This window comes from Carcharodon carcharias, chromosome 34 (genome assembly GCF_017639515.1).
Source record: "Carcharodon carcharias isolate sCarCar2 chromosome 34, sCarCar2.pri, whole genome shotgun sequence".
Classification (NCBI taxonomy): domain Eukaryota; kingdom Metazoa; phylum Chordata; class Chondrichthyes; order Lamniformes; family Lamnidae; genus Carcharodon; species Carcharodon carcharias.
In genome coordinates this window covers 19,964,763-20,108,941 of record NC_054500.1, presented here as the reverse complement: position 1 = coordinate 20,108,941, position 144,179 = coordinate 19,964,763, and the positions used below count along the sequence as shown (strand labels likewise).

Genomic DNA, 144,179 nt, shown 5'->3' with positions numbered 1-144,179 from the left:
CGCACCCTCATTGGCTTCCTGACACTCACTCCTCCCCTTCCCCACCCCCACTAATGACAGGCCTTTCCAAGTTTGGAATTGGTTCTGATGCACTCCAAGGCGGAATAGCCAAGGCTCATTGTCAAGACTCACACGTGAAGAAAGGCCCGTTGGATAGGACAGTGAAAAGGGGGATGGATATCTCAGTCCCAGTGATCACGGAGCTTGTTGCCCCTTCTTTCAAAGTGACTTTCATGTTAGCGGGTCCCCCTTATGGGTCAGAAGCGAAGCCCCCTCTCCCCTTAGGCCCCAGGTAACAGACTGAGGCTGCCGCAGAGGGTATCTGCCTCGGCCTAGCTCTCATCCTGTGCTGCCCCTCGTGACCCATCCCCAGGGTCTCGAACTCCTGTCAGCTCCTTTAGGAGGGAGACCCGGGTTGGTGGGAGGGAACGCCCACCTGCGAATGGGCAGTGCAGTTGGAGGTGCCCACCATTTTCTCACTGCACTGGGTTAACTTTGTGGGGACCTGGCCCCCTTATGCCATTAGAGCCACAGGGAAGAAACCAACTGGGGTGGCAAGGGTGGGAGGAGGGGGTCAGAGTTGAGAGTCACCAACTGAGGCACCTCATTTGTGGATAGGGTCACTGGCTCTTCCCTTGTGACTGGTATTTTATGCTGCCCTTTTCACAATCTAACCAACAGGAGGAGGCCATTCAGCCCCTCAAGCCTGCTCTGCCATTCATTTAAATCATGCTGCACCTGTATCTACATTACAGCCCTTTCATTGGTTGTGGGACATCCAGAGGTTGTGAAAGGCGCTATATAAATGGAAGACTTTTACCTTGACTCCATTTGTCTGCCTTTGCTCCGTATCCCTTGAGATTCATACCCAACAAAAATCCATCCATTTCAGCCTTGGAAGTTCCCATTGACCCCTGGCCACCCCACCCCCCCCGCCCAACCCCCAGCCACACACACACACACAAACACCAGCATTTTGAGGGAACAAGTTCCAAATTTCCAGCACCCTTTGGTTGGAAAGACGTTTTCTGATTTTACCCCAGAACAGCCTGAATGTTGTGGAGACTGCGCCGCCTCCTGTGGTGGATCTCCCCTCCCTGGAGATGGCAGAGATGATGCCGAGGTGATCTCTGTAATTCCGTTCAAGAATCCAGCACACGAGGTCCAATCACCTTTGACACAGCCTGCAGCAATTTAACTTTGGTTACTCTATCTACCCTGTTCATGACAACAATTTGCATTGGCGTAGCCCCCCCCCTCCCAATGTCCCAAAGCGCTTTACAGGAGTGTTATCAACCAATCTAATGCTGGGCCACTTGAGGAGACCATAAGACATAGGAGCAGAACTTCGGCCATTCGGCCCATCGAATCTGCTCCGCCATTCAATCATGGCTGATGTTTCTCAACCCCATTCTCTAACCTTTGATCCCCTTACCAATCAAGAACCTATCTATCTCGGTCTTAAATACACTCAATGACCTGGCCTCCGCAGCACTTCTGTGGCAATGAATTCCATAGATTCACCACTCTCTGGCTAAAGAAGTTTCTCCTCATCTCTGTTCTAAAAGGTCTTCCCTTTACTCTGAGGCTGTGCCCTCGGGTCCTAGTCTCTCCTACTAATGGAAACATCTTCCCCACGTCCACTCTATCCAGGCCTTTCAGTATTCTGTAAGTTTCAATCAGATCCCCCCTCATCCTTCTAAACTCCATCGATTATGGACCCAGAGTCCTCAAAAGTTCCTCATATGTTAAGCCTTTCATTCCTGGGATCGTTCTCGTGAACCTCCTCTGGACCCACTCCAGGGCCAGCACATCCTTCCTGAGATACAGGGCCCAAAATTGCTCACAATATTCTAAATGTGGTCTGACCAGAGCCTTATAAAGCCTCAGCAGCACATCCCTGCTTTTATATTCTAGTCCTCTCGAAATAAATGCCAACATTGCATTTGCCTTCCTAACTACCGACTCAACGCAGGAGATATTGGGACAGGGGACCAAAGGCTTGGCCCAAGAGGTGGGTTTTAAGGAGCGTCTTAAAGGAGGAGAGAGAGGCGGAGAGGTTTAGGGAGGGAATTCCAGAGCTCAGAGCCCAGTCAACCAAAATGTTGATCCATCCAAAGCAGCAGCCACAGTAACATTGCCTGGCACACAGCTTTGGTATATCCACGCCATGCTGTGCCAGCTCGCACCATGACCAGAACAGCCCATATTCCTGTCGCTCCTTTAACCGAACGAGACTTTCCCAAGTCCCTTCACCTCCTGCTCCCTGCCCTTTCTATGGCTCTCGGGAGAGGGGTGCGGGGGGGTGGGGGGGGGGGGGGCCGGGGTCCTGTGCTGACGGTGGGGGAGAGAACCGGCTGCTGCCTATTTCCCCTCCTCACCCCTATTACTGCCCGCTCCCATGCCAGGAGGGGGAGGAGTTGTGCATCCCGAGGGAATTCTGCCCGAACCCTCACCAGTTCACTCCCAACAGAGAGCTGGGGGTGAGTCACACACACAAAGCCCAGTACTCGGGGCGGGGGGGGTGCAGAAGTGGGGGCAGACAGATTGAATGCTAAAGACTATCTACTGCTACTGCGCCAATGACCAGAAGATACCAGCCTTGAGGCAGCAGTGTGGGGTTGGGGTAGTTTAGGAGTTTTTGGTGGGAGTTAGGAAAGGAGGGTAGGAGAGAGTGGGAGGGGCAGTAAAGTCAGCCAGAAGTCCCACTCCCGCTCACTCCCCAAAGGCACCCAGTGAAAAGTGCGTACGTGGACCTCCCTGAGAGATAGGGCCCAGCTGTGACGCCATCCTTGGTCAAATAGCTTGCTGGCCTTGCCTGGATTCGCACCTGGGGACTGGGCAGTCGCATTCAACCTCTGCAGGGAGGCAACCATGCATCGCAGTGGAACAGCAAGGCCTGGGTCCTCGAGGGCATCGTGTGCGCCGTTATGAACTGCGTAGTGGCCATCAACCCGGACTGACCTGGCGGCTTTGATCTGCGGAGGTGGCCATGATGATACAGGGGTTGACGGATGAGGTATATATCGTTGGGGTTGGGGTTGGGGTTGGAGAGGTTGGGGGCAGGGGCGCTGGGAATAAGGCACACGTGCCTGTGTGTCAGTGAGTGCGATGGCTCAGGAGCCTGAAAACATTTCACCTCCTCCGTGGAGCTGGATGAGACTCCTTTGTATTTTTTTAATAGTCGTGTATTTTTTACAAGGTGCGTTGGGAGCGAAGCAATTCTTTTTTTGTAACATATTTCACGCTGAAAGCAGTCAGGATGCCCCAGGTTCAGGGCAGGGTGCGTTTTGTATGACCTTTGCCCTTTTTGTATTATCAGTGTGTCTGTGATAACTTGTGTGGGTTTGGGTAGGTGTCAAACACAATTTCTAATACAAAAAAAAAAGCACGATCTGAGGATGCGAAGATACCTTTGTTGAATGTTGTATAGTTTAATATTCTGAATGACTGAAAACTGGCATGTTCAGGGGGCCTAAAATTGCAGTAAAACTGTCCGATCTTTGCCAGCCAGCACTGACCTCATGTGTTTTTCTTTGTCACTGTGGGGAATATATGTTTTGGGGTCTTTTGGGGTGATGGGATTTATTGTAATGTTTGGTAAGGAATTCTTTAGAGCAGGGTTGTTTGTCTATGCGGGGGATGTTAAGGGAGTGTGACATGTTCCAATGTTGTCACTGGATATAACGGCTTGGGTGTGTTATAGGAGAGAACACACACACACACACACACACACACTCTCTTTCACACACTCACTCACGCACATTTTCTCCCTCACATTCTCTCACACAGACACTCTCTCAGATATTCACACTCTCACAACACACTCTCACACACACACTCACCCACACACGTACACTCTCCCTCACGTGCACTGACTCACACACCCTCTCTCTCACACACTCCCTCACACACATTCTCACTCATACACACACACACTCTTTCCCTCACACGTACTCTCACTCACACATGCACTGACTCACACATACTCTCACTCAACACACACACACAATCTCTCTCACACACACACACACTCTCTTTCACACACTCTCACTCATGCACACAGTCTCCCTCACACATACTCTCACTCTCTCTCTCTCACACATACACTCTCTCCCTCACACATACACACACATACACAGACTGTCTCTCTCACGCGCATACACGCACACTCTCTCTCTCTCACACACACACTCTCTCACGCACACTCACGCACACTCTCACACACACTCTCTCACACACACTCTCACACACACTCTCACACACACTCTCTCACACACACTGTCTCACACTCTCTCTCACACACACTCTCTCACACACTCTTTCCCGCACACATACTCTCTCTCACACACACACACTATCACACACTCTCTCTCACACACACACTCTCTCTCTCACACACACACTCTCTCTCTCACACACACACTCTCTCTCTCACACACACACTCTCTCACACACACTCTCACACACACACTCACACACACACTCTCACACACACACACTCACACACACTCTCTCACACACACACACTCTCTCACACACACACTCTCTCTCACACACACTCACACACACACACTCTCTCACACACTCTCACACACTCTCACACTCACTCTCACACACTCTCACACTCTCTCTCACACACACACACACTCTCTCACACACTCTCACACTCACTCTCACACACTCTCTCACACACTCTCTCACACACTCTCTCACACACTCTCTCACACACTCTCACACTCACTCTCACACACTCTCACACACTCTCTCACACACACACACACTCTCTCTCTGTCTCTCACACACGATCCCTCTGAACTTTAAATGGCAGAGTCAGTTCTGCAGTTAAACTGCTCTTATCTGTACCCATCAGGGGGTGACAGTTTTGCCTCAGCCTCTACCCCTCTGAGTCAGAAGTTGTTGGCTTTGAGTCCCCACCCCAGACACTTGAGCATCTAATCCAGGCCGACACTCCCCAGGGCCATTGCTCCACAACCGGAGGGACTGTCTTTCGGACGAGACATTAAACCCCAGCCCGGTCTGCCCCCTTGGGTGGACGTAAAAGATCTCATGGAACTATTCAAGGAAGAGCAGGGTATTTTCCCCAGCCTCCTATCAAATATTTACCCTCCCCACCGCCACACAACATCTCAAAAAACTGATTATCTGGTCATTTATCTTGTTGATGTTTGTGGGATCTTGCTGTGCACAAATTGGCCACATTTTCCACATTACAACAGCGCTCCAACTGCAGAAGTACTTCGTTGGCTGTAGGGAGCTCTTTGGCAATGCTGTATAAACACTTCATCCTCGTGTTAAACGGCCTAAGGTAGAGCGCAAGTTTAGAAGGGAACTTAGGATTGTACTGCTGGGGGCTGGGGATGGTTTCAGTGCTTTTTGAAATCCAGTGACAACATTGGAAAGATGGGAGTGGGGGTGGGTGGGAGGGTGGGGTTGGGGGTGGGTGGGGGGTTCGGGAATAGAAATGAGGGCCAGGCAAGTATTTTGTAAAAATACTGTCAGCCCAAATTTTAAAGATCAAATGTTTTTCATGCGTTTTCTAAAATTTGAACTTCAGTGAAAAAGCAACTTTGCTGCATTGTCTGAATTAAAAAAAAAACCACAAAGTATAGAGATTCGGAGAGTGTGATTGGTTTGTGATTTACCTTTCTGCTGTTGTCTGTGCAAATGAGACGTTGCGTTTGTTGAGTTCTACGAAACCTGCACACGATCCTCAGGATTGCAGGTTTCGTATGGAATCCATGTTGAGCTGAGCTTGGCCAACCAGTAGAGGGCACTTTGGTTTGGCCTCAGGACCCCACTCCCCCTGCTCTCTCCCCTGCCACCCCTTCCCCGGGCTCAGGGAAGGCATTGCCAGCCAATATGATCCCACTCCTGACCACTAGCCAATGAGTGAATGTGTGCCGGAGCTGTGATGTCTCCCCCCCAAATCATGGTCAAATAGTTTCCCCCTGCACCCCAGGGGGAGGCAGTGGCCTAGTGGTATCGTCACTGAGAGACAATAGGGTAATTCTCCGGGGACCTGGGTTCGAATCCCGCCACAGCAGATGGTGAAATTTGAATCCAAAATAAATCTGGAATTAAAATGGTGACCATGAAACCGTTGCCGATTTGTTGTTTAAAAAAAAAACCCATCTGGTTCACTAATGTCCAATAAAAACCCACCTGGTTCACTAATGTCCCATAAAAACCCATCTGGTTCACTAATGTCCCATTAAAAACCCATCTGGTTCACTAATGTCCCATTAAAAACCCAACTGGTTTACTAATGTCCCATAAAAACCCATCTGGTTCACTAATGCCCCTTAAAAACCCATCTGGTTCACTAATGTCCCATAAAAACCCACCTGGTTCACTAATGCCCCTTAAAAACCCATCTCGTTCACTAATACCCCTTAAAAACCCATCTGGTTCATTAATGCCCCTTTAGGGAAGGAAAGCTGCCATCCTTACCCGGTCTGGCCTACATGTGACTCCAGACCCACAGCAATGTGGTTGACTCTTAAATGCCCTCTGAAATGGCCCAATAATCCACTCAGTTCTCAAGGGCAATTAGGAATGGGCAATAAATGCTGGCCCAGCTGGTGATGCCCACATCCCATGAACGAATGAAAATAAAGAGGTGATGCACATGGATAGGCCAAGGTTCAAGTCCCAAGTCCCCACTCCACAGACTTGAGCTTATAAAGCAGACTGACCCCCACCCAGTGCTAGTACAGGGCTGAATGGCCTACTCCTGCTCCTCAGTCATATGTCCCTATAATCAAGGGTTATGTGGGGGGGTGGGTGAGCAGACAGCAAGGTGGAGTTGAGACCACAACCAGATCAGCCATGATCTTATTGAATGGCAGAGCAGGCCCTAAGTCCTATGTCCCGACTGAGGGAGTGCTGCACTGTCGGAGGTGCCACCTTTCAGGTGAGACATTACACCGAGGCTCCAGCTACTCTCTCAGGTGATGCAGAAGTTTCTGTAGACACTTTGGTAAGACGAAAAGGGGAGTTCTCCCTGGTGTCCTGGCCAAAATATATCCCTCAACCTAACATCACTAAAATAAATGATAATTAGATCTTGCTGTGCGCAGAGTGGATGCTGAACTTCCTACATTTCCAACAGTGACCCTGCTTCAAAATTACCTCACGGCTGTAAAGCACTTTGGGGCATGCTGAGGTCGTGAAGGGTGCTATAAAAATGCAGGTCTCGGAACTGCAAATATCGAGGGCTTCTGTGTGCCTCATGACCCCCTTTCCCTGCAACTGTGTCTGGCCCACGAAAACACAGGGCCCTGGGGATTGGTGAAGACGGAAAGCTGATTCGGGGGCATCCTTTAGAAGGGCAGTTGATCAGGAGGGGGAGTGAAGGGGTATCAGCGGCATGGTTAGGTTATTGGTTAACCCTTCGCAGGAACATGCTAACAGGAAGGGACAGAAAACATCTCTCTGCTCCACCATGCCCACCCGCCACAATTGTGTTTCTCTCCAAATGTCCCGAAGCATTTCAGAGCCAGTTAAGTACTTTTTGAAGTGTGGTCTCTGGTGTGATGTATCAAAAGCTGTAGCCAACTTGTGCACAGCAAGCTCCCACAAACCACAATGTGATAAAGACCAGATTATTGTTTTTTTTGTTTGTTTGCAATGTTGATGGGGGGGAACCAAACACTGGCCAGGACGTGGTGGTGGTGGTTGGGGGATAATATCCCTGCTCTTCCTCAAACTAATGGCCATGGGGTCTTTTGTATTCACCTGAGAGGGCAGACAGGGGCCTCAGTTTGAGGTTTCAGGACTCAAACCCACAACCTTCTGACTCAGAGACGAGAGCGCTGCCAACTCCTCTACGGTCGATGGAAGACCAAGACATTCTTCAGCCCTTTCCTCAAACTTTCAACCTCTGTCATTGAGCTGTTTCCCTCTCCCAGCCACCGTCTCAGACTGAACCAGGCTGTTGGTGGCCGTTGACCCCCCCCCCCTAAACTGAGGGTCTGACCCCATTACCCCTTCAGCACAAACGCTTTCTACTGCCGCTCCATAATTCCACCCCTTCTTCAGTCCGTCCCATTGCTGGGGTCCTCCTCCATATCTTCATCACTTACAAGACTCGGCCATCGCTCTCGTGGCTGGTTTGCCCTCCTCCAGCTGAGAAAAGCTCCAACTGATATGGAATTCTGGGCCTCTATCCCTATTCTACACCAGGTTCCTGTCCTTGGCTGCTATCCCTGTAACCTGTTCCAACCCTGCAATTGTCAGGGTTTACCATTTCCTTAGCCATTCTGTTGCATTCTACCCCTATCCCCTCACCTCACCATTCGTGTCTTCAGGAAATTCTCTGCCTAAATTTCTCTACAGCTCCATCTCCTCCTTTAAGAACATCCATAGAGTCATAGAAAAAGGCCCTTCGGCCCATCGAGTCTGCACCAGTCAAACAAGTACCCCATTTCCCAGCACTAGGCCCAAAGCCTTGTATGCACATCCAAATACTTCTTAAATATTATGACGGTTTCTGCCTCTACCACCCTTTCAGGCAGTGAGTTCCAGATTCCCACCACCCTCTGGGTGAAAAAATTCTTCCTCATATCCCCCCTAAACCTCCTGCCCCCTCACCTTAAATCTATGCCCCCTGGTTATTGATCCCTCCACCAAGAGGAAAAGTTCCTTCCTGTCTACCCTATCTATGCCCCTCATAATTTTATACACCTCAATCATGTCCACCCTCAATCTCCTCTGCTCCAGGGAAAATAACCCCAATCTATCCAATCTCTCCTCATAACTAAAACTCTCCAGCCCAGGTAACATCCTGGTAAATCTCCTCTGCACTCTCTAGTGCAATCACATCCTTCCTATAATGTGGATTTCAGAACTGGACGCAATACTCTAGCAGTGGCCTAACCGGCGTTTTATACAGTTCCAGCATAAACGCCCTGCTCTTATATTCTATGCCTCGGCTAATAAAGGCAAGTATCCCATATGCCTTCTTAACCACCTTATCTGCCTGTCCTGCTACCTAAGGGGACCAGTGGACATGCACACCAATGTCCCTCTGATCCTCGGTACTTCCCAGGGTCTACCATATATTGCGTATTCCCGTGCCTTGTTTGTCCTGTCCAAGTGCATCACCTCACACTTATCCGGGTTAAATTCTATTTGCCACTGATCAGCCCATCTGACCAGCCCGTCTATATCCTCCTGTAATCTAAGGCTATCCTCCTCACTATTTACCATCCCAACAATTTTTGTGTCATCCGCAAATTTACTGATTAACTGTCCTACACTCAAGTCTAAATTGTTTATATGTACCACAAACAACAAGGGACCCAACACTGATCCCTGTGGAACCCCACTGGACACAGGCATCCAGTCACAAAAACACCCCTCGACCATCACCCTCTGCTTCCTGGCACTCAGCCAATTCTGGATCCAAATTGCCATGGATCCCATGGGCTCTTACCTTTGTTATCAGGAAATTTAAAAAAAACACCTCTTTTACCTTGCTTTGAGGTTTGGTGTTTCATTTAAACTGTTCCTTTTTCTCAGGGTCCATTTTGGGTTATCAAGCTAACTCACCCCAAGTCCAGTTTATCCATCGCCCCCTGTGCTCACTGACCAGCATTATTAGTGCCTGGTTAAGCAGCACCTCCATTTTCAAATTCTTGTTTTCAAATCCCTACCCCTGGCCTGTGATCTGGCCCCTCCCTATCTCTGTAGCCTCCTCCAGCCCCTCCCTACCCTCCGAGATCTCGGCGCGACTCTAATTCCAGCCTCTTGAACATCCCCCGATTTTAATCGCTCCACCATTGGCGGCCGTACCTTCAGCTGCCTGGGCCCCAAGCTCTGGAATTTCCTCCCTAAACCTCTCCTCCTGCCCTACATCTCCATTCTGAAAACCCAACTCAAAACCGAACACTCTAATCAGGCTTTAGGTCAACTGCCTTAAAATCCCCTTCTGTGACTCAGTGTCATGTTTTTTTGTTTAATAATACTCCTGTGAAGCACTTTGGGACGTTTTATTATGTTAAGGTGCCAAGCAAGTTGTTACTGGTTACTATAAAGTAATTTTCATATCCTCCAGAAGTCAGAAAACACTTGGCAGCTCATGAATTATTTTTGAAGTGCAGTTATTCTCACACAGCATGGTCCCACAAACAACTACAAGATAAATGAGCTATTCCGGTTGAGGAGAAACGTTGGTCAGGAAAAGGAAATTCTCCTGCCAGAGAAGGGGGCCTTTGCTTAACATGCATGAGACAATGAACATCACTGGCAAGGCCAGCACTTGTTGCCTGGCTCAGCCATTTCAGGGGGCAGTTAAGAGTCAACCACGTTTTGCTGTGGGGTCTGGAGTCATGCATAGGCCAGACTGGGTAAGGATGGTAGCTTTCCTTCCCCAAAGGGACATTAGTGAACCAGATGGGTTTTGTTTCACAGAGACTAGCTTTCAATTCCACATTTGTCAATTGAATTTAAACTCCACCGTCTGCTGTGGTGGGATCCGAACCTTTGTGTTCTCAGACAGTTAGCCTGGGCCTCTGGTTTTCTAATCCAGTAACATTACCATCACACTACCATCTCCCCTTTACAATTAGGGATTCCCAACTCTGACTAGACTTACTCATGGCCTCCACCACTCCCTATGAGTCAGAAGGTTGTGGGTTCAACTCTCACTCCAGAACAAACATCAAAACTGACACTGTCAGAGGCACTTGCCTTTCAGATAAGGCTTTAAACCTTTCAATCTGAACTCTTAGGTGGATGGGAATGATGCTATGGTCACTATTTTGAAGAAAAACTGGGGAGTTCTCCCCGGTATCTGTACCAATATTTACCCCTCAGTCAACACCTAGAAACATAGAAAATAGGAGCAGGAGTTGGGTCATTCGGGCCTTTGATCCTGCTCCGCCATTCAATATGATCATGGCTGATCCTCTAACTCAGCACGCCCCTCCCGCTCTCTCCCCATGTCCCTTGACACTTTTAGAGTCCAGAAATCTATCTATTTCCTTCTTAAATATATTCAGTGACTTGCCCTCCACAGCCTCGGTGGTAGAGAATTCCACAGGTTCACCACCCTCTGAGTGAAGAAGTTTCTCCTCCTCTCAGGCCTGAATGGTCTACCCCGTATCCTGAGACTGTGACCCCTTGTTCTAGACCCCCCCCCCCCAGCCAGAGGAAACATCATCCCTGCATCCAGTCTGTCTATCCCTGCCAGAATTATATAAGTTTCAATGAGATCCCCTCTCATTCTTCTAGAATCCGAAGAACACAGGCCTAGTCGGCCCAATCTCTCCTCACACGACAATCCTGCCATGCAGCAAGCAGCCTGGTGAACCTTTGCTGCCCACCCTCTATGACATGCGTACCCTTTCTTAGGTAAGGATGTCCTTTCTTGGGTAAGACGACAAATTATCCAGCAATCTCATATTGTTGTTTGTGGGATCGTGCTGTGCTATAATGGGCTGCCATGTTTCCCACATTACAACAGTGACTGCACTTCAAAATGTATGGCTGTAAAGAGCTTTTGGAATGTGATGAGGTTGGGACGGGGTATTTGTTCACATGACCTGACACAGCCTCACACCATTGGTTGGCCAACATGCCCATTTCTCAGTCTGAGAATGAGGGGGAGGCCATTTTGGACTGACTTGAGGAGGAATCTCTTCACTCAGAGGTTGGTGAATCTTTGCAATTCTCTACCCCAGAGAGCAATGGTCGGTGGGGGGAGGTCAATCATTGAATACATTCAAGATAGAGGTGGGTAGATTTTTAGATATTAAAGGTATCAAGGGACATGGGATAGCACGGGAAGATGGGGTTGAGGTAGAGTATCAGCCCTGATCTAGTTGAATGGCGTAGCAGGCTCGAGGGGCTGAATGGCCTACTGCTCCTATCCTCACGGCAACCGGTGACCAATCAGAAAGCAAACGTTTTCTTCGTTACCTGATTGGCGAGCTCTTGATCATCTCCAATGTTTTTATAATCAATGAATGAAAGTGTTAACAAAAAGACAAAAATAAACAAGGCCCCAGTGGTTTTTCTCCACGGACATCGCTCAGGGCAGTTTCCCGGAGATTAATCTCCAATTCCTAGGGAGTCTGGGGTGATCCTGGAGGGTTGGCAACTTAAGCAGAAGGGAGCCTATGTTTAATGTTCAATCTGAAAGGTGTGGGCCTTCAAAACTACTGAGGTTCCCTCAGGGGCCTCAAATTTTATGCTCAAGGCCTCATGCTGGAGCCTGAACCCACAATCTGAATAGGCCCAAATTGGCAATTAGGGCTAATTCTCTGACTGCAATGAAATTTGATCTGCCTTCCCTCTTAGCTTGGTTTCCCTAGTTGGGGTTGGTTGGGGGGTGGGGGGTGGGGTGGGAATAGTCCCTTATGAGAATGAGAGAGAGAGAGACACACACACACACACACACACACAGGAGTCACAGGCATGGGTCACATTGCTGGGAGCAACTTGTCAAAGTGTCTGGGGCGCAGATCTCCCAGTCTGAACTCTCTGCTGCTCCTTGGGGAGCTTTCTGAACGGGAGCAGGGAAGCGAGTATCTTTCCTCCCTTTTTTTTTTGCCAAGAGAAACATATCACAAGGCAGATGTTCATTTTACCTGAGGGGCTTTGACCTGCTCACCTGCACCGGGCGAGAACCCAGGATGGAGCGGCCCCGGTCTCTCAGTCTTTGTGTCATTGTGGAGACAGCAGGCAGCGATTGCCTCAGCCCTATTGATCGGACCTGACCCGGCAAAGTGACGGTGACCTGTGACCTGAAGGGGGGGGGGGTCACTGGGCAGTCAAGTACAGAGAGGAGTGTGATCCCTCCTCTCCCCTCCCCCACACCCCCCCCTCCCTTCTCACCTCCCTAACCCCCCACGGTCACCCCCAAGGGAACCAAGGGATATCTGGATCACTGGAAGCCCATGGTCACTGCCGTTAGGTTGGAACAGTCAGCAGCCATCTTGAGTTTAATGCTTTCAGCATCAGCTGCAAATACTGAGAGACAAAGGCAAGTCCTTCCCCAAATTATTAACTTGCAAAGCGCAGAAAATCCTCAGGCCACATTCTCCGGAGTTCCTGAAACAACTTCAGGATAGTTTGCTGTCCCACATTTCCTGTCACCGCTCTTTTTCAACATGTTTCGAAAATTATTTCCCTCCCGTTCTTTCCTCCTCCCATCCTCTCTCTCTCCAAAGCTGTTGACTTTTGCTGGGGTATAGTGGTCCCCATGGGGGTGAGGTTCGACGGGCACCGGATGCCAATGATGCCAACTGCCCTCCCCCAAAACCCCTCCCCCCAGGTTTTCTGGACTCCCCATTTGCATTGATCATTTGACATAAGATCATGAGAATTAGGAGCAGGAGTAGGCCACTCGGCCCCTCGAAACTGCTCCGCCATTTCATAAGATCGTGGCTGATCTGGTTGTGGCCTTAACTCCATTTTCCTGCCCGTCCCCCGTAACCCTGGACCCCCCCTCGTCGATCAAAAATCTGCCTAACTCAGCCTTGACTATATTCAGTGACCCAGCCTCCACTGCTTGCTGGGTATGAGAATTCGAAACATCCTCTGAGAGAAGAAATTCCTCCCCTTCTCCATTTTAAACAGCAGACCCCTTTTTCCAAACATATGCCCCCTAGTTCTAGATTCCCCCACGAGGGGGAAACATTCTCTCAGCATCCACCCTGTCAAGTCCACCACCACCACCACCCCCCCCCTCAGAATCTTACTTGTTTCAATGAGATCACCTCTCATTCTCCTAAACGCCAATGAGTATAGGCCTCAACCTGCCCCCATAAGACCGACCCCGTCATCCCAGGGATCAGCTAAGTGATCAAGGCAGAGCTCAAAGGCGCCAGATCACTGGGAGGTCCACGCAGTCCATCTGCTGCCCCCCCCCCAGGCGCATCTTCTATATCAAGTGGTGCGCGCACTATCTGTGCCTACAGTGAGGTGAAAAAAAACTCACCATCACCCACTTCACCACATCGCTGGCTGTCCACCCGTTCACTTCCTACCTCTGATACTTCCCAGTCACTATATTATTGGCCAACCACCCACTGACTGCGTATAACGCTGCACGACTCTGCCACAGGTTTCGTTCCCCAAACACCGATTCCATCCCTTTCCCTGGCAACTGTCTGAGGCTAAACCAAACTATTTGCAACCTTGGGTGTCGCATTTTACCCCGGGCTGAGTTCCGATCATCAAAAAAAGTCTCAAGCCTTAATAAGGCCCCTTCCATCACCTCTATGGCATGACCCAGTTTTGCCCTGTCCTCAACTCATCTGCTGCTGAAACCCTCAGTCATGCCTATACTTGGTGATTCTAACGCACTCCTCACTGGCCTCCCACATTTACCCTCCAAAAAGTTGAAGTTATCTAAAACTTTACCTCCCATGTACTGACTCAGACCAAGTCCCATTCCCCGTTCATCCCCATTGCTCACTGACCTACATTGGCTCCTGGCAATCAAGGCACCACCTCGATTTTAACATTCACCTTTCTGTTTTCAAACCCCTCCAGGGCCTCGCCCCTCCCCCATCTCTGTAATCTCCTCCAGCCCCCACAACCCTCCACGCTCCTGGAATTCTGGCCTCTTGACCATCCCCCGATTCCCATCGCTCCACCATTGGCGGCCGGGCCTTCAGCTGCCTGGGCCCCAAGCTCCGGAATTCCCTCCCTAAACCTCTCTGTCTCCCTCTCCTCCTGTAAGACGCTCCTTAAAATTTTGTCCAAGTTTTTGGTCACCTGATTTAACATCTAGTGACTCAGTATCAAATATTGTTGTATAACACTCCTGTAAAGTGGATTGGGTCATTTTATTGCGTTAAAGGTGCTGTATAAATGCAAGTTGTTGTTGTACCAGGTCCTAACCCACAGCAGAAAAACCCTCTGGTATACTCGATGCTGTTTCGGGTTTACTATTAACTGGACTAAATCGCGTTAGGGTTCAAACACTAACTCAGGATAGTCTGTGATACTGAGGGAGAGAGAGAGAGAGAGAAAGGGGTGGGAGGGGTGAATGGTGTCTTACCCTAAAGAGAGAGAGAGAGAGAGCAAATTCAGCACCTCCACCCCAGTAATCCACATGATGTTGTTTAATTTTGGAACTGACTTCCTGACGGTCTAAACTCCAAGACTGCAATTGTTCCTGATTATTTCACTGCCTTGCAAACTGTAAGTTAGGTAGAAATATGCATCATCGCAAGTCTCAAGCCTTAGTAACTCCCCTTCCATCTCCCTAAATTGCTGCCGGATTTAGCCTTGATTTAGCCACCTCCAGCATCTCATTTAACAGAGTCTGTACCGGGGGGCGGGGGTGGGTACATGGATCTGCTTTTTGCAACAGACAGACTCCGCTCTCTGTCCAAAGCTACAGGAGACCAGGAACAGATGTAGGTAATTTCTACCTGGGCACAGAGCAGCCTGGTAATTATAGTCCTGGTGTGTGGGACGGGCAGGTTGGGGTGGCACAGTGCCCAGCGATTTGCTTACTGAGTGAAGGCAGCTGCCAAGGAGGCCCAGCACGACAGAGGTCAGTGTTGTACACAATGCCCACTGCCAGGGAGCATTACCTCATTGATCTTTATAAACTAAACAGATGACAGAAAAAGACTAATGGATACACCAACCGTCGCTGCCAATCGACCCACCTCCTCCAGCAGAAACCACACTGAGCTGGCAAGCTCCTCGATCCCTGTCTAAGTGCGCACACTTACACGCCCAGCACTGGCTGGTCATCCAGAGGGGTACAGAGAAAGTGAAGAATACAAGAGAGAGCCATCGTGACCCCCTGAGTGGGTTCAGGTCCGGCTCCAGGGACCTAAGGCTGATGCTCCCGGTGCAGTCCTGAGGGAGGTGCTGTCTTTTTGATGTGGCCCTAACTGAGGCTTTTGTCTGCCCTCTCAGTGAGAAAGACCCCTCAGCACTATTCCGATGAAGAGGAGCAGGGGAGATCTCCCGGGTGTCCAAGCCAATGTTTGTCCCTTGATCAACATCACAAAAACAGGTGATCTCACGGAGTGCTTATAGGACAGAATGAGGCCATTCAGCCCATCGAGTGCGTCACTGGCTCTCTGAAGGAAAATTTACCTAAAGCTATTTCTCCCTGTGGCCCTGCACATCCTTCCTTTTCACATAATAATCCAATTCCCTCCTGAATGCCTCAATTGAACCTGCCTCCACCACACTCTCAGGCAGCGCCTTCCAGACCCTAACCCCTCGCCGCGGTGAAAAAGTTTCTCCTCATGTCTCCGTCGCTTCTTTTGCCAATTATCTTAAACCTGTGCCCTCTGGTTCCCTTCCACCAATAGGAACGGTTTCTCCCCCTCTCTACTCTGTCCAGAACCCCCGGTGGTTTTGAACACCTCTGTCAAATCTCCTCTCCTCCGAGGGCAACAGTCCCAACTCCTCCGACCTGTCCGCGTGGCTGAAGTTCCTCATCCCTGGAGCCGCCCTCCTGGATCTTTTCTGCGCTACATTCACTATGACAACGCGGCTTGTGGGAGCTTGCTGTGCACAAATTGGCTGCCAAGTATCCCGACGCCACAACAGTGATCACGCACTTCAAAAAGTACTTCACTGGTTGCAAAGCGCCCTGGGACGTTGGAAGGCATTATAGAGAGAGACACACGAGATCCTTATTGTAGACGGATTGAAACAGCAAGGCAAATCGGGGTATGAAGGGAGGAAGAACATTAAGGAGTTAATGAGTTGATTCGCAGTCTCTCAGTCAGAGTCTAGTGAACACTGCACGCTGTGATGGATTCTCAAACATTTTTCAAACTGTCTCACCCCTCCCCCCCACCCCCCCACTCTCTCTCTCTTTCTTTCCCCTTCAGACACCTCCTGGGCCTCCCATCCCATCCCATCCCCCCACCAACACCCCCCCACCCCACCCCACCACCCCCCAACCCCCCCCCCCACCCCCCACCACCACCTTCTCCAACCCGCAGGTGGTGTTTAAATAAACACAGGTGTCTAATTCTCGTTGGGAACTGGCCTCCCAGTCTCTGCACCTCCGGCTAGTCTTCTGTCTGGGCGCGCTCGGTGACCTTGCGACCCCAGCTGTCTGGTCATCTGGGGTCAAAGAATCTTTTCAGCGGAGAAGGAAACGTCACAAGTAACCTTCAACCCTGACCTCTGAGCCTCGCATACCCAGCCTGTGTCCAGACTGTGGAATCGTGGCTGCCTCTCTCTGCAGCACAGCAAAGCCCTTCCAGCTCCCTCCATCTGTAAAAGCTTTGTCTCGTTCGGTGGGGTCAGGCATTACAGAGAATCATTAGGGAGGCTCAAATTAAACATAGAAGCAATCGCTCTACACACACACACACACACACACACACACACCCAAGATCACAGGCTCCACTCCTTACAGCTTAGCTTTCCACCTCCTGAATGTGAAAAATTCATTCTCAGGGCAAAAAACAGTGGGGAGTTTGCAGTTCACCGCGATCACCACTCACACTCGGTCTCAGCTGCGGCTCAGTGTGCAGCACCCTTGCTTCACGGTCAGATACTTGTGGGTTCGAGTCCCGCTCCGGAGACCTGAGTGCAGCATCTGGGCTGACACTTGTCGTGAGGGAGTGCTGCACTGTCTGAGGTGCTGCCGCTTGGATGAGATATTAAAACTGAGGCCTCTCAGGTAGATATATATATATATATAAGTCCCAGCATTTCAAAGAAGGGGAGGGTAGACCTCCTGGATGGCCTGGCCAATATTTATCCCTCAACCAATATCACTTCAACAAGGTTATCTGGTCATTATCACCATGCTGGTTGTGGGAGCTTGCTGTGTGCAACTTGGCTCATGCGTTTCCTGCATTACAACTGCACTTCGTGAAAGTACTTCACTGGCTGTAAAGCACATTGGGACATCCTAAAGTTGTGTGAGGTGCTATAAAAATGCACGTTATTCTTTCTCTTTATGGCACTCTCTGCTTTGGAGGGGCCCCATGAAGACAGTTTGGAGATCCTCACCACGTTTAACTAGCCGACAATATTAAACAGTCCACTGTTTAAACTGGATCCACTTGGGTTAGGAATGGGGTTAGGGGTTAGGGGTTGGGGTTAGAGTTAGGGTTAGTGTTTTGTTTAGGATTAGGATTAGGGTTAGGGTTAGCGCTGGTGCTTTGTTTAGGGTTAGGGTTAGAATTGGGGTTAGTTGTTAGTGTTTAGTTTACAGTTAGGGTTAGGGTTAGTGATAGGGTTAGGGTTAGGGTTAGTGATAGGGTTAGGGTTAGGGTTAGTGTGTGTTTAAGGTTAGGGTTAGAGTTAGGGTTAGTGATAGGGTTAGGATTAGGGTTAGGGTTAGGGTTAGGGTTAATGTTTTGTTTAAGGTTAGGGTTAGTGATAGGGTTAGGGTTAGGATTAGGGTTAGGGTTAGTGATAGGGTTAGGGTTAGGATTAGGTTTAGGGTTAGTGTTTTGTTTAAGGTTAGGGTTAGGGTTAGAGTTAGTGTTAGGGTTAGGGTTAGGATTAGGGTTAGGGTTAGTGTTTTGTTTAAGGTTAGGGTTAGGGTTAGTGATAGGGTTAGGGTTAGGATTAGGGTTAGGGTTAGGGCTAGTGATAGGGTTAGGGTTAGGGTTATGGTTAGGGTTAGTGATAGTGTTTTGTTTAAGGTTAGTGTTAGGGTTAGGGTTACGGTTAGTGTTAGTGTTTTGATAGGGATTAGGATTAGTGTTAGTGTTTTGTTTATGTTTAGGTTTAGGGTTTGTGTTTTGTTTAAGCTTAGGGTTAGGGTTAGATTTAGGCTTAGGGTTAGGTTTAGGGTTAGGTTTAGTGTTTTGTTTATGTTTAGGGTTAGTGTTAGTGTTTTGTTTAAGGTTAGGATTAGGGTGAGTGAAGTATCAATGAGGGTTAGGTTTAAGGTTAGGGTTAGGATTAGGGTTAGTGATAGGGTTAGGGTTAGGATTAGGGTTAGTGTTAGTGTTTTGTTTAAGGTTAGTGTTAGGGTTAGTGATAGGGTTAGGGTTAGGATTAGGTTTAGGCCTAGGATTAGGATTAGGGTTAGTGTTAGTATTTTGTTTCAGGTTAGGGTTAGGGTTAGGGTTAGGATTTGGGTTAGTGTTAGTGTTTTGTTTAAGGTTAGGGTTAGGGTTAGGGTTAGGATTAGGGTTAGGATTTGGGTTAGTGGTAGTGTTTTGTTTAAGGTTAGGGTTAGGGTTAGGGTTAGTGAAGTATCAATGAGGACACAACACAGCAGAGACCAGTTCAGATCCCCTCCTCTCCTGATATCCCAAACTCACCACTATTGGCGGGGAATCCCTGAATGTGGGTCAGGAATTCGGGTTATTCCTGAGGAATGGTTACTCAGCACAACCCTTGGGACTCCGGTGCCCCCTTCAATCACCTTTAGGCAGCAGTCAGGTGTATACAGCCCATTAATATAACCTTGTGCCTTGTTGTTTCATAAAGATACACATTACACTAAAACATTGAACAACTGACAGAAAAGACCCTTAAAGTGAAAAAAGACACAAACCAACCGAGTTGCATTTTGAGGAGTTTTACTCTGTTCTTGGCTGCTAGGTTTGACCAGTTTACTGACTCTGATCTCCTGAAGCATTTTCTCACACTCTTTCATGCTTTAACCATCTATTACATGTTTTAACCTTCCTGTCTGACTCAAGTTCAGATCTCCTTGTGTAGGGTGAGCAGAGCCACAATTTCATCGCAAACCCACTTTGTACAACCTCGGAGTTAAATCATGGTGTCGTTCATCCTGGTACCTGCAATATAACCAGCAAAGTCATTCAATAACCTACAATACCAGTTTACTGCTCTCCCCCTCAGTCTGTCTCGCTTTCAGTCAGCTCAATTACTTTCAGACTCTGTGTTTCAGTCTGTTTCACTCTCAATCTGTCACAGTCACAGCCTCCCACCATGTCCTTATTGCTTGCTAAAGCTCTATCTCTATCGCTCTCTGTCTTTCACAATCTGTTTCTCCCTTTATCACTCTCTTTATCTGCCTCACAACGTCCCTCTCTCTGTCGCTCACTCACTCTGTCACCCTCTATTTCTCTCATGTTGTCTCTCACTCCCCGTTGTTGTCACGCCCTCTTGTATTCACTCACTCAGCACCTCACCCTGTCACTCTCTGACGCTTGAAAAAGTCTCACTCCCACGTTCAAATCCCTTCCTGGCCTCACCCCTCCCTATCTCTGTATCTCATCCGGACCCACAACCCTCTGAGATCTCAGTGTTCCTCCAGTTTTGACCTCCAGCACCTCCCCAGTTTTAATCGCTCCACCATTGCCGGCCGTGCCTTCAGCTGCCTGAGTCTTGGGTCCTGGGATTCTCTCCCGAAACCTCTCCGTCTCTCTCTCTCCTCTTTTTAAGACGGTCCTTAGAACTTGTCTCATTCAACGAGCCTTTACTCAACCAACCCTAACATCTCTTTTTAGTGGTTTGGTGTCAAATTTTGTTTGATAATTACTCCTGTGAAGCCTTGGAGGGTTTAACTACATTAAAAGCATTGTATAAATACAAGTTTTTTTTTTGAAAAATAAACATTATTTTTAAAAATCGCACTCTTAATAGCAGGGCCCCATACAGGCTGGCTTGGCAAAGTCTGCAGTTAAGTACCTGCTGATATCACCTCAGTGTCTGGTAGGTGTTGAGGAGGTTAATACCGGTGTTAGTTAAAAGCCCGGAGGGCTGTGAAAGGGATTAGCCACTCTTGTCTGTCTGCCACTAATACCTTGGGAATGAGAAATCTTCTCACAGAGAAAAGCTCCATTTACAGAGACACAGACACAGCCAATCTCCCCATCATCCCCGCAGTGTCTAACGTTGCTTGGTGTTGGTGGTGAGGTGGGGGGAGGATAATGAGTTACTTTTCCATTCTCTCTGTGACTCCACTCTAAGTGATCTCCTAATGCTGCACTCCAGCCCTGGACAGGCTCAGACATGACCCACATTCCTATTCTTTAAAAACACAAGAAATAGCAGCGGGAGGGGGCGGTGGGGGTAGACCCTTCAGCCCATCGAGCCATTCAACATGATCATTCTGATCTTAGGCATCAACTTCATTTTACCACCCGCTCCCCATATCCCTTAATTCCTTGAGACACCAAAAATCTGTCCATCCCAGACTTAAATTTATTCAACAATGGAGCATCCACAACCCGCTGGGGTGGAGAATTCCAAAGCTTCACAAGCCTTTGAATGAAGCAATTTCTCTTCATCTCAGCCCTAAGTGGTTGGCCCCTTATCCTGAGGCAGTGCCCACTTGTTTTAGATTCTCCGAGCAGGGGAAACAATCAAAGAGTGTCTGTCAAGCCCCTTCGCAGTCTTGAATGTTTCAATGAGATCCCCTCTCATTCTTCTAAACTCTGGGGACTATAGACCCAGTTCACTCAGCCTCCCATCATAGGACAGCCCTCTCACTCAGGGGCCAATGCAGTGATCCTGTGCTGTAGCGCCTCCAACACAAGTATACCCTTTCTTAAACATGGAGACCCAAACTATGCAGAGTATTCCAGGTGTGACCACAACTGCTTTGCAAAACTTGGATGTTGCAGATTTGAGGGGAGATTGTTTATCCAAAAGGGATTTGTATTTATATAGCGCCGTCCATCACTTCAGGACACCCCAAAGTGCTTTACAGCCAGTTCTGAAGTGCAGCAGCTGTTGTAATATTGGGAACAGGGACAGGTAATTTGCACACAGCAAGATCCCACAAACAGCAATGTGATTGGGTCCAGATAATCTGTTTTAGGTATTGGTTGAGGGATAAATATTGGCCCAAGACTCTAGGAAGAATGACCTTGCTCTTCTTAGAATATCCAAAGGCACTATTTCAGAGTGAGGAGCCAGGTTCACTGTCTTACCCAAAAGATGGTACCCCCGGCAGTGCAGCGCTCCTTCAGTATTGCACTACAAGCAACAGAGTGGATTGAGTTGTTCCAAGTTTCTGGAATGGGACTTGAAACGATGACCTTTGGAGCCAGGAATGAGTGCTGTCCACCGAGCCATATCTCTCTTCAAGCATAGGTAGGAGCCCAGGACCTTTCTTTCCCTCCTTCATATCCCCACACACAACTCAAATAGACCAAAGGACAAAAGCGAAATGCTGCCTGTTTTATCCCTTTTTTCAACATCCATTTTAATTTTTTTTATCTACTTATTGTTATTTTCATTAATTTATTCCCCCTTTTTATCCCATTTTCAATCCCTTTTTCCCACCTCCTGCCCCCTCCCCCCCACCCAACCTCCACAAGGGCCATCTGATAATTGTTCACGGTTGCTCTATTCAGAGTGCTTACCCCTGTCCTGCTATTATCACATTCTGTTTTCTAACCTTAATGCCACCATCAACACCTTTTTAAGCCCTTACTGCTAACATTAACACTCCCTTTGTCCTTTAGCTCATGACATCTTTGTCAATCTTTCCTTAAGCCCCCACCTATTGCTGGCCTTCTATCCAGTTTCACCTGTCCAACCCCCGCCCCCCCTCCCCCTAAACAGTACAAATTTAATCACCTTTCTACTGCTCTTCAGCTCTGAAGAAGAGTCACACGGACTCAAAGCATGAACTCGGTTTCTCGCTCCACAGAAGCTGCCAAACCTGCTGAGTTTTTCTAGCATTTCCTGTTTTAGACCAGAGAACAATATGACTCTTCTTCAGAATTGAAAGTGTCATATCGGACTCGAAACATTAACTCTTGTTTCTGTTTTACAGATGCTGCCAGCCTCGCTAAGTTTTACAAGCACTTTGTTTTTTTGATTTCAGATCTCCAGCATCAAGAGTATTTTGCTCTTATATCATTGGCCCAAAGAATCCCTGGGAAACCAGGAGGAATTAGCTACAGTCAAACCCACATGAATGCATTCCCACTTCCTCTCAGTTCTTACCCCAATCCCTCCGGGAGGCTGGGATTCCTTCCCGGGATTCAGTCCCACAGGGGCTGGGAGCTCCCTGGCACCCAGCTCGAGCTGAGCCCGGGCTGCTCGACCGCGGGGGGCATCACAGGCCAGCACAATCTTTGTTTGTGCCCAGCTCTCACTTGCCTGTGAGTGTGTGGGGCTGGGGCCCTCAAGCCGGGGTCTGTAAGTGCGTTGCTAGGGATGAGCCGGTTAAGAATGGAGCCAGGATGCTGACTGAAGAATTGTCAACAGCAACCGTGTATTTTTATATCGCACCTGCAGAACCGGGTTTAAGGAAGGTCTTAAACGAGGAGAGTGAGGCGGAGAGGTTTATGGGAGGACTTAAAGTAACAGTACAAAGGCAGTTTGCATCCGGATGGTGAGTAAGGGCAGAATTGGACTCGGCAGCAACGCTTCCCATGATCCAACTGCCCATTGGCACAGGTGGGGAATAGGTTGCTTGTGCGAGGTCACCCATAGGTTTCGGGGAGAGTCTCAACAAAGCCGGGGTTGGAGGAGTGGTGGGGGGGGAGCCAGGGGAGAGGAAAAAGGAGATTCAATTATTCACAGCATCTTGGCACACCTCAGTATTCCAGTGTGTGCTCTCTCTCGGTTTGCTAAGGACAGATCCCACCCACTAGCAGGACCGCCACCTGCTTCAGCAGCCACAGCATCCGGCAGGTTAGGGAGATAAGGAAACTCACACCAGCTCCCCTCCCGTTTCCCACCACCCCCGCCCCCCACCCCCAACCCCAACTCCCCCCACAAACCACCGGCAAAAGACACAGTCATGATGGTCAGTGCAGGTGGTCATTGTGGTCAGGTTGACCACAAATGTTCCACTGACAGCCCATTAGTTTCACACTTGATACATCTCCTTCCCTGCCACACCACCCACACCCCCTTCACTTCCCCACCGAGGCAGGTTGAGGGAACTGACCCTCTGCCCAGATTCGGTACAAGGCTGGGGATTGGCAACGGGAGCCAAGGATCAGGAGGCCATTCAGCCCCTCGAGCCTGTTCCAGCATTCAATTCAATCAAGGCCAATCCGGAGTTCAATTTCCATCTGGTTGCATTGGTTCTGTAACCAATGCTTAACAAATCTTTTAGCCGAATTGTTGGAATTTTCATCCTCAACAGGTTTTGGGTTTGAATTTAGAACAGTTCAGAATCTGGCCATTCACCCCAATTTTACTGATGTTTATGATCCAGTCTCTTCTATTTATGTAGCATATTCTTCCCTCATGTGTATCTAGTTTTCCCTTAAACACACGAGGTCATCTCTGGGAAATTGTTAGTTTTCCTGCCCCACCCCACCCCCTCACCATGTTCTCCTTGTCTGAGAGGGTTAATTCCATCCCTGCTCCACATCCGGACCAAGAGCGCGAGGGTTAGAACATCTTGCAACTTGTCCAGGGATTCTCTGCCTTTCTCAGATCAGTTATTCACTCCGCTCTCCGGCAATGCTCCTGTATCGACATCAGGTGAGACAATGACTGGGAGAACACCGACAGCCAATCTTCCACTAGTGGCATTAGGTTGATGCACAACAGCCCCAGCCTTTATGCCTGATGTTGGGTGTGGAAGGAATTTTGCTCCTCATATAACCCTGTGCTGTCCCTGTCCTGGGAGTGTTTGATGGGGACAGTGTAGAGGGAGCTTTACTCTGTATCTAACCCCGTGCTGTACCTGTCCTGGGAGTGTTTGATGGGGACAGTGTAGAGGGAGCTTTACTCTGTATCTAACCCTGTGCTGTACCTGTCCTGGGAGTGTTTGATGGGGACAGTGTAGAGGGAGCTTTACTCTGTATCTAACCCCGTGCTGTACCTGTCCTGGGAGTGTTTGATGGGGACAGTGTAGAGGGAGATTTACTCTGTACCTAACCCCGTGCTGTCCCTGAGCAGCACTCATTTGAAAAAGTAAATAAAAAACACCATCAGGAGAAAACAAAAACTTTTACTTTTGTTTAAAGGAGAAACATTTACAGAAATAGAAGCAAAAATTACAAACTGTACAAGACAAAAACTCCAAAAAATCTTTTCATGCTTGGCTGAGTGGTGGAGCCTGAATCAAACAGTCTGTGGGCACAGCGAGACAATAATCACAGAATTACACCTTCACAGGCAGGGCCCTCCTTCCTGTACACACAGAGATGGAACAGAACAAGACAGACATACCTATGAGTTAATACAACCCAGAAAGTCTCTCAGGACTGCAAGCTGCGGAAGAGGAAATATCAACTCAAAAAACACAGAAAAGATTTCAAGTTCAGCTGAGAAGTTGGTGGTGTTTTGAAGAGCCAAAGCCGGTTTCACGGCTTCTGAATTGCGGAGCAGTGACTGCCCAGGACAGGCAGCTGCTTAAACCAGCACAGAGGCAGGGTATTTAAAAAGCCTCTCAAACAAGGGATTGAGATGGGTATCATCGCACATCTTCAATCACAATAAAACTTCTGCTCTCAAATCTGTACAGAAGCGTTGTGTTTATTTTTTAATATATAGGTTTCCTTTTAGATGCAGCAATCAAAAAAAAACTTGCCAGGCAGAGCATTTCTGTGAAATCAAACTGCCCAACACTGAAAGAGACAGGTGCTTCCTCCTCGTGAGGCTGGTCATCTCAGGTGCTGTGCCCAGGCAGATCCTGTGAATCTTTACTCTGCCACAGCGTTATGCTCTATATGTTATGCATAGATTTGTTAAATGAATTATTTACAGAGACACTTTGGCAACAGGGCCTTTGCTCAGGGGCAAAGTGGTATAGGGGGAGCCTTACCACTGGCGTTGGTGAGCAGTAGGGGGCAGTAGCTGGCAGCAGAGCTGTCAGGGTGTACTTTCTTTAACTCAAACATTTCATTGGCGCGGTTCTGCGTTTGCGCTATGCAGTCACAGACTTCTGCCCTCCCCAAGGGAATTGCCCCCCCACTGCCCCCTCCCCACTCCCCCCCGCCAAAGGCAGGAGGGGAGGGCTTCCAGTCCAGGGATTCGCAGCCTAGATGGGGCAAACCCCGTGTGGACAGGCATCTATTCTCCATCCAAGCCAGCAAATGCGCTTACTTGCCACTAAACACCATGCTTGGTTCTGACAACACAATGGCACACATCAGGCAAGCGCAGGGACCAGTCCTTGAACAGGAAAGGGAAACTAAAACATTTTTAAATGTGCCAGGCTATACAGGGCGCACAATTGCAGCAGGTACCACTCACATTACCTGGTCATTAGTGTTGATGCTTTAGCCCTCCAGCGGCTATCACCCACTTCTAGTCCCCAACACACACACCAGAGACTTAGAGGGTGGCCACACACACAAATATGCACACACGTAGTCACGTGGGCCCACACCGCACACACACAGACACGCGCGCGCACACACACAGACACGCGCGCGCACACACACAGACACGCGCGCGCACGCACAGACACGCGCGCGCGCGCACAGACACGCGTGCGCGCACAGACACGCGTGCGCACACACACAGACACGCGTGCGCACACACAGACACGCGTGCGCGCACACACAGACACGCGTGCGCGCACACACAGACACGCGTGCGCGCACACACAGACACGCGTGCGCGCACACACAGACACGCGTGCGCGCACACACAGACACGCGTGCGCGCACACACAGACACGCGTGCGCGCACACACAGACACGCGTGCGCACACACACAGACACGCGTGCGCACACACAGACACGCGTGCGCACACAGACACGCGTGCGCACACAGACACGCGTGCGCACACAGACACGCGTGCGCACACAGACACGCGTGCGCACACAGACACACGTGCGCACACACAGACAGGCGTGCGCACACAGACACACGTGCGCACACAGACACACGTGCGCACACAGACACACGTGCGCACACACACGCGTGCGCACACAGACACGCGTGCGCACACACAGACAGGCGTGCGCACACAGACACGCGTGCGCACACAGACACGCGTGCGCACAGACACGCGTGCACACACAGACACGCGTGCACACACAGACACGCGTGCACACACACAGACACGCGCGCACACACACAGACGCGCGCGCGCACAGACACGCGCGCGCACACAGACACGCGCGCGCACACAGACACGCGCGCGCACACAGACACGCGTGCGCACACAGACACGCGTGCGCACACACACAGACACGCGTGCGCACACACACAGACACGCGTGCGCACACACACAGACACGCGTGCGCACACACAGACACGCGTGCGCACACACAGACACGCGTGCGCACACACAGACACGCGTGCGCACACACAGACACGCGTGCGCACACACAGACACGCGTGCGCACACACAGACACGCGTGCGCACACAGACACGCGTGCGCACACACAGACACGTGTGCGCACACAGACAGGCGTGCGCACAGACACACGTGCGCACACAGACACACGTGCGCACACAGACACACGTGCGCACACAGACACACGTGCGCACACAGACACACGTGCGCACACAGACACACGTGCGCACACAGACACGCGTGCGCACACACAGACAGGCGTGCGCACACAGACACGCGTGCGCACACAGACACGCGTGCACACAGACACGCGTGCACACACAGACACGCGTGCACACACAGACACGCGTGCACACACAGACACGCGTGCACACACAGACACGCGTGCACACACACAGACACGCGTGCACACACACAGACACGTGTGCACACACACAGACGTGTGCACACAGACACACGCGCGCAGACATCTTGCCAATATTTTGACTGGGGAAGCAGACAAAAGATCAGTTGTCAGAGGAAGAAAACGCAAGGTTAAAAAACAGCCGTTTGCAGGTACAGCCACCATGAAGCACATCTTTTAAAACACGGTCACTGTTTTACTGTACTATGCGAAACTGTGACAATTACAGACACATTTTGCTTCTGACCCTGGGTTATACACGGCAGCAGTACAACCCAGAATGGATCCGTGTACATCGCTGACAAGATAAATATACCTATGTACATACATACAGGCGCACGTATGCGCACAGCAGTTATTACACACTCATCTTCTCAGCTGTATCCATCTTGCATCACCAGCTGTGTCTCTGAATCGAGAGGAACGCTCATTGTCAGTGAGCCAGTTGTGGATGGCCAAGCAGTGGCCTCTAATGGCGATGGTGAGGGCTTCTCGAGCGGGAGCGAGAACGCCTGGATAATTTGAGAATGAAACAGTCAGGTTATTTTCAGGTAACAATCACTGCCATCCACACCAAGTTTCTCCCAACGCTGAATGTTTGTAGGGGGCAGTTTTGCCTGGGGTAAAGAGGGTGGTGGAGGGGTGGGGGAAATGGCCTTCTGCAGAGAGGGGCGGTGGGGGAATCAACACGAGGAGTGCTCGAGGGGCGAGAGGTGTCAGAGGGAGGAGGGCTAGTGGTACCGGAAGGGTGGGGACAAGGGGTGCCAGAGTGGAGGGGGCTGGGAAGGAGGAGAGGTGCGAGGTCTAGTGGGAAGAGGGGAGATGGTTGGGGGGTAAAGAGAGGAGGGATGGATCTCACAACATTTTTAGGGAGCCCATGAAGCGGCTGATGGGTCGTGCTGGGGAGTGTGAACCCCGCCACTCTCAGCAACTGCTGGCTGCCCACCCTTTCTGAGATCAATGTCCGCAGCACAGATCCAGGAGCGAAACTGGAACAGTTCTGGTCTCTACAATTCATTAAGCACATGGCAAGGCCTCAGCCCTCCAAACAGGGGAAGCTCGGTTAAAAAAAGACACCTCCCAGTGAGAAACAGCCTCTAGATTGGAGTCTCTTACCTTCGTGATGAGCTGCTGTAATCACGGCCTACAGATAAAAGGAGAAGAGGAAATCAGTGACATCGGGAGATGGAACTCTTGCATCACCGTGACTTGTAGATGCTCCGGCACCTGCAATATCATCATCGATTCGGGCCTCTGCACACAGGGCCAGTACAACGCAATTCTTCGAAAAAGCGGCCATTTGACCCAACAAGCCTTTTATCCCCTTTTCGCAGACCTAGTGCAGCACTGGGGGAGTGCTGCATTGCTCAAGGTGCTGTCTTTCAGGTGAGACATCGAACCGATACTTTCTTAAATAATGGGAGAGGTTCCCAAGACCTGATATTATCTTTGTCATCCCAAGCTGAGCTTTCCTTAAGGGAAAGGACATCCTTCCAACGGAATGGTGGCCACTGCTTTAGACAGCCTGCTGGACAGTGCATATACACTCCTACCCTGGGTGCTTTATTGACCCCCTTAACCACATTTTGGTTTGATGTTTGTAAGTTTCCTTTAAATTTTGTCTTTGGTTTTGCAGCGACCCTAACTTAGGGGCTGCATTTTACTTTATCCCTTGTTTTGTTAATTTAGTTTATTTGGTTGGCTTTTAAAAGAGCTACGCTCCTACCCTCCGACTGACCCTCCCTGCTCCGAAGTCTGCTGGAGTAAAACTCCAGCAACACATGCTACTCTCGGATTCCTCATTCACTCTTCATTTTTACACATAAGGCCGACTTGCGTTTATATAGCGCCTTTCATGACCTCAAGATGTTGCTGCTAAGTGCTCTTACAGCCAACAAAGCACTTTGAGGTGTAGTCACTGCTGTATTGTGGGAAACACAACATTTGCACACAGCAAGCTCCCACAAACAGCAAACGTGATAATGAACAGGTAATCGGCATCAGGTGCTGGTTTGAGGAATAAACATTGGCCAGAACAGGAGTCACGTACAAGAGGGAAGACATGCCCTCGTCTGAAAGATGGCACCTCTGACAGCGCTGCACTCCCTCAGTAATTGGCACTGGGAAGATCGGCCTGAATTTTTGTGCTCGAGTCTCTGGAGTGGGACTTGATCCCATAGCCTCCTGACCCAGAGAGCTAGCCAGCGAGCCAAGGCTGACCCCAGAGGCATGGGATATTTGACAGGCTGTTCAACCTTATGGAGCGTCAGAGCCCAAAGCCACTTTCTCCCAGCACTCACTGAATCGGAGGGATCAGGAGGGATTATCTCCTCCTTACACTGTAGGTAATTCTCATGTACCACCTGGCTGGAGCTATCCAGCTCAAAGCAGATCAGGGGCTGAATCTGACATGCACTTTCTGTTCTGTGCAATTAGCACACACTCCCCCCCTCAAGGCCCTAAGTTCTGGAATTCCCTCTCTTAAGCTTCTTTGTGCCTCTGCCTCTCTCTCTCTCTCCTCTTTTAAGATGCAGAATTGCACCGAATATATGCCGCACTGAAAACAGGCCATTCAGCCCAAGCTGGTGTTCAAGTCTTCACTCTCAGAACCCACCTCTGCCAACAAGCTTCTGGTCACTCTCCCCCTCAGGGTGACTCAGTGCCAAATTATGTCTGATTTACGCCTCTCTGAAGCGCCTTCAGGTGCTCCACTGAGCCTAAGGCGCTACATAAATGCAAGCTGTTGTCGGATGATGTGAAATCCTGAGAAAGCTTAGAGGGGGAACTTGCTACAGGTGTGCAAAGCTGTGAGGGGTTTTAAGAAAGGTATTTCTGGATGGGGGGGGGAGTGTGAAGGGGAGGGGGTGTAGTATTTCCACTGGTAACGAGAAATCATTACCAAATAAAAAAAAAAGGGAGGTCAGGGGATTTTGCCTTTTAAAATGTAGGGCCAGGGAGTGGAAATATTCCCCTCAGAAACAGGAGTTAAGACTGTGATACCATTTAGGAATGAACAGGATAAATATCTGGAACCCAAACACTTGAAAAGGCTGGGGAATAGGGCTGAGTGGCTAAGCTTTTCCAGAGAGCCAGCACACATACGCAAAGGGCTGAATGGCCTCTTCCCACACTAACATTCTTTGATTCCATATGAGCGATAGGTTCTAATAAATGCAAACTCTACCTTTCTTGCCTGTGCGGCTAAAGTACCTGCTGCAATGTGAGACGTAGCGGTAATGTCCCTGGACTAGTAATCCAGAGGCCCAGGCTCATGCTCTGGGGACACAGGTTCAAATCCCACCACGGCTGCTGGTGGAATTTAAATTCAAGTAATAAATCTGGAATTGAAAGTTAGTCTCAGTGGCCACGAAACTACCATCGATTGTTGTAAAAACCCGTCTGGTTCACTAATGAAGGGAATCTCCTGACCTTAACCGGTCTGGCCTACATGTGACTCCAGACCCACAGCAATGTGGTTGACTCTTAACTGCCCTCTGAAATGGCCGAGCAAGGCACTTGATATCCACTTGAGTTGCCATAGCCTCCAGGGCTATGAGCCAAGCATTGGAAAATGGGATTAGTGTGGTCAGATCTTTGTTGACCGGTGTGGACACGATGGGCTGAATGGCCTCCTTCTGTGCTGTAAACATCTATGAGACACTCAGATCAAAGGCAATTAGGGATGGGCAACAAATGCTGGCCCTAGCTAGCGATGCCCACATTCCCTGAAAGAATTAAAAGGAGAAAAGCAGCAGGAAAAGCACCAGGGAGACAAGCGTGCAGAGGAGGGGTAAAGGGAGCCCTCTGCAGCCTCTTCAAACACTGCAGCCTCACAGCACAGAAGCTGCTGCTACCGTTTTCATCTCAAACAACAAGTTGGAAATCAGCTTCAGTGATAGGGCGTGGGCGGGGACAGGGAGTGATCCTCTGCTTCGGGTATGGAGAATATGCAGGCACCCGCGCGAGCACTAAAATAATTAAAGTGGCATTCCACACAACAGGGGAGAGGTGGATTGAGGTAAGGAAGGCAAGACCTCATGTGACACCATCCTCATACTGCAGTAGGGCACAGGGGAGGGGGGAGGGTGGGTGTCTGTGTTTGTGTCTGAGCCCAAATCTGAAGGGAATCCCAACTGATTGGGCTCTTACCTGGTACATCGAGCCAGTTTGATTGTGCCCCGTACTCTGTGTCAGCAATTAACAGCATGATTGGGGAACAGGAACACACACGTTATATTAGAAACGAAGTTGCTGGTTTACAGCCAAGTTCCAGTTTCACCAAGCGGTAATGGTGCAATCCTGACTGCTGTCCGGGGAATTGCAGGAACACAAGAATTAGGAGCAGCAGTAGGCCATTCAGTCCCTTGAGCCTGCTCCGCCATTCAATAACATCATGGCTGATCTGATTGTGGCCTCAACTCCACTTTCCCGTCTGTCGCCCATAACCCTTGAGTCCCCTGTCGATCGATAATCTGTCTAACTCAGCCTTGAATATATTCAATGGCCCAGAATCTCCTGCTCGCTGAGGGGGGAGAATTCCAGACTTAACCACCCTCAGGGAAGAAATCTCTCCTCATCTGCCTTAAAGTGGGAGACCCCTCATTTTTAAACTGTGCCCCCTAGTTCTAGACTGCCCCACAAGGGGAAACATCCTCTCAGTATCCACCCTGTAAAGTCCCCTCAGCATATTATAAGTTTCAATAAGATCACCTCTCATTCTTCTAAACCCTAATGAGTATAGGCCCAACCTTTTTTCATAAGCTAACCCCTTCATCTCAGGATACAGCTGAATGAACCTTCTCTGCACTGCTTCTAATCCAGTGATATCCTTTAAGTAAGGAGATAAAAACTGTACTGTTTGCACTCCTCAATTCTGTCCTTTTTTAAAAAAAAGTGATGCTTATATAAGGTATTTAATACACAGACACACATTTGGGTTATATTTTATGGTCCAGCAGCAGTGAGCCTTGTCACAGGCACCCCAGAGGCTTGGGGGATGTAATCCTGTCTAACTCAGCTCGGTCCAGTCATGAATAAAGATAGTGGTTTGGGTCAAGGCTGTCTGCTGAGCAGCAGGGGACGCAGCCATTTGCATACACAGCCACCAGAAAGAAAGAGAGAGTATCGGGAGGTTACCACAAATTTCGAAGGAGGGGGAGGCTGGATGGGTGAGACAGAGAGAGAGAGAGAGTAAAAAAAAGAGAAATGTAGTTCTGAGCGGTGTACAGCTAGTGGAGTCTCGCCGGTAGGTAGAGAAAGAAACCATGTGGAAAGCCCATTTATGGTGCGCAGTATGGGCACACCCACTTACACTGAGGTGAAGCACAGCTGGCGAAGGGCATGGTCTTACAGTCAGCGTGCCACCTCCTTGTGGTCACAGGCATGTTGGCAGTAAGGGTCAGCACCATCACCATACCAAAGGAATAGAGGTTTGAAAGCATCAGGGGCTAAAATAAGCAGTGATACTAAGCACGTGCCCAGGACTGTGCAGGGTTCTGATTGGCTGCCACATTTCTACTATACAACGATGACTGGACTTCAGAGAGCGCTTGATTGTTGGCGAAGCTCTTCAGGGCAGAGGCTGTGAAAGGCACTATACAAACGCAAGTTCTTTCTCCCAGTGGCGCTCGCCTCTGGCATTGCAGGTGGCTCACCGGTGAGTGTGGCTCTCTGGAACTGTATGACACCCCACGGACCAGGGTGCTCCAAGTTCCGTCGCCTGTCTGCGTGACAAGCCTGCACACCAATGCTCAATGCGGCAGCAGCAGTGCTATCTGACCCCTGGGTTAGAGAGGAGCAGGAATGATAAAACCAGCACAAACAAAAATACCTGGAAAAACTCAGCAGGTCTGGCAGCATCTGCGGAGAGGAGGACAGTTAACGTTTTGAGTCCGAATGACCCTTCAACAGAACTGTTGAAGGGTCATTCGGACTCAAAACGTTAACTGTCCTCCTCTCCGCAGATGCTGCCAGACCTGCTGAGTTTTTCCAGGTATTTTTGTTTTTGTTTGGATTTCCAGCATCCGCAGTTTTTTGCTTTTACTTATGATAAAACCAGTCCCCACCTTCCACCACCCCACCCCACCCAAAATTCCAGTCACTATCCAGGTAGACGAGGTCTAAGCTGAGCAGCGATGCCCCCTGCAGCTCAATATCCCTACTGTTAGTCGGGTGGATTGGGCCTACTTAAGGGGCGCTGGCACCTTTGGAAAAGTAGCCTGGTTAAGAGTCAGCATGGTCAGGAAAGGAGGGGAGAAAATCAGAATGTAATTAAATTAAAAATTGGCCCATAACAGGTTGTGTAAAGAGAAACTTGGTTCATTCAGCTTTAATAGCTTTGGGGCGTCTCTGAAAGACGTGATAAATGTTACATAATGCCACGGCTCTTTCTTTCTCTCTCAACCATGCCAAGCGTTCATAATCTGCACCGCAGCAGGACTGAGAAAAACACAACAGGCTTGTTTCTCAGGTCCCTCCCTCCCACACAGCTCTACTTTTCCAGGAAGGTATGTTTCCTCCTCGTGACAAACAGAAGCTTTAGAGGGCAGTAGAATCTGCAGACCTCCCTCCCCAGTCTGTACCGGGGGGAGGGGCGGGGGGGAACCATGACACAAAGTACCCTCAATAGCTTACATTTATATAACGCCTTTCCCGCAGTAAAATATCCCAAGGGGCTTCACAGGAAGCGTTCAGACAAAATCTGACACTGAGCCACACAAAGAGATACTCAGACAGGTGACCCGAAACATTTGCTGAGAGAGAGAGAGAGAGAGAGAGAGAGAGAGGAGAGAAAAGAGAGAGAGAGAGGAGAGAAAGGAGAGAGAGAGAGAGAGAGAGAGAGAAAGAGGAGAAGAGAGGTTTAAGGAGGGAATTCCGGATCTTTGGGCCCAGGCAGCAGCAATAGCAGTGCAATTAAATTGAGAATCCCAATATATTCCAAAAGTTCATCTCACAATCACGTGCTGGGTGTAAAAAATGATACTGTGGGAATTCCATGAGTAAAGTTCATGGTAGAACTAGACACATTAGTGAGGGAGGGCTTTTCTTAAAACCAATTCTCACTTGGTCTTCTGACAACGGTTACCAGCTGCCCCAGAGCTCTCACTGCGACCAACAAACGGCCACAAAGGAACTGTCCCGAGAAAGCTACATGCAGTCAGAGCAATTCTGCAAATCCCCAAAACTGTCCGAACAAGCCAGCGACATTGAGAATGCATCTGCATTTCTGACCCCTTTCCAGTTGTGACAGCCGTTTGCATTTGCTGAGGTTGGATGCATGGAATGATAGAGCACAAAGAGGCCGTTTGGCCCGATGTGCCTGGGCCTTTGTCAGAGTTACCCAATGAATCCCACTGAAGTACAAAAGGACCCGCTGCAGGATTTGGACACAATGAAGCTATTGCACCACCTGGTGGCACAGCGACTCAATGCAACGCAAATATCAGATGAAAGACTTGCATTCACATAGCGCCTTTCACAAGCTCAGGACATGACAAGGTGATTTACAACCAATGAAGTACTTTTAAAGTGTGGTCACTGTAATAGTGTAGGAAAGAGAGCTGCCAATTTGCGCACAGCAAGCTCCCACAAATAACAATGTGATAATGATCAGGTCATATTCTTAATGTTGTTCAAAGAATAATTATTGGTCAGAGCAGCTCCTGCCAGTCTGATCTGTAAGCATTTCCGCTCACTATGATAAATCTAGAAACAAAACTGCAAACTATTCCCTGGCATTTTGGATTAAAACGGTGCCGATTGCAAATACATATCAAGTTTTCAGCGGCCTTAACCAGCGTCTACGGAGTTGTACTATTAAAAAGATGGATCTGCGTGGATAACTTACTAAGTTACACAGAACTTTACAGTGCAGAAACAGGCCTTTCAGTTCAGCATGTCCATCTTGGTGCTTATGGTCCACATGAACCCTCCTCGCAACCCATCAGCATGTCTAAAGGTGATACCTTCGACAGTGCAGCGCTCCCTCAGTGCTGCTGCACCAATCTAGGTTTTGCGCTCATGTCACTGAAGTGCGACACAAAGCCGTAATCTTCTGGCCTGTAGGGGAGAATTCGACCAACTGAGCCGTGGCTGACACTCAGTGGGAAATCATCTTCGTGTGTGATGGTTCAGTCCTGTAGAGTGGAGCGCATTCACAGCCCTGTCCTCCCTGGGGAGACCAGAAGTTCCACAGCAGCGGGTAAAAGGGGCTGCAATCCTGCCAACTTCAGCTGGCGGTCGCCCACCCACTCAACCAAATTCCTGATCACTGCCCAGGCCGACGAGGTTAAAACTGAGCAGTGATTCCGCCCCCCACCCCCCACAACAGTTCAAAATCCTATCGCTCGTCGGGTGGACTGGGCCCCGAGTACACGGCTCACAGGGAATACTTACCATGCCTTGGTGAGCATGAGCGGCTTCTTCTTGGGTACTCTTTCTCCCACTCGTCCCGTTCTTTATCTCTGCGTTCTCTCTCTCTGCATGGCAAAAAAAAAACAACAGAAAAAGCAGCACTCGCATCAGTAAGCCCGCTAGACGCCTGGACAATCGCGCAGTTCCAAACTCCAAGATTCTACACGGCTATCGGAGCTCAGGACAAGGGCCCAGAGGAGCACCAGTATTTCTGCCCATCGGAAAGCTTCGCCCTCCGCCTCTCCTGAATTTACTGGGGCTTGCCTTGGCTGCGTTCACAAGCACCGAAGCCCCTACAGTGCCACACTGGCGGGACATTATTCACCAGTAAGCCTAGGCATCTGGCAGGAACAGCAACAGCATGTGTGTGGGCTAGTACAGTGCTGGGGCACAAACACACAGCGTCACTGCTGTTAACAAGGGAAATTTTTATATATATATATACTGCTCTTGATGAAATAAGGGGCCGCAAGCAAATTGTGGAGTCAGCATAAGAAGGTGTTGCAGAATAAACAATCAGACAGGTTTTAACTCTGCTCTGAGAAATTCACTCACTGAGATACCTTAAATTCAGGAGCTACCTTGTGGAAAGTCAGTTCAAACAGTGACCTACTCCTCAGCTGCTGATGGCCCTGCCCTTTGCTGGGGCGTTGGAAAATGCACAGAGGACGCCTGAGCTCTTCAGCAAATCAGTTTTAGTTGAGGATACTGTTAACCTTCTATTCTACACTGAACCTTAAAGGACATAGGAATTAGCAGTAGGACTGGGTCATTCAGGCCATTGAGCCTGCTCTGCCATTCAATAAGATCATAGCTGATCTGATATTGCCTTAACTCCACTTTACTGTCTGTGCACACTGCCCCCCCCCCACCACACACAACCCTTGATTCCCTTATCAACCAAAAATCTATCTCAGCTTTGAATATATACTCAAAGGTCCAACCTCTGCTGCTCTCTGAGGAAGAGAATTCCAAACATCAATGAACCCTCAGAGAAGAAATTTCTCACCTCCGTCTAAACTGGACGAAAAATATGCAGCACGGCCCACCATAGTTTCTATCGAGCCAGGAGGGTCTGGGGTTAAACCGCAGACATTAGCTGATCTAGGCAGGGCAGTGATTAGAGGAAGGACACAAGAGGCTCAGGCAACAAAGTTGCAGGGCGATGGGGTGGGAAATGTGCGGTGGGTCTCAATGAGAACAGGACTGAGCTCGTATCTGATGCCACAACAACAGATCACTGCCTGTATCAGGGCAATAAGAACCGACCAGGATTGGGTGATATAAGAACGGGCCTGGTAGCTGTGGGAGGTGAAAAAGGGGGCAGGTGGCAGAGCTACTGCCATTCTAGGCTGGGAGAAGCATGTAAACTGTTCAAAATACAAAGAATGTATAAATTAAAACAGCTTATTTCCTGCTGCCAGTGTTGGATCCACACCACACCGTCCTCTCACGATCAGTAACACCAATTGGAGATCTACATGCTCATCAGGGAAGAGATTGCAGCAGCTTTACAGCAATTTACTGTGCGCACTGAGACAGACGGAGTGAGTAGAAAAGTATTACTTTAGTCGGATTTTTCGAGCCATTGCTCGCAGCTCATCCTCGCGTTCCTGAGAAAAAAAAACAGAAACACAGTTCAGGGGAAGTGAAATAAAATCAGGAAGCGCTGGAAAAACTCAGCAGATGTGGCAGCATCTGTGGAGAGAGAAATAGAGTTAACATTTTGAGTCCAATATGACTCTTCTTCAGAACTGAATAGAAGTGAGTCTCCTTCTGTCGTGCACAGATCTTTTGCCACCTTGAATGTCACAAGGCTTCTCTCTGTCTGCTTAGGTATGTTTTGCCAGTCCAATGTTGTGCCTTCCTCTGTCACGGTTTTCCTGCTCCCCTGGACCTCCTCTCTCTTTCTCACCGACCTCCTCTTCAGATCTGCCAGCCCCCTCATCCCTGTTACCATACACAATGTCCCTCTTGATCTCTCAACTCATTCACCACACTCCCTATGACCTGCTTTTGTTCCACTAACAATACAATCTTGATTTCATCCATGTTCCCAGCTCCTCTGAGGGCAGTGATCTCTCTCTCTCTCTCTCAACATCTAAATCTTGATTAAACCACATTAACTTTAATTCTACTTCTGGAATCAAGTTACCCCCAGCCCCTGCACCTTTGCCAATACTCTAACTCCCAATACCCTCTCCTTTGGCTGTTCATCGCTGTCACTGCTAACATGCTGAACAGTGCCCTTGTTTATGGCTTCAAAGTCCTCACCAAGTTCCTCCTAGTCTCCAAATATCCTGTCTTACACCCTCCCCCATACAATCCCCCAGCTCCGTGTCATTAGATCTGAGGTCTAGGGTTCGGCATAACCACTTTAAGAAATACACCAACGGCCTGCCATAACACAGCCAGTCACAGCAACATGGTCCAATACTCCATTTGCTTCCCTAGTTACCTGCTGCACTTGCTAACTTTTTGTGATTCATGTACAAGCACACCCAGGTCCCTCTGTTCGCAGCATTCTGCAGTCTCTCTCCAGTTAAATAAGATAAGGTGAGTGGAAATGAATGGCAGCAGGAATTTAAACTTTATGAGTACCACCTGCACCCCCACGGGAAGCAGCTGTACAGCGATGAGGAGAGAACCCTGATCTAGACTAAGCACTACCCACATGGGATAAAATTATAAGATACAACCCTTTAAATACCAGTCAGTCAAATAATCAAAGTGCCAAATGGAATGCTGGCTTTTATCTCTGGGGGCGGGGGGCATGTGGGGGGTGGGGGTGGGGGAGGGGGGGTGTGTGTGCAGAACATAAAGAGGGGGAAGCTCTGTTTCAGCTTTACAGAGCCTTGGTCTGGCCCATCTGAAGTACTGTGTTCAGTGCTGGGCCCCGCATCTCAGGAAAGAGGTACCGCTTTCAGACGGGGCACATCGCAGATTCACCAGAATACAAGGGTTTAAAGGGTTGAATGACGAGGGCAGGTTGCATCAGCTCGGCTGGTGCTCCCTCGGCCGAGTCAGGTTGAGGGATGAGCTAAACACGGCGTTAAAAAGGGGTTCAGTCTGGCAGAGGTGGAGCAACTACCTCCAGCGGTGGGTGAATCCAGCAAAAGAGAGCACAACAGTATCAGTGCCAGCTTGCCCAGGAGGGAAATCAGCAAACACTTCTTCACACAAAGGGTAATGGAAATCAGGAAGCCACTTCCCTGAAACGTGGGAGACTGGGGGGGTCAACTGAAAATTTCAAGACTGAGATTGATAAGGTTTTTTTTTGGCTAGCTGAGGGGTTTCATGGAGTATGGAAAAAAAGGGCAGGTTATTTGGAATCGAACTACAGATCAGCATGATCCAACAGAGGGGTGGAATAGGCCAAAGGGGCCAAATGGCTTCCTTGTGTTCCGGCGTTTCTAAATTTCCCATATCTGCATCGATACTATAGGTGATCCCGAGTGCTGTTGTTGCCCTACCTGTCGCTCCTGTTCTTGCTGCAGCTGTTTCTCTTGTGCGGCCTTCTTGTCAGCTTTAACTGGGTGGCAAAAAAGAAGTTTCACTTTTCTTCGTACGTGTCTAAAGCAGCTCCGAATATTCCCATTCCCACGTACCTCTCCTGACTCGTCCTCACCTACCTGCTCCCTCCGCAGGCTGCTATGGTCAGTCAATCAGGACCGCATGCTATTCCATGGACACTCCCACTGGGCTGATAGCTCCCACAGCAGATACAGGGTATATCTGGAGCCGAGACCAATCATTACACGCCCCAAGCAACCTCCCATCTCCTGTTCTGCAACCCCTCCCGTTTCCTGTGGACATTGTTGATTTGATAGACCCACTGCCACTGAGACTTGCAGAGCAGGGAGATACCAGGCTTGTTACTCAGTCTGCGGCTGAGGGGGGGGGATCTATAACATACCTCAGTTACACCCAGGTTTGGCAGCCACGGGGTGGGGGAATGGAGGGGAGGAATCAGTTAGGGTTTCCTTCCTCCAGATTGCTGTATCCCAGACAACAAGCACATTGCGTGAATATTGGGCGAGGACACGATCAGGTTTGATCATGATCAGCCTTGGAAACGAGTAGTTACTCAGTTGTCTCTGTTCAAGGTCACCACTTGGGGTGGTGTAGCTGGAGGACAACTTGTACCTGTGGGCTCAACAGCAAATAGACTTGCATTTATATAGCACCCTTCATGAACACTGGACGTCTCAAAGCGCTTAACAGCCAATTATGTACTTTTTGAAGTGTAAGCGCGTGCACAGCAAGATCCCACAAACAGCAATGTCATAGTAATCAGATAATCCCATTTTTTGTGACGTTGGCTGAGGGATAAATATTGACCAGGGCACCAGCGAGAACTCTCCCCTTCTTCAAAATAATGCTGTGGGATCTTTTACATCCACCCAAACAGGCATATGGGGCCTCAGTTTAACGCCTCATCTGAAAGAGGACACCTCTGACAGGGCAGCACTTCCCGAAGTCAGTACTGCACTGGAGGGTCAGCATAGATTTTAGTGTTCAAGCCCTCATGTGAGCTTATATTAACGGCTCAATTGGGGTGCGCTTCTGATGCACCCAGTCGGTACAAAACAGGAGCTTTACTGTGTATCTAACCCCGTGCTGTACCTGTCCTGGGACTGTTTGATGGGGACAGTGTAGAGGGAGCTTTATCCTGTATCTAACCCCGTGCTGTACCTGCCCTGGGAGTGTTTGATGGGGACAGTGTAGAGGGATCTTTACTCTGTATCTAACCCCGTGCTGTACTTGTCCTGGGAGTGTTTGATGAGGACAGTGTAGAGGGAGCTTTACTCTGTATCTAACCCCGTGCTGTACCTGTCCTGGGAGTGTTTGATGGGGACAGTGTAGAGGGGGCTTTACTCTGTATCTAACCCCGTGCTGTACCTGCCCTGGGAGTGTTTGATGGGGACAGTGTAGAGGGAGCTTTACTCTGTATCTAACCCTGTGCTGTACCTGTCCTGGGAGTGTTTGATGAGGACAGTGTAGAGAGAGCTTTACTCTGTATCTAACCCCGTGTTGTACCTGTCCTGGGAGTGTTTGATGGGGACAGTGTAGAGAGAGCTTTACTCTGTATCTAACCCCGTGTTGTACCTGTCCTGGGAGTGTTTGATGGGGACAGTGTAGAGGAAGCTTTACTCTGTATCTAACCCCATGCTGTACCTGTCCTGGGAGTGTTTGATGGGGACAGTGTAGAGGGAGCTTTACTCTGTATCTAACCCCGTGCTGTACCTGTCCTGGGAGTGTTTGATGGAGACAGTGTAGAGGAAGCTTTACTCTGTATCTAACCCCATGCTGTACCTGTCCTGGGAGTGTTTGATGGGGACAGTGTAGAGAGAGCGTTACTCTGAACCTAACCCTGTGCTGTACCTGTCCTGGGAGTGTTTGCTGGGGACAGTGTAGAGGGAGCTTTACTCTGTATCTAACCCCGTGCTGTACCTGCCCTGGGAGTGTTTGATGGAGACAGTGTAGAGGGAGCTTTACTCTGTACCTAACCCCGTGCTGTAGCTGCCCTGGGAGTGTTTGATGGGGACAGTGTAGAGGGAGATTTACTATTATTTACGTAACCCAGACTTGTTGCGAGCATTTAGTCAAGTTACCAATATACTCATCACCTTGAAGGGCACAAAGTTAACAAAAAACATCCCACAGGGTTAAAATGTACAAACCAGGACACTGATCCTTACATTGCTTATTCAGTGCCTTCTGCATGCGGAGTTTCAGCTTTTCCTGTGGTGTCAGCTTCGGCTGAAAGAGAAAAAGGTGACATTTGTTCGGGGCCAATAGTCCACCAGGTAAGACAATATAAAATCCTTCAGTGTCACCTCGAGGGGAACAGCACAGAGTGGGACTCATTTTTCATCCTGGGAACTCTGACTGCCTCGGCGACAGTCAACCAACCGGCCTGTGGGAAAGGAAGAGACCGACGCAGCCCAAGGAGATTTACATTAAAGTCGCACCATTTCAATTTACATTTAAGGGTTCTCTGCAACCTAGACGAATGCAAACATAAAGTGAGGGTTTATTACACACAATACATGCAGCAACGCTTCAATAAAAAAACAGAAGCAATCTGATCTTGAGTTCTCTGCAAGATAGTATACCAGGGTCTGACAACTGTGCCATGAAGCACTGCTAGAGGGCAGCGCTGATCCATCCCCTAACCCACAGCACAAAAACAACATTCAGCACTGACACAAAGACTGCTGATCGCAGGTCAAATCTTTGGTTTAATACTTCAGCCATGCAGAAAGTTAACACATGATGCTAGTCCCTGGTTAGCTCAAATAAAGGGCATGACAGTGCAATCTTGAGAACCCTTTTTATAATCTTACTGTTGAACATCAAGGCAGTTCGGCATCAAAAAGATAATTCAACCAGTTTTGCATTCTAACCTTTGGGGAGTAATTGTCATTAAAAATTGCCAGAACAGCCTTTCTGTTAAGCATTGGACATTGGATCAAACTGGACAGACGGTGTTAAGTGCCGCAGTGAGGATTCTTGTGTGGAGGTCACCAGTAAATGGAGGCGAGCTTTGTTAAGACAACAGTAACAAAGAGGCAGAACCGACTCCGAGAAATTAAACACATCTTAGAACCTGGGCCTTGAGAGACTGGGATTCAGGGGGATATTTTCAGGGTGGGTGCGAGGTCAGATTTCTCTGTCTGGAGCTCAACGTAACAAGCAGTGCTTCGAAAATTCAGCATTCGCTTTTTCTCCACCACCGAGTTTACAGGCTTAATGCTCTGTTATTTCTGCTGCTATATTCTAATAAAGACATGTGTATTATAACCACTGGCAAGTTTGGCTTAATTGATAGCAATGCCACCTAAATCAGAAGGTTGAGTTTAAACCCACTCCAGCACATAAGAGAGACTAGCTTATATGGCGCCTTTCACAACCACAGGGAGTTCCAAAATGCTTTACAGCCAATTAAGTTCTATTTGAAGAGTAATCACTGTTGTATAGTAGGAAATGTGGCAGAAATTTGTACACAGCAAGCTTCCACAAACAGCAGTGTGATAATGGCACATCATCTGCCATAGTGATGTTTAGCTGAGCGATAACAACACCAGGGACAACTTCCCTGCTCTCCCTCCAGGTGGTGCCATGGGATCATTTGCATCCACTTCAAGAGGGTAGATGGGGTCCTGGTTTAATGCATCATGTGAAAAACAACCCAGCGTTCCCTCAGTACTGTGATTGGAATGTCGGCCTAGATTAAACTTCTTTGGAAATTTGGACTCAAACCAACAACCTTCTGACTTGGAGACAGGGGTGCTAACAAGGAAGTCACCTAGTCCAGGCTGACACTCGTGCCAGTACGGCGTGGACACGTTAAACCCGAGGGCCCATTTGCAAGTTCAGGTGCATATAGAAGATTCTCTGGTGCTGTTCCTGGAGCAGGTGAGCTCCCCTGGTCAACATTTGTCTCTCGTCCACTCGACAGCGAGCAGAGATGCCCTGGGTTGACTTCCTCCTTGACACGGTGGCTGCTGGCCGCTACCTGAAAGTGCAGCCCAAGGCATGACTGGCACTGACTGACAATGGAACACGGAGTTTCCTGGCCTGTACAACTCAAGGAAATGTCCAATTTAGGAGTAAATAGATGTTGTTGCAATGCGAATAGGTCTAATGCAAGTTGCACCATGGCACTGTAAAGCCCATCCAGTTAAAACTGACAAACTGCCTCTGCTGTCACATGTTTAGCTGCCAGATACAAGCATTTTTATATACAAGATGGCTGACGGGATTGAGATACACTTCAGAAACTCACTCCACAGTGGCCTAATGTCTAGAAACTGCAACTACACTGTGACAGTTGACATAGCAAAACTGAATGGGAAATGTGATGTATTAACAGAAAGGCTAGCCAAAAATTGTAACAGATGGAAGGTGCAAATGTTCATCCTACAAATACAGGCAACAGCTGGTAACGTGGATAACGAAAAAACCTGTAACAAATTCTAAAAGCCCACATAAAATATAACTGCAGTAACTTTATAGCATTCACAGAATCACAGGAAAGAGGAAACATTAGAACCAACAAGGCCCATCACTTTGGCAAGTCTTTGCCTCCGAATTTTAGCACAATTTGGGGAACACGGAAAGGGAACATTTTAAGGACTCATTTAAATGGAACAGTTTCAGTGTGTGAGCCAAACTGATGTGCATTTCTGTTTTGTTACCGGTCACACGGCCTCAAGGACAATTTCAGGTTAGAAAGAAAAGCGACTAAAAGTTGCTGAAAGACTACTTGAGGCTGCGTAAGTGTTTCTGTGAGGTTTTCAGAGGGGCTGTGTTTAACGGAGGTGAGGTAAAATTCTTACTGACTTTGGCAGCTCCGGACTCTTTACCCACAGGAGTGTCAGACCTGGAATGAGAAAGAGAGAAAGACAGTACAGTTCAGAGCACACCTAAGGTGAAGCAACACAATTAAAGCAGCATCTCTCTGTGGCTCACCACCTGCCATGAAAAGGAACAGTACAGAACAGTAGATCCAAGGTTCAACTGCTGGTCTGCATTGCTTCTGCTGAACAGCCTTCAACAGATGCACGATAAAGGACCGAACACAATAAACTACTGTCCATGCTTCTGGTTTCTACCCACTGAAAGCTACTGAAGTGTGTTGCAGCTGTGCCTTCAGCTACCTAAGCCGTTAAGGTTCAGGAATTCCCTCCCTAAACCTCTCCGCCTCTCTTCTCCTGTTTAAGTCACCCCTTAAGACCCACCTCTTTGACCAAGCTTTTGGTCACTGGCCCAAATGCCTTTGTGTGATTCAGTGCCACATTTTGTTTTGAGGACTGTCCAGTGAAGCGCCTTGGGATGGTCTGACTACATTAAAAGGCGCTATACAAATGCAATTTGTTCCTTGGAGACACAGAGGCCAGGTGAGGACAGGGTTCAGTTTACCTAGGATACCTTCCAGTGGTCAAATGGCCAAACAGTGCGCACACACAAACAGTAAGCAAGAGGGCAAGGAGTAGACAGTGCCTGTGGCTCTGTATCCCAGTAAGAGTCAATATCTTGAGAGGAGGGCAGAGAGCTGCTGGGAAGCCCACACATGAAGGTGTACAGAAAACAAGACATAGGAACTCGTCACTGATTAGGGGCAGAAAAGAAATATAAAAGGTTTGCATTTATATAGCATCTTTCATTGACCTCAGGTTACCCCCCCCAAAGCACATTACAACCAATGAAATGCTTTTGTAACACTGGAAAAATGGAAGTCCCTTTGCTCAAGATTGAAGTCCCACAAACAGATGTGATAACCATCAGATAATTGTATTGATTGAGGGATTAACCTTGACCAGGGCACTGGGGAGAACTCCTGCTCATCCTTGAAATAGTGCCCTCGAATCTCTTACATCCACCTGAGAGCACAGAAGGCACTGGGCTCAGCATCTCATCTGAAAGGTGGCAGTTACTGAGCTACACTAAGAAAACTCAGCAGAGGATTTGCGAGTAACATGGACAGGTGCACTTTAACTCTGCCTTAACCGCACGGCTTCAGTGACTCCTCCATAAAAGTTAATCATAACTTATTTAAATTTACATCCTCTCTTTCAAAGTGGGAGCACCCCTCTCAAGTGCAGCCCAGCCCCCTCAACCAGACTCCTTTTAGGCTGGTGTATCTCAGCTTGCCCTCAAATGTATTCCCTTCATAATCCAACTACACTTCATTCCCAAACCTCAAGGTGAGCCAGCCCTTGCTCCAAGCAGTGCGAGTGGGGAGCGTTCGGCACAGCTCTTTGGGCGGGATTGAGTCACTCCTCCTGCCCCCTCACTCCAGAACTGACCAACCGGTTTGGGAGTCTGCATGTTGCTGCTGCTTGGTGGAGGGTGGTGCTGATGTCACTGGACTACTAATCCAGAGGCCCAGGCTAATGCTCTGAGGACAAGGGTTCAAATCCCACCCTGGCAGCTGGTGGGATTAGAGAAAAAAAAAAAAAATCAATTAATAAAATCTGGAACTGAAAGCTAGTCTCAGTAATGGTAACCATGAAACCATCATCAATTGTTGGAAAAACCCATCTGACTCAGTGCAGGCTGGATGGGCCGAAGGGCCTCTTCTGCACTGTGATTCACTAACGTCCTTTAGGGAAGGAAATCTGCCGTCCTTACCTGGTCTGGCCTACAAGTGACTCCAGCCCCACAGCAATGTGGTTGACAACGTGCCCTTCCGAAGTGGCCTCTCAGTTCGAGGGGCAGTTAAGAATGGGCAACAAATGCGGGCCTTGCCAGTGATGCCCACATCCCATAAAGGAGCAAAATAAAAAAAACGCATTAGCCTGAATAAAAAAGGAAGAGTCATGAGTGGATCAAAGTCGTGCTTACTTTTTCAGTTTTTCGCCCATTGCAGGGGAAGCAGCCACTTTCCCCAGGCTCTCTTTGACAGGAGACAGGGATTTGCTTTGGCTCTGAGAGCCGCTCAGGCTGTCGCTGCTGCTCCGGCTGGTGCTGTTCCGGCGGCGGCTCGAGCTGTAGCCTGTCCTGCTGCTCCTCCGGTAACGGTCATCTGAGCGCGAATGACTCCTTGACCTTAAACAGGAAGGGAAGATGCTTTAACAACATGAAACAGGAGCAAAGGACATACCTGGGCACTTCCTTGTTCCTCTGTTCCTTTCTCTCCTCCTCTTCTGAAGGCGCTGACTATTGTTGGATACTGTACCAGCATCATTGGTACCCCACACGTGTTACATAGAATTCCCAACTCAGAAACAGGCCATTGGCCCAACTGGTCAATGCCATCATTATTGCACCACACGAGCTTCTTTTCACTCCACTTTCTCTCACTATCAGCATATTCTTCTAACTCTTTTCTCCTTCGTTTATTTAACCTGCTTCCCTATTTCAGTCTTTGTATGAATGCCATGTGTTCACAGTATATTTAACCACGTTGGGCATCAGAGGTGTGCCTGGCCATCTCTTCACCTGAACTTGCTTGTAAACACATCACCAGTCCATCAAAGCCTCAAATTTAATGTTCTTATGCTTGCATGGCCTTGCCCCCTCCCCATTCCTCTAACCCTACACCTAACCGCATCCTAACTCACCATTTCTTTAACTCTGGCTTCAATCATCACCCCCTCCTTTCACTCCTAAACTACCCCATTCAGCCCTCCTCCTCTAAGACCCACATTAAAATCCACCTCTTTGACCAAGGCTCTAGTCACTCTTCTTGCTCTACCTTGTTATCTCTTTACTTCTCCCCCTCCTGACCCCTCACAGCTTTGTGAAGTATCTTGGGACAGCTCTCTACTCAGAAGGGGACTCAAGTGGAGAATAGTCTGAGTGACCAGTTTCTATGCTGTACATTCTATGCAACAAAAACTTGCGTTTACTATGTAAACGCAAGTTTTTGTTGCAGAGAATGTACAGCATAGAAACTGGTCACTCAGACTATTCTCCACTTGAGTCTCCTCCATCTCACTATCTGCATATCTTCTAGTCCTTTCTCCCTCGTGTGTTTATCCAGCTTCCTCATTAAAAACATCTACGCTATTTGCCTCAAGCACTCATTGTGGTAGCAAGTTCCACATTCTAATGGTTCTCTGCAAAAACATCTTACATTTATATCGTACCTTTAGCATAAAAAAAGGTCCTTTGGCATTCTACAGGAGCATTATAAAACAAAATATTACATCGAGACACGAAAGGAGATATTAGGTCAGCCTTGTTAAAGAGGTAGGTTTTGAGGAGCATCTTAAAGGGGAAAGTGGGGTAGCGAGCTGGAGAGGTTTGAGGGAGGGCTTAGGGTCCAGGCAGCTGAAGGCACGGCTGCCAATGGTGGAGCGATTAAAATCGGAGATGCACAAGAGGCCAGTATTTAGAGCAGTGCAGATATCTAACAAGCTGTGGGGCTGGAGGAGATTATACTCCAGGGAGTATAGGGATAGGGAGGGGCAAGGCAATGGAGGGATTGGTAAACAGGATGACAATTTTAAAATCGAGACATTGTTCAACTGGATAAAGAAGTTTCTTCAGAATTCCCTATTGAATTTATTAGTGACCATCATATTTGTAGCCCCTAGTTTTGGTCTTTCCCACAAGCAAAAAAGCCTTCCCTATGTCTCCTCCATCAAAGCTTTTCATAATTTTAAATGACTCTATTAGGTCAGCCCTGAGGCCTCCTCTTATCTCAGGTGACCAGCCCCGGCCTATTCACTCTTTCCCGACGGTAGAACTGACGGCTGCGGTTATCACCCCATCAGCCGCCGACTCGGCCGCGCACCTGGACCGCCTGCCGCGGCTGCGAGAGCTGACGTATCGCGTCCTGTCGGCCGAGCGGGACTGCGAGCGGGAGCAGCGCCGTCCGTCTCGGGAGCCGCCTCTGCCGTACCGCCCGTGGGAGCCGGAGTAGTGCCTGTTGCGCGAGCGGGAGCGGGAGCGGGAGTACCGGCTCGACCGCCGGCGCCCGCGGGAGCGGTGGTTGCGAGAGCCTGACCGAGATCTAGAGGATCTGGAAGAGGAAGAGGAACGATGCCTGCGGGAGTAAAAGGAAGAAAACAGGAGAAAAAAAAAACAAAATGAAAACCCAACAGAATAAGTGACATTTCAGTCTGCAGGCACTGAGGCCAATCCTGCAACTTTCTTATTCTCACATCCACACGCGCATAGAGTCACACAAGTAAAGACCAGGACACCCGAGGGGGCACCCAGAGCTCCTACCATGAGCTCCAAGTTTCAGTAACATGAGTAAATATACTGCGGATGTTGACAATCTGAAATAAAGACAAGGAAGTGCTGGAAATACTCAGCATCTGTGTTGGGGTGGGGGGGGGGGGTGGGTAGAAACACTGTTAACGTTTCAGGTCGACGACTTTTCACCAGCACTGGGAGAAGTCTGAAGTGTAATAGGTTTTGAGCAAGGGGTGGGTGAGAAAAAGGACAAAAGGGAAGGGCTGTGACATGGTGGAAGGCAGATATCACATTTCGAACTTTTCCCAGTTCTAATGGAGGCTCATTGACCTGAAACGTTAACTATGTTTTTCTCTCACCACAGTTGCTGCCAGACCTGAGGATTTCCAGCATTTTCTGTCTTTGAACTTGAAAGTTCAGTGTTAGGTAGTTCCTGAATCAGGTGATTTTTGCCTCACCCCAGGAACTCAACATTTAAATCCAGGCAGTATTGAGTGGACTGTTGTACCGATGGAAGCAAGGTTAAATCGAGGCCCCTTTTGCCTGCTGTGGTGGTGAAGGGGGATTTCAAAAGGTCCCCACTATTACCACCAGAGACAGATTCTCTGGTTATACATCTCAATGGTTCTGGAGGTTCTGGTTTTGTGCAAAATGGCCACTGTTTGCCTGCATGATTAACACGGGACCTCAGATTAACTGCTGAAAAATGTCAAGGTGTTTCACACAAGGGGGAGCTACACAAGAGCGAGTCTCGTTTCATTAAAACAGCCACAAACTTCCAGTTAATCCCTACTCAGCATGGCCTAACGCTTTCAATGAATCTTCCTTCAACACGGAAGCTTTGCTGCCACTGAAATTGGTCATGCATGGCTCAGTTTTGCATTTATATGGCACCTTTGACATAGAAAAACATTTGCGATGCTTAACGCCCGTCACCATCCAGCATAAATTCCTGCTCACTGCGGAGGACAATGTGCTCAGCTCCTGGTGTATATTTTCCTTATGGATAACACGTGTACACGAGGCAATAACTCGTCTTAACACTTGTCCAAAATGCTGTCACCAGCCAGGAGCTTTCACAGTCTGTGTCCTCAATTCTTAAAAATAAAATCTTTGAGATCCTCAATCCCCAATCGAGCCCATCTACTCAGCCATTTCACCATCTCCTGGCCTTTTGCCCATCTCTCTTTGATCTAACCCTTAAGGGAATCATGAACTATTCCCCTGATTTCGACAGTTAACCCATCTTTCAAACTGGTGCCATCACACCCTCCCTTTAAAAAACACACCATCGACCCTTCCATTTCCTGCTCCATTTGCAACCTTCACTTTGTCAGGACTTATGGAAAACCATTTCCACCAGAATATCCCATTTGAAATTCCCGTCAGCCTGACTTCTGTCAGCAGCAAATGTGCAACTCGGCACTTCACCTCTGGTCAGCCTCCTCAACACTGTCGGCCACTCTACCCTCCTCTAACACCTAGCTCTGTGGCTCAGCCCTACACAGCACCTTTCAGCACAGCTCCAGGAAAGGTTTCCTCTCTTACCTACTTCTGTGCTCTCTGTTTTTGGACGTGGTTCCTCATTTACATTCTCCCTTTCAGCAATTTTATCTGTAAACAAAGGGTCACGGAGAGAGGCCATGTTACCCATTCAAGAACACAAGAACTCGGAGCGGGAGTATGCCATTCGGAGGCTTCAGAACTGCTCTAACATCCTCCACCATCAGCTGCAGACCTTCACGTGTCAGACCCCCCCCCACACTCACTGATCCCTAACCCTCCCCGTTTTGTTACATCTTACTCAGCCTTCAAAAACAAACCCTCCCAGGACCTTAACCCCACAGCTACGCCCCTTTCCCCACTGCCTGACCGCTGCCCACCTATTGCCTTTTGTGAACCCTCCTCAAGTTGTTGTCACTTGTTCCAACTTTGCATGAAACGATGTTGAACTACTACACATTTTAAAGCTGATGGAATAACAGTTGCTAGAAGTGGAGTAAGAGGGACCAATATTTTTACAGAACTTCACAGTGCAGAAGAGGCCCTTCGGCCCATCGCGTCTGCGAGCAGAATTTATTCTGATTTACAGTCATTGAAAAAAAATCTAATTATTGCAGAGGGAATAAATAACAAATAGACTTGACCAAATTCCCTCCATTCTGAACTACAGAATCTTTAGGGGCCAAGGTGACTCAAAACTCTTGTTCCTTCCTCACAGAGCAGTGCTTCACAGTCACTCCAACGTACCTCCATGAAGAATTACGTTACAACAGCGTGTGTGAAAACGATCAGCCTGATTTTCCTTTTTTTAAAATTCACTGATGGGATGTGGGCGTTGCTGGCTGGGCCAGCATTTATTGCCCATCCCCAACTGCCCCTTGAGATGGTGGTGGTGAGCTGCCTTCTTGAACCGCTGCAGTCCCTGTGGTGTAGCTATCACCACAAGGCCGTTAGGGAGGGAGTTCCAGGATTTTGACCCAGCGACAGTGAAGGAACGGCGATATAGTTCCAAGTCAGGGTGGTGAGGGGCTTGGAGGGGAACTTCCAGGTGGTGGTGTTCCCATCCATCTGCTGCCCTTGTCCTTCTGAATGGTAGAGGTCGTGGGTTTGGAAGGTGCTGTCTAAGGAGCCTTGATGAATTGCTGCAGTGCATTTTGTAGATGGTACACACACTGCTGCTACTGTGCGTCAGCGGTGGAGGGAGTGAATGTTTGTGAATGTGGTGCCAATCAAGTGGGCTGCTTTGTTCTGGATGGTGTAAAGCTTCTCGAGTATTGTGGGAGTTGCACTTATCCAGGCAATTGGGGAGTATCCCATCACACTCCTGACTTGTGCCTTGTAGATGATGGACAGACAGGCTTTGGGGAGTCAGGAGGCGAGTTACTCACCGCAGAATTCCCAGCCTCTGACTCAAATTTTTGGAACCCAGTTTAACTGTGGTCAGTTTATTAAGTCACATTGCGTACTCGTCAGTTTACTAAGAGACACTGTACAGTAAGACAGTCAGTTCAACTTCCTTAGTTACAGCTTAGCTTGCAAAAAAAAAAGACACTTGCCGGAAACTACCAAGTCAGGTTTATTTGGATCTTATGATTTTCTCTCTCTCGGGGGATTCAGATTTACACAACATTTTAGAGTTGATGCGATACCACTGTTATTCTTTCACAATAGCCCAGGTAAAAGGCCTGTGATCATGGAAGTTATAAACATTGTTACAGGCTCTGTACACCAATGGCCGAATCACAAGTTCAGACTCTCAGTTACATGGGGCTGCATTTCAGGCCACCCAACAGCACTGTTCCTTATGACCAAACCTGTCTACCCGTCCTGCCCACCCTCCTTGCCACTGTATTTACCTCCCTGCCCACCCTCTCGGAGTACGGCACTCACTGTTTGGCTTGTTCACCCCTGCCCTCCACCTACCTACCACGCCCCACAAACCCCCTATCGCCATGGCAAGGGCTTACTGCCTGGCCCATCTACCCTCCTGGCAACATGGAGTTTCACACCCGGTCTACTCTGTGGCACTGCACCAGGCAACTCTGTCCCACCCCAAGCTGACAGGTTGGCCGTGCATCAAATAGTTTGTGTGCGGGCAAGGAATAATGTGCAGCAATATAACATATCAAGGAACAAACAGACAAGCTTCTTTATGATGTCCATGACAATGTCTACATCTCAAGTGGCTTTGAGTTCACACAGGATGCAGATCATGCAGGCTCAGGGCCACATATATAAAGTCATACATGAAGCCACGGTGCCCTTAATTGAGATACGATCGAGCGACGGATTTGAACTCATCTAGGCAATTTAGGATTTATCTAGCAAAGGAGACAGGTTATTCTAAACCATCTGATCCACACACAGATTAGTAGGAAGTATAAGCATGAATAGGGCTGAGGGGAAACAGTTCTGTGGGACAGAGACAGACAGGGTTTAGGGACCACAATAGCCCAGGACCTGCAGCTTGCGTGTCCTGATGTTTCAAGCCAAAGCTCTACAGATCAGATACAGCCTGAATGTTCTTCAGACATGGTACATTACACTCATTTGCAATGTTGGACACCCTGACCTCCCCGAGTCTCCTCTCCGCAAGCCAGAGGATTTTTAAAAACCACGTTGCTTTCCGATTTATCTCCGCTTCTCTGTTACTCTTTCCAACAATGACAACGTGCCCTGTATTGTGAGGGGCCTTGGCTGTTCTCAGAATTAACTAAATACAAGATGGTTAAAACACAAAAGCTTCCCTCTTTAGGAAGTTCCAACCTTTCACCCTAGTATCACAAGCAGCGTCTTTGGGAACGGTAAAGGAATGATTTTGAAAATTACCGACCGGGAAGAGCTGGTATGACCTGTGCCAGAGCTTTGCAGCGAATTGGAGGTCCGATGCCTGCCCGGCGGGGCCTTGGCTGTGGCCACTCCTGACTGTGCCGTCGACCCACCCTCGTCTTCACTTCCCCCGAAGCTTGTGATGTAAGTGATCTTCTCCTCATGGGTCGGGGAGTTTGAACGTGACCGTGACCTTGTCCCCGAGCTGGATTCGGACTGTGACCTGAAGGGTGCACAAGCATTACTGCACTTTACACTGTGAGGTTAGGACAGCAAAACGCCCCCAGCAACCATCCATTAAACAAACACACTAAAGGTTAACGCGTGAAGTAAAGCTCCCTTACTGAGTTATCAACAACCCCAAGCACAGGCTAGTTTGCAGAGTGAAGCTCACTGAAGACTGTCCCAAATCTAACGTCAACACTTTTGACCACATTGGGGTAATATTTCCAGTGCTAGAATTCCTGGCAGATTTAGGGGCAGTTTGATGCTGTGCAAATATAATCACAAGGAAGTGCAGCTCGTTAGACTGAATAGACCAACCATTCCAACATATAAAGAAATCAGAGAGAGAGACAGTGGCATGGTGGTAATGTTGCTGTACTGATAATCCAGAGGCCCAGGCTAATGCTCTGGGGACATGGGTTCAAATCCCACCATGGCAGCTGGTGGAATTTAAATTCAATAAAAGAAAAACGTCTGGAGTTCAAAAGCTAGTCTCAATTGATTGTTGCAAAATTGATTGCAACGAAAACACATCTGGTTCACTAATAATGTCCTTTCGGGAATAACTACCCTCTGAAATGGCCTAGCAAGCCACTCAGTTCAAGGGCAATTAGGGATGGGCAACCCACATCCCATGAAAGAATAAATAAAGAAAAATAAAATGTTGTCTTCCAGTCAGCCCAGAGGCCGCAAAGCAAACTAGAACCAACCAGACAGAAGGAGCTTGTGCAGCTGTATCTGTATTATTGTCTAATATCATTACTTGCAACATGTGCCACAGTTTATCACCAACAGATGATAAGATAACCTTGTTGGGATGATTGGGAGTAGCTGGATGCATTCCTGTACAAATCGGAACTAACTGTGGCAGTCAAGCACTGTAAATTGGAAACGGAAAATTTGAAGCAGACTGGTTTCACTGAAAGCCTTAGCCTGTTCAATATGACAATCCGCTATCGCCTGTTCCTCCAGTGTACGTCCAACTCAGGGGACTGATGGCAGCCGTGAAGGTATATTCCGACTCACGTCCACCTGGTGGGGGAAATCCAGGTCAAATGGGCACAATCTGCAAGATGGGGCTAGGCCATTTGGATAATCAGGAAGCATTTCCTCCTCTGTGAGAATCGGGAACACTCTCCCCCAAAAGGCCAACTAAGATTTTTGAGATCGCTTAAGATTGTTGTGAGATAAGATTGTGGAGGAATTATGAAGCTAAGGCGGGCATACAGAGTTGATGTACAGATCAGTGTGATCTATCTAAATAGTGGGACAGGATCAAGGGTCTGAACTGTTTCCTCCTGTCCTTATGCTGTCATGGTGGGGAGAAAGCAATTGTATCTATTAGTGGTGGTGGTGTGTTATAGTTTACTCGGAGTTCAAGTTGCCGTGGCAACACTCACATGCATGTTGAAGTCTAGAGCTATGGATAGTGATGGTTGAGGCTCTAATTTCTTTCCATCACACCACTCTTACTACCTGCTATTGGCGTATGTTGGAAGGATTTGCAGATACTCAACCTGTTCGGCCGTGTTATGAACGCACCTTCCTTGGCCATTAAGTCCTGGAGTGAGACTCAAACGCAGAGTTTCTGGCTCAAAGGCGGAGGCGCTACCCATGTGCCACAAAATCTCCTTACCTATTGGGTACACACTTCTATAAGAGTTCCCTTTGAAAGCTCAGCTCCCTAAACTAGTAACGAGCTAAGTCATATTACAGAATCTCACTGGATACCAACATTTCTCCCCCCCCGCCATACCACTACAGCCCAGCTCACCTCGGTGACTGGAGTTGGCGTAGTGCCCCTGAACTGCAGCAGAGATAATTATACCAGTGCCCAGTCCTGGAACATCAGATGGCACATACCCGCTGGCATCTGTCGAATGAGGACAGGATTGAGGTTCAGCCCTGAAGCCTCCGTTCAGAGCTTGTCAACACACTCACTGTCTGGTGTCAGAACGGAGGTAGCAGAGGCTCCAGAGCCTGCAGAACTGAACAAGCAATTAATGCCGTGTGGGATGGTTGGTGGTTGTGGTGAGGTTTGAGGGGGGGACAGGAGGGAAGGAAATAGATGCAAACAAGTGAGAAGAAGCTCTTTTTTTTATTATCACTTCTTCTTTCCCAAATATCCAGCATCATTCTGCAAATCCTTCTCAGCTGGTCCTTGTGATTCTCTGTGTTCTACCACACAGGAATGGGCTGCTCTATGAGTTGGAACTCTCCTATCCGTACTTCAGTTGGAAGGTTAAAAATTTACCTTTTATATGGGTCATACGTTGGGCTGTCCCTCCTCGCGTAACTGAAAAGCAAAGGAAACAACATCATGGACCGACTCCTAAACACGTCTGCCCTCCTCGCCTCTCCCCTTAGGTGGCAGACACTGCCAACAGACAAAGCCAGCCTCGTCCGCCCAGCATGATGGCAACACCGCCATTTTGGGCAGAGTGACTACCTGGGCGAGGTACCAGAAAACGTCCAAGGTAAGTGGAACTGAGCTCAACCATCAGCACCCGTCAGAACAGACGGGGAGAAAACTGGCAAATCCACAAGGATTTTTTTTTAAAAAACCAGATACGAATCTTCACCAGGTTAGCTTCACACTGACAGGGTGGCCATGATCAGGGAAAAGGGCACATACCTGCTCTTTTTTTGTTATACAAATAAGACGGGGGATTGAAAAGAGGAGGCTATGAGAGGAGACTATGCTGGAGAAAGTGGTCTGTACCTGGGTGGGCTGATTTTTCTCCCCTTCAAACGCTTCTCTCTGAATTCTCTCCTTTGTCGACGGGACCTTCGCCCCTGCAAACAGGAACCATGACAAAATAATTATATTGCTCATCTGCACCGGACCCTGGCACCAACAGCAATGTCCAACATGCCCGCGCTCTCTCTCATTGCTGGTACAGGAAGAAGAAGAATGGATGTCCTTACCGAGTACATCGCCTTCTCCTCCTCCAGGGCCTTGGCGTGTTTAATTGCCTCCACCTCCTCTTTGTCTTTCCGCAGCATCCTTCAGGCAGAAAATGAGGATCCGGTTTTAAAATTCGACAACAGGCTGCACCCTTCACAACGTTGTAACTGGCAGTGAAAGACACAGGCTTGGTGCCCCTCAGGTATTACTGATCATTCCAGCTCAGAGTGTGCCATCAGGTTGCCCGCCCAGCCTCTCCACTGCTGTCTAGCCTCCCAGAAGAGGACAGGAGATGGAGAAATCCCCCTCTTCTGAAGCTCATGTGGGGCTCTTACCCATAAGCTATCTTCTCCCAACCCATCAACCTTCAAGAAGCAATTTTTTCCCATGCTTAAAACAGTGACTACACCAGAAGGTGGCTGTGTAAATGCCAGTTCCATAACCAAAAGGTGTCAAGCCCAAATGTAACCCCTATAAACCCACTCCCACTAGAAGACCAATTAATTTGGCACACACGAGACCTGAATCTGTCGGCTGTTTCAAAATAGGGGGTCTCCCATTTAAAATGGGGATGAGGAAGAATTTCTTCTCTCAGAGAGTTGTTAGTGTTTGGAATTCTCTCCCACAGAGAACAGAGGAGGCTGGGTCAGACAGATCTTTAATTGACAAGGAAGTTATGGGACGGGGCAGGGCAGTTGTCAGGCAGGAAGGCCACATCAGATCAGCCATTATCTATTGGTGAGAGAGGTTTGAGGGGCCGAATGGCCCAAACCTTTTCCTATTTCTTATGACTAGCTACAACCTCAAGGAGATGGCGTGCTTGTCAACTAACTACAGATACATTTTAACCTCACCTGACAAAGTCACCTTCAGACATCCCATAAGTGGTAGCAAGTTTGTTCAGCTCCAAAGTCTGTTCAGAGTTTAATTCATCAACGTCCACTTCAACATCTTAAGGGCAGGAAGTAAATATTCAGAAAACTTCAATCTAGACTAGCAGCAAAAATATAGCCTGAACAATGCACATAATTCAAAGGTAAAGAGGGAAAAACCATACATTCAGAAACAAATTGGAGCCACTCTCCCTTCCTGGCCAATATATTTGTAAAACAATAACATTTACATGACAGGGTCTCTGTATAAACCAGAGCCTGGTCACCTCTATGATGACCACATGGCCCACTCCTGCTACTTATGATAAAGTCACTGGCTTTATTTTACGCTTCTTAAATAAGTCTTTCAGCCCTCTGATCTCATCCTTTTTTTTCGTTCATGGGATATGGAAGGATATGGATACAGGCATGGCCAACATTTGTTACCCATCCCCAAATTGCACTCGAGAGTATTAAGAGTCAACCACATTGCTGTGGGTCTGGAGTCACATGTAGACCAGGTCAGGTTAAGGATGGCAGATTTCCTTCTCTAAAGGGCATTTTTAAAATCATTAATTCACTGAATTTGTTAATCAAATTTGAATTCCACCAGTGCTGTGGTGGGATTTGAACCCATGTCCCCAGAGCACTAACCTGGGTGGCTGGATTACTAACCCAGTGACATTACCACTACACAGCACTCTCCTCTTCTGGTGCTTCATTTCACCTACCCTAACACCCATTGGCATTCTGAACTCACCAAATGGCTTTGACACTACTACTTTATCCAGTAGTTAACTGGAAGTGTTATCAACTGAGTGAAGAATTTATTTCTGCCATGCAGGTTAAATTTAAAATACAGCTTGGTTCAGTTTGCATGAATCATTAAGTTCTAGGTTGGCGCTCCACTCCAAGATGGAAACACATAACGCTGGCACTGAAGTGTGGCACTGCACGGTCAGATTCATTCAGATGAGATGTCAAACCTGCCTGTTCAGGTAGATATAAAAGGTCCCGTGGCAGTACTTGAAAGAGCAGCAGAGCTCTCCCGAAAACGCCAATGGAAACAGAATTATTGGTCGCTCACCTCATGGCTTATCGAACCTCGTAGGCAAATTGCCTGCTCTGTTCCCCTACATGACAAAAGCAACTAACTTCTAAAGTTCTGTCCTATTGGTCTGGTCGACCTTGAAGTAATATTCTTGCTTCAGCCTACCTGCATTGCAATAGTCCTTTATGGAATTCGATGGAGCACCCACTTAATCTTGGAATGCAGGCTAATTAGCAACACTAAAGGTAACAAAACTTTAAATTGTATTCAGGATGCAGATGCTGTCAGATTGGAATTCATTCAAACCATCAGCATCCAAAACATTAACCTGCCCTTTTTGTCTTTTCAAACACTTGTCTGATCTGCTCCGTATTTCCAGATTTTCTAATCGTATTTCAGGTTTCCCAGTTTTATCTCCTTTGTAACCCCATTCAATTTCCCTCTCAAATCTCTTTCCTTCTGGAAGCCAGACTAGAGCTGCCAAACCCAGGAGCAACACACACATCCTCACTGGGGTCAGGAATTTGATCCTTAATGTTAAGAACCGACTGGACCCTTTCCTGTTTAAACAGTTAACATGCCTTCTGCTGCTACGGAGGTTTTGGGACAGTTCTCAGGGACACTGCTGCAGCTCACCTATATCAGGGATCTCTTCATCCGAGTCGCTCTTCTCATCCGAATCTTCCTCTTCATCTTCGTCCCTCTCCTCGATCTTTTCGTCTGTGGTCACAGAGCTGTCGTCATAAGTGTAGCCGATTGAAGCTTTCTTTTCTGCCAGTCTGTTAGGGAGCAAGATGGATGGGTGATTAAGTGGGCATTGTTTAGGGGGAGCGGTGGGGGCTGGATCTTGTTAGGTGAACGTGGCAGCCGTTTGCGCACAAGTAACAACAGACATAACACTTCAATGTGTTTTATTAATTGTGGAGCTCTTCAGCACATTTCTTTACTCAAGGAATGGTGGAGGTGTGGAACTTGCTACCACATGTTGTGTAGTTGAGGGGAATAATATAGGTGCATTTAACAGGAACCTACATATGTAGATAAAGGAGGAAGAAATTGAAGGATATGCTTGGGGTGGGATGAAGGAAGGGTGAGGGGGGTGGAGGAGGAGGCTCGTGTGCAGCATTAACATCAGCATGGACCAACTGGGCAAACAGCCTGTTTCTGGTGCTGCAAATTCTTTGTCACGTAATTCTACAAAATTTCTAAGAGGCATCTTTAGGCACTAAGTAAAGATCTTTCTTTGACTGGCCTTCTCTCAGCAGCTGGAGAGCACTCAGTAAAGGGCTAAAGATTCACAGATGTCAATTCAGTCAGTCGAGGGAAAGGCTTTATACCCACTTTATACCCACAGTGATTCCCTTTGAAGCCAGAGGCAAAAAGTGACATGGAAACTGACTTTGCCACCCAATCTTTCCCAGCACCACTGCTTGAGATGAAAGGCATAGAATTCAAAGCAAGGGGATCACTACTGCTGTTAACATGTCAACCCTGCTTTAGAATTCAGATACATTTAAAACCCAAGTGTTTCATACAATCACGCTTGTCAACATAGCAGTGCTTTAGTTCTTTTGCAATTAGAATCAAATGCAATTAGTTCTTACTCTCTTGCCTATTATGGCTAGCATTTCTGAAATCTCAGTATTTCATGGGCAGTCTTTGCTTTGAGCACCTGCAAACTATTCCACTGCAGAGGCATCACAGCAGAGCTCCATTTCAAACCTCACTGGGTCGTGAGGAGTAGGAATGCCAGCAGAGACCAGAATTGGGATGTTATGTCCTTCAGGAAAAACTGAACAGGCTGGAGGTCTTTTCTCTAGAAAAGAGGCAACTGAGGGCGACCAGACAGAGGCCTTTAAGATCACGAAAGGCTTTGACAGGGTGTGTGCAGAGATGATGTTTCCACTTGCGAGCAACACCAGAACTAGGGGCCATAAACACAAAGGTCCTTATTAATAAATCCAGTAGGGAATTCAGGAGAAACTTCTTTACCCAGAGACTGGTAAGAATGCATTACTACAGAGTGGTCGAGGCAAATAGCATAGATGCGTTTAAGGGGAAGCTAGATAAACACATGAGGGAGAAAGGAATGGATGGATATGTTATGGGGTGAGGTGCAGAGGGGTGGGAGGTGGCTCGTGTGGTGCATATCTACACCAGCATGGACCTTTTGGGCTAAGTGTTTCTCTCCTGCAAGTACTCAGTAATAGATTTCTCTTCTCTTCCTTCAGTCCATATCCTAGCTCAAGGCGACATCAAAGCCAATGGCATTAGGTCCAATTAACATGAGTTCATTCTACACAAACCTGGGTCCACTTAGGCACTAAGGTATCAGAGAGTCTGGGCAACAAAAAGAGAGAGAGAGAGAGACAATGCATAGCTACTTCCTGTTCCATCCTTCCACCCTCCCTCCCCCTGGATTCTGCACATACTTCTTCTTCTCATCTTCGTTGGGTTTCTGCATGCCCCCGTACAACTCGTCGATGTATATCTGGTACAGACACTGCTCCTCAGCAACTGAAACACAGAAAAAGACCAGAAGGTTTTTAAAAAAAAAAAATGAATGCTGGAAAACTGAAATCTGAACAAAAATCACTGGGTGTGATGAGTAAGAGTACAATGTGGGAAAACGCGGGTTTGTCCATTTCGGTGGGAAGAACAGAAAAGCAGAATATTATTTGAATGGAGAGACTGCAGAATGCTGCGGCATAGAGGGATCTGGGTATCCTCATACATGAATCATGCAGGTACAGCAAGTAATTAGGCAGGTAAATGTAAGGTTGATTAAAGGGGGCGGAGTATAAAAATAGGCAAGCCTTGCTACAACTGTACAGGGCACTGGCGAGACCATACCTAGCTACTGCGCACAGCTTTGGTCTCCTTATTTACGGAGGGATATACCTGTATCGGAAGCAGTTCAGAGAAGGCACACAAGGCTAATTTCTGGGATGAAGTGATTTTCTTCTGAGGAAACGTTGAGTAGGTTGGGTCTATGCTCATTGGATGATCTACTCTGAACTGCGATGTTATTACAGGGCATTAGTGAAGCTGGATCTGGAGTACTGTGCACTGTTTTGGTCTCTTAAGGAGGGGGGTGATATATTTGCTTTGGAAGCGGTTCAACAAAAATTCACTAGACTGATTCCTGGGATGAATGGATTGCCTTATGAGGATAGGATAAGCAGGAGGAAACTATACTCATTGGAGTTTAGAAGAATGAGGGGTGATCTTATTGAAATATATAAGATTCTGAGGATGCTTGACAAGGTAGATGCTGAGAGGATGTTTCCCCATGTGGGAGACTAGAACTGGGCAGGGGCTGGTCACAGTTTAAAAAATAAGGGGTCTCTGAGCAGGAGATGCAGGTGAGGAGGAATTTTTTCTTTTGGAGGGTCTTTAGTGTTTGGAATTCTCTTCCTCAGAGGGCAACGGAGACTGGGTCATCGAATATATTCAAGGCTGAGTTAGGGAGATTTTTGATCGGCAAGAGTGTCAAGGATTATGGGAGACAGACAGGAAAATGGAGTTAAGGCCACAAGCAAATCAGCCATGATCCTATTGACTGATGGAGCAGGCTCGATGGGCCGAATGGCCTACTCCTGTTCCTATTTCTTATGTTCTGACTTAAAAGGTGGGTTAATAATTCAGTTCTGACAAAGGGTCACCATTCCAAACATTAACCAAGTTGGATAGCTGAGGCGTTGCAACACAGATTAACAATGATCTAACTGGATGGTGGAACAGGCTTGAGGGGCTGAATGGCCCTTCTCCTGGTTCCCACATTCCTAAGCCTCCCTTCAGGTGGCTGCTGTATATTTGCAGTATTTCCTGTCTTTCTTTTATCAAAGTGATTGGCACAAGAACTGTGCTGGCGGAGCTGTGATTATTAATGCAAGCCAAGCTAAGATCATTTGTACTTTTTGAAAACAGAGAACGAAGTTGGTCTCCCATGGCACTGCCTGCGGACACAGCTGAGAAGAGGCAGAAACAAGGATGGTGCAAGAAGTGAGAGGGGGCATTGTCAGGAAAAACTGAACAGGTTAGCTCTCCTTTTGTTTTTATGATTTGGACAACCACCAGCTTGGCCAATTTACCTGGTGGACTATCACAACAACCCCACTGATACAAATCCAGCTAGGTTCTACTGACAGGGCTGCTGAACAGACTGGAAACTTACTGCCTGCAAAATCGTTCTGAACGAGGCCTCTGTATCGCTCGTAGTTGCACTTCCGTTCATCATTGTCAAGTTCTGGAGAGCTGGATAAGAGAAAATAAATCTCTGTCACTCATTCTAATTGTTATCTTTTAACCCAAGAGACACAGGGACTATTCTTCAAACAACCAAATTGGTCCTTGGGTTTTGCAACCTCCCAAATAAGTTGGTGTGACGCTTGGATGGTATGGATTATATCTCTCCGTGGAGAGTTTAGAACTGGATAAGGAGTCAGCCACTTAGGACTGAGACAAAGAGGAATTCTCTCATCACGGGTTGTGGATCTCTGGAATTCTCTGACCCAGAAGATGCTCAGTCACTGAGCATATTCAAAACCGAGGGTGAGCAGGAGCTCCAGCTCATTTCTCGTCTCCTCCTAGGCTCACTCCGGGGCAGGCCCACTTTAACTGCTGGCATGTTTAAGACAGGCTAACACAACACCTGTGGGAGCTGCCCACTCAGTATGGGCATCTAGATCACCAGCCAGTGTGACTGTTCACCAGGCCACTGGGGGAGCTTGGTGACAGCCAGATTAAAGGTGCCCTGTGTAACTACGGACTTGAAGGTTGCTGAAAAGACTGACCAGTTGCCGTAGCTTTTTGAAGCTTGCGTTTGTCCTGATGAGTACAAGATAAAAAGCTTTGGCAACGTGTCTCTCTTTTCAGCAAGATGTAACCTCTATATTACCAAGCAGCCGTTTAACTACAGACGGTCCTTTACAATATAATTTTGTGTACCTTCTAGCAATACACACCAAGCTCAGAGACCAACCCTCTTATTTTGGTGGCTGTGGAATGGCATTCAGGTTAAACTGTATGGGGGGAGGGGGTCTATGGTTCCCAGGACCTCTGAAAATTAGTGGAGGCTGCAAAAGGGGTTCTCTTTATATGAAAAACGAAGGGATGAAAATTCCCCCCCATCCATCGCATTGATACTCACAGAGCGCACAGGAAGGGTGGGGTGTACTCCAGGATATAATCCAGATGTGCCCGGACATCAAACCGATCTATCATGTTGTTCGTATCACCCTGCCAGGGCATCCTTGGCAAATAGAAACACAGGGTTGTTAGAATGACTGGGTGACGGAGTTGTGAACAAGAAACACCATGTACAGGTAATACCTCAGCACTCAGAGTCTCAGCCTGAATTATCTGCTTAAAGTTCTGGAGTGGAAATTAAACCAACAAATTTTCAGAAGTCAGAGTGCTCCCAATGGAACCAGGATATCATAAATAACGTGTACACGCTTCCTTTTTCCATTATGTTTTTGATAACATTTAATGTTAGAAGCTCCATAGGTAAACATTTAGAATGGAAATTTGGTATGTCAACAGGAACCTGTAACAAAATAGTTGGGGAAGCAACCAGCAGGTGGAGTTGAGAAGTGAGTTTGAATCAGTTATTAAAATGAAACTATTAAACAGTGGAGGAACTGCATAACTGTTGAAAGCAGCCAGTGTGGACGCCATACAATTCTCTAATGATGCCTCACCTCTGTGACAAGATCCTAAGCTGTCACCGCTGCTTGGACCCTTCCTCGCAGAGTCAGCATAGGAGCTCCACAACCTTACACAAATCCTCAATCACTGTGCAACCATATCCAAATCCTCAATGACTGAGTGGTTTACCTGTCTACTCCTGTTCCTATCTCTTCCGAATGTTACTTACAGAATATAGCCAGTCAACTTAACATCACCTGGCAGAAGGCGTGCTAATCACCAAGGAGATAGCAGCACCAAAACACAACATACGGTCCCACTCAAGGACTTGAGCTCAAAAATCACGGCTGACACTCCAGTGTAGTACTGAGGGAGTGTTGCACTATTGGAGGTGCTGCCTTTCAGGTGAGAAGCTAAACTGAGGCCCTATCTGCCCCCTCAGGTGGATGCAAAAGATCCCATTATGCTTTTTCAAAGAACAGCAGCTGGTGTTCTGGCCAATATTTCTCTCCTGACTTGTATTTAAAAAATGGATTATCTGGTCATTATCACTCTGCTCTCTGTGGGATAATTTGTGCTGGGCACAAAACGTAATGTGGTAGCCAATGGCTACACTTTAAAATTATTTCTTTGGCTGTAAAGCACTTGGGCATGTACTGTGCTCATGAAAGGCGCTATATAAACGCAAATCTTTCTTTGACTACAATAATCTGACACCTGTCAATCTATGTTAAATGGATACCAGACCAGATTGCAAAGTATGAATTTGGACACAGATAGTAGGTTTATTGACACAATGCAGCATTACATAACTCTACCTCCCACCTACCAGTATAGTGTCCCAGCAGTCCCTTTTATATACACTGAGTATACCAATAAAACCAGTAAACTGACTAACAAATTAACAGCCCCTTTAAGGGGAAGTCCCTTTTTATGTAAAACCCCACCAGCGACTCTGATAACACGCAAGGGCTCGTCCAGGATTCCAACCGGGGACCTCTCACATATGAAAACCCTTAAGCGAGAATCATACCCTTAGACCAACTAGCCAGCGGCCAGTCCCTTTTCATATGTGCTCAAGATACTTAATGAATCAGTGCCCTCCGCCTGTTTATCTTAATTTTAACAATACAATTACATTACCCTGCCTCCTACCTACCAACATTGCGTCCCAGCAGTCCCTTTTATATACTCTGAGTATACTAATAAAACAAGTAAATTAACAATTTAACAGCCCCTTAACAGTCTAGTAAACCCGACATTGTTACTCACATGTTGAGGGGACTCTCTGCAGCGAGGGCCACAGCAGAATCCAGGTGGATTTTACACGCCCGACCATGCACCTGCAGGAACTGTGCTGGATCTTTTTTCTGGAAATCAAAAGATTGCAGAGCACCGTTCATGTCAAAAAATAATTTTCTGAGCGTTTTTATAAAAAAAGGAAAATTTAACATGAACTGCCCCGAACGTTACAAAACCCAAATCGAAACAGTGAATGCTGCAAAAAAAAACTCACGATCTTCTCGTAGTACTCCCTGCGTCGCTCTGCACGCTTCTTGTAATCCACCATCATCCCGCGCAGTTTGCGCTCATGCTTCCGAGCTTCGTGCCACATTCTGGGCTCCTAGTGTGACACAAGTTACACAAAACGGCAAGTCTGAAGGGGAAAGAAGTGATTACAGTTCAATAACCAGCGCCCAACAACAACTTTCATTTATAGAGTGCCTTGAATGCAGTTAAGGCGTTTTACAGGAACGTTGCCAGACAAAATTTAATACCGAGCCACATAGGGAGGAAACAGGGCAGATGGTCAAGAGCTTTGTCAAACAGCTAGCTTTAAGGGGCATCTTAGAGGAGGAGGGGATAGAAAGACAGAGGGGTTAAAAGGAGGGAATTTCAATGCTTAGGGACCAAGAGTGGAGCAAAGGAAATCGGGGGTATTAAAGAGGTCGGAGTTAGAGCAGCACAGAGATCACAAAGCGCTGCAGGGTGGAATGAGGTTCCAGAGATAAGGAAGGGGGCCATGGCCATGGAGTGATTTGAAAAACAAGGAAGGGAATTTCAAAATCGAGGCATTGCTGGACCGGGAGCCAAAGTAGGTCAGCAAGCTCAGGGTGAGCAAGACCTGGTGCGAGTTATGATGTGGGCAGTGGACTTTCCTATATGCTGCTGGTACAGGTTGACATCTGGCATGTACAAGTGAATAAATCAATATCACGTGCACACACATTTCCCCTCCACATTTCAATTTCCAAATGACTAGTGCTCAGGTTTTGCACCAAGGAAAATGTACGGCCAAGTTGCCCTTCAATGCATAGTGAGAAACTGACCTGCAAGTGTGGTACAGAGCCACAAATAACAGGTTTGATCCCTGGCCAACCCCAAATCAGGAGGTGTGTCCAAACATAGGACATTTAACACATTGCAGATTGTAGATGTATGTGCCAGTAATCTCCTCTGACATTGCTCAGTGACTGTTGCCACCAGCTGAGATCAGCTCTTCAATAGTCTTAATTCCGGGGACGGTGAATGTGGGTCAAGTGCTGTCACTAAAGCTTGTAGGAGACAGGGAACTGTGCTCAAGCACCAATCAACAACTTGCATTATTTTTGTTATATTCTTTCGTGAGATGCCAGCATTGCTGGTAATGCTGGCTTCTGTTGCTCATCCCTAATTTCCCTTGAACTGAGTGGCTTGCTCAGCCATTTCAGAGGACAGTTAAGAGTCAACCACACTGCTGTGGGTCTGGAATCAAATGTAGGCCAGACCAAGTAAGGCTGGCAGATTTCCTTCCCTAAAGGGTATTACTGAGCCAGATGGGTTTTTATGATAACTAATGATAGCTGTCATGGTCACCGTTACGGATTGAATTTAAATTCCACCAGCTGCTGTGGTGGGATTTGAACCTGGTGTCCCCACAGCATTAGCCTGGGCCTCTGGATTACTGGTCCAGCGACATTACCACCACACCACAGTCTCCAAAAACAGATTGACAACTGCAGATATATAGTGGCAAATAGAAGGTCAAAGGTTGGGCAGTTGGGTGCTTAAAAATGCACATCCAAAAGATTGGGGGGGGGATGTGTGTGGGTGGGTGGGTGGGTGTGTGTGTGAAGGGGAGTGTGTGTGGGTGTGGGTAGGTGAAGCAGGGAGAAAAGACTTTCATCTTGTTGGTTCTGATGCAGAAGAAAATGATGTTGGGGCTGTAACCAATGGGAGTAAACCAATGGAGGAAAATGGTAGAAAATACAGATAGTATACACAGAGGGATAGATTTAGGGAGGACAGTGAATTCAAAGGAGGGTAAGAGGATCAGGGAGGAAGTTTAGAATCACCAAAGTTGAGGCCATAGTACCTTTAGCTTAGAAAAATGTCCCAAGGCATTTTGCTGAGGCCCAGAGAAAATGGACACAGTGCCAAGAAATGACCAAATGTTTGGGTTTTAAGGAAGGCTGCAAAGAAGGGGATGATGAGCTTGGGGGAATTGAAGGAACGTATTCCAGTAAGTAAAACTCAAGCAGCCGAAGACACAGCAGCCAAGGGAAAGGTTCTCCTGACCTTTTGTGCATCCTTATAAAAACATTACTTACTCACTTCACCTGTGCAGTAGGGGCAACAAGCGGTTCTGCAAAAAGAGGTAAAAAGACAGGCAGTGGGTAGCGGCATTCAATCTGGAGGGAGACAGAACAAGGAGACAGGTGTCAGCAAGGAAATGAAAAACTTGGATCCCCAGGTCTTTGGAAGGACTTCCAACAACCTGAAACTTTCTATCTCTCTCTCTCTGCAAGTGACTCCCAGCATTTTATGTGCTTTATTCCAATAGATCACACATTTAAAACAAGAATGCATCTTGGCACAGTTCACCCAATTTATTGTGGTGGAAGGTATTTGAGAGGATTCCCTGGATTAGGGTCAGTGGCTCCTCCCCCCTAAGGCCAGTCATTGACCTTCCCTCCCCAGCTCCCAGGTTCCAGGCTCCAACCCTTGCTCCCAGGCCCAGGCTCCAGCTCCCAGGCCCAGGCTCCAGCCCTTGCTCCCAGGCCCAGGCTCCAGCCCTTGCTCCCAGGCCCAGGCCCAGGCTCCAGCCCTTGCTCCCAGGCTTTCATTCCCTAGCCCCTCTCACCCCTGTCGGTACAAGTCTTGCCCCCACCCCCACCAGCTCCCCCATCCCCAGGCCCCACTCCAGCTGCAGCTTTTACCTGAAACACTAGCAGCGCCCCGCCATCTTTTCTTCCCCCCCTTTTTTAACCCTGGCCGCTGAGACAACTTCCGCCCCGCTGTACCCTCCGCTCCCCCGGCCACTTCCGCCCCGCTCCAGGTACTGCAGCCAAAAGAGTTCCTCCGGCAATTCTGCTGCAACAATAATTCCGCAGGAGGAGTCTCTCGTCCACCACTTTAAGAGTGCTTTTCACTCATTCGTTCTCAGGTGTGCTCTGCCAGATGGCAGGTCCTTGGCTCATTATCTGCTGATGCTTCTTGAGCCTTTTTCTTGTCAGTGGTGGTTTGCCATTGACTTCCATTCTCAGGGTCAGAGCTGAGATGCAGGTCCCAAGTCTACCTCAGCCAGAACAGGAACCGACCCCACACTGTTGGTGTTATCTTGAACCATATGCCAACTGAACTAACTGGTCCCAAAGAGTGCTTTTATGGGCAAAGTATTGGCTCTCCTTTGGAGGATGTCAGCAGGAGCTGCTGACCCCGCAACATGAAACATCAAAGTTCATAGTTAAATCTAGAGACCAAGCTGTGAGGAAGACACAAAGAGGCTGAAAAAAGATACAGATAAGTTAAGTGGGTGGGCAACAAACTGGCAGATGGAGTTTAATTTGGGTAAGTATGTGGTTATTCACTTTGGTCGTAACCTCAGGTGACCACAGGAATTCCCAAAGCACCAGTCAATGAAGTACTTTTGAAGTTTAAGTCACTGTTATCATGTAGGAAACACAGCACGATTCTACAAACAATAATGTGATAATGACCAGGTAAACTGTTTTTGTAATGTTGATTGGGAGATAAATATTGGCCAGGAAACCAGTGAAAATTGAACTGAAATTCGTGGCCACGGGATCTTTCACATCCACCTGAGAGGGCAGACAGGGCTTTAGTTTAAGGTCTCATCTGAAAGACAACATTTCAGACAGTGCAATTCTCTCACTAATGCAACGGAGTATCAATGTAAATTCTTGTAGCTTAAGTAAGTCCAGGACTTGAATGCATAGCCTTCAGACTCAGAAGGAAGAGTGCTACCCATTGAGCCACAGCTGACCCTGACCATTAACTGGCCAGCTTAAGTAATTGATGGAGTGCAGACTGTCACTGAAGGCAAAGATTTTTCTCATACTTGACTTCAGGTAACGCTGCAAATCAATGCTGCAATTGATTCTTGTGGTTGTTACTTCTGCTGGACAGAAGCAGCTCTGGTAACATTGAACGGGTTTAAATATAAGTTGTTGTCAGCTGGTTAAACTATAGCAGTCACAAAAACAGAAAATACTGGAAAAACTCAGGTCCAACAGCATCTGTGGAGAGAGAAACAGAGTTAACGTTTCGAGTCCGTATGACTCTTCTTCAAATTACAGCAGTCCACTTGTACGCACTTTGGAAATGTCTTTTGGAAATCTATACTTGAGATCTTTAGGTATCAGCAAGTTGGATGAGTTTCTACTTCACATCAGTAGAGAGAACAAACTTGCATTTACATAGTACAATTCACAACCTCAGTACATCACGAAGAACTTTACAGTAAATGAAGTATTCCTGAAGTATAGTCACCATTGTAATATAAGGAAACAGAGCAGCAAATTTGCACACAAGGTCCCACAAACAGCAATGTCCAAATGCTATACAAGAAAGGAGGGAACGAGAAAATGGGTCACTTAGCCTGACACCAGTCATCGGGAAAGTGCCACAATCTATTATTAAGGAAGTCTTAACAAAGCACTTGGAAAAGCATTGTATGATTAGAACAAGTCAACATGGTTTTGTGAAAGGGAAATCCTGTTTGACAATTTATTAAGAGTCTTTTGAGGATGTAACTAATAGGATAGATAAAGGGGAACCAGTAGAGGTAGTATACCTGGATTTCCAAAAGGGATTTGATAAGGTGCCACATGAAAGGTTAATACACAAAATAAGGGTTCATATTTTTGGGGTGATTTACTAGCATGGATAGAGGATTGGTTAAAGGATACTAAGTAGACAGTAGGGATCAATGGGGCATTTTCAAGCTGACAGTCTGTGACTTGTGGAGTGCCACAAAGATCAGTGCTGGACCTCAGGTATTTACAATCTATATAAACGATTTACGTGAAGAGACAGAGAGTAGTGTATCTAAGTTCGCTGATGATACAAGGCTGAATGAGAATGCAAGCTGTGAGGAGGACAGAAAGAGGCTGAAAAAAGATATAGACAAGCCAAGTGAGTGGGCAACAAGCCGGCAGGTGGAGTATATTGTGGGAAACTTGCCCATTTTGGCAGGAATAGAAAAGCGGCATATTATTTAAATGGAGAGAGATTGTGGAAGTCTGAGGTCCAAAGGATGTCTGGGTACATGAATCAGGAAACGTTAGTATGCCGGTACAGCAAGTGATTCGGAACGCAAATGGAATGTTGTTTATTGCAAGGGGAATGGAATATAACAGTAGGGATGTTTTGCCACAGTTATACAGGGCTTTGGTGAGACCACATCTGGAGTACTGAGTACAGTTTTGGTTTCCGTATTGGGGGTAGGCGGAATGTGGAGCTGAGGCCACAATTGGATCAGCCATGATCTTATTGAATGGCGGAGCAGGCTTGAGGGGCTGAATGGCCTAATGCTGTGCCTATTTGTTTTGTCCTTAAATGAACAGATAACTTGTTTCTTTTATTGATACTGCTGGACAGATAAATATTGGCCAGAACACCAGGGAGAGCTCCCTTACACTTTGTAGAATAGTGACATGGGGCCTTTTATATTGACCTAGGCCCAACCATCTTCAGCTGCTTCATCAATGACCCTCCTTCCATTCTAAGGTCAGAAGTGGGGATGTTCTCTGATGATTGCACAATGTTCAACACCATTCACAGCTCCTCAGATACTGAGGCAGTCCATGTTCAAAAGCAGCAAGACCTGGACAATATCCAGGCTTGGGCTGACAAGTGGCAAGTAACATTCATGCCACACAAGTGCCAGGCAATGACCATCTCCAACAAGAGAGAATCTAATCATAGCCCTTGATGGTCAATGGCATTACCATCACTGAATCACCCACTATCAACACCCTGGGGCTAACCATTGACCAGAAACTGGACCGGACTAGCCATATAATTACTGTGGCTACAAGAGCAGGTCAGAGGCTGGGAATCCTGTGACGAATAACTCACCAACTGACTCCCCAAAGCCTGTCCACCATCTACACGGCACAAGTCAGGAGTGTGATGGAATACTCCCCAGTTGCCTGGATGAGTGCAGCACTCACAACACTCAAGAAGCTTGAAACTGTCCAGGACATAGCAGCTCTGCTTGATTGGCACCACATCCACAAACATTCACTCCCTCCACCACTGATGAACAGTAGCAGCAGTGTGTGTACCGTCTACAAGATGCACTGCGGGAACTCACCAAGGCTCCTTAGACAGCACCTTCCAAACCCACGACCACTACCATCTAGAAGGACAAGAGCAGTAGATAAATGGGGACACCACCACCTGGAAGTTCCCCTCCAAGTCACTCACCACCCTGGCTTGGAAATATATCACCGTTCCTTCACTGCCATTGGGTCAAAATCCTGGAACTCCCTCCCTAACAGCACTGTGGTTGTACCCTATACCACATGAACTGCAGCAGTTCAAGAAGGCAGCTCACCACCACCTTCTCAAGGGCAACTAGGGATGGGCAATAAATGCTGGCCCAGCCAGCGATGCCCACATCCCCTGAATGAAGAAAAAAAAAGACAGGACTTCAGTTTAACATCTCATTCATAAGACAGACTCCCTCAGTACTGCATTGCAGTGTCAACCTAGATTTTGTGCTTATGTCTCTGGGGTGGTGCTTGATCCCCTGAACCTTCTGACAGGGGTTACCATTGAACAAGGCTGCCATCTACAGATGGGTATAAATTTCCTAGTACCTTTCACTTGCATTTGTTGTCCATCCCTAGTTCCCCTTGTAAAGGTGGTGGTAGACCCTTATCTTGAACTGCCAGAGTCCACGTGGTGAAGGTACATCCATTGTACCCTGGCAGAGGCAGTTCTTGGATTTTGACCCACTGATGGGGAATAGGGGAGGACCTTGTGGCGCAGTGAGTAGCGTCCCTACCTCTGGGCCAGAAGCTCCAGGTTCCAGTCCCACTTCAAGACTTGATTACTATGGAAGGTGTGTTCATAATGTGGCCAAACAGGTTGATTGTCAGCCTGTAAATCTTTCCAATACGCCTGACGGCAGGCGGTAAGAGTGGGAGAGTTTGCTGCTCAGCTATACTGCAGAAGGCCACAGCAAACCACTGCTGTACTTTGCCAAGCATCATCATGGACCTATCCAATGGAAGTTCATGGTTGCCAATGCCCTCTTAGGGCCTGAGAGGTGAAGAATGTGGAATAACAGCAATATATGTCAAGATTGGAATGGTGTTCAAATTGGAGGAGATTGTTTAGGTTTCCCATGCATCTACGGCCCTTGTTCCTCCAGATTGTGGATTTGGAAGGTGCAGCCTTTGTTGCAGTGCACCTAGTAGACGGTACAGACACACCAGTCTTGGAAGGAGTGATTGTGTAAGATGGTGAATGAGGTGCTAATAAATGTGGGCTACTTTGTTCTGGCTAGTGTCTAGTACCTTCAGTGTTGTTGCAGCTGCTGCATCCATGATGGCAAGTGGAGAGTATTGACTCCTAATGTGCTGTGTAGGTGGTGCAAAGAGTTTGGGGGGAAGGAGGAGAGAGCCAAGCACAGATCTTGGGGACTGCAGAGGTAAATGTAAGGGATGGGGGCAGTGGATAAGAAGCCAACGCTTGAGATTCTCTGGCTACATCAGGTAATAATAGATCAAAGCAAGGATAGTCCCACTTAGCAGGCAATGGAGGTGAGGCAAAAGAAGATGGCTGATGCTCGTTGGGAGTTTAGAAGAGCGAGAGGTGACCTTATTGAAACGTATAAGATTCTGAGGGGGGCTCGACATGGCAGATGCTGAGGGGATGTTTCCCCTCGTGGCAGAATCTAGAACCGGGGGCACAGTTTAAATGTAAGGGGTCTCTCATTTAAGACAGAGATGGGGAGAAATTTATTCTCTGAGGATCGTTACTATTTGGAATTCTCTTCCCCGGAGAACAGTGGTGGCTGGATCATTGAATATATTGAAGACTGAGTTAGATAGATTTTTGCCTGATAACGGAGTCAAGGTTTAAGTGGGACAGACAAGAAAGAGGAGTTGGGGCCACAATCAGATCAGCCTTGACCTTATTGAATGGCAGAGCAGGCTCGCGGGGCCAAATGGCCTACTCCTCCTCCTAATTCTTATGATCTTATGAGATGAAACTTTAATCCTTTCACTGTGACTCATCATTAGTGTACCATCTCCAAGTTACCCCATTCCTATCTGGGAAAGTGTTAGATGCTATAATTTGTCACAGCAAAGTGCCTTACATCAACCAGTTCAGAAATTAACTTTTACAGCCCCATCCCCAAATGCATTAGCTACTGAGTGACCAAATTAACCCCTTCTTGCCAAATGTAGGTAGTCACACAATAAAGTTAGGAGCTACTGTTTTTTTATTAATACCATATCACATAAATCCAGTTCAGCTCATCTACTGCTGAAACCCCATCCTATGCTGCCTCTGGATATTCCAACACACTCCCTAGTTTACCCGCTGCAAATGTTAGCTCACACAAAACTCTGCTGCCCATGTCCTAACTCGCACCAGGTCCTGCTCATCCATCCCCCCCTTTGCTCACTAACCTACACTGGCTCCTGATTGAGCAATGCCTCAAGTTTAACATCCTCATCCTTGTGTTCAAATCCCTCTAGGGCCTCGCCCTTGCCTATCTCAGTAACCTCCTCCAGCCCTACAATCTTCCGAGATATTTTAGCTCCTCTAATTCTGGCTTCTTGAGCATTCCTAATTTAAATCTCTCCATCTTTGATGGCTGCCTGGGTCCTAAGCTCTTGAATTCCCCCCTCTAAACCTTTCCACCTCCCTTTAAGACGCTTCTTAAAACCTACATCTTAGACCAATTTTGATCATTTGCCCTCATATCTCCTTATGTGGTTCGCGTCAAATTTTATTCGATAATGCTGCTGTGAAGCTTCTTGGGACGTTTCACTCTATTAAAGGTGCCATATCAACTCGTTACTAAAATGGCAAATTCTTGAGTAGATATCATCAACAAGTAGAATTAAAAATAGCTCATCTATGTCTTTTTTATTCTTTCATGGGATGTGAGTGTTGCTGGCAAGGTCAACCCTTGAACTGAGGGGCTTGCTAGGTATGTCAGAGGGCAGTTACAAATCAACCACATTGTTGTGGGTCTGGAATCACATACAGGCCAGACTGGGTAAGGACAGCAGATTTCCTTCCCATTAGTGAATAGGTATTTATGACAATTGACAACAGTTATCAAGATCACTATTACTGAGAGTAGCTTTTAATTCCAGATTTTATTAACTGAATTTAAATTCCACCAGTTGTTGCTGGATTTGAACCCATGACCCCAGAGCCTTGGGATTATTAGTCCAGCAACATTACCACTATGCCACTGTCTCCCACAGAACTGATAGCCCAGAAATTCAGCATAAAGCATCGGAATATAAGTGGATATGAAGATGGATATAAATTGATGCGAGTAATTCATGGTTAGACACCTCGCATCATTGGCCACCTAGCAGAGTATATACTGAGTATGTTAATGTCTCTTTTGTTAGCAAATCAACTGTTGGTAGCAATCATGCCTCTTAGTCATAAGGTTTTGGGTTCAAGTCCACTTCACATCTTGAGCTTAGGTGATTCTCGTCAAGTGAGAATCATAAAAGGGAGTGCCGCACCGTTGGAAGTGCCGCACTGTTGGAAGTGCCATGGCTCAGGCGAGTCCTTAAACTGAGGCCACGTCTGTCTTCTCAGGTGGATACAAAAGATTCCATGTCACTACTTCAAAGAGGAGCTTCAAAGAAGTTATTCCCGTGTGCTGGCCAATATTTATTCCTCACAAAAACAGATGATCTGGCCATTATCACATTGCAGTTTGTGGGAGCTTGCTGTGTAAAGACCATAAGACCTAGGAGCAGAAGTAGGCCATTTGGCCCATTGAGTCTGCTCCGCCATTCAATGAGATCATGGCTGATCTGATAATCCTCAACTCCGCTTTCCTGCCTTTTCTCCATAACCCTTGATTCCCGGATTAAAAATCCATCTATTTCAGCTTCACAAACTGGCTGCTGCGATTCCTACATTACAACAGCAGCTACACTTCAAAAAGTACCTCATGGGCTGTAAAGCGCTTTGAGACATCCAGTGATCATGAAAAGAACTGCATAAATACAAAGATAAAAACAAAAAAACTGCGGATGCTGGAAATCCAAAACAAAAACAAAAACAGAATTACCTGGAAAAACTCAGCAGGTCTGGCAGCATCGGCGGAGAAGAAAAGAGTTGACGTTTCGAGTCCTCATGACCCTTCGACGAAGGGTCATGAGGACTCGAAACGTCAACTCTTTCCTTCTCCGCCGAGTTCAGTCGAAGGGTCATGAGGACTCGAAACGTCAACTCTTTTCTTCTCTGCCGATGCTGCCAGACCTGCTGAGTTTTTCCAGGTAATTCTGTTTTTGTTTTTGTTCTACATAAATACAAGCCTTTCTCTTCTTTTTTTTCCCCTCAGTTTTTGTAATAGTTTGAAAAAAAAACTCAAGACCTCACCATCCTACATTAGAGGAACAGAGCTGATTGCTTTGCCTTCCTCTAGGGGGTGTCAGTTTCCTGTGTCATTATAATGAGATGGTGGAAGCTCCACCTTCTTGCTTGTTGTTGTATTTGGACCAATCTTACTTAGCCTCGGGGAGGCTTTCCCCATCCATCAAAATGATACACTTAATGCCTGCCTGTATTTGGCTGGTAAGGTGTCCTCTTAACTTCCCTCCTATCCCTTCATGCAAAACAATTTTACCCAGAGATTTTCGTCCTGTTTACAATACACACACTTATACAGAGATCTCCTGCACAAAAACATGTAATTAGAAAGTTTTTACTTAGAATCTAATTAATTTAATTTTTAAGCATCAATTAGCGCCAAAAAAAAAGCTTATAAACGCTTGGTGCTCACATAAACATCCTCAGTGTCAACTTCAACCAATCTGAACGATGCACGTATCACAAGAGGACATCCCTCAGGTCTCAATTAGCAGCCACATCAGGGAATCGTGACCTCTGGTTAAAGTGTGCTTTAAAAAAAAAACCCAGACATCACGTGGTGGTTTCAGTCTCATAACTTCTCAGCTTTCTTTTAAAGAAGAGAAAACAACAAATTCAGCTGAACTATGGCATGTTTGTAGGTCACCCTAATGCAATCACCTGAGCTATGACCTTGGCAGTTTAAGACTACCCAGCTCTCGTCAGTGATGCTTCACCTCACATTATGATCCTTATCACCCACTTTGGTTTCTCCAGGTTCAGATTAAATGATCAAATACGAGGACATATTTAAGGGGCACCTCTGGGACTGCGAAACGACCTCGGTTGCAATCTCAAGAGCAAAAATACCACGGCTGCTGGAGATCTGAAATAAAGGCAAAACTAAAAAGGCTGGGAATACTCAGCAGGTCAGGCAGCATCTGTGGAGAGAAAAAAACTTAATGTTTCAGGTCGGTGACCTTTCATCAGAACTAGGCAAGGTGAGAAATGTTTTAAGCAACTTAAATATGGTGGCAGCGGGGGAGGAGGTGGTAAAACAAACAGAAGATGATTTAAAACCGAAATGCTGGACGTATCGGACTTGAAACGTTAACTGTTTTTTTCTCCAAGATACTGCTAGACCTGCTGAGTTTTTTTCCAGCACTTTGTTTTTAATTTCAGATCTCCAGCATCTGCAGTATTTTGCATTTATTAGAGATTCAATCTCCTGTTTTTCACCCTACCACAAAGTCTTTGAATATTTTTAAGACAGAGGCAGATACATTCTTGGTAAGTAAGGAGGTAATAGGTTATCGGGGGTAGGCAGGATGCAGATTTGAAGTTACTATCAGATCAGCCATAATCTTATTGAATGGCGCAGCAGGCTTGAGGGGCTGAATGGCCTGCTCCTTGTTCTTACGCTTAAAACCTATTACATTTCTATCTTTTCCCAGTTCTGATGAAAGGTCATCCACCACAAAATAAAATCCTATTTCTGTCTCCACAGACACTGCCAGAGCTGCTGAATATTTCCAGTATTTTCTACCTTTAGTTGTGCTATCATCCCATTTGGTTTATCTACCATCAATGCCACTACACAGTATCTGCACCGGAGGAATTATTGCAGAGATCCAAGTCAGACAATGCTGGCTTTTCCTCATCACCATCCCCAACATGATAGCTACCTAATGCAGGAAGTAGGCGGTGGCATAGTGTTATTGTCACTAGACTGGAGTTCCAGAGACCCAGGATAATGCTCTAGGGACCCCAATTCAAATCCCACCGCAGCAGATAATGAAATGGGAATTTAAAGCCTGATGGTGACCATGAAACCATCGTCAATTGTTGTAAAAACCCATCTGGTTCACTAATGTCCTTTAGAGAAGGAAATTATCTGGCCTACATGTGACTCCAGACCCACAGTCTAGCCAGCAACATCCAATCCCATGAACAAATTAAAAAAAAGAACATTACAGAGAGCAATAAGGATTTTTTGTTAGCCAAATCTAGGATACAGATCTTTTGAATGGTGGAACAGACTTGCTAGGCTGAATAGCAACATAGACAGGAGGTGGCCAAACAGCAAGCAGTGAGCTAAAGGGATAGATTGCACTCTGATTTAATGGACATTCACCAGGTGCAACCAGGCAGCAATAACATGTCACAATGTATCGTAACATGCTGAGGAGAGGGGAAGGGAACTTTCCAGATGGTTTGGTTAATGAGTAAAGCATCCAATATGGTACTGAGCCATACAGCACACAGGCCAGGGAAGTCCCCTCAAGGTTAAGTCCATGGTGTGTTGAGTTGGATTCCATTTAGGCAGACTGTTAATCCAGTAATCCTTTCTGAAAGCAGTCATGTGCAGATGTTGAGCAAGGAAGCAATCTGATTCATCTCTGATGTCCTCCAAATGAAAGAACTTGCACCGCTTTAGCACCACTCATGATGGTGGGGATGTCCTAAACTATTGCACAGCCAACGAGTTACATGATGGAATAGCTGACACTTTCTATTGAGGCTCTTAAGAATGGAATTTTAAAAAAAAATTCATTCATGGGATGAGAGATGGCTGGCAAGGCCAGCATTTATAGTCCATCTCTAATTTGCTCTCAAGGTGGTGGTGAGCGACCTTCTTGAACTGCTGCAGTCCACGTGGTGTAAATACCCCCACAGTGCTGTCAGGGAGTGAGTTCCAGGATTTTGACCCAGCGCCAGTGAAGGAATGGTGATATATTTCCAAATAAGGACAGCGTGAGACTTCAGGGGGAACTTGCAAGTAGAGGTGTTCCCATGTGCCTGTTGCCCTCATCCCTCTAGGTGGTAGAGGTTGCGGGTTTGGGAGGCGCTGTCAAAGAAGCCTTGATGAGCTGTGGTGCATATTGGACCCTGAGGAATGTCACCTCTGGAAATGAATTGACACCTTCAAGAGGGGAGAAAATAAGCAGGAAGAGGAGGAATAAATCAAATTTTTCCTTATTAGGCACCAAGTAGGGCAGCAAATGAAAGTCCAGCAGCACAGTGGGACAATCTGAAGAACATTCTATTCTTGAAGAGGGACCGGGTCAGTTTATGTTCCAGGTTGATGAGTGTTGTGAGGGGAGCAAGAGAAAAAGAAACACAAAGCGACACAGCATAATTTAAGAAATCTTTTTTTATTTTTACTTATTAACCAAGATTCTGAATAAACCCAAAAGATGCTGTAAAACTCACATAATTGCACTAGGTTCATTTCAGAGCCTGGAGAGGCTCAGTGGAAATATGTCCACTTGCCCAGAATCAATAGACTAATCAAGTATTTTGTACAAGTGCAGATACTTGAGGAGGCATCAACATACATTGATCATGGGCAGAGATGCATGCTCCATCACCTGTGGGTACATTGGCAAACAAAAAGCAACACCGACTCCAGAAGGCCTTCAAAAGCTTCCACTGTTAGTGATAAAAAGGGAGACGACCTTCCCTTTAAAAATACCCCCAAAAAGAAAAAAAAAAATAACGTTCCAGGAATTATTAAAAATGAAAGGGAGCCTCACTGCAAATAAAAAACCATTTTGCAGCATTAGTCAGTCTGATGGTCAACAAAAAGGCATGGTAAAGGTCAGTCTAAACTCTTCTCAGGCCAGGGAAGGCAATAATAATCACAGCAAACAGGCTGCTGCTTTGGTCCTACCTGCCAATGAAATGGTTAGGGCAATTTATGGTGGTGCAAGTTTAAATTGGAAGGCCAGAGGGACATAAAGTGGAAGATCAATTATGCATGATGGGACAAAATTGAGAATTTTGAAATCTTGCTGAAGAAAGAACTTGTTGCCAAAGCTTTTTGTCGTGCACTCATCAGGACAAATGTAAGAATACCAAATTTCAAATGATCACTACGATTTATACCATAGGAGACAAGGGTGCTGATTGGTTGAGGAGAAAGCAACGGGGAACCAAAGGCTCCCGGCAGCACCTCGGCCAATCAGAGTTGACTTGCCAACCAATCAATCAACCAATATGGAAGAAAGTTAGATATGGAGTTAGACACGCACACACAGGGAGAGGGGGAGAGAGAGTGAGAAAGAGAGAGAGAGACACACATGGGAACAGAAGTTGGACTTCTTCCCAGCATGGTTCCTGGCCTTGCTGCAATACCAGATACTGCAGCTGTGCAAAGTGGCCAAGTCTAGTGAATGGTGTTGCCACCATGTCATTAAGAAACAGAAATGTTGGGTGTCCTTTGGCGAGGCAAGAATTCACACAGCCAGCGTTTTTCTTTAGCTCCTGAGGGAAAAGTGGTCAGAGATTCATACACAAAAGCACTTTGGATAGCAACTGAGAGCATCTAGAATCAGAGCAGGTCTGTCAACCAGAATCCACCATGCTCCTGGTTACTGTATACTGACTTAAGCGTGCTACTCTATAGACTTTGCTCTAATGCTTCACTAAGTAAAGCAGCCCACCGAGGTTCAGTGTCGAGCATCACAAAGGGTCACGGAGGGACGGAGAACAGATATCCGCTTGATCAGAGTACTGAGACCTACCAGCAACTGTGAGACTGCACTTTGACAGAGTTGGCATCTGCACAAGAGGAGAGAGTAAATCAACCTATAGACACCTGCCCAGTAGGGAAAAGCATTTTAGCCTGGTTTCTGAAGCAGGTCTAGCCCCAGTTTCCTGAGCCTCCAATTCACTCCAAATCCGGAGCTGGAAAAAAAAGAGGGAATTATTGGTCTAGGAGCGATAGGAATTCTAAGTAGTTATCAGTCCTATTTTCCTTTGTGAAAATTATTTTAGCTGTGGAATCAATACATCTCAATTCACATCCGTACCCATCAGTACACAGGGAGAATCCTGTTCCTGGATCACACCATCTTCCTCCATCTTTGTGCAACAGTTTGAGAAACCTCTATCCATGTTCACTCAGCGAGCATTGTTAGGGGCAGATCCTGCAAGGAAATCACTGACATAGCAAAAGGTCATTTAAATTGGGGACATGAGCTGATTACCAGGAATCTCCTACTGGTGTTATTGAAAAAGAAAAACATTTTGTGGGATCAGGAATATGAGGATGAAGTCGGTGTTGCCTCTTGTCCAGAATACTGGACTGTGTTGCTTGGCAGAAAGGGGGAAAACAACCATCTCTGCTCAGAATCTGCTGGCAGCAGCATCACATCTGATGCACTCCCCACACTGGGAGGGCCATCGTTTCCACCCAATAACTCTCACATGGTATAACAGTCATTTAAAAGCAGTATTATCAGAAATCACCACCAATTGTCATGCCGAGGACAATTGTTCCCTTCCCCTCCCCCCTCACCATCCTATACCCCAACACCAATCCTGGCAAAAGTCATCATTGTTTTTGTAGAAAATCTTTGTTACTCTCCCTGGCCCCCATTCTGTTTTCAGCGTTCGCAATTACTGTGATTCCTGATCATACAACTACTACACGATTTAGAGATCCCAATAAATTTTAGTGTCCCAAGTCACATCCCCTCCTATTCATTTCAGTGGGTGCCTACTGGCTGTATTCACCTTGCTTACAGGTGTGTGTGCATCTCTCTCCCTTACAGGAAGAAACAGTCAGTGCTGTTCAGACCCATATTGAATATAAACAAACTGTTAACAGCCAGCGAACAAAATTCTGCTTTTTGGCTCCTCCCTTTGCACGGAGCAAAGGTGTTGACTCTTACTGCCACCCAGCTCTATGATCAATGCCAACCCTTGGGTCATTCTAGACTCAGCATTAGACAGAGTGCCCCAGAGCAGGACAAATCAGATTCTCTGCACAACACTTGTCCTCACCCAGCCCGCCCTCCTGGTCACTGGGTGTTGGGGGCCAAGAGAACTGGCAACCGTGTCTGATACTTCTGCACCCCAGCCAGGGTGCTGATACCGATGTGGAACCCCTTCTGCTGTCCCAGCTGGGGATTGGATTTTCCAGGTCTGGTACAGCTTAGTGGTAAACAATGCAGTTCACTTATCTGTCGAGGGCCTCAAAATGAGTTTTTAAAAAGGTTACTGTTGTAGATCCAAACATGTGGCTTGAATGCTAACAGCACAGCCACAGAATAAATTAGCTTCTCCACCCTCCTTCCAAAAAAACAAAATTGCTTCTCTTAAAACTAACAGCCATTCGGTTCACTTAAAGGACAAGCCCACCCAGTCCCCTATATCAGCGTCGTTATCATAAACATCTACATCAGTTACATTTGCCGATCAGATCAGGAAACACATCAGTCTCTCAGGATTTACAAAAGAGAATGGGAGTGGCATAGCCCATCGATAGACAGCTGTAAATAAATAGGCACCTTATAATGAGGCGAGTCCCAGAGTGTATTCCATTTATACAGCATGTCTGGGTTTGGACCTGCTGTACAGTTTCGGAAATTTCTGAAATGGAAACCAGACTCAGCCTGTCCTGTGAAACAGGGACATGAAATAGGTAGCGGTAGCATTACCCAGTAGGATTATCAACTCATTCTCATCAGTTACAAAGCAAACAGCTGACTTTAAGCCGCTGTATCCCCAGCACTGCACTTCAGGTGCGGACTCCCGAGTGTCATTCTCAAAGGCTGGAATAGCAACATGAGTTTTTGTTTTTGCATGAATATTTGCATTCTTGTTTGGGACTTGAACAATGGGACTTTGGGCACCAGAGACCAGTACGAATTGCTTCACCTGTGACAAGAGGGTATCCAATACTGTGGACAACTCCTCTTTCACCTTTCTAACAACAAAACAAAAAAAGGAAACCCACTGAAATGAAAAGGAATCATTGTCCGGGCTCCAATTATTCAATGACAGTTGCCAGGATGTGCACACGAACCACCTACCCGCCTTAGCAACCCCCCCACCCCTCCCCAACCCGCTAACCCCAGTCCATTTAGGCAGGGGTGAGCCTGAACCAACATCTCTAAGACAGACAACGTGTACAAGAGTTGCCACAACAAACAGAGACTGCAAAAAAAAAACACAATTATTATCACAACAAACCTCTGACTGAGAAAACATCAGGAAACAAAACGTGAAGAAGCCCAGCGCTACCAGTTCACGCTCATCTCTATACATAGTGTTAGACTATAAATCAGATTCTCTGCACCTCAGCGTCTGGAAGTTACAGCATTAATTTATACATATCTTGCTGTAACTTGCATGCAGTAAGTCTTGATGCACTGCCCTGAAACATTTATTGCACTTTTAGAGAACGTTTGGATTCTGACACTCCTCAGGGATAATGCCATCCTCCCGTTTAATTTGGATTAGTCATGGAGAAACACCCTCACCCCCTCCTCCACCCGTCCTTCCCACAAAACAGGTATTATTTATACTCTTTTACAAAATGAGGACGTGCTTGCATGCTTTAGGATCTGCCCCTCTCCTCACTTCCATCCTCCCTCAGTTTTTCACCACTGCCACCCTTAAAGCACTGGTCACAGCTCAAGTGGAGGGTGGGGGTAGTCACATGCCACTTCGTACCATTGGCTGCACATCACAATTGTTGTAAGTCTTTGAGGCAGTCAGTTTGCACCTTCGTCCTCCTGTGATTTAACTAAAGCCTACGTTAGTCTCATCCTCCAGTGCTTGGAATCGATGACCTGGACAACATTTATCCAAGTGGGACATCCGAGGGCAGTGACAACTTGTACTTCTACTCCTCGAGTTTCTTGTGTAGCTCTCAAAGATAAAATGACCGCTTCTGGGATGACCTTCGTAGGCAGACTTTCAGCTGCTACCTCAGAAGGTTTTGTTGGCCATTGCTAGACACTCAGAGGGAACAACCAACGCAGGAATCTTAGTAAACTTCAAACTTCAGGAGGTGGACGACATGGTTTCCGAATGTGCATCCTATTCTCGGGGGAAGGAATCAGAAAAGGATTTCCCCACATAAACTCTACCCAGCTGAGACACAACGGAGGTTAAAATGCACGGACACAACAGATATTCACACAGCATGCTGGCATCGCCTTCTCAAAGTTCCAAAAAGGACAATTCCCATTCTGGAGTAATCAAAAGCCTGAATGAATTAATGCCGAAGGGAACCCAGGCAGCCTGTCTGAAACCTTGAATGCACATTTTTTTTTTGTATAACGAGTTTTAAAAAAGTTACTCCTAATTGTGTTCCAGCAGAGTTCACATCTTTCTGTTATGAGTAATATTTCCTGACTCTTGCTTTCGTGGCTGAAAAGCCTCTCCCTTTGTAAGGGAGGGAGTAGTAGTAACACGGCGAGTGGAAACACCAAGGTAGAATCGGGAATATCCCACTCCTAACCCAGTCTAGTCCCCACTGCACCTAACAGAATCCGCCTGCAATTCTTTGCACAATCTGCCCATTCCAGGTAGGTGACGAGATACAATTTGACCGCTGTACCTTTTAAACCTAAGTAGGTTTGCTTTTTGTGAGTTATCGATTCAAAGAGAAGTTCTGAAAAACGTTGACGTTGAAATTAATTCTGAAGGCTCCCATCCCCCCCAACATAATCAATTCTGAGGTACTGTGATGGGATACCCCCACATGACAGTGAGTGCCGGATAAGATCGCCTCAATTTACATTGAGAAACTTCAAATGGTCTTCTTGCATCCCCCAATCATCCTTTGCAATAGGGGGAGCAATCAAAAACACTTATTGCTTCAGTTCAGTTACCCTGTCCCAGTAAGGCAATCTGCTCAGGCTTCACTGTGAAGATTTGACACGGGAGGGAGATGGCTGAAGTGTGAATCTATAGCGTGTGATTTCGTACCCAGGGGCAGCACTGAGCAACATCAAAGCAAGCAGTTTCTTGCTTTCCCTGTCAGTTCTATCCAAGAACAGTAAACCAGTCTTTCCCTTCTCCCGCTCATGATAGTGTTCATCTCTTGGGCTTTTATTTAGGGGGTATAAAGAGGACAGACAGAGAACAGAATAAAAACCAGCTTGGTGGGGCAAGTGGATTTAAGACAAATTGCTAAATGGAATTTTAAGGATCAGCACTGCTCCTGACATGTGGAGATTCCCACTGGGTGGACTATCATCCTCACCAGGCAAGCAGCTGCATTGGGATTATGCATAAGGACATCATTATCATAGTGCTGTGGCAGTGTGCTTTATTCTCCTCCTTGAGGATTGAGGGACCGCACACAGCAAAATATAAAGCAGAGATGTTGGAAATTTGAAGTTTAAAAACAAGAAAACGTTAGAAATAAAACAGCCGGTCAGTCAGCATCTGTACTGGCTGATGAAGAGGACGTAAAGGAAACTCATAACCTGCCTGTTCTATTTAAAAATGCGACTGATGCGTGGCGATTTTTTTTTCCCCTAGCATTTTGCGTTTTTATTTCAGCACATGCTAAGTATATCGATTCTGAATCAATTACCTGCATAATCAGATAGAAAAGAGAGGGAAAAGTGGAGGCCCTCTCCACACTGCTCCAAGAGCACTGCTGGATGCCAGGCAAAGGCTTGGAGGAAGGAAGGGGACTATTATATTGCTCTGGCTCTGAGCAGTCATCAATTCACGTGACAATTTTTAGCACTGCTCTGAACACTAATTAAAGGTGCAGATCAGAAAAACAGTGAAAAGGGTGAGCCACAAAGAGCAGAACAACCCACTTCTTTGGTGCAAATTTTAGTCAAATTTCAGCTGCCGTCTGCATCGATGGGTTATTTCTGCTGAAAAGGACACCGATTGTTGTTTCCATGCTGCAGTGCAGGTCAAACTGAGGAAGTAAAAGTGTCTTGGTCGCTGGAAAAGATTTTGCAAATTGTTAGACACCACTGGGCATGTCTGGCAATTTAGCAGGAATAATTATTAAAGTAGCTTTCATCATCTTCAACCTCCCATCCCCTGCGTTTAACCTCCGTGATACTGAAACCCCTAGGGATTGACTTATTTTTACTAAATGGTTGGGAAGATGTCTAGTGTCACTGACCAAATTTTCTAGAATTCAGCTAGTTAAATTAGTGTTAATCTCCAGTTGCCAACGTCAGTAATGCCTAGATGCAGCTAAGTAGGTCCAGAGGGACTTTTGATGCCTTTTCCAATAGGCACAATCGTTCTGCTGACTCAAAAGTTGCTTTAAAATTAGAGCATTAAAACTGCAGCTCCTCGAGCAAACTCCACACAGCCACTTATTAACCTGACGTCAATAAACATCACGACTAAAAATAAATAGCATCTAATTCAAAATAAAAAATCTCACTGACAAACTACAACACAAACAGTATTAGGGCTGAAAATGATCTGTTGAGTGTTTCTGATTTTCTTCCCACCGGTCTTCAATGCAAATCCTTTCACTATCAGGAGAGATCGCAGTGAGGAACAATAGTCAGGGTCTGCAGGGGCAGGGCGGGGGGGCTGTAGGGTGTGGTCTCTTGAATATTGGACCCACCCCTTGCTCGTGACTGAGGTCACTAGCAAAAACATTAAGAGGGAAGGGACATTCTACTTGTAGTTTTACTGGTACATAAAAGTTAATCCCAGCCCTGTTACAATGCACGCACTATCAGGGCGAAAGTCTATAGCACAAGTAACACTTTCACAGTCTCTTTTAGAGTTTCAGATTCCAGTCACAGACTGTGACCCTGGGCACATCTCTCGTGTCAAGGTGGTCTCTGCCCCAGCAGCGAGGCACCACTCCCATCTGACAGGGTCCAATGGCAATCTAACTTTTCCTGGGTGGCGCTTTCTTTGGTTTGTACCCCAACCGAAGTCGGGTCACAGAAATCCTTTCCCTGGAGGTGAGATGGAATGGTATGGCGATGAATGAAGTGGATCTACAGTGAACAATCTGATGGCCCCTGCTCCAATCAGAGAGCGAGAGAGAGCAGCAAGGAGAGGGCAAGAGGGAAAATACATCTTTTGTGTGGTGTTGAAAGGGGTGGGGTATCTTCAAGGATAGCCTCAGTATATTCAGCAGGACCCGAAAGACACTGCAGAAGAATAAAAATGAATACTTAAGTTAATACTCATATCACAATCAATTGGTGAGAATCAAAGGCTGCAACAAGGGACAAGAAAAATATTTGGAAATTCTTACTGGCTCACTCTCACGATGTTTCACGACATGTCTCCTGGCTCGCTTCCAGCAATAATTCCTCCAGCTCCTTTTCGGTTTTGGGGGATGTAAACTCTTCAAAAACAAATCAAAGTTATTAATAGAATGGGGAAGGACAGGGTTTTGTCGCTTTGTCAGAACAGAAGTGGATGGATAAATGTTTTTAAAAACATTGGAAACCACCCCCTCACCCACCCCCTCTGATGGTTCTTACAGACCTTTTTTAAAAAAGAAGAAAAGCCTTTCCTCTGCCGAAAGTACTGATTTGTCCTGGGAAACTGTTTCACAGCCACCAGGAACCCTCTAAACTCTGACTCAAGCACCCATGCTTTGTGAGAGAGTTTGGACGTTGAGTGCTGGCACGCTTTTAAATTTTGGGAAAGGGGACTGATCTCAGCAGAGCCCAGACACACTGAGGCCTGTTGCAGTATCTCCTTGACACTCTTGGCTGAGATCGGTTAATTTAGCAGATACCATCAGGAATCCAACTCGAGGCCTTTTGGGACTATATGGCTTAGTCATGGTAGTCAGCAATGAGAACCAGGGGGGCGCAGGGGTGAGGGAGCAAGAGAAGGCTAACATTCAACTTCAGTCAATTTTATATGGACAGTTGCCAGGTAAATCAGACCTCTGCCCAATTAGCTGAAGAGAAAATCAATTATACATTGTAATATGCCTAAATTAAATTATAGATTAATGGTTACGGAAGAAGTCTTTTCAATTAAAAATTGCTGAACAAAGGGACTGGTTATCCAATAGTGAGTGTTGTTTTTAAGCATCAAGAAACATACCTGAAGAGTGAAAGAGAAGTAAAGAGTTAAATAATTTCAAGGTCTTGTGAAAGTACAGTTATAGAGTAGGAGGTGATGCAGGGGGTCTTAGTTTCGGTGTGGTGAATGCGGGTATAAGGTGCTGTAATTGCAGTTTAAAAGAAACAAGTGGAGCATGGATCATTGCATTATTGATAAAATTGAGGATCATTAGCCCCGATTTAATAGGAGTCAGACTTCACGCATTAGAGCACACACTCACCATGCTCAATGTTGCAGTTCACTGCTTTGCCATCTTTGCCTGTGGTTAGCAGTGTCGGCTCAGGCAGTCTCTGTACAAGCTCCACTTTCAGTCCATTTGGTAAGGCAGTCCCACGTATCGTGTGATCGCAGTCTTTAGCACAGACTGTCTCAAAGTCGTGTCCAGAGTTATCTGTCCCTCTGTCCAGGTCCGATGGGCTCCCGGACTGGGAGCTACCATCTGAAGCAGGGGCCGGAACAGTCAAAGTTGTCGGAGTGTCTGACGCTGAGCAAGGCAAAGGCTCCGACGAGGATTCTGTCTCTTTTTTGGAGATCCCGTTCTTTCTGCTTTGCAGTGCTTTGTTCAGCCATTGCAGGTCCTGGTTACTAGGGTTTTCTGGTGGACTTTCCACTCTGGTCACTAAGAAGACTTTGTGTCCCCTGCCTGGACTGGACACTAGCCGCTCGTTGCCTCTTGACGCGATCTCAATCGGTGAGCTGACAAATACTGGGCTCTCAAGCCCCGGGGATTTTAATTCAGAAACAATCTGTGTTGCCTGTTCACCAACAGTTGCCGGGCTGCTCCCATCACCCACATCATCTTCTGTGACCGACTCCTTTCCAGAAGGGGTTTCAGAAGGGTCCTGCTGTTGAAGCTGCTGTTTTCCTGGGCTTGGCATTCCTACCACACTTGGTGGTGTCAGTCTCCTCTTTGGCTCGTCCTGCGCTGCCGGCTGCGTATTACATTCCACAGAAGAGGGAGTAACACTTGACTCACTGACACTGCCCATTTCTTCAGTATTTCCGGTTACAGACGGTACACTTTCTTGGGGGACTCCATTTCTCGATCCATCTGCCGTTTCCTCCACCTTTGAGTGGGCCTGGCTCCTCTGGGGCTCCTCCTTGTTATCGCAGACCATCATGGTAATCTCGGGCATTGATGCAGACTGCTGCATCTTCTGTTCCTTCTCCTCTTTCTCCTTTGCTAAGATGAAGTTCCTCTTACAGCCGTTTTGGATTTCCGTGAGGAGAGCCTTCTGAGTTTCGATGAAGCTCTTTACCTGAGGAGAAAAAATGGGAGTGAAGGTTATACAACAACAACTTTCATTTATGTAGTACCCCTAACATAGTAAAATGCCCTGAAGTACTCCACAAAAGAGTAAGCAACAATATTTGACACTGAACCACAACATAAGTAGATATTAGGACAGGTGACCAAAAACTAGGTCTTATGTTTTATGGAGCATCTTAAGGGGAGAGAGTTGGAGAGACGGAGAGGTTTAGGGAGCGAATTCCAGAGCTTATGGCCCACATGCAGCTAAAGACATGGCCACCAATGATGGAACGATTTAATCAGGGGATGTACAAAAGAAGCCAGGATTAGAGGGCCTTAAGAGATCTCGGTGGGATGTGGGGCTGGAGGTGCTTAGTGTCATGAAGCTATTAATGTATGCAATATTATTGGAAAATATTTTTCTTTTAAAATAGAGGTTTAGTCTGCAGGTGTGTCTTAACTGGATTAAAGCCAGCTAGTCTGGGTGCTTTGATGTGTACTGGTTTTGAGAGAAGTAGAGAGCATTTGCATTTTTTTTGTATACAGCATTCAAGAAGTGAGGTGAAAACTACCACCTAGCTAGCAGACACCAAGCAATATGTTTATATTACTAATAAAATTGGTACTATGAAAGGGGTTTTATTGTTAAATGGTGGAGTTCAAAGAGGCTGGTGATACAATGAGAATTTACATTCAATCAGTGGTGCTAGGTATAACTTCAGCAGTTTTGTGTGTGCAGGGCAGAGGCAATGTGAGATGCAAAGCAGCTGTAAGCCTCCACAGGAACCAAAGTGAAAAGAACCTCATTTTGAATTTGTAAGGTGAAAATGCTTTGCCTGGTGTCTGGTTAAGTCTATGGGTTGCTGTTGCCTTAATGGAGATTAGTTTGGGAATTTGTTAAAAGTTATGATTGTAGTAATTTGTAGCCATGTATACATATATATAAACTCGTGAAACTTAATAAAATGTTTCGTTTAACTTAATTTAAAACCTCTCGAGAACTGGTAATCTGATTCCTGAATTTAGAGTTGCATCTCAAACATAACACTTAAAATTACAGGTTATGACAGTTGTTTAAGGTTTCCCTTTGGGATTTAAAAAAAATAACTCAGCTTTACCAACTGCTCGGTCATAACAGTTGTAGATAGGGTGAGAGCATGGAGACATTTAAAAAGAATGAGATTTTTCGAGGCATTGACTGACTGGAAAACAGAGGGATTCTGGTGAATTATATTCATAAATGCTCTCGGCTCACGGGATAAAGTGTCCTCTCACAGGTAGGCTGAGTGGAGTAACCCAGGTTATAACATTTCACCATGTGAAACATTTTGTAAGGCTTCAAGATGATAGAGTGCTGTAATCTATTCTTGAGACCTAACAATTATTTTTGCTAAATTTAAAAAGAACAAATCAGTAGTATGATGAAGACTCTTAATGGCCCAAGCTTGCTGTCTCCTAGGCACTACCTCCTCATTTACACCAGGACGACTTTAAAGATGATTAAAGGATTTGATAGGGTAGATAGAGAGAAACTATTGCCTCTGGTGGAGGAGTCAAGGACGAGGTGGCATAAAATTAGGGCTGTTCGAGGGTGATATTAGGAAGCAATTCCCCACAAAAACCGGCGTGGAAATCTGGAACTCTCTCGCCCCAAAAAAGAACATATACATATAGGAGCATAGGGCTTAAGAGCAGTAGTAGCCCATTCAGCCCATCAAGCCTGCACTGCCATTCAATACAATCATGGCTGATCTGATTATGGCCTGAGCAGCAATTTCTTGTTTGTTCCCCCTAACCCTCAACTTCCTTGTACATCAAAACTTGGTCTAACTCAGTCTTGAATATATTCAATGATGCCGCCTCCAGTGCTTTATCCTAGGGTCTTAAAGGAAGTGGCTGCTGAAATAGTAGATCCATTGGTTTTAATTTTCCAAACTTCCCTCGATTCTGGAAAGGTCCCATCAGATTGAAAAATATCAAATATGACTCCTATATTCAAGAAAAGAGGGAGAGAGAGCAGGAAACTACAAGCCAGTTAGCTTAACATCTTTCATAGGGAAAACGCTGGAGTCTGTTATTAAAGAGATTATAGTGGGGCACTTAGAAAATCTCAGTGCAATCAGGCAGAGTCAACATGGTTTTGTGAAAGGGAAATAGTGTTTGACTAATTTACTGGAATTATTTGAGGAAGTAACAAGCAATGTGGATAAAGGGGAACCAGTGGATGTGCTGTACTTAGGTTTCCAGAAGGCATTTAACAAGGTGCCACATCAAAGGTTGCTATGCAAAATCAGAGCTCATGGTGTAGAGGTAACATATTAGAATGGATAGAGGATTAGTTAGCCACAAATAAATGGGTCACTTTCAGGTTGGCAAGATGTGATGTGTAGAGTGCCACAGGGATTGGTGCTGAGCTGTCAACTATTTACAATTTATATCAATAGCTTGGATGAAGGGATCAAATGTATGCTTGCTAAATTTGCTGAAGACACAAAGATAGGTAGGAAAGTTGTGAAGAGGACACAAGGAGCCTGCAAAGGGATATAGATAAGTTATGTGAGTGGGCAAAAATTTGGCAGATGGAGTATAATATGGGAAATATAATGTGAACTTGTCCACTTTGCTAGAAAGAATAGAAAAGCATATTATTGAAATGGAGAGAGATTGTTAGTATGCAGGTATAGCAAGTGATTAGGAAAGCAAATGGAATGCATTATTTATTGGAATGGGAATGGAATATAAATGTAAGGATGTTTTGCTGCAGTTGTACAGGACATTGGTGAGACCACACCTGGAGTACTGGGTACAGTTTTGGTCCCCTTCTTTAAGAAAGGATATAAACGTTTTAGAAGCAGGTATGGGATGAAGGGGTTATCTTATGAGGAATGGTTGGACAGGCTGGTCTTGTATCCATCGGAGTTCAGAAGAGTGAGAGGTGATCTTATTGAAACAAATAAGATCCTGGGGTGGCTTGACAGAGAATCCTGAAAGGATGTTTCCCCTTATGGGAGAGACTAGAACTAGAGGACAGAGTTTAAAAATCCATTTAAAAAAGGGAGATGAGAATTTCTTGCTGAGGGTTGTAAGTCTTTGGAACTCGCTTTCCTGGACAGTGGTGGAGGTGGGGTCATTGAATATTTTTAAGGCAAAGGTAGATAGATTCTTGACTAATAAAGGAGTCAAAGGTTACGGGGTGCAGGTGGAAATGTGGTGTTGAGGCCACAATCAGGTCAGCCATGATCTTATTGAATAGCAGAGCAGTCTCATGGGGCCAAATGGCCTACGTCCACTCCTAATTCGTATGTAAGAGAATAATAAAGACGAATGGCCCTCAGGGAAGAAATTCCTCTTCATCTCAGTCTTTCATGGGAGATCCCTTATCTTTAAACTGTGCCTCCCAGCTCTTGATTCCTCCATGAGAGGAAACATACTCTCAGCATTTACCCTGCTAAGCCCCCTTAGAATCTTATTAGAGTAGAAGCGATGTGAGGAGAAATGTTTTCACCCAGAGGGTGGTTGGAGTATGGAATGAACTTCCTGAAAGGGTGGTGGAGGCAGGGTTGATCAAGGTATTGAAAAGGGAATTGGATTGCTTACTGAAAAGAAATAATGTGCAATGTTACGGGGAGTGGGATTAGGTAGAATGCTCTTTCAGCGAGCCAGTGCCTACTCAATGGGCCAAATGGCCTCCTTCTGCACTGTAAAGATTCTGTGATATGTTTCAATTAGATTGTGTCACATTCTTCTAAACTCCAATGAGTATAAGTCCAATGTGCTCAACCTCTCCTCAGAAGAAAATCCCTTCATCCTAGGGATCAGCCTAGAAAACCTTCTTTGAAGTATATTCCTCCTTAAACAAGGAGACCAAAACTGCACACAGTACTCAAGGTGCGGTCTCAGCAAAGCCCAGTACAATTGTAGCAAGACGTCTTTATTCCTGTACTCTTATCCCCTTGCAATAAACACCGACATTCCATTTGCCTTCCTAAATACTTGCTTTACCTGCAAGCTAACTTTTTGTTATTCACGAACAAGCTAATAACCTTCTACTTTGAGGTCCCGGAAAATGATTTAGATGAAGAGATGGTACGAGGAGTCTTCCATTTCAAAACAAGGATGCCTATAAATACTAACGGTTTCTTTCTTGGGTTCCCTGTCCAGGTCCAGCCTCAGTAGGGAATGGTTCACTTTGAGGGCTAGCGAGAGGGCCATAAGTCCACCAGTCTTGATCTCATTTTCACGCAGATCCAGTCGGAGGAGGCGGGGACTGTCAGCAATGAATTCCGCCACGGCCACAGCACCTAGGGGGGAAGAAAAGACCACAGCAATCTAACCCCATTCACCTACGGTAACTCAGCAAGTTAAAAGCTGTCAGTTCCTACTGCAGTAAATAACGTACCAGAAACTTAACGATTAGATCCTCAGTATGGAATTTACCCAAGCAACTGACTTGCAAATGATAAAGTTATCGTTGCTCTGTAAAGGTCCCACTTATATGTGGGATAAATTCCAAGGTCTATAGCTAGCCAGGGGAATAAACAATTTAAACAGGCTTACACAATTTTTAAGCAAAATCCAATTTAATCTGTCCCCCTCCCCACTCTAGAAGGTACTGATTCTTGCATTGAGTGGCTCTCTGGGTATTGGCTGACCTTGTTGAAATGGCTACCCTTTGTAGGTGAGTCCAGACATGCTCAGGTAGTATACTGAAAGGGCATCACACCAGAGTTTGATTCTACCCTCACCCAACATCTCCGCTGGTAGAATTCCAGCAGGATTCACCACACAGTGAACAGGAACAGGGAACCCCGCCTGTCTTTTTTTCCTCCCTTTCTATCCCAGAAATACTGAGGCCGGCACCAGCTCTCTGAACAGTTGGCCCAGCTAGTGAGCTTAAATTTAGCATGCACTGTCTAAACTCGCATGTGAATAACAAACAATCAAAACAAGATGCTGGAAGGGGCACAGTGCCCCAGGACTGCATGTTCGAGAGAAGTCACCATCTTCGGAACAGCGAGAAACGGGCAAGGACAGAACATAGAGTGGTAATCATCATCTGGGTGAATTACAGGACTCTCTTGTTATTATCAGCCCTTCTCTTCCCTCGAAGGTGCTGTCTGTTCCTGGAGTTCCAAAGCCTGTAGTAGTTCAATTGAGCAACCATTCTTCTTGTAAGGGTCCAGACAGTGAGCTCTTTGACTGTGGAGTGCATCACAGTTGAGCCCAATCCTATCCTCACCAGGACATTTTCCAGCAATGGCAGGAGGGGAAGGGGAGCAGGGTGTGGGTATGGGTCACTGGATAGCAATCACATGTGGGGCTTCTGTCTCACTAATTCCCCTCCCCATCCCCATAACGCAGGGGGCGTGGGACAATTGCAGCCTCATCTGACGGAGTTCAGTTAATCTAGCACAGGCCAGAAATAAAAAGCAAGACCATCCTGTGGCATATGGCCCTGTTGCACACCAGTCAGTTTCAATACAAATTTATTATCAAGGGATTTCAGCCGAATAGATCTTAAACATGCAGAAGCATGATGCACCAAGTGGCCCCCTTTTTTGCTGCATCAATCTATGATTCTATTCTAAACAGAGCAATTCAATAGAAGCTATCACGAAACTAGTTTCAAAGCCACAGAACGCAGCAAGATTCACATTTGCCCGCAAGTCTTTTGTTTGGCTCTTACCTTCACAGGTGAGTTTTGTAGACGCCAGCCCTAATCGTAGAACTGATCGATTTGCAATCAGTCCATCTTTTAGCTTGTGTACGCCTTCATTCCCTATAGCATTATGGCCGAGATTTAATGTCTCCAAACTCAGTGTGTAGGGCTGAGAGAAAGAGAGAGAGAGAAAGATATGGGAAAATTCCGTTTAAATGTAACTTAAATCAGTCTTGCTGATTTTGAACTAAAGGCTTTCTCAGTTACAGCCCCTTGAAAGTGCAGAGCAACAGAAACCAACCAGTCTGAAATTGGTAATTCACTAAAAAGTTGAACACACACAGATGCCAACTTAATTTGCGAGATATGCTTGGAGAAATTTGATGGGAAAGAGGCGGCTTCAGGGTGACCCAGTTGGAGCTTCTGAGATAATGAAGGGATTTAGAAAGTGATGTGTCAGCCATGATTCAGTTGGTAGCATGCTCACCTCCATGTCAGAAAGTTGTGTGTTCAAGTTCCACTCCAGGGACTTGAACATAAAAACCTAGGTTGACACTGCAGTGCAGTACCGAGTGAGAGCTGCACTATTGGAGGTGCCATCATTCAGATGAAATCTAGGCCCTGTCTTATGACTCAGGTAAATGTAAAAGATCCCATAGCACTATTTTGAAGAAAGCAGGGGCGTTCTTCCCATTGCCCTGGTCAATACTTATCCCTCAGTCTTTTTTTTTATTTGATGATAATTATCAGGTCATCACCACATTGCTGTTTGTGGGAGCTTGCTGTGCGCAAAATGGCGACTGCATTTCCTACATTACAACAGGGACTACACTTCAAAATTATCTCACTGGCTGTAAAGTACATTGGGACATCCTGTGGTCATGAAAGGTGCTAGAAAAATAATTTCTATTTTTTTAAGCAGATCCAGTCAAACAGTTCACTGAAGGATTCAAATACCAGGACAGAAAGGTTAAATACAAGGAGTTAGGAATAAAAAAGGCTGGGCATATCTCTTTCACTGGAAGAGTAGTCGTGCTGTGAAATAAGTTACTAGGGAAGGCCATTTAAACAGGCAAAAAATAATTTGATAAATTTTTCAAGAGACTGGATGGAGGAGGTAACCTATTTAAAAGTAACAGATTGTTGGAACTAATTTTCTCTTTAAAATTTCTTATCACAGTGCAGTAGCAGCCAATTGCAGTCACTAAAGATTACTCTAGAAAAATCTGTAACTCACCAGCACCACTGGTCAAATCGAGAAAAAATTTGCAGGGCTACAGGGAAAAGGGGTGGAGTGGGAGTAACTGAGGTGCTATTGCAGAGAAATGGCACAGACATGATGGGCCAAATGGCCTCCTCTTGTGCTATAACCATTCTATGATTCTAAATTGGATATTCCAACTATGCAGGAACCACTACTACAGAGCCCAATAAATAACTTAAGCCACTTGGTGGTAGGCCAATGCACTTGCAAGTCTTCAAGGGGCATGGTAGTGCTACTTCACATTGGATATTGGTGTCCAAATGGTGTGGCAATGTTAATTCAGTTGTCAGTGTATTTTTTTACTCCATATCTTTCCTAATGGTGCTAACTCCAGGTACACTTTTTGTTGTCCATTATCCTTGGGTTCCTTGTCCAAACTTTACCCTCTCAGCAGGGCTGACAGGGAAAGAGTAGGAATAGTGGGACTAACTGGATAACTGCTGCAAAGGGCTGGTACAGGGACAATGGGCTGAATGGCCTCCTTTCTGTGCTACGAGGACCTGGAGGGCAATGGATGTGACCTGGCTACTTCCAGTTTGAGATCAGCTATTTCAGCATAGACCAATGATGGAGCTGAAACTTTTTGATCCCTTCTGCCCTGTGCCATGCTGAGTTGTGCCTTTATGTGTGAGACTGTCAAAGGAGGCTGATGAGCATGTTGTTTAACTTGTGCACTTTGGGGATATTCGTAACACGCAGAAGGTGTGATGGGCATGGCAAGTTTCAAGCTACTACAGGAAGTATTCTTATCTTCGAAAGTGCAACATCACTTACCCCTTAGCCAAAAAAAGGCTTATGGGATTCATAAATAAAGTGGAGCTAAAATGAAGGCACAAAGAAACAAGAGGAAGTAATACATATTTTAAAGTGCCTTGTAGATCTGCTCATGATGGGTAAAGGACACAGTGGGGCTACATTTTGTGGCCGCAACCAATGACTCAAGTATTACCTGGAATGTTTACATAGACAAATGCTATTATAACTGACTGCATAGGAATCTCCAAACACTGACACTGACACAAAAAGTGTGAACAAAACTCATGACAATAGGAAATCATGTGTGTGGACAGGAAACGTGTGCAGAAACCAGATTATTAATGTAAGGTTTAAAATCATTAGAAGTTGAGATGACAATAAGGGACATCCAGTTTGCAACACTGCACGTTTCAAAAAGCAATCGTGGCTACTCACTCACCAGTGCAGCTGCCATGTAAGTCATTCCGTTGTGGGTCAGCTGATTGTTCCACAGAACCAAGGTCACCAGACCCTGCCTTTGCTCCTTCAATCCATCAGAAATGTATGCCAAGCCTGTGGATAAAGCAAAGAGTTTGCTGGCAAACAGTCCTGAAATCTATTTATGGCTATTTTTCCTCCCTCCTTTCCTGCAGGCGCTGGTTACCGCTGGGGCCTGGGTTGCAGGTCGGTCTCTGGTACCTCACCCAAGTGGTCATGTTGGGAGCGTGCTTTGACAACGTGCTTGTGGGAGAGGCCATCACAGGTGAACCGAATCCTGCCTCGTACATGCACTATCTATCAGAGGTAACTTATTTGCTATCAGGACCTGTGGCTCAGCATCCGCCCTCCCCCTCCTCAGCCTACGGGCAATGAAGGCCAACAGTGGCCTTCCTAATGCTGCCCTGGCTGAGATCAATAGACTCAGCACAGGCTGGTAATTGAACACATTCGCTCACTAGTCTGAATGGCTCAGTATGGCACTGGGCAGTACCCTTTAATCATTGGTAATGAGATAGTGGATGAATTAAATCTTACTCAATTTTTTTAAGGTCAATTCACAGACCATAAACAGACACAGTCAATGCTATAAATGGACTATGGGTACATTCAGACTAACAGTAGCACCAAAGCAACGGGGCTTTGCTTCAAATTGAAGCCATATTTACAATCTAAATGCAGCCTGAAGCTGGAGTCAGGCCCTGATTGGACAACAGAAGAGCTGAGCCAACACTAGTGCGAGTCCAGTGCAACATTCATCCCAACTCTTATAATGAAAACAGAAAATGCAGGAAAATCTCAGCAGGTCTAGCAGCATCTGTGGGGGGAGACACAGAGTTAACGTTTCGAGTCCGTATGACCCTTCTTCAAAAGAGTTTTTCCAGCATTTTCTGTTTTTGTTTCAGCATCTGCAGTATTTTGCTTCCAACTTATATAACGCTGGCATCATTTTGGGATGAGATGACTGTCCCATGAGGAGAGATCACGTAGAGTAGACCAATATTCCCTAGAATTTAGAATGTAAAGTGATCTAATTGAAAGATAAATTTTTTAATAGTTTGACAGGGTAGATGCTGCGAAAATGTTTCCCCTGGCTGGGGAATCTAGAACACTGGGTCAAAGTCTCAGGATAAGGGGTCAGCCGTTTAGGACCGAGACGAGCTGAAATTTCTTCACTCAGAGGGTTGTGAATCTTTGGAATTCCCTACCCCAGAGAGCTATGAATGCTCAGTCATCGAGCATATTCAAGACCGAGATTGACAAATTTTTGGATAATAATGTAATCAAGGGACACTGATGGTCGGTGCCTGAAGGTGGAGTTGCAGTAGAAGATCAACCGTGATCATATTGAATGGTGGAATAGTTTTGAGGGACCAAATGACCTTCTCCTACTTCTATTTCTTAAATCTAAACATGCAGCAAGGGCTGACTAGGGATGTGCAATAAATGCTAGGCTTGGCGGCAACAACCACCATCCAAGATTGAGTTTATAAAATGGTACAAAAGTAGTCCTAAGGAATCCAATAATGCACTGTCCATTCAATCCAATTAACCAGAAGAAAAATGATAAACCAAGGGAAAGAATTAGGTGCTTTGCACCAACTTTAGACAGCGTACATAGCTCCAGTGTAGCTACCTTGTAGTACCCAAAACCTGGATATATAATGGAACCTGATGTTTTTGGTGTAAGAAAGGCATTCTGATAAGAGGCTCCATTGTATCACAAAGCTGATCTTGGAAAGGTGCAGGCGAGAGAGGAAGCATGCTGCGTACCCGAGTCTAGAATATGGTTGTTGCGCAAGTCCATCAGCTGGATGGTGCAGTTGAACTTCAGGAGGTTTCCCAGCTGTGCCGAGTCCTGCAGTCCATTCAATTTGTTATCAGCCAGAAACAGCTCTCGCAGCGTCATGTTCATCTTCAATGCGGTTGCTGCCGGGAGGAATAACAGACACACGGTAAGACATGGGATACGTGTGCCAGAATGGCAAGCTGCCCTGTGACACATGTACGAGGTTTCACTAATCTGTCTCGAATGCCATGAACTGAAACACTTGGCTTTAATTTTCCAGACATTTGGATTATTATCTCATGACGAAAGGTCGAGGACATGGAGTTCATTTCCTTTGAAACAGGATTGACCTGATAGTCTCAAGATTGTGAAGAGAACTTTTCAAGCTGATCAGGGAAAATAGTTCATTATGGACCAGAGGAGATAGTTAAAAATTGGCAGCGAGAATAGGAATTTAAGGAAAAATAATAAAATAATTGAAGGCTCCCAATCTAGTGACCCCTGCTAGTAAGTACAAGGCCAGTATAGTGTGGAGGTCAAGTGAGGACAGGACCAAGCTCAGTTGTGGTAATCCTCAGAATGCAAAAGCCTCTTGACACATGTCCAGGCCAATGCATATAGAATAGCTGAGCCAGACATAGTACATCTGATTACTTTTGAAGCCAAAACAAAAACAGAATTACCTGGAAAAACTCAGCAGGTCTGGCAGCATCGGCGAAGAAAAGAGTTGACGTTTCAAGTCCTCATGATCCTTCAACAGAACTTTTGAAACCAAGGCTATTCTGGGCTGACTTCAACTGGGGCAGTGGCCTCAGTGGCCATTGGCTAGAGAGTAGAGCAGTATGTAACAAGCTAGGGATCCTACTTCTGATCGCTATCCAGTGACCTCTGCTCCTTGTGTCAACATAAGGTGAGAGGCTCAGTTACAATGCCACGTCCCGCCCGGGCTCAGGCTCAGACTGTTGATACTCACATACTTACCGTCTAGAGTTACATGTGAAAACTGACCACTGGAGGATAACAGGGGTCCCTCAGGCAATAGGCTGGATCTTCAGATGAGGGGAGAAAATCATCAAGGGGCCAAAGGATAAGACAAAATGATTTTGTTGCAACAACGTTGCAAGATCATCAGTTCTAAGAAATAGCCATTATCCAAAAGAATGAGTGAATGATGGTCAGGGACATTGCAAAAACGAACTATTCACCTATCAGCCTAGGCTGTGCTGCAGTATAAGTGCATCCTTAACTTTACATTCAGCAGCCAGACAAATACTTGTATCAGGAAACCTAAATTGCATTAAAAGTGAAGGAGCATAAAATGGCTTTATTCTCTCCCTAAGCGAGGTGCACAGGGATCAGTTGCAGCCATGTTATTGTTGCCCAGTTAAAAACAAGTATTGAATACAGCCTTAGTACCACAACAGCCACCACAGAGCCCAGTAAATCACTGGAGCTCACAATCATTTACAAAGCTTTAACTCTCTGTCGCCTCCTCACTGATCCAATATAACCGAAGGGCTGAAGGGCATTGAGTTAAAGTGAGGAACTCAGGTCCCAGTCCAAAACCTGAACACAATGAAAGCTGGCACTCCAGTGCACCACTGCAAGAGTGCTGCACTGCCAAAGCTGCTGTCCTCAGATGAGTTAGTTATTTCAGTGGATATTAAAGATCCCATGATATTATTCAAAGAAGAACAAGGAGTTCTCCTTTTGTGCTAACATTCTTCCCTCAAGTCAGTCTTACTGAGCTTCAAATGGTTGCTGCATTAACAGTAGTCACCGAATTTTTAAGTAATTCCTTGTTTAAGAAGCACTTTGAGGGGTTTTATTGGGCATTATATAGGCATAAACCTTTCCTTCATTAAAACATTTGCAGACGATATAAGGACTAGGTAATTTACACAGATTTCAAGATTTGGGCAAGAGATGCAGGAGGGGGATATGAAGAAAGTGTTTTTACACAGCAAGTGATAAAGGTGGAACTCGCTACCTATGAGGGTGGTGGAAGTGGAGATGATTAATGATTTCAAAAGGAAATTGGATGGGTCCTTGAGAAAAATAAAATTGCAGGCCTTTGGGGGCAGAGTTGGTGGTGGGGGTGGTGCAGGAGAATGGAAACAATTGGAGTGCTCTACACAGAGCCGGCATGGACTGATAAGCTGAAAGGTTTCCTTCTGTGCAGTTATGACTGCAAAACCCAGTAAATCAAGGCTCCCACCTCCCTGTGCAAACTGTAAACTTCTTACCCAAGAGCATGAGTGGTCGCCCTGATAAGCTGGCATTTTCCAGATGCAGTACCACCAGGCTGCTGCTAATCCTCAAAGCGCGAGCTACAAAGGGTGCGGAGTGATCGAGCAGAGGTGTGTTCCTTGCATCCAGGTACTGCAAGCAGCTGGTCTGCAACAGAGAAGAACAACATTCACCAGGAGAGGATTGACGAGGACTGTTTACTGCATCGAGGATGTGTAACCAGGTACATGTAATGCAACAGCAGTGAAAATGCTCAGTTACAGAATAACATAAGTCACTCCCATACACAAGCAAACTAAACTTCCCCACTCAGAGTTCAAGAGGAATTAAATAGCTTTCCATTCACTCCCAGCTTAAATCATCCACCACTGTGGCCTGTAATGCTTAGTACTATAGTATATAATCTTATTTACTTACCAACCAAGTCATAGGGATGCATTCAATGGTTTAATTTAATTGAACCTATTTAATGCTAAAGCCCCAGACACAGTTCTCCCACTGTCTGATGTGATCATTATGCAACAGGCTAACTTACAGGTCAATAACTTTTGTGTGCAATCTCCAGACAGCATTCTCTTTTTGTTTTATTTTGAACTGCAGTACAGTGACTGAAGTGGGTGTTGGGAAATAGTATGATGGTTCAGTGGGTAGCTTCAAGTATCTGGGGTCAGTGGTGGCAGAAGATGGAAGTATGGGAATGCAGATTAACGAAAAGGTTAACTCTGATCGGAGAAATTGGAAGGAGCGCAGGAGAGTGTCATGTGATCGAAAAATATTGCTGAAACTGAAAGGGAGAATCTACAACAGTTGTGAGACCGGCCTTGTTATATAGTGCAGAAATTTGGGCAACATCAAGGAGGGAGGGACGACGACTAATGAGATGCGGATGAGGAGATGGATGTGTGGAGTAATGAGAAAGGGCAAAATCAGGAGCCCTTAAGGTGGTGGTGGTGAGCTACCTTCTTGTACCGCTGCAGTCCATGTGGTGTAGGTGCACCCACAGTGCTGTTAGGAAGCAAGTTCCAGGATTTTGACCCAGCAACACTGAAGGAACGGTGATATGTTTCCAAGTCAGGATGGTAAGTGACTTGGAGGGAAACCTCTAGTTGGTGGTGTTCCCATCTATCTCCTGCCCTTGTCCTTCTAGGAACTAGTGGTTGTGGGTTTGGAAGATGCTGCCTAAAGAGCTTTGTTGAATTCCTGCAGTGCATCTTGTAGATGGTACACACTGCTGCTACTGTGCGTTGGTGGTGGAGGGAGTGAATTCTTTGTGGATATGTTGCTAATCAAGCGGGCTGTTTTGTCTTGGATTGTGTCAGCATCTTGAGTGTTGTGGGAGCTGCATTCATCCAGGCAAATGGGGAGTATTCCATCACACTCCTGACTTGTGCTTTGTAGATGGTGGACAGGCTTTGGGGAGTCAGGAGGTGAGTTACTCAGCACAGGATTCCTAGCCTCTGACCTGCTCGTGTAGCCACAGTATTTATATGGCTAGTTAAGTTCAGTGTCTGGTCAATGGTAACTCCAGGATGTTGATAGTGGGGGATTCAGTGATGGTAATGCCATTGAACATCAAGGGACGATGGTTAGATTCTCTCTTGTTGGAGATGGTCATTGCCTGGCACTTGTGTGGTACGAATGTTACTTCGCACTTGTCAGCCCAAGCCTGGATATTGTCCGGGTCTTGCTGCATTTTGGACATGGACTGCTTCTGAGGAGTTGCAAATGGTGCTGAACATTGTGCAATCATCAGTGAACATCCCCACTTCTGACCTTATGATGGAAGGTCAATGATGAAGCAGCTGAAGATGATTGGGCCTAGGACACCACTCTGAAGAACTCCTGCAGTGATGTCTTAGTGTGGAGATGACTGATCTCCAACAGCCACAGTCATCTTCCTTTGTGCTAGGCATGACTCCAACCAGTGGAGAGTTTCCCCCCTGATTCCCATTGGCTCCAGTTTTGCTAGGGCTCCTTGATGCCACACATGGTCAAGGGCAGTCACTCTCACCTCACCTCGGGAGTTCAGCTCTTTTTTCCATGTTTGAACCAAGGTTGTAATGGTGTCAGGAGCTGAGTGGCCCTGGCAGAATCCAAACTGGGTAGCAGTGAGCAGGTTATTGCTAAGCAAGTGCCGCTTGATAGCACTGTTGATGACCCCTTCCATTACTTTACCGATGATCAAGAATAGACTGATGGGGTGGTAATTGGCCGGGTTGGATCTGTCCTGCTTTTTGTGTACAGGACAGACCTGAGCAACTTTCCACGTAGCCGGATAGATGCCAGTGCTGTAGCTGTATTGGACCAGCTAGGCTAGGGGCGTGGCAAGTTCTAGTGCACAAGTCTTCAGTATTATTGCCGGAATATTGTCAGGGCCCATAGCTTTTGCACTATGAAGGGCCTTCAGCTGTTTCTTGATATCACATGGAGTGAATTGGATTGGCTGAAGACTGGCATCTGTGATTCTGGGGACCTCCTGAGGAGGCCGAGATGGATTATCCACTCGGCACTTCTGGCTGAAGATTGTAGCAAATGCTTCAGCCTTATCTTTTGCACTGATGTGCTGGGCTCCTCCATCATTGAGGATGGGGATAGTTGTGGAACCTCCTCCTCCAGTGAGCTGTTTAATTGTCCCCACCATTCACGACTGGATGTGGCAGTTCTGCAGAGCTTAAAATCTGATCCATTGGTTGTGGGATCACTTAGCTCTGTCTATCACTTGCTGCTTATGCTGGTTGGCATATCTAATAGCTTCACCAGGTTGACACCGCATTTTTAGGTATGCCTGGTGCTGCTCCTGGCATGCCCTCTTGCACTCTTCATTGAACCAGGGTTGATCCCCTGGCTTGATGGTAATGGTAGAGTGGGGAATATGCCAGGCCATGAAGTTACAGATTGTGTTCGAGTACAATTCTGTTGCTGCTGATGGCCCACAGCACCTCATGAATGCCTAGTCTTGAGTTGCTAGATTTGTTTGAAACGTTTCCCATTTAGCACGGTGGTAGTGCCACACAACACGATGGAAGGTATTCTCAATGTGATGGCCTACATGTGACTCAAGATCCACCGCAATGTGGTTGGATTTTAGCTACCCTTTGAAATGGCCCAGCAAGCCACTCAGTTGTATCAAACCACTACAGAAAAAATGCACTGCAGGTATACCTACACCATACGGACTGCAGTGGTTCAAGAAGGCAGCTCATCACTTTCTTCTCGAGAGTAATTAGGGAATTGGCAATAAATACTGGCCTTGCCAGTGACACTCAACGCCCCAAGAACGAATTAAAAAAAAAATCAAGCTGGTTTTGCGCTACATCATGTGACGCCATTATCCACTATTCACGAGGTCCCTGAAGGTGAATGCGATGAGGGTTTAGAAGAATGAGTGCTGATCTCATTGAAACATTCAAGATTCTGAGGGGGTTTGATAGGGTAGACACAGAGGCTGTTGCCAATGGTCAGGGAATCTAAAATATGGGGGCACAGTCTCAGGAGAGGGAGCCGATAATTTAGGGCTGAGATGATGAGAAATTTCTTCACTGAAGGGTTGTGAATCTTTGGAATTCTCTATCCCTGGGGGTTGTGGGCGCTCCATTGTTGAATACATTTATAGCTGGAATAGACAGATTTTTTGTCTCTCGGGGAATCAAGGATATAGGGAGCGGGCAGGAAAGTGGAGTTGAAGCCCAATAACAGAATGATCGTATCGAATGGCAAAGTAGACTCGATGGGCCGTTTGGTCTACGCCTGCTCCTATTTCTTGTGTTCTTGTGGGTGGTGTGGCCTTGCCCATCAGGGAGGTGAGGGGAATGAATTAGTGAAGTAAACAGCAAAGTTGAAAACACCCAACAGGTCAAACGGTGCAATAAGGGTTCATGCATACCTTTCTCATCATGTGGGCTGCAGCCTGCCACCCTCGAGTCCCAATGTGTTTGTTAAATGAGATGTTGAGCTGAGTCGCTGACTCGTAATATTCTATCATATCAAACAACGCTGATGCACCCTGTGGAAACAAAACAGTGAACCTTGCTTGGACAGTCTGCATAACTTTGATAAAATAAAACTTACTGTTGTCAGGTTTTGAAGCTACATATATTCATACGCAGGGACCTGCCCTCTGAAGGCAAAAAGAACATGTCCAGGCATTGTGCCTTTTTTGAATTAAACAAAGGCTTGGGGGACAATAGTTCCCTGGTGCATTCGCCATGGCAATATCTCTACTAATCAGAGTTGACTTGCCAACCAATCAGCACCCTTTCCTCATTGCAGTATAAATTGTTGCTCGCTTTGAAATTTAGCATTCTTGCATTGTCTTGATGTGTACAAGATGGAAAGCTTCAACACCATGTCTCTTTGTTTAGCAGTACTCAGGTATGGAAGTGCAAATATTGAGACCCTCACTTTACATTACTGGAACAACATTTATGAATACTATGTGCAGCACCAACGACACGAGAGTATGAGGGAATGGGCATGAGAACACACTCACGGTTATAGAGAATATGGTTCTGACCAAGGGCTGGACCAGAAACATGAACTTTTCTCTGTTTTGAGCTGCTGGTTTTATTCCAGATTAGTCTAACTCCTCTGACCTTGCTCACTGGCACTCTGGGGTCAAAAGCATCTCAGTAATTATAACCGCTGGCTGGATAATGAGGTTTTTTTGTGTGGCCTATTTGGTGCATGAGCCAATACAGCCAAGAACCAGGTACTGTGCATTATGTCACTATTCAGCTGGAATCTCCAAGTACAGAGTACAAAGGAGTCATAGTATTTACAAGCATGAAGAGAGCGATCTAATCCATGTGCCAGCTGATGAGGCAGGGTCCATCCAAACTGGCACTGGCATAAACAATAATACCAATATATGTGTTGTTTAAATTGGAACTAATTCAAATGTGGGACTCAGCTGAAACCTGACCTCAAATATGCAGCGTAACCATGGCATTCACGATTAATACATCAGGGAAGACAGCAGGGAAGCGAAAATTCAAAATGTCAAATATATATTTGTGTAAATATTTAAGCAGCTTACATCTTCATCCAGGTTGGTTGCCTCCAAATCCACCAGTTTAAACTGGACACGTTTGAAAACCTCTTCCAAGGCTTCAGAAGCTTTGTAGTCCAGTTTCTCACCTGCAAGGAAAAAAGAATCCCAAGGGTTTAATAAACTGACAGATTTGCTCTTCCTCTGTTCAGACATCCATCTAGTTGATCTAATCTGTAACAGGTTTACTTACAAAGGTTTCAAGGAAAATATTTACACAGCTTCTCATCTGCAGCCTTTTAAAAAAAAATCCAACTCTACCCATTGCTTTCTGGCTACCTGCCGGGTTATGGCCTCACAAGCTCAAATTGCCCTCTGCTACCTCTTCATATAGGAGAACATGCTCTATTTGAATGGGAATCAAGCTCAATCCCCTCACTTGTGCATTGATAACCAAAAGTATTAAAGAAGGGATATGGGGTGAGTATATTAAGTTTTTTCTTTATTCATGAGATATGGGCATCGTTGGCTAGGCCAGCATTTATTGCCCATATTGCTGTGGGTCTGGAGTAACATGTAGGCCAGACCAGGTAAAACAGCAGATTTCCTTCCCAAAAGGACATTAGTGGACCAGATGGGTTTTTTACAACAATTTCACGATCGTCATCAGACTTTTAATCTTGAATTCAAATTTCACCATCTGCCATGGTGGGATTCGAACCCGGGTCCCCAGAGCATTACCCTGGGTCTCTGGAATACTAGTGACAATATCACTATGCCACCGCCTCCCCTCAGCCATAATCTCATGCTAGGGCAGATCAGGTTTGATGACCTAAATGGCCTCATTTTATTATTCATTCTTGGAATGTGGGCATTGCTGACAAGGCCAGCATTTTCTGTCCACCCCTAGTTGCCCTTGAGAAGGTGGTGGTGAGCTGCCTTCTTGAACTGCTGCAGTCCATGCAGTATTTGTACACCCACAGTGCTGTTGGGGGGGAAAATTCCAGGATTTTGACCCAGTAACAGTGAAGGAATGGCAATATAGTGCCAAGTCAGGATGGTGTGCGACTTGAAGGGAAGTTTGCAGGTGGTGGTGTTCCTATGCCCCTGCTGTCCTTGTCCTTCTAGGTGGTAAGAGTTCACAGGTGTGGAAGGCATTGTCAAAGGAACAACAACTCGCTAAGGCTCATGTGCTCTCTCTGGGTGTCACTGCATAGTAAATCAGCAGAGGAAATCCTGGCTGATTAGTCTTTGTCAGAGGCATTGGGATACCAAATTAACTTCGTAACTGCTGCCCACTCAGAGCCGAGGAACACTGGGCTCAGGAGCAGGAGCAGGCCATTCAGCCCTTCTGAACCTGCTCTGCCATTCAATAGGATCATGGCTGATCTAACTGTAGTCTCAACTCCACCTTCCTGATTGACCCCAATAAACCTTGAAACCCTTGTTGATCAAAAATCTATTTAACTCAGCCTTGAATATATTCAATGGCGCTGCCTCCACTGCTTTCTGGGGAAGAGAGTTCTAAAGATTAATGACCCTCAGAGAAAAAAATTCTCCTTACTTCCGTCTTAAAAGGGAGATCTCTTACTCTTAAACTATCTACCCTAGTTCTAGCCGCTGTCTACCCCCCCCGCCCCCAAACCATGGAAACATCCACCCAGTATCTACCCTATCAAGTCCCCTCAGAATCTTAAACGTTTCAATAAAATCACCTCATTCTTCTAAACTCCAGTTAAGTATTGGCTCAACCAATTCATAAGATAAGCCCTTCATCCCAGGAATGAGTCGAGTGAACCTTCTCTGAACTATTTCTAATGCAATTATATCTTTCTTCAAATAAGGAGACCAAAACTCTACAGTACTCAGGCTGTGGTCTGCCAACTCCAGCCATCAATGCTCCTATATGGATCTTGCCATTAACAGGTTTCTCCTTAATTGTGGTACATCATACAGTCAGGTTGTCAGTGTGCTACATTGATGATGAAGGCCATCAGGAGAATAATTGTAATTCAGTCCAACAAAGCACATCACATTAAAGAAGAAAGTCTACCTTTCACCACAGTGCAAGTCTTTCATCGCAAAGCTTCATGTTTTCTCACAACCCTTTTTGGTAAAGGTTTGTTAAACAAAAAGGGACTTTGGAGGCAATATCAGAAATAAAACAAATGACTCCTTCCAGTGTCTCTGTGGGCAATAACCAACTTGGTTGGAAGTCAGGCACACCAGAGGCCCTAAGATGAGTTCCTGTCCGTGATGAGTTCAGATTTCAGCTGGGGCCTGCAGTTCGGTGAGTTCTGGGCTAGGGAAGGTGGGAAAAAGTCAGGGTTCCTGATCCGATTACCAATCAATAAGCCTGTTGTCAAGCACTGTGTGAAGGCAGGGGTGGGGGTTGGTGGTTTCAGGTTTGGACTCAGCTCTGATGCTTCCTATAATTGAACAGCTGACTGAATGTTACAACCTGGGCTCGCTCACAATGAAACTAACTTCAGGGCAGGGAAATAGCAGCAGGCCCAACAAGTTTGCCTCTCGCCTCATGACTCATGGGAGAAGCCAGCAAAACAGGGAAAGGAACTCAGGTCGATCAGGAGATAAACACTCGGGAAAATTCCTCTCAGTCGATCAAAACCAGTCCAGGAGATCATAGAGGCAGGGAGTTATCTATAAAACCCCTCTCTATACAATCTCTTCCCCAGTCAAGAACCAGATAACTGGTTTCAGCTCCCTCTTGAAGGCAGAGTCAGCACCCACCATTCGAGCTGGCAACTCATTCCAGAGGCTCACTTCTCTCTGGGAACAGAACAATCGGCCAATATCTGGTCTACTCCAAAACTTGCAGAGTGTAAACCAGTTCCTTGATCTTCCCCAAACAATGGTGAGGTGCTAGAGGGCTGCCAGTGCCAATAGGAGCACATATCAACGTAACACAAACTATAAACTATTAAATATAAACAGCCAAACTTCAGAGAGTAACCTGTAAGCTTTCAATTTCAGAAGAACACAGACCCCCATCTCAGAATGTTACTGCAGTTACTGCAAGTCCATGTATTTTTTTGTCATGAAGATGTCCCCTCCTCTCTCATTCCAGAGTTTGCAATAGACTATCAGCCTTACCTTTTAGATCCAAGCAGTCCAACCTCTGAGACAGTTCCTTAAACTCCTACAAAACAGAAAATATGACCAATAATTACCTGTAAAACCAACAACAGTGTGCATTTATATAGCACCTTTAACATAGTAAAGCATCCTAAGGTGCTTCATAGGAGCATTATCAGACAAAACCAGACACAGGGTTCTGTAAGGAGGTGTTAGGGCAGAAGGCCAAAAGCTTGGTCAAAGGAGTAAGCTTTAAGGAAGACTTAAAGGAGAGGGAGGTGAAGATGCAGAGAGTTCAAGGACAGAATTCCAAAGATTAGAGTTACTGAAGGCATGGCTGCTAATAGTGGAGCAGTTAAAATTGGGGATGCACAAGAGGCCAGAGCTGGTTCCCGTAGGATTTTGGCTGGGGGAAGATTACGCACACAGGGAGGGGCAAGACTGTGGAAGGATTTGAAAATATGAGTAAGAATTTTAAAATCGAAGCTTTATCAGACTGGGAGCCAATCTAGATCAACAAGCACAAGAGGCGTAGGGTGATTGGGGTTTGGGATATGGAGGAGCTCAAGTTTACATAATGTACAAGATGGAAAGCTGGTCAGGAGTGTGTTGGGATAGTCAAGTCTAGAGGTAACAAAGGCACGGATGAGAGTTTTAGCAGCAGATAAGCTGAGGTGGGGCAGAGTCCGGTGATATTATAGAGGTGAACTTGATCAACATGGCTGCTTATTACAAAGTCATTTTCACAGCGTTTTGAGGTGTAACAGCAGTATCACAACATTCCTATCTACAGGTTGGTTGATAAACAATGGCTCAGAACAGAACAAAGGACAATTGCAGTCTATTCTGCAAATGAACAAGGGCATGGAAAGGTAAAGGCTTTCATTGTCCTTTCACAACCTCAATACGTCCCAAAGCACTTCACAGCCAATGATGTACTGTTGAAAATTTGGTCATTTGCATATAACAAACAACTATCATATTTCCCATTTTGGTGATGTAGGTCAAGGGGTAAACATCAGCCAAGGCACCGGGAGAATTTACCTGCTTTTCTTCACTCAGCAATGGGGGTTCCTTTAAGAGACAGCAGAGGTAGCTACAGCTTAACCTCTCACCTGAAAGATGGTCCCTGAGACAGTACAGTGCAGTCTCAATCTAAATTATGTGCTCAATCTCTGGAGTGGGGCTTGAATTGTCTGACCACAAAATCTAAAAGTGGCATCCTGAGGTCAATCAGGGGGTTGAAATTTGTGTCTAAATGAGCAACTACTGTAAAACATGAGCTTCTCCTCTTGGAGTGATCAAAGATATGCTGGCTCACTAAAATAAAAAGCATTCATATGCTTTGCTGCTACTTGATGAATATATTTCACCATCGACATTCTGGGGGGTTACCATTGACTAGAAACTGAACTGGACCAGCCACATAAATATTGTGGCTACAACGACAGGTCAGAGGCTGGGAATCCTGCAGTGAGTAACTCACCTCCTAATTCCCCAAAGCTTGTCCACCGTCTACAAGGCACAAGTCAGGAGTGTGATGTAATACTCTCCACTTGCCTGGATGAACGCAGCTCCCACAACATTTAAGAAGCTCGACACCGTCCAGGACAAATGAGCCCACTTGACTGGCACCTTATCCACCACCTTCAACATTCACTCCCTCCACCATTGCAGCAGTGTGCACCATCTACAAGATACATTGCAAAAACTCACCAACACTCCTTCAATAGCACCTTCCAAACCCGTGACCTCTACCACCTGGAAGGACAAGGGCAGCAGATGCATGGGAACACCACCACCTGCAAATTCCCCTCCAAGCCACACACAATCCTTATCTGGAACCATACTGCCATTCCTTCACTGTCACTGGGTCAAAAATTTGGAACACTCTTCCTAACTGCACTGTGGGTGTACCCACACCATATGGACTGTGGCGGTTCAAGAAGACATCTCACCAATACTTTCTCAAGGGCAATTACGGATGGGCAATAAATATGGCCAAGCCAGCGATGCCTGCATTCCATGAAAGAATACAAAAAAGAATTGGTGGATGACCCCTGCCTCAGTGGGTAGTATTTCCACCTCCGGGTCAGTTGAATTCAGTCCAACTTCAGAGATTTAGGCACAAAGTCCAGGCTGACACTCCAATGAAGTATTGATCAGTACTGCAATGTATGAGGTGCTGGCTTCTGGATGAGCTGTTAAACCCACTGCTCTCTCAGTGATGGGACTATTTCAAAGAGCAGGGGAGTTTTCCCGAGCCCTGGCCAATATTTATCCCTCAACCAACATCACTAAAAACACAGACAATCTGGTCATTATCACATTTCTGTTTGTAGGAACTTGCTTTGTGCAAATTATCCACCATATTTCCTACTTTACAACAGTAACGACCTATCACAGGTACTTCAATGGCTGTAATGCACTTTGGCATGTCCTGAGGTTGTGAAAGGTGCTATAAAAATGTAAAATCTTTCTTTGTCATCTGTTCGAATGGATCCAGATTGAAGCTTTCAAATCATAGGAACCAGAAAGTTGTTGATTGTATCCCACGTTGGTGCTAATTTAGATTATACTAAATTGAGAAGCACTTGGGGTAAGAACATAAGGAATTGGAGGAGGAGTCAGCCATTTGGTCCCTTGAGCCTGCTCTGCCATTCAACAAAATCACGGCTCAACTGTTCCATGGCCTCAACTGCACTTTCCTGTCTGTGTCCCTCAACAACCTTCGACTCCCTGGTAGATTAAAAATCTGTTTATCTCAGCCTTGGATATATTCAATGATCCAGCCTCTGCTGTCCTCTGGAATAGAGATTTCTAAAGATTAACAACTGTCTGAGAGAAGAAATTCCTCCTCATCTCTGTCTTAAAAGGGAGACTCTTGTTCTGAAATTATGCCCCTTGTCCTAAACTTCCCCACCAGGGGAAACATCCTCTCAGCAACCCTGTCAAGCATCTTCAGAATCTTATATGCTTTAATAAGATCATCTCTTATTCTTCTAAACTCCCAACGAGTACAGACCCAACCTGCTCAACCTTTCCTCATAAGATGACCCCTTCATCTCACGAGTCAACCTAGTGAACCTGCTCTGAACTCCAATGCAAGTATATCTCTCCTTATATAAAGGAACCAAGACTATACAGTACTCTAGGTGTGGTCTCACCAATGCCCTGCACAGGGGAATAAACCAAAGTTGTGAACAAGGGTGAGGGCAACACCATACACTCAGCTGTGCTGCCTGCCCGCAATGCAGTTTTAGTCCCTTTACCCAAGGAAAGATATACTGGCACTGGAGGCAGTCCAGAGAATGTTCACTAGGTTGATTCCCGGTATGGAGGGATTTTCAGGTCACCCATTTAAAAGGGAGATGAGGGGGGATTTCTTCTCTCAGAGGGTAGTTAATCTGTGGAATTCTTTACTGCAGGGGGCTGTAGAAGCTGGGTCTTAAGTATATTCAAATTGGAGATAGGTAGACTTTTAATCAGTGAGGGAATCAAGGGTTATGGGGAAAAGGCAGGAAAGCGGAGTTGAGGATTATCAGATCAGCCATGATCTCATTGAATGGTGGAGCAGATTCGATGGGCCGAATGGTCTACTTCTGCTCCTACGTCTTATGCTGTGACTTGTGAGATGTGAAAAATGGCTACTTGGTTGAGGCATCTGTTCGGCCAACAGCTGTAGAACTATGGCCCTCAAGAGTTAAAACCATTCATGGGGCAGGGTGATAGTTAGGGAATGAGAGAGTATAAAAATCACTACTCAACAAAGGAGTGTTTAACAGTTGTGTGATGGAAACTCAAGGATTTGGCTGTAGCGTAAGCAGCCATGTCAGAGGACAGGAATCTGACAGTCTCTCACCAGCAGGATGCTGGAGCAAGAGGTGGAATGTCACACCATACTGTCAACGTGGCTACAATAAGCTGTGCCCTTTTACAGAGCAGCTCCTAAATTCCACAGGAAACCGATGACAGGGGCAGACACAGATTCTGCTGGTTAAGGGGAAGAAATGAGGAGAGAGACAAAAAAAGAACCTTGAGATAGTATACATTTTACTCAGTGGCAGATATCAACAAGATGCTTGAGGTGTTGTAGCTCACGGGGTGAGTTGCCATTGAGAACTTTTAAAACACTTTTGAAACAAGTTCATTTCAGAAGATCAGCCATGGTCTTAATGTATGACAGGAGGGAGAAACAAGAACATAAATAGGAGCAGCAGCAGGCTCGAGGGGCTGAATAGCCTGCTCCTGTTCCGAGTTCTTTTCTTATTCCTCCCTCCTGTCCAGCCCAAGGTTCTGCTTTTGTTGATGCTTCAAGTGTAAGCGAGCACAGTGAGTTGCGGAAGGCTTTTCAACTGTAGAGGCATCACAGTCAAGCATGACCCTGTCCTACCCAGCGCACAAACGTTCAGGCTTTTCATCAAGAAAGACTGCAGAGGGAACAGGAGCAGCGATCTTGATTCTTCCTCCCTCACTCGCCCAGAGGTTTAAGGCCAGTTATAGGGCCTTCATGTCTGCACTGACTTAGATCAGCAATTCAATCCAGTCCAGGGATTGAACATGGGGCACTGTATGTTCCGTATGGCCAATGCCACATACCAGGTTATACTGAGCAACTGAACTACTGGTGTAAATATAAAAATAAAAACAAAAAACTGCGGATGCTGGAAATCCAAAACAAAAACAGAATTACCTGGAAAAACTCAGCAGGTCTGGCAGCATCGGCGGAGAAGAAAAGAGTTGACGTTTCAAGTCCTCATGACCCTTCAACAGAACTGATCTTTCTTTACAAGGAGAGGGAAATATAAGCTGGTTTAAGGTGGGGTGGGGGGGAGAAGTGGAGGGGGGGGCGGTGTTAGGATAGGAGCAGATCATCAAAAGATGTCACAGACAAAAGAACACAGAGGTGTTGAAGTTGGTGATATTATCTAAACGAATGTGCTAATTAAGAATGGATGGTAGGGCACTCAAGGTATAGCTCTAGTGGGGGTGGGGGAGCATAAAAGATTTAATAATAATGGAAATAGGTGGGAAAAGAAAAATCTATATATATTATTGGAAAAGAAAAAAAAAGGAAGGGGGAAGAAACAGAAAGGGGGTGGGGATGGAGGAGGGAGCTCAAGACCTAAACTGAATTCAATATTCAGTCCAGAAGGCTGTAAAGTGCCTAGTCGGAAGATGAGGTGCTGTTCCTCCAGTTTGCGTTGGGCTTCACTGGAACAATGCAGCAGGCCAAGGACAGACATGTGGGCAAGAGAGCAGGGTGGAGTGTTAAAATGGCAAGTGACAGGGAGGTTTAGGTCATTCTTGTGGACAGACCACAGGTGTTCTGCAAAGCGGTCGCCCAGTTTACGTTTGGTCTCTCCAATGTAGAGGAGACCGCATTGGGAGCAACGAATACAGCAGACTAAGTTGGGGGAAATGCAAGTGAAATGCTGCTTCACTTGAAAGGAGTGTTTGGGCCCTTGGACGGTGAGGAGAGAGGAAGTGAAGGGGCAGGTGTTACATCTTTTGCGTGGGCATGGGGAGGTGCCATAGGTGGGGGTTGAGGAGTAGGGGGTGATGGAGGAGTGGACCAGGGCGTCCCGGAGGGAATGATCCCTACGGAATGCCGACAGGGGGGGTGAAGGGAAGATGTGTTTGGTGGTGGCATCATGCTGGAGTTGGGGGAAATGGCGGAGGATGATCCTTTGAATGCGGAGGCTGGTGGGGTGATAAGTGAGGACAAGGGGGACCCTATCATGTTTCTGGGAGGGAGGGAGAAGGCGTGAGGGCGGATGCGCCGGAGATGGGCCGGACACGGTTGAGGGCCCTGTCAACGACCGTAGGTGGAAAACCTCGGTTAAGGAAGAAGGAGGACATGTCAGAGGAACTGTTTTTGAAGGTAGCATCATTGGAACAGATGTGACGGAGGCGAAGGAACTGAGAGAATGGGATGGAGTCCTTACAGGAAGCGGGGTGTGAGGAGCTGTAGTCGAGGTAGCTGTGGGAGTCGGTAGGCTTGTAATGGATATTGGTGGACAGTCTATCACCAGAGATTGAGACAGAGAGGTCAAGGAGGGAAGGGAAGTGTCAGAGATGGACCATGTGAAAATGATGGAGGGGTGGAGACTGGAAGCAAAATTAATATATTTTTCCAAGTCCCGACGAGAGCATGAAGCAGCACCGAAGTAATCATTGATGTACTGGAGAAAGAGTTGTGGAAGGGGGCTGGAGTAGGACTGGAACAAGGAATGTTCCACATACTCCATAAAGAGACAGGCATAGCTGGGGCCCATGCGGGTACCCATAGCCACACCTTTTATTTGGAGGAAGTGAGAGGAGTTGAAGGAGAAATTGTTCAGTGTGAGAACAAGTTCAGCCAGACGGAGGAGAGTAGTGGTGGATGGGGATTGAACTACTGGTGGACCACTTGAGGTTTACAGTATAGAAGGGACCATTCAACCCATCATGTCTGTGCTGGCATTTTGCTACATCAATCCAAAACTAATCCCGCTGCCCTTCCTGCAAATATTTATTCGGCTTTCCTTTGAAAGATAGGTTTTTCTGTCTTAATCAGTCCCTTAATCAGTAATGTGTTCTGTGCTCCAAAAACCCACTGCATTTTTCGTAACCATTCTCCCAGAGAGAGAAAGTCACAAGGTCATACTTGGTCATCGGTGGAGTCAAAGGCCAGCCAAAGTCAGCGCCTTCAAGGGATTACGGAGGAGTAAAAGTTGTAAAAAAAACTCACTGAGCCAAGGACAATTTGCACAAGATGGGTAGAGGCCTGGATCTTGCAGTGTAGACCCAGTGACTGGGGCTAGAGCAGTCACTTTAAATTCAGGCCTGCCAAGCACAATACTTCACTGGAGCTGGGACAAGCCTATATTTACAATTGTCATGTCAATAGAGCACTCCAGAAACTTGTGACCACATGTAAACAACGCTCCAGGCAGTCACTGATAATATGAGTAGTAATCAACAGCATGCTCTGTTCAACAGTGATAAGGGACAGAATTGCAGATATTGCCTCAAAAGGTTTGGAGAAATGAACAGGGCTGCACCCAACCTGTTGCTGCACCCACAGGTCAAAAGGAAGTGAAGCTGCCGTTACGAGTGGGTACTGAAAGCTTGGCACACTTATCCAAATCATGCCAACCAGATTAAAAGTGGCTCCCCATCCATACCCAAAGCCCCAAGGCAGTGTCTCAATCAAGCCTTTGGATTTCACAGCCTAACAGATGTGGAGGGCTGTCTCCGTGCTAGACAGGAACAGACTTTACTGGCACAAAGCCACAGGAGGGTGGGGCATGAATCTCACATGTGCCTTCCTCTGTCCTCCTATGTAACTGATTACAAATTTACCATAGGCTTTGATTCTACACCACACCAGACTTTGTACCAGTGAATATTTACTGCATTCGGTCAATGAGTACAGAATGTAAGCTCCCTAGCCTCTAGTTTTCTCCACAGTCTCTTCCTTCATCATGACTATAATTCAGTAGCATTTGTAACCCTCCAGTACCCCTCCCGGGTGGGGAGCCTGGAAAGTGATACCATGGGATGTTTGGCCACAGGGAGCATCACAGTTTAAATTAATCTTGTCCATGCTCACGCATTTCACTCTCCATCACTGGGTGCTGGATATTGATCAGTGGCAGAAACCATGGCTGATTTTTCCCTTGCTTGGCCTAGGGCCAATTCCAATCCCCATAATGTCACCCCCAATGATATCAGCTGACTCAGTACAAACCCGGGAATCAAACCTGGGAAGGGAGCAGTCCACACAACTGCTCGCAGTCAATTTGTTCACTGAACTGTTGCGGGATAAACCTGCCGAAACGAAGGACACTTGATCAGGCTAGATTGGTAAATTATGCAGCAAGTGAGGATGACCTATGGAGAAAAGATGCCAGATGAACCAAGTTGAACCAAGCAAAAAAATTGGCAGGTGAAAAAAAAGCATGACCACTCTCTGCAACAGAATGTACATAATGTTGCCTTAAGGTGCCATCACTTAACAAATCCCACCATGGGTGACTATGCTTTGAAAGTTAGACCTTACTTGGATCTGTTTGAGCAGCTTGTTAATCGGTTTGCAGTTCAGCTTCTGGCAGGCCATCTTGTAGGCAGCAATAATCTCCTCTACTGTCACGTTCTGGGCTGAAAAACAGCACACATTTCTGCATCACAACATAAACTCAGCAACAGGCTTAACGGATAAAGCAGATCATGTTCCCGAGTGCATAACATGCAAAGTGTGGAGCAGAAATGTTTTAAATTCACAGTCCAACTACAACACAGCCCCACAAATACACATACACACACCAATGCCTGGCAATATCTGCAGGCACATTTAATTCTGATTTTTACTCTGATTTTCTCTGCCAGAGAAAATCTTCCATAGAATCATAGGATAGTACATCACATAAGGCGGCTATTTGGCCCATCAAGTCTGTGCCAGCTCTTCCGGAGGACAATCCAGTTAGTTCCAATCCTTGGCTCTTTCCCTCCAAATATTTATCCAATTCTTTTTTGATGGCTACCATTGAATCTGTATCCACCACGTTGTCAGGCAGTGCATTCCAAATCCTAACCACTCACTGATTAAAAACACTGGTTTTGCCTCATGTTGTCATGGATTCTTTATCTACCCTCCCTACTCTCGTAAAGGCACTGATTTCTTGTTGGGGAGTGTTATGGGAGGCCAGCCTCTTGCAGTACCTCAATCCTGGAGTTCATTATTCACAAATGAACCTTAACCATAGGTGTTGGCAAGGTACTGCAGGTGGAGTGGGTGGGTGGGGGAAAATGTCACACTACCCTAGCTGAAATCAGTCACAGATACCCTTGGATACCAATCCTGGCTCTGTCCAACTCAGCACTGGGGTGCTCTCATGGGTATGTCAAACATAAGATCACAGGTTCAGGGCAGCACTTGTACAGAGAATTAGCTCTGCAACGCAAGGGCCACTGACTCTGCAGTAAGAGGCACATGGTCACAGAGGGGAGACTTTGGCTTGAGTGAGACAAAGAGACTGATTGAGTGTATTTTGTTCAAATTGAGAATTCGGTACATGGGGGAAAGAGGTGCTTTAGGTGAGGTTTACTGCAAGAAGTAAAGTGTGCTGAGTGGGGAGTTTGGAGAAGAGTGGTGAAGGAGGTGCTTTTTTATTCTTCTACTTTTTCAGCCTCCAGTTTGATTCCCACTTTGGTGCAGCAGAAGGAGTCAGTAAACTAGTAACTGGTATTATTAGTTTTATCAATATTGTATTGTTTTATCAGTATTGTAAAGTTTACTGGCAGTGCCAAAAACTGTTGGGGAGTGCAAGCTTTATTAATCATAATTAATTAATCAGCACATATTGGAGATGGCAGGGCAGGTGATGTGCTGCGATTGCAGGGTGTGGGAGCTTCTAGATACCAGTGTGACCCAAAACAAACACATCTGCAGTAAGTGTTTGTGGCTGCAGGAACTTCGGCTCAGATTTATTGAGCTGGAGGCTGAGCTGCAGACACTGTGGCGTATCAGGGAGGGGGAAAGTTACCTGGACACTTTATTCCAGGAGGTGGTCACACCCCTTAGGATGGAGTCTTCTGGTTTGGTCAGTGGTCAGGTACAGGAGGGTGTGACTGCAAGTGAGGCAGGTAAAGGGACCCAGAGGGCAGGAGTGCAGGAGCAGGTCTGAGGATTTTTCAGCTTTTTTGGATGAGAGTGGGGGCTTCAGGGTGGATGATCTAACTGGCCATGGCACTGTGGTACAGGAAGCCATTCAACCATTCAAGCTGGGGGTGGGGAGGAGCTACAAGGAACGTAGTGGTAGTAGGGGACACCATTGTCAGAGGAATTGACACCATTCTCTGCAGCAAAGAGCACGAGTCCAGATGGCTGTGTTGCCTGCCTGGTGCCAGGGTTCAGGACATCTGCTCAGGCCTGGAGAGGAACTTGCAGTTGGAGGAGGACCACCCAGTCACCATGGTCCATGTTGGTACCAACGACATAGGCAGGACATAGGAGGAGGTTCTGCATAGTCAGTATGAGAAGCTTGGCACCAAATTAAGCAGGACCTAAAGGTCATAATCTCTGGATTATTATCTGAGCCACGTGCAAATTGGCATAGGACAAATCAGGTTCGGGAGATGAATGCGTAGTTCAAAGATTGGTGTGGGAGAAGTGGGTTCTGGTTCATGGGGCACTGGCAACAATACTGGGGAAAGGGGGTTCTGTACCATTGAGATGGTCTGCACCTGAATCATGCTAGGACCGGTGTTCTTGCAAGCCGTATGACCAGGGAAGTAGAGACGGTTTTAAACTAAGTAGTGGGGGCAAGGGTACAAATTTGGGAAGATGTGGTAAACCAAAGAGTAGAGACAAGGCAAAAGAGAAAAATATTATTACAGGGAATGAAAAACAGACCTTGACAGGAAGGATTAGTGTGTACAAATCTAACAGTAAATCAACAGATGAGACTAGAGGTTATAAAAAGAATAAAAGGATAAAACGAAAGACTCTGTATCTGAATGCACGAAGCATTCGAAACAAAACAGATGAACTGAGAGTGAACATAGAATAAATAAGTATGATTTGATAGCCATTACAGAGACACGGCTGCAGGAGGACATGAATTGGGACCTGAATATTAAAGGGTACAGGACATTTAGGAAGGACATGAATCAAGGAAAAGTTGGAGGGGCGACCCTATTAGTTAATGATGTATTAGCACAATAGAGAGGGATGACCTAAATTCAGGAAACGAGGATGTGGAAATGGTTCGGATAGAGATGAGAAATGGTAAAGGCAAGAAGTCATTTGTGGGAGTTGTGTACAGGTCCCCTAATAGTGACCACATGGTAGAATAGGGCATAAAGGAAGAAATAAAGTGAGCTTGTCATAAAGGCACAGCAATAATCATGGGAGACTTTAATCTACATATAGACTGGAAAAGTCAAAAGGACAAAGGTAGGATAGATGCAGCGTGCATAGAATGTTTCTGGGATAGTTTCTTAGAAGAGCATGTTCTGAAGTCAACCAAAGAGGAGGCTATACTAGGCCAGGCTAGACCTGGTATTGTGCAATGAGATGTGATTAATTAATGATCTCATAATGAAGGCGCCCCTAGGTAGCATCGACTATAATACGCTTGATTTTTACATTCAGTTTGAGGGAGAGGGGAGTGGGTCCGAGGCTATGTTTTTAAACTTTAATAAGGGCAATTATGAGGGCATGAAAGCAGAGCTGGCTGAAGTGAATTGGCAAATTAGGTTAAGGCATAGGTCAATATCGATGCAGTGGCAAACATTTAAGGGGATATTTCAGAACACACAGAATAGACATATTCCAACCAGTAAGAAAAAGTCCAAGGGACGGACACACCATCCGTGGTTAACTAGAAAGGTTAAAGATAGTATCAAACGTAAAGAAAAACTATATAATTGTTCAAAGATAGGTGGGAGGCCAGAAGATTGGACAGAATATAAGGAACAGCAAAGGATGACTGAAAGATTAATAAGGAGGGAAAAATTAGAGTATGAGAGAAAGCTAGTCAGAAATATAAAAACAGATGATAGAGTTGCTATAAATATTTAAAAAAGAAACGAGTTAACAAAGTGAGTGTCGGTCCTATAGAAAGTGAGTCTGGAGAATTGATAATGGAAAACAAGCAAATGGCAGATGAATAGAACAGGTATTTTACATCAGTCTTCACTATAGAGGATACAACTAACATCCCAGAAGCAGCTATAAATCAGGAAATGGAAGGGAGGGAGGACCTCAGGAAAATTACAATCACCAGAGAAATGGTACTGAGTAAATTGTTGGAGCTGCGGGCTGACAAGTGCCCGGGTCCTGATGGACTTCATCCTAGGGTCTTAAAAGAAGTGGCTAGTGGGATAGTTGATGCATTGGTTTTAATTTTCTGAAACTCACTAGATTTGGGAAAGGTTCCATTGAGATTGAAATATAGCAAATGTAACTCCATTATTCAAAAAGGGAGCGAAACAGAAAGTGAGAAACTACAGACCAGTTAGCTTAACATCTGGCATAGGGAAAATATTAGAAGTTATTATTATAAGAAGCTATAGCAGAGAACTTGGATACGTTCAAGGTGATCAGGCAGAGTCAACATGATTTTGTGAAAGGGAAATCATGTTAACCAACTTATTGGTGTCCTTTGAGGAAGTAACATATGCTGTGGATAAAGGGGAATTAGTGGATGTATGGTGCTTAGATTTCCAGAAGGCATTTGATAAGATACCACATCAAAGGTTACTGAGGAAAATAAAAGCTCATAGTGTAGGGGGTAACATATTGACATGGATAGCAGATTAGCTGGCTAACAGGAAGCAGAGAGTAGGCATAAATGGGTCATTTTCAGGTTGGCAAAACGTGACAAGGGGTGTCCCACAGGGATCAGTGCTGGGACCTCAACTGTTTGCAATTTATATAAGTGACTGGGATGAAGGGATGGTTGCCAAATTTGCTGATAACACAAAGATTACTTTGTAGGAAAGTAATTTGTGAAGAGGACATAAGGAGGCTATAAAAAGATATAGATCAGCTAAGTGAGTGGGCAAAGATCTGGCAAATGGAGTATAATGTGGGAAAAATGTGAAATTGTCCACTTTGGCAAGAAGAATAAAAGAGAGGCATATTATCTAAATGGTGAGAGACTGTAGAGCTCTGAGATGCAGAGGGATCTGGGTGTCTTACTGTTTGAATCACAAGAGTACGCAGGTACAGCAAGTAATTCGGAAAGCTAATAGAATGTTATCATTTATTGTGAGGGGAATTGAATACAAAAGTACAGAGGTTATACTTCAGTTATACAGAACGCTAGTGAGACTACACCTGGAGTACTGTGTACAGTATTAGTCACCTTATTTAAGGAAGGATGTAAATGTGTTCGAAGCAGTTCAGAGAAGGTTTACCAGACTAATACCTGGAATGGGCGGGTTGTCTTCTGAGGAAAGGTTTTACAGGCTAGGCTTGTACCTGCTGGAGTTTAGAAGAATAAGAGGCGACTTGATTGAACATATAAGATCCTTAGGGGGCTTGACAGGGTGGATGTGGAGAGGATATTTCCTCTGGTGAGAGGGTCTAGAACTAGGGGTCAGTGTTTAAACTTAAGGGGTCGCCCATTTAAAACAGAGATGGGATGAATTTTTTTCTCTCAGGAGGTCATGAGTCTTTGGAGCTCTTTTCCTTAAAAGGTGGTGGAAGCAGAGTCTTTGAATATTTTTAAGGCAGAGATGGATAGGTTCTTGACCAACCAAAGGAGTCAAAGATTATCGGGGGTAGGCTGGATGCTGGTCTCATTGTAAAGTAGCAATTTGACAATCTCAAAGCAGAACACTGTAGATGTTGGAAATCTGAGATAAAAAGAGAAAATGCTGGAAATACTCAGCAGGCCCGCAGCATGCGTGGAGAGAGAAACAGAGTTAACGGTTCAAGTCGCGACCTTTCATCGGAATATTAACATAAGCAGCTACTTTGGTGGTAATGAATGTGCACTGGCACATAGCAGAATACCTCTAGGAGCTGAATCTTGATCAGGTTCTGAGATGGATTTATGTACACCAATGAACAAAAAATATCTCAATTCATACAGCATCCCAATTCCTCTAACAAGAGGATTTCAAGGCATTTCAAACTGGATGATCTACTCTGAACTGCGATATTGTTATAGGGCAGTGGTGAGGCTGCATCTGGAGTACTGTGCACTGTTTTGATCGCGTACGGGGGATATATTTGTTTTGGAAGCGGTTCAGCAAAGATTCACTAGGCTGATTCCTGGGATGAAAGGGTTGCCTTATGAGGAAAGGATAAGCAGGTGGAAACTATACACACTGAGAATGAGAGGTGATCTTCTTGAAACACGTAAGATTCTGAGGGGGCACTTGGCAGGGTAAATGCTGAGAGGATGCTTCCCTTCATGGGGGAACCTAGAACAAGGGCACACCGTTTAAAGATAAGGGATCTCCCATTTAAGATGGAGATGGGGAGGAATTTCTTCTCTCAGAGGGTTGTTCATCTTTGGAATTCTCTCCCCAGCGAGCAGTGGAGGCTGGGTCACTGAACATACTTGAGGCTGAGTTAGACAGATTTTTGATCTATGAAGAGGGAGTCAAGGGGTATTGAGAACAGGCAGGAAGTGGAGTTGAGGCCACAATCAGATCAGCCATGAGTTTATTGAATGCTGGAGCAGGCTCGAGGGGCCTGAGTGGTCTACTCCTGCTCCTACTTTTTATATTCTTATGACGGTTTAAGGCAATAACAAGAATCCACTTTGAAGACAACAAATTCCCTCAAACAGCAATGAGATGAATGAGGGTTATTCTGGTGTTAGTTAAGGGCAGAATGCAGGAAGAACTCATCTTTGAATAATGTCATTGATCTTTTATCTTCTCAAAGCACTGGAACAGGTTAGACAGGCCCTCAGTTCAAAGTCTCATTGAGACAGTGTTTCCGACCAGACACGCATTCCTTTGGTACTCGAACGAAATGTCAGCCAAGATTACATGCTCACAAAGCTGGAATGTACCTTGAGCTCAGGTCAAAAAGACTGGTTACTGAGTTGAAATGTAATGAAAAGATTATGTCAAAGACATTAACCTCCTTTTTTTTTGCCCTTTCAGATGCCGGTTCCAGTGAAATTCACGCAATGCACAGGAATAACTTTCAAGGACGTTGTACAAAAAAAAGAGGTCAGGAGCCTTCGGAACAGGAGGCCGCCCTTCAGCCCATCAATGAGATCATGGCTGATCGGTGACCTAACTCCATATACCTGCCTTTGCCCCATATCCATTGATACCTTTTATTAACAAAAAGCAATCAATCTCAGTTTTTAAATTTGTAAGAGTTCCAAACTTCTACCACCCTGTGTGTGCAGAAGTGTTTCCTACTTTCCCACCTGAAAGTCTAAAATGGAGCTGATTAGCTCAGTTGGCTAGAGTATGGTTCAATCCCTCTTCAGCAGAGGTAGTTCTTGGGGCCTGCCTCCTTGCTGTGCTCTGATTGATATCATGACGATAACCATGATCAGCAATCCTCGGACAACTAGGACGTTACAATGGAGAAAGTCTAAAAATTAGGACTAGACTTGTGCTGCCTAGCCCTTGATTCCCAAAACAGCAGAAATAATTTCTATCTACTCTATCTGCTCCCCTTAATATCTTGAAAACGCCAAGCAAGTCACTCTTTAATCTTCTAAATTCCAGGGAATACAACCCTCATTTCCCTCCTCCTAAAGCTGTGCTATAACAATTATGTGAGTTTGAAACCCTTCGAGTCAAGGTCTCAAACTGATAAATCTACACTGTACCCCCTCCAAAGCCAATATATGCTTTTTAAGGTGTGGTGCCCAGAGCTGCTCAAAGTAACTCCGGTTGTGAGATGAGGAGAAATTACTTTACTCAATGGGTTGTGAATCTTTAGAATTCTCTACCCCAGAAGGGTTGTGGATGCTCCACCGTTGAATACATTCAAGGCAGAGATAGACAGACTTTTGGCCTCTCAGGGAATCAAGGGATATGGGGAGTGGGTGGGAAAGTGGATTTGAAGCCCAAAATCAGCACCATGATTGTACTGAAAGGCAGAGCAGGCTCAATGGGCCATATGGTGTACTCCTGCTCCTATTTTCTGTGTTCCAGCCAGGGCTTTGCTTAGCTGAAGGGTGACTTCAATCCCATTGTATTCTATCCCTCCAGATAAAGACCAGGGTTAAAATTCCTGCCTGCAGTCTGGTTACTGCTGCTGAAACATGTACTTTCTTGCTCATTGAACAAGAATACAATCAGCTTCGTCCATCATGTTGCCATGATTGAATAGCTTGGTCTTGTTCAATGTCTAGGTTGACGCACAAAGACTGGCTATCCTTACTGACAGTTCTGAGCTTCCGTGGAACTATACCCTAACGAGGGTCATCCCAGCAGAGATGCAGGAGTAGGTTTCTAATATTAATCGTACCGTATAGGCAGGCATTGGATGGAGATCAACCATCTCCTCCCAGAGGGCGGGAAAATCATCTTTGAGCCACCTCTTAACAGGTGGTTGAGGCATACTGTTTCTGACCAAACAAGGTTTACTTATTAACAATAATGTATTTATCTCGAGGATGGTAGCGCAGTGGTGTTACTAGAGGTCTGGACTAATGATCTGGGAACACAAGTTCAAATCCCACGATGGCAGCTGAGGGAATTTAAATTCAATTAATTAATAAATCTGGAATAAAATGGTGGTCTCATTAGTAATCATGAAACTACTGGATTGTCACAAAAACCCATCTGGTTGACTCACATCATTCAGGGTTGGAAATTTGACATCCTTACCCGGTTCTGGCCTACAGATGACTCCAGACTCACAGCAATGTGGTCAACCCTGTAGTGACCGAGCAAGACACTTAGTTGTACTAAACCGCTACAGGATAAAAAAAAACTGTGGGTGTCCCTACATCACAGCGACTGCAGCGGTTCAAGGCAGCAGCTCACCACCATCTTCTCAAGGGCAATTAGAGATGGGCAATAAATGCTGACCTTATCGGCAACACTCACGTCCCAAGAACAAATAAAAGTTTGTAGAAACCTTTCTTTAGTGTAGAACCTTTTTTCCTGTAGAATCTTGTGGCACTACCCCATTTATATATTCATCTGATCACATCAGTGCGTTTTCTATTCCCCCCCCGGAAACACTGCAAGTGTGGTGAATGCAGTCAGTCTGTCCCAGTTTCTAAATACGTGTAATGTGCAGTTGATTAAGATTTTCCATGCGGTCACTGTGCCTGCCTCATGCTACATGGCCTCACTGGGGCTGTATGGCTGACAGCAACTTCTCTAGACAGAGCTCACAGGAAATTGGCTGATGAGGTACAAAAGACCTGTGCAGGACGGTTGAGGGTTCACATCCAGTTGTCCCTGCACATCAAATGTCTCATCCCTCAGCATGACATCGTGCACAGGTAGAACCCATTTGCTTTTTTCTAAGCTCCAAATGCAGCTCCTTCCTAAAACTTCAGTGTCTTGAAATCAAAACTCAGTGCATCATCTCCTTCATCAACTTATTCCTCCCTGTGGCCTCTCACTGTGCAGCCCCCAACACACACAGTCTCTCCTTCCTCTTGCAGTCCACAAAAGCCAAGCGCGGAGTCAGCTGAACATTGCTTCCTGATTTACTCTGCCTTATACTGGTTCCTATCCATTTCAACCTTAGAAGCATCCTGCGCTGTGAGGTTACAGACAAGACAAAAATTAAATTAAAACAATGGGCCATGTTTTGACCACCAATCACTGCTCAGAGTTTACAAAGAAGACCACTTGCCCCATTGATGTCCGAACACAAGGGCCTGAAGGGAAGGGGTCTGGGGTCATGAAATTAATGGGAAGGTCATGAAATTGTGAAAGAAAATATAATTTAAAAAAGGAGGACAGAGAAGATGCAAAATAAATAAGGATTAAAGTAAACACATTGCTTAAAAAGTAAAATAGAATGATTAAATACAACGCACGGCAGTCATGCTACACGATGTAGCAAGGTGCTAAGGTCAATCCCCAGTCCTACAGGAAGGAGTTTGCCAATCTCAGTGGGGGCAGCATCTCTGTATCTCCAGCCAAGAAAATCAGCCAAGGCTTCTTGCACTATATATATGTGTGGATGTTAGTGGAGGACAGATTAACCTTGGCTGTGGTGTCCACACACTCAAAATAACCTCTCATCTGTTAGGCCCGCATGTGAAAAATGTCCACTTGCTTGAGAACAGCCACTGCCAGGGGAACAGTATTCATGCAAAAGTCACCATCTTCAGGACAAAAAGGGGAGATGTTTGAAATGGGATTTGTTGATATAATTTTGATCCTGAACCAGAAACAGGAAACAAACTGGCAATAGTATGTATCAGCCTTGAAATTCATTCCTCAGTCCCTACTGATGCACTGGTATGTTTCCCACGTGCTAACATGCCAAATTTACAAGCACGCCTTTTAAACAGGAGCAAATCTTTGTCAACACCTGAAGTCTGCCTGTACGGCTCCACCTATCCAGCAGACACAACTGTAACATGAAACTCATTTGATGCTAACCAGTACTTCGTAGTGCTGGTAAGCATTATACCTGTAAATGTCAATACAACTGAGAATTTGTTTAGCACTGGAGGCAGGCAAGACTATTAAAACTATTCTTGTATTAGTGTACCCCAGTTATCTACCTATGTAGGAATGTGAAACCTGCCTTAAAAAGACAACTGAACAAACATCAGCAAAGTTAAAGTGCACTTACAGACTAACCTGCCTTAGTTCATCTGCTACTAAAACTCCTCCTCCACGCTTTTGTCACCTCTCGACTTCACTGTCTGCAGCTGACCTCCCAGCTTCTACCCCACCCAAAGTCGTGCTCATCCAAAACTTTGTTCCCTGTCCATTAACTCACACGGAGTCTCGTTCGCCCATCACCCTAGCTGACCTACACTGGCTCCTAGTCTGACAACACGTCAATTTTGAAATCCTGAGCATCACTTGCAAATCCTTCCATTGTCTCACCTCTCCCTATCTCTGTAGCTTCCTACAAGCCTCTGAAATATCTGTGCTCCTTCAATTCTGGCCTCATTTTTTTTAAAAATTGCACCACCATTGGTGGCCTTGCCTTCAGCTGCCAGGGCCCAAAGCTCTGGAATTCTCTCACCAAACCTCTCCACCTCTCAACCTCTCTCACCTCATTTAAGATGCTCCTTAAAGCATTTGACCAAGTTTTTTATTATCCGTCCTGATATCTTGAGTGGTTCAGTGTCAAACACGTTTTTAATCGGTATACCCTTGTTAAGCACCTTGAGACATTTGACTATGTTAAAGGTGTTACAAAAATGCAAATTGTTGTTGTTGATCCTTTTCTTTCCTCAAAGTCAGAAGACAATAATCAGCTCATGAAAAGAGGGAGGACACTCTCAGTCAGGAAACAAGTGCCATAATCAGATATGGCATTGAGGCATTCTGACAGGTCCGAAATCTGGCCTGTGTCGTGTTCCCTCATATCAATTGAGGGAGAAAAGGGAACCCACAATGGCCCTGACCCAGTGACCAGAAAGACTAGAGGGTAAGAAAATCAGCAAGCTCGGCTTCTTGCTCCTGATCATTGACTTGTAACCCTCCTCCTCCTGCTGTATTAATACTGGACAAGGACAAATAGCACTAAAGTTTGGGGCAGCCACTGCAAAGGCTCAATGGGGAAAGGCCACCATCTAAGGCCCTCCCGCCATAGCGCACCAAGGGGTAGGAACCCCTGTAAAACCCCTCGGGCTGTATTTGTTTTTATTCATGCATGGGATGTGGGCATTGCTGGCTAGGCCAGCATTTACTGTCTATCCTTAATTGCCCTTGAGAAGGTGGTGGTGAGCTGCCTTCTTGAACCGCTGCAGTCCATGAAGGCAGCTCATCATCACCTTCTCAGGGGCAATAGGGATGGGCAATAAATGCTGGCCCAGCCAGCTGTGCCCACATCCCAGGAATGAATAAAAAAAACCATACATGAAATGCCTATTGCAAACACTACCTGTAATTTTAGGTTTAGTGAGACACCTCAGGGTGTCATATACTTTATTGGAAGAAATTGAACTGTATTGCATTTTATGTCATGTCAAATTTGAACTGTTAAGTAATGCACTTTTAATTAAGTTAGGAATTGAGTTATTTTTGGAAGAAAACAACGTAGAGGACAAACAGCAGTATCCACGCTCACCAGATGAAGAATGTCCACCTGTTGAGGTGTGAAGATCAGTCCAAACATATGCAGCAAGTGTCAGTACCTTCAGGTGATGAGGAAACAAAAATGGGGAAAGTACTTTGCCTTACAAGGACATTGCCCTTTAATACTGCTGGTACAGTGTTGAGGGAGTAAAGTTTACAACACTGTAAAACAGTGATACTGCTCTCTTATTAATTAACACTATCGTTGGGAAATGTCACCCCAACTTCTGAACGTTGGCTGCTTATCTGAGGGGTGCCTCTCCCTCCCTTGTGTACAAATGCTGCAAACGGGGTAAAATCAAATTAATACGTAGCATGTTTGACCCACTTTAATTTATTTAAACCGCATGCCTGCACAAAATACATGTATGAATGAACATGTATGTGTGCAACAGCTTCACAAGATGTGAAAATACTTTGGGAACCCAGTCAAAAAAAAATTAATTTTTTAAAAAAGTGTCACCAAATGGCAAACAAGACCAGATCACACAATGGAAAGACTCGCATTTATACAGCACCTTTCACAACCAATTTGCAGCCAATGAAGAACTTTTGAAATGCAGTCACTGTTGTAATGTAGGAAACGCAGCAACCAAACTGCGCACAGCAAGATCTCACAAACAGCAATGATAACGACCAGATGATCTGTATTTTGTGATGTTGATTGAGGGATAAATATTGGCCAGGACATCGGGGAGAATTCCCCCATGCTCTTCTTCAAAATAATGCCACAGGATCTTTTGCATCCATCAGAGTAGGCATTTGAAGCTTCAGTTTAACTTCTCATCCAAAAGACGGTATCCCTGATAGTGCAGCACTCCCTCAGCACTGCACTGGAGTGTCAGTGTAGATTTTTGCACTGAAGCCCTGGGGTGGGACTTGAGCCCAGAACCCTGTGACTCAGAGGCAAGCGGACTACCAACTGACCCAAGGCTGACACTTAAACTTCAGCCATAACAGAAACTGGGCAAGGTTACTTTTCTTACCAGTCAAGAGAGGAAAAAAAATGAGTCAGGGATCCTAGACCTCATCATGACACAGTGGCCCTGGCATGAAAAAGTGCATTGGTCGAGATCCGATGAGGACATAACTGAATGGGTTATGAAGCACCCGCTGTCTGACAGACTGTTGCCTGTCAATACTCCCTGTCTAAATCAAGTGTCATGGGGAGGCAGGGGGCTGCTGGCCTGAAGCCAGATCCCAGTTGTAATGGAGTGCACGTGTGTGTGTGTGTGTGTGTGTGTGTGTGTGTGTGTGTGTGTGTGTGTGTGTGTGTGTGTGTGTGTGTGTGTGTGTATGTATACAAAATGCAGTCTCCAGTATATCGCTCAGGCCTTCCATCTAGCTAACTGCTACATTGCGCTGTTGCTATCATAGGGATACTGCCGGTGACCGATAGATCTAAGAAACTGATAATAATAGTGGAACAGTTAGTGTGATCTTTCTGTACCCTCAGTATGAGATTATAACAATGACAACAACAACAACATGCATATATATAGCACTTTCAACATAGTGTCAGCCACGGCTTCATTGGTAGCACTCTCGCCTCTGAGTCACAAGATTCTGGGTTCAAGTCCCAGTCCGGCACAAAAATCTTGGCTGACACTCCAGTGCAGTACTGATGGAGCGCTGGCACTGAAGGCCTTTCAGGTGAGGCGTTAAACAGAGGCCCCGTCTGCCTACTTGGGTGGATGTCAGGTCCACGGCCACTATTTTAAAGAAGAGCAGGAGAGTTCTCCATAGTGTCCTGGCCAATATTTATCACTCAATCAACATCATAGAAAGAGATCACGAGGTCATTCACACATTGCTGTTTGTGGGAGCTTGCTGTGCATACATTGGCTGCCATATTTCCTACATTACAACAGTGACTACAATTCAAAGGCACTTAATTGATTGCAAAGTGTTTTGAGATGTCTGGTGGTCATAAAAGCTGCTACATAAATTTAAGTTTTCCTTTCCTTTTAACATGGCACAATGTCCCACAGGGGTGTTACTGAACAATCTGACACCGAACCAACTGAGGATCTACTAGGGCAGGTGACCCAAGTGAAAAAGGTTCTAAGTAGCATCTTAAAGGTGGAGAAAAAGGTGGAGGCGCTTTAGAGGGTGAATCCCAGAACTTAGGGCCCAGGTAGCTGAAGGCACAGTCGCCAAAGGTGGCATGATAAAAATTGGGGACGTTCTAGAGGTCACAAATAGAAGAAAGCAGGGATCTCAGCAGGGTGCTGGACTGGAGATTAGAGAGACCGGGGATGTGAAGCCATGGAGGGATTAAAAACAAGGAGGAGAATCTTAGAATTGATGCGATGCTGAACTGGGAGCCAATGTAGGTCAGCAAGTACAGGGAGAATAGGGGAATGGCACGTGGTAAGCTTTACAGTAGGGGCAGCAGAGTTTAGGATAACCTCAAGTTTACATAGGGTGTGAGTTGGGAGGTCAGGAGAGCAATGGAACTGTCGAACTAGGGGTAACAAAGGCGAGAAGGAGGGTTTCAGCGGGAGAGATGCTGAGGCTGGGCTGGAGACAGGCGATGTTTATGGAGGTGATAGTCGGCAGACTTGGTGATAAGAGAGGATACGGCATCGGAAGCTCAGCTCAGGGTCATTTAGTGCAACAAAATTGGGAACAGTCACATTTGCTCTCAGACTGAAAACATCCTTTCCTTTTCAGACACTAACATATCGTGCATTTTCTGTTTTTATCCAGTTATCTAAGCTGCAGTGTTTGTGAACAGAACGTGGGCGAGGGCTGATTTGTGTTCCAGTACGGCCCTCACCCTCAGCGCGGGCCCACCGTTTTAATTCTATGTCAACACAATCTGGCCGCACAACAGCAGCAAACACGGAGCGGCTCCGAAGCCATGCAACACCACAGCACTGTATCCCATCAGAGGCTGGTGTTTTCCAGAAAGTAGGAATTCTGATCTCCATAAAAACTGGAATGCACGCTGGCAAGTTGCCAGCTGCTCAAAGCCTCCCACAAACATGACATTGCACCTCTGACCAGGAAATCCGTGAACACAGCCCGAGCCTTTTGATGTTCTGCCCTAACAGGTGGTGGGATGGGGGACACAGCAGAGGTGGAGACAGTGCATGGAGCAGAGCCAGGTTCCACTGCTTTATGGCACTGTATATTGCCTCTCACTCTCTCACACACTTATCTGTTCCTCACTGTCGGAATATCTTTTCTGTGTTTAAATAGTGAGCACTGACGAAATCAAGGTGACTTGACAGACCCACGGAACAAACAGAATGTTAACATTAATGATAGCTCAATGTTTTTCTCCCTGACTGAACGTGATCAGGTGGGAACAACCAGTACTTAATCTCTCAAGAAAATCTTAATCAAATTGTTGTCTGATTGACTGAGACAGGGAGCAAAAGTCAAGTGAAAGAAAACACACACGCACACTCCCCTGCCGCCCACCCCCTCCTTTTATCCAGCAGACACTAACTTATTCCAGTGCATGGAAACAAGCCCCTCCCCCCCCACCCAACTCAGCATCTCACCCAAGTGTTTGCTTTCTATCCACGAGGCAAGCAGTGCCAGCAGGCTATTGAACTACAGTGGGCTTCACAGTTAAGCTCAAACCTGGCCTCTTCTGATTTATAGGAATGTCGCAAGCACACCGGAATAGGACAACTGTTCACGTGTAAGATAAAACACAAAACTTGCCCATTTCGAGGTCGTAACTGCCAAGGACTTTCCAGCAAAGACGGTGATATGGAGCGCAAATTCAGGTTGATTGCTCCCTTTCTTAGGCCGGGGACGTTAAGGGTAATTGTAGCAGGCCACTGTTGCCAGTCTGTCAGAGCAAATGACTCAGGATGGGACAATTTAAGCCAAATTAGGCATGAACCATTCGAACGCTTTAAGGTATTAACCCGTGAGGCTTGTGGAGAGAGAATCAAGTGAAATTAAATAGGAAAATAACATATTTTGAGGATTTACCATGTCTCCAGGGGTCCTTAGGCTCCACTGCTCCAGAGACGATGGCCTCGTCCGAGGGAAAGGTTACCCGCTTCACGCCTTGCTTTGCCCGGCTGTCTACCGAAGGCGAGAGCGAGGTGGAATCGCCGGCTTGGTCTGGAGAGGAGGGAGTCAATGAGAGAGGATGGGCCATGTCCTGCCCAAGAGGGGAGAGCAAATCCAAACGCATCCGGGGGGAGGCAGAATGCTCAGAGCAACTGTCACAGGCTGAAGTGGACATCAGCTGCCTGGCAGTCCCTGTTGCCGTGGGTAAAGGCCCCTTGCTGTCTAATTCCGTTGCCCTGCAGTCCTCCTTCAGCTGCTGGTCTGCAGAGCTCTCCACTTCCAAAATCAATTTGAAATTCGCTTTCCCCAGGCTGGCGTCTTGCCCCTCAGCGGCCTGACCAGTCGTGTTGGTATCCCTCTGCTGCACCACAGTCTGATCCAGATTTTGGCAGCTCCCATCACTGCCCATCTCTTTGCTGCTTTCACTGTTGCTTGTGTTTTGCTCTCGTTTCTGCATTGCTTCAATTTTCACTTCCTGCAGCCTTGTCTCTGTTGACACACACTGTGTTAATTTATCTCTCATCTGTGCTGCAGACATGTTCTGCCCTCTCTCCTTTTCTTCCGTTGCCCCGGTCTCAAGGCGATTTTCCTCCACCATGCATTCCTCTGCCACACAATTGACCCCGGACGCTCGGAGCTCCTGGTTTATTCCCTCCTCTTGCCCCCTTTCTGCTGTTTTCTCTGTCAGCACATCCTTGCCTCCGTCACTATCGTTCCCTTGTTCTTGGTGTATTCCTCCCTTTGATCCTCTCTCTAGCTCCTGTGTGGATACACCGATTCCTGCCACACACTCCTCTGGTGCCAGCCCGTTTCTCCCAATCTCCGATCGGCTTTCTCTATCAGCTGCCGACGCCAGCGCTCTCTCCTGCCTTCTCTCTTCCTCAGGATCTCCTTTCGTCTCAGTTTCTAACAGGCAATCGCCAGTTCCCCCTCTCATACCTTTCCCACTGTGCATGTGAACAATCTCTTCCTCAGCTTCGATTGCTCCCAACCTGCTGTTAACCATTATCCCGGTCTGGTCACCGATTATCTCCATTTCTCTCTGGCACGGATGGTCTCCACTGCCTGGGCTATACTTGTCATCCTCTTCTGGGGTATCATTCTCCTGACTGCAAAAGTTGCCCTCTCCCAGATTAGTACTGTTCCCCTGTTGGCAGAGTTGGTCTCCCCCAAGAGTGGCATTACTCTCGCTCAGAGAGTTAGTGTCCTGACAGCAACCCACTGCCTGGTTAATATTATTCACTTGCTGGTCTCCCAGGCTATTACCCTGACTGCAGAAGCTGCCCACCCCTAGCTCAGTATTATTCTCTAGCTGGCGAGGCTGGTCTCCACACAGAGAGGTATTCCTAACCTCCATCTCTCCCTGATCATCTTTTCCTGGGGTATTATCACTCTGATTGTGACAGTAGCCTGCTCCCAGGTCAATATTCACTAGCTGATGGGGGTGGTCCCCCCTGAAAGGGGGATTACCAACTTGCATCTCTCCCAGAGTATTATTACCCTGACTATGGCAGTAATTCACTCCCAAGTCAGTATTTTTCTCTTGCTGCTCTCCTAGATCAGTATTATCAGGCTGACTATGGTTAAAGCCTTCGTGGAGCTGGGGATCAGCCTGTCCCAGGGTATTATTACCTTGACTATGGCAATAATCCTCTCTTAGGTCAGTATTAATCTTTTGCTGCTCTCCCAGGTTAGTATTATTACTCTGACTGTGGTTAAAGACTCCTTGAAGCTGGAAATCAGCCTGTCCCAGGGAATTACCACAGTGACTATGGCAGGAACTCACTCCCAGGTTAGTATTATTACTCTGACTGTGGTTAAAGACTCTCTGGAGCTGGGAATTAGCCTGTTCCAGGGTATTAATACTCTGATTATGACAGTAATTCTCTCCCAGGTTAGTATTATTACTCTGGCTATGGTTAAAGCCTCCGTGGAGCTGGGAATTAGCCTGTCGCAGGATATTAACATCCTGATTATGGCAGTAATTCTCTCCTAGGTCAGTATTATTCTTTTGCTGCTCTTCAAGGTCAGTATTATTACTCTGGCTGTGGTTGCAACCTCCCTGGAGCTGGGAGTTAGCCTGTCCCTGGGTATCATTACCCTGAGTATGGCAACAGCCCCCTCCTGGGTCAGTGGTACTCTTCTGCTGTTCTACCAGGTTAGTATTATGACTCTGACTGCGGTTAAAGCCTCTCCGGGGCTGGAAGTCAGCCTGTCCCAGGGATTTTTCAGCCTGACCACGACAGGAACTCACTCCCAGTTCGGTGCTGCACTCCAGCTGCTCTGACAGGTTATCATTCCCGAGCTGGCCTCCGCCTCCAGGGCTCTTGCTCACCTCCATCCCTTCCCTGGAGCTGGGGATGGGGATGGGGGTTAAGGTCTGTTTCCCCACTGACTTTGGGGTGGTGGGTGGGGGGGGTTTTAAAGCCTGTCCTCTTGCCGGCGCCCCCCCCCCCCCCCCCCCACGGGGGTCTCAGGAACTGGTACCCGCCCCCCTGCTCCCCCCCCCAAAGGCTCTGGGTGACTCTCCCCCTCGCCCCCACCCCCTCCCGGGTTACGCTCACTAACTGGGGCCCCGATTCCGCCTCAGGCCTAAACGTGCCCCGCCGGAGAGAAGTGGGTGGTGGGAGGGGGATGGGCTCGAGTTACTGCCTCCCGGACCCTTGCCTTCCCATGCCAGCCTCCATCCCCTGCTCGCTTTCTCTCTCTCTCCCCCCTCCCCCGATGCCGCTTCTCTGACGAATCGAAACGATTGTTGTCGGGGGGGGGGGGAGGGGGGAGGGGAACAGAGGAAACTGCGCACATCCACTCCCATCCGCACATTCGCCACGAGCAGGGACCGCCGACAAATACGTAAAACACTCTTCCTCCCCGGCTTTTAATCCCCTTCATTTTTTTTTTATAAAGGGGCACATGCCCTCCTTCTCCTTCTCCTCCTCCTCCTCCTCATCATGGATCGCCACCAGAAAAACCCGTCCGCGGTCTGGCGAATCTGCCGCCTGTATTTACCCCGCCTTCCCTCGCTCCTCCCTCTCCTCCGCACCCCCCCCCCCCCCTCCCTCCACCCCCCCTCCACCCCCCCAACACCCATTCACGCACGCCGGCCGCCATCTTGGAAAGTCAGGTAAACACAACCGGCAGTTACCAACCCTCCCGGGCTGCCCCGGGAGCTTCCCCAGGGTTTAAAGGTCAAACCCTCTTTCTGTCTCTCTCTTCCCTCCTCCCCCTGTTGCGAACCCGACTGAGGAAGATCATTCAAGCTTCAGTCTTTCATTTAAAAAAAAAAGATTCTTTCAGCAGCAAGGGGTAGCACAAGCACATGAGGGAGAATTGGTTTTGATGGTAGTTTTTTGAAGAAAACTAGGAGGAGGCTCGAGTGGAGCATAAACGCCAGCATAGACTGGTTGGGCCGAATGGCCTGTTGCTCTACCGTATGTCCCATGTCATCTAATAGTTGTTTAAAAAAAGAAACATTGCCCATATTTGTGGGGGGAGAGGTTTTACATGGTAACGCCATGGTGGGCTTTGCAGACCTGGGCACAAAAAAAGCAAGGCCGACGCTTGGACTGAGGGAGTGCTGCTCTGTCAGAGATGCTGTCTTTCGGGTGATACGTCAAACCAAGACCTTGTCGGCCCTCTCAAGAGGTGGAAAAAGATCCCACCTGGCACGATTTCGAAGAAGTGCAGGAGAGTTGTCCTGGTGAGTATTTATCACCAAAAGTAGGTTACAGGGTGACCAACTCTGGGCAAAATAAACCAGGGACCTTTTTTTAATTCATTCATTGGATGTGGGTATCACTGACTGGGCCAGCATTTATTGCCCTTGTTCAGGGGACATTTAAGAGCCCACGTGGGGTTTGGAGTTGCATATAGGCCAGACCAGTTAAGGACAGTATTTTTTTTTTTACAGCAATCATTTTACAGGCATCATTAGACTTTTAATTTCAAATTTTTATTGAACTCAAATTTCACTATCTGCTATGTTGGGACTTGAACCCATGTCCCTAGAGCTGGGTCACTAGAATACTAGTCAGTAGCAATACCACCATGCTGTTACCTCCCCTGTTTCACCATGGAGGGTGCTGACAAGACCTTGAGATACGGTAGAGAAACAGGCCATTTGGGCCAACCATTCTATGCTGGCGTTCATGCTCCACTCGAGCCTCCTCCTATTTTTCCTCAAAAACTACCATCAAAACCAATTCTCTCTCGGATGCTTGTGCTGCCCCTCGCTGCTGAAAGAATAATTTTTATAAAAACTATGGCTTTTTTTTTAAAATGAAGCTTGAATGATCTTTCTCAATTGGATTTGCACAGGGAAGAGAGATAGAAAGAAGATTTGACCTTCAAACCCAGGAGAGGCTCCAAGGGCAGCCTGGGAGTGTTGCTAACCGCAGGCTGTGTTTACCTGACTTTCCAAGATGGCGGCCAGTGGAGAGCGAGGAAGGGAGGGAAGGCAGGGTAAATACGCCCGGCAGATTCGCTAGACCGTCCTGGATATGGGTTTTCCGGTGGCAATTAATGATAGGGAGGTATCTGTCCTTTTAAAAAAATGAAGGGGATTGAAGCCATAACTGGGAGAAGGGAGTTTTATTTATGTATTTTCCCTGATTGTGATGAGTTCAAATTTCACCATTTGCCATGGTGGGACTTGAACCTATGTCCCCAGAGCTGGATCTCTGGAATATTGATCAGTGACAATACTGCTATACCACTGCCTCCCCCATTTCACCATGGGGTGGGGGGGGGCGATGGTTGCTGGCAAGACCTTGAAAGGGGGTGGCAGGAGTCAGTCCTTCACTTGTGCATGATGCTACCGCTGCGGTCACACGACATGTTTCATATCACCGGCTCAGACACCACCCGCCCCCTCAGAGACCACAAAGCCTGCAGAGACAGAAGAAATCCGGGACAAAATGCATCCTGGGAAAGCCTGACCCAAAACGTGGGATGAAAGGCCAAATTACAGGGACAGCCTCAGGAAATCCGGCACAGCTGGTCACCCCGATAGGTTATCTGGTCATTATCCGATTGCTGATGCTTCTTGTGTGCAAATTAACTTCTGCATTTCCTACATTCATTGAAAGTGCTTTGGGATGCCTATGGTCGTAAAAGGCGCTATATAAATGCAAATTGACCTTTCCCAGTGTTTATGCTCCACACAAACACTTTTAACAGGAGGGAATATTGGAGGCAGGAAGTCTTGTAATGAATCCTCCAAGAATATATCCGCTCAGAGTTGGCCTTTTTATGCAGGCAATTATGGCATGCAGATTTTGTTAACTTTTTATTCCTCACTTCAGACTCTACTTTAATTCCCACTCTCCTCCTTTAAGACCCTCCACCCTTTAGAAGCTTTCCCTTTAAAAACAACTTATGTATCCATAGCCACCTTAACATAGTAGTGTCCCAAAACGCTCCACAGGAGTGTTAGGTGTGAAAAATTTGACAGTGAGTCACATAAAGAGATATTAGGACAGGGTGATCAAAAGGTTTGTCAAAGAGATAGGTTTTAGGGAGCCTTTTAAAGGAAGAAGGAGAGGTTTAGGGAGGGATTTCCAGAGCTTTGCCCCTTGGCAACTGAAGCCATGACCGCCAATGATTGAATAAAGAAGTGTTTTGGTCACCCTTTTTAATATCACCTGTTTGACTGACCCTTATCTGTTCCCACCAAACCCCTAGATTTTAATTCTGGATTTAGTCTGACCAGGAGATTAATTCCTGGAGACTCCAGGACAATCCTGGAGGGTTAGCAACCCGGATGCAAATTGTCGATGATGTGGAAGAGGCTGAATGGAAATCGCTGAAAAGAGAGCCATGTTGCTGAAGTTTTTCATCTTGCGCTCATCAGGACAAACACAAGAATGCCAAATTTCAAACAATCACAACAATTTATACAACAGGAGAAAAGGGTGCTGATTGGTTGGCAGGTCGATGCCAGTTGGCTGAGGCATTCCCATGGAGAACGGGGAGCTATAGGCTCCCCAAGAAATTTGGCATTCTTGCGTTTGTCCAGATGAGTGCAAGACAAAAAGCTTCAGCAATGTGCAACTCTTTTCAGCAATATTCAAGTTCTGTATTACTGATTTGAATGAACTTCCTCATCCATAATTAATTGTGTTCACCTCCTAAAGTCTGCTTTTTGAAATGGAGGTAATAGTTCTACATATTTCTGTGCTAGTCCTTAATTATGAAGGTTTTCAATAAATTATAAGCAACTTCAGGGTTGATGAAGGGGGGCAATGCTGCATGTACAGAGTAGGGTTGCCAACTGTTGTTTGTTCAGAAGATCTCACAAAGAGGTTCTGAGTCTTGTATGGTTGAACATTAACTGTTTATTGATAACACACAGCTATGTACATAAATACAGGGTATATTCCAAACTATGAGCTAACTGCATGTTTGCTGCTCCATAGGTCTCTGTCCAGTCCACAAATGACTCTAGTCTCAGGTCATGTGTCTCGTTACATCACATTGTGGGCGGTACTGTTTTCAAGTCCCACCTTAACACATGATATGCCAGATACCCTTATACTACCACCCCCCAAGTCTGTCCCCAACATATTTACATTATGATCGTGCCACTGCTTCTCCCCCACTCAAGTCTCTGACTTTTGTTTTCAGCACTGAAGTTTTTGAAACTAATTCTGGCATAGAACTGAATTTTTTTGCTCATCCCTGCTAGGTCTTTTGGCTCTGCACTCTATGGGCATTCACAATGGACCTCTGTGAAATCTTGTGGAGTCCTCAGCTGCGCAGTGGAGTTTTTGTCTACAGCTTTTCTGTTTCCAGTTCTGCAATGGAGCTTCTTTCAGGTGATCTCTCCCTGTGTCTTCACTTCAAGTGCTTTTAATCAGGTCAGAATGCTGCTCCTTTAGTTTTCCAGCATTTGAATTTCTGCCCCAGCTTCTCTGAGGTTCTGGGATTTTTCCATTAGCTGCCACCATGTTGTATGATGTGTGTTCAGTAGGTCTCACAAAGAGGTTCTGAGTCTTGTATGGTTGAACATTAATTGTTTATTGATAACACATAACTATGTGCATATCCACAGGGTATATATACCCAAGCTGTGAGCTAACTCCATGCTTGCTTCTACACAGGTCTCTGTCCAGTCCACAACTGATTCTAGTCTCAGGGTCATGTGTCTTTTTATATCACCCTGTGGGTGATACTGTTTCCTAGTCCCACATTAATCCACGCTATGCCCGATACCCTTAAACAACGCCTGGTCAAACAGCTTATTTTTCCACCATCTGCAATGTTTTTTGTAATAACTAAACAAAAAAGTGCAAAGATAATGCAAGAAAAAAATCCACCATTTTTAATGGCCCTGCAATTTTCTGCTGCTGAGTTTTGCTCATACTTGTGCCCAGGAGATTAATCTTCAGTTCTTGGAGACTCCAGGGCAATCCTGGAGGGTTGGGAACCCTAGCTGGTCCCTTTTCCAGCCTCGTTGGTGGCAAATGGTGCCAAATGAAACAAAAGGTGTAGGCAATGTGGTCAAGTTATTCTACCACAAAGCGTAAGAAGAAACCATAACTTCATAATAAAAACAGGAAATGCTGGAACAACTCAGCAGGTCTGGCAGCATCTGTGGAGAGGGGAACAGAGATAACGTTTTGAGTCTGTATGACTTCTTCAGAGCCGAAGAGCGGTAGAAATGTGATGGGTTTTATGCTGTTGAAGACAGGGAGTGGAGCAAAATAGAAAGCCAGGGATAGGTTGGAGTTCAGGAGTGACCAAGATGTCATGGACACAAGACAAAGGGAATGGTAATGATAGTGTTAAAGACTAAGGCAGGTGTTAATAGTGGCATTAAGGTCAGATGGCAGAATGTGTCAATAGAAGAACAAGGATCGGCATTTTCTGAAAGCAAAACATGAGAATAATTTACAGACTGGCCCTTGAGGGGTTTGGGGCGCAGGGGAGAGGGGTGGAAAAAATTGAAATGGAGGACAAAGTTCATGGTCTGAAGTTGTTGAACTCAATGTTGAGTCCAGAAGGCTGTAAAGTGCCCAATCGGAAGATGAGGTGCTGTTCCTCCAACTTGCATTGGGCTTCACTGGAATATTGTAACAGGCTTAGGACAGAAATATGAGCATGAGAGCAAGATGGTGAATTGAGTTGGCAAGTGACAGGAAAGCTGGGGTCACGCTTGCAGACTGAACGAAGGTGTTTTGCAAAGTGTTAGGAACATAGGAGTAGGAATAGGCCATTTGGCCCATCGAGCCAAACAGATCATGGCTGATCATCTCACTCTCCGCCATTTTTCCCCACTATCCCCATATTCCTTGATGTCATTAGTATCCAGAAATCTATTGGTTTCTGTTTGGAACATGCTCAATGAATGAGCCCTCAGTCAGCCTTCTAGGGTAGAGAATTCCAAAGATTCACCTATGACTGAAGAAATTCCTCCTCGTCTCAGTTCTAAATGGGTTACTAAGATTTATAAAAGAAGTTGAGATAACAAGTGGAAAACTACAAAGTTGTTTATACTTTATTATTAAAAAATGCTACTTTCACGCTATTCTGTTGTTATCAGAAAAGAGGTAGATTGGAAACGGATACAAGGCTCTCAAAGAGTGATGATTCAGTGGTTATATTTCAATGAAATGCCATTAATGTGAGGACAACATGGTGCCCATCTACATGGGAATAGCTGGGCCGGTTGCCTATAGAGAGAAACAGAAGAAGAATATCAGAAAGCATGAAATGGAATAAAATTCTGCCCTACTATATATGGAAACAAAAGTCCTGCCTCTATATAGAGCTCTAACAACTCTACACAGAAACAGGCCCTTTGGCCTGACTGGTCTGTGCCTGTGTTTATTCTCTACATGAACCTCTTCCCACCCTATTTCATTTCACCTTATCATTCTATTCCTTTCTGCCTCATGTATTTATCCAGCTTCCCCATAACTACACCTAAACCAGCCCCTGTGGTATGTGGAGTTTCATATTCTCACCACTGCCTGAGTAAAGACGCTTCTCCTGAACTCTTTTCTGCTCTTGCCTGGAGATGTACAAGGCAGACAAAACACAGGCTTATGTCTGTTTCCATAGCTTGTTTTACTGGCACAGGTTGCTAGCCTGTCGCCAGTGGCTATTAACTTGAGGGGCTCCGCTCTGCATCAAGCATGGCTGACTAGGAGAACCTCCTGCCCTTACACCTGTAACAGGTGTATTGGAAAGCTTTGCAGGTTGACAATCAGCCTCTTTGGCCGTGTTATGGACGCACTTTCTTCCTTGAGGCCATCAAGCCCTGGGGTGAGATTCGAACCTGGAGCTTCTAGCTCAGAGACAGGGGGACTACCCATAGCATCTGGCACAGAAGGAGGCCATTCAACTCATTGAGTCCATGCTGGCTCTCTGCAGATCCAGTCAGTCCTATTCCAGCAAGGAGAGTCACATCCAATAACATTGACCCATCTTTCGTAAGGGGACCCTCCCCTGCACTTGTCACATTTTCCATCAGTTCCGTTTGGGAAGGGGATTGTCTCATTTGGGCTGTAAGGGTTCATGTACGTACTCATTCTCCACCGGATCTGGCACCTTCCAGGCAGATAAACCTTCCGTCATGGGGAACTTCAACAGTCTCTGAATTTCATCCGCATCCCTCTTCAAAGCTTCAACAAAGACAATTAATAGCAATAAGGGATATGTTAAAATGAACAATTCTCCAATCATCCCCCTTCATGTATTTAACTAATCCACTTTTGAGAGCTCGATTGAATCTGCCTTCACCTCCCTCTCAAGCAGTGCATTTCAGATCACGACAACTCACTGTGTAGGATGTCTTGTGGTGCGGTGGTAATAACTCTATCTCTGGGCCACAAACTCTGGGTTCGAGTCCCTGCCAGGACTTATTGGCCATGGAAGGAGTGTTCACAACACGGTTTAACGAGCTGATAATCAGCAGTAGATCCTTCCCCGGGGGAAAAAGTGTATGTGTGAAGATAAGCGAAGAAGAACTCGCTGCATTCTGCCTGTGCCTTATGACAGTTATCATAAACCTGTGTCTGGGCACTGTTGACACTTACCCTGTGTGGAATCCAACAAGTATTTTTTATTCTTCTCCAACGCTTCAGTTTTCCTTGACATCCTTTTACCGTCAATGCAGCTTATGGGATAGGCCCCTGGTTCCCTTTTCTCCAGGCTCATTTGGCCAATGGACAAACCATTGGCCAACTCATCAGGAGAAATGACACTGAGCATACGATACCTTGGCACGTTTTTGGACCCTATACCCTTCCAGCTGGTGAGCGCCAACTTTGGCTGGCTCCTCTCGGTGCCGCCAAAGTAAAACTTGTGCTTGTCTTCGCTTTGAGTGTAGGAGATGGCTTCACTTCTGGTCTTTCCAAGGCTTGGAAAGCTGATCATTGTTGCCTGAGGAATTTTCCTAATGGTTGGAAGGCTCACTTGATATCTCCCACTTCCTTTATAAAACCTAAACATGATAAATAATGTTATCAATGAGAAGATGTGCCAAACGGCGGAATAAGACATTGTAAAGGGTTGCTTAATGCTTCATCTAATAGACCTTAAACCAAGATCCTTCCTTCGCCCTTTCATCACTGGAAATAAAAGATCTCACAGACACTATTTCGAAGAAGAGCAGGGGAGTTATTCCTGGTGTCTTGGACAATATTTATCCCTCAGTCAACATCACTGAATCAGGTGATCTGGCCTGAATGATATGCTGTTTGTGGGAGCTTGCTGTGCCCAAAATTGGCTCCCACATCTACAACATAACAAAAGTACTTCATTGGCTATAAAGCAAGTTGGGATGCTCCGAGGTCGTGAAAGGCGCTATATAAATGCAAGTTTCTCTTTTTGTTTTAATATTGAAGGACAAATTATTTAACTGTGGCGGGGAAAGGAGGCTAGCACAGCCCAGTCCAATACTGGCCTCCCTTGAGATCCGCACATGTTTACACCTTCAAGTAGGGGGTCTAGGATAGTGATCACGAGCAAGTACCTACCCTCACCCTGGGTTGCTAAGGCAGTGGGCTTGACTCTTGCTCCAGGGGCGGGAAACAAAGGCCTGGACTGTTCCTGGGTCTCAAAGCCACTCCCAGGGGAAACCAATCACTAATAGGGATATTCAAGGGGACACCCCTTAACTGACATGGCGACAGGTTCACTGTCCAATTAACGATGGCAGGGCCAGTTCTCAAAACTGGAGAGCCAATCAGAGACCTTCCAGTTTGGTCTTCACACATAGGGCGGTGGAAATCTGGAACTCTTCCCCCTTAAAAAGCTGCTGAGGCTGGGGGTCAATTGAAAGTTGCAAAACTGCTATTGATAGGCTTTTTGTTAGGCAAAGTTACTAAGTGTTGAGGAACCAAGGCGATTTTAAGATGAGGATCAGCCATGTTCTAATTAAAAGTTGGAACAGGCTCAAGGGGCTGAATGGCCTCCTGTTCCTAACCAGCTGAGCCCTAAAGGATCTAGTGCTCTTACCGCTGGTTAGGCTGCAGGAGGTCCAGTCGCTTCCTCAAAGTCGGCAGCTCTTCTTGACCCAGCCACTGGTCAGACATTTCAGCCAGTCTGCCAATCTATGAGAACGACTG

At 46.4% G+C, this 144,179-nt stretch overlaps 3 protein-coding genes across 8 annotated transcripts in view; 1 reads left to right on the top strand and 2 right to left on the bottom strand.

The window, feature by feature from the left end:
- The window catches only part of znf296 (zinc finger protein 296), a 30,459-nt gene extending 29,017 nt beyond the window's left edge, over positions 1–1,442 (top strand). The window contains exon 4 of the mRNA XM_041179222.1: positions 1–1,442. This exon is cut by the window's left edge and continues 1,768 nt beyond it. The gene's annotated coding sequence lies outside the window, so the exon portion shown is untranslated.
- A 26,030-nt stretch (positions 1,443–27,472) lies between these two features.
- Positions 27,473–76,016, bottom strand: LOC121272541 (CLK4-associating serine/arginine rich protein). Of its 6 annotated transcripts, none has more exons than XM_041179168.1 (22): positions 75,930–76,016; positions 67,234–67,314; positions 65,160–65,300; positions 64,916–65,013; positions 63,144–63,245; positions 62,169–62,248; positions 60,424–60,508; positions 58,628–58,770; positions 56,923–57,019; positions 56,089–56,167; positions 55,883–55,956; positions 55,415–55,456; positions 52,940–53,158; positions 48,197–48,448; positions 46,300–46,503; positions 44,296–44,335; positions 41,649–41,709; positions 39,420–39,478; positions 37,513–37,559; positions 35,929–36,011; positions 28,651–28,678; positions 27,473–28,046 (listed from the first exon to the last, which is right to left on the bottom strand). In XM_041179168.1, the coding sequence occupies exons 3-22, from the start codon at positions 65,256–65,258 to the stop codon at positions 28,004–28,006; spliced, it is 1,935 nt and encodes a 644-aa protein (XP_041035102.1). In that variant the 5' UTR covers positions 65,259–65,300; positions 67,234–67,314; positions 75,930–76,016; the 3' UTR covers positions 27,473–28,003. The 6 variants fall into 6 exon arrangements, 5 of the variants coding, with proteins under 5 accessions (XP_041035102.1, XP_041035100.1, XP_041035099.1 ...); XM_041179166.1 differs by having other exon boundaries at positions 67,238–67,314; XM_041179165.1 differs by lacking the exon at positions 75,930–76,016 and adding an exon at positions 67,843–67,916.
- A 2,619-nt stretch (positions 76,017–78,635) lies between these two features.
- Positions 78,636–135,029, bottom strand: ppp1r37 (protein phosphatase 1, regulatory subunit 37). The gene is made up of 13 exons (XM_041179147.1): positions 132,523–135,029; positions 116,906–117,003; positions 108,877–108,922; positions 105,811–105,911; positions 104,659–104,778; positions 100,772–100,922; positions 98,510–98,665; positions 96,699–96,811; positions 94,267–94,408; positions 92,715–92,881; positions 87,549–88,587; positions 86,499–86,591; positions 78,636–86,391 (listed from the first exon to the last, which is right to left on the bottom strand). Exons 1-12 carry the CDS (start codon positions 134,945–134,947, stop codon positions 86,509–86,511), a joined length of 4,641 nt encoding a protein of 1,546 aa, XP_041035081.1. The 5' UTR covers positions 134,948–135,029; the 3' UTR covers positions 78,636–86,391; positions 86,499–86,508.
- Positions 135,030–144,179: the final 9,150 nt, after the last annotated feature.

Bases quoted from the DNA above. Each gene is read 5' to 3' on its own strand.
- LOC121272541 (XM_041179168.1), bottom strand. From the start codon at position 65,258: ATGTGGCACGAAGCTCGGAAGCATGAGCGCAAACTGCGCGGGATGATG. The intron at 48,449-52,939 runs GTCGGTAATTTT...TTACTCCCGCAG, and splicing joins GGTCATACCAGCTCTTCCCG to GCATCGTTCCTCTTCCTCTT. The intron at 46,504-48,196 runs GTGCGCGGCCGA...TTCCTGTTTAAG, and splicing joins AGCCGCGGCAGGCGGTCCAG to GTCAAGGAGTCATTCGCGCT.
- ppp1r37 (XM_041179147.1), bottom strand. From the start codon at position 134,947: ATGGAGGTGAGCAAGAGCCCTGGAGGCGGAGGCCAGCTCGGGAATGAT. The intron at 100,923-104,658 runs GTATGCATGAAC...TCTCTGTTGCAG, and splicing joins CAGCCCACATGATGAGAAAG to ACCAGCTGCTTGCAGTACCT. The intron at 88,588-92,714 runs GTTAGTATTTAT...TTTTCTCCTCAG, and splicing joins GGGAACCCAAGAAAGAAACC to GTAAAGAGCTTCATCGAAAC.